We start from the raw sequence: 111,431 nt of genomic DNA, 5'->3' as shown, positions 1-111,431 counted from the left end.
AGCATTGCAATGCTCAATGTCCCTCTGTGCTGACTGTGACAGGCAAGCTGGGTTCCTCTCAGCAAATAGGTATTCAGCTTTAGGCAAACCCCTTTGAAGGCTGTTCTTTGTCAGTTTTTTAAACATCTTGGCGATCTACTAAGCAGATCAACTCAACCAACAGGTTCTTATATTTTAATTTGAGTGCTGTGCACTCAGCCTGGGTGCTGGCAGTTTCAACTTGTGCATCTCTATCCATCTCTCTACCTCTGAGGCTGCTCATTGTGAACAGCTGCTGTTAGAGGAGAGAGAAAACACTTGGGATTGCACCAGAGCAGTGTCTCAGGGGACCACGCCATGCAGCCTGCAGGTAGTCTCCCAGAACAGCACATCTGCAGGCGGTCATGGTCAGCCCCGCCATGGTGGGGCTGTCTCATGGGTAGCCCAGACTGTTGAGCAGCTCATAGGGATGAGGCAAGTCTGAGGTCAACTTGGAAAGTCAATCTGCAGGCTGAGATCAGCATGGGGCCAGTGATGGTGACCAGGAACAGACCCAGCCCATGACAGGTCTGTAGTAATAAGGCAGAGCTGAGGTTAGGTCAGGCAGGCAGGCTCCAGGTCAGGGTCAGAGGCTCAGGGCTGGGCATGGCCATGGGTATGGGCACATTGATGAGTAGCACTGGAGACAAGCACACCTCAACACAGCTCAGATAGGGCCTGAGGGTCCAGGGCTGTTGCTGCAGGCCCCCTGCTGGCAATAATTGGCATTGACTCCATGATTGCAGAAGGCTGATCAATCGCTTTATTACACTATATTATCCTGTACTATACTCATTAAGAAACTCGTCCCCTTCCAGACAGTCCAATACAGCTTTGACCTAATTGGTCAATCAATCGAAACACCATTACCAGTGTCCAATTAAGAAATTACCCTTTGGTAAACAAATCTCCTTAAAGCATTCCACATGTGCACAACAATAGGTGCAGCAAGTGGATATAAGAATTGTTTCTCATGTTTTTCTCTGATCTTCTCACAGCCTTCCCCAGGAAAATGCCTGGGAAAGTTCTGCCTGCTGCTCTCTGTGGAAAGAGCTGCTGCCACACCGGGCTGATGTGAACTGGGGCTCCTGGGCAGGGCTGGGGCACAAGCCCTAAGTGAGGCTGGCCTAAGGGCTTGTTAGTGCTCTTGGGGCCCTGAGAACAACTTCACAGACACGTGAGATTAACAGCATGAGCATGGCCAGTTGAAATGAAGCCAAAGTTCTGCCTCCCCCAGGTCCCGATCTTCAGGGATGGTTGACAAAGTCAAATGCTCTTCCTTCACATGCAATTCCTAAACAAGCAAAATTGGAGGGGCATAGATGCTGTCACTGCTGCTCATATTGACATCTCACTAGGCCTTCTGGAAGGAGAAAGAGATTAATCTAGTTCTAGAACTAGAAGAGAAGCTGAGGACAGGCAGGTTGATACATAGAAGAAGCTCAAATCTCTCCACCACTGCTGTCAAGTCCTTGGGGAACAAATTTCCCCCTCATGTCAGAGACAGACTAAGATCATTGTGTGCCAAAAAAGCTGGGCTGTCTGGCTGTCACCCAGTCCTTGTCCATGTCTTTAGCAACCTCATGGAGGTCAGTGGGCTGCATTTGGGATCCATGCGAGGAAAGAGAATCTGTTCAAATCCACCTTCTGTAGTTACTGTCAGATTAATTTGATAGTTTATAATCTATTCAGGATTTTCTCTGTTGGCATATGGACATGGTCTATACCACCTTCACATTTTAAAGGGTATTTTATCTTTAATATTTCCATAACCTTTTTTTTTTGGTGCTTTGTAGCCATAGCTTTTTCTTTGTGGCAATACAAGTCTTCTGAGTAATTTTAGAATCTCCATGCTTCTTACAACCATGTTATCCTTTCCGTTTATTCATTTTTTAATAACATCTTGAGGTAGGAATTTCTTTGTTGATGTTGTTTTTTCAATGTCACCAGATAGAGTACATTATACTCACTGCTATGCATGACTGTTCTAACAGCCCCTCACAAAACTCAGCATTAAACCAAATGGCTTCTTTTATGCTCTCCAACCAGCTGTTCCAAAAATCAAACCTTTGTTATATCTAAATGTAGCAAGCACATGATATGCTGATGTAACATTTACTCACTCAGTGTAGGGGTAATTGGAGACTTTTCATAATGATGTTTTCTGCCTTGGTAGCAACTCTGACCTCCTAAATACATTACTGTCACCACCGCTGGTTTTTAAACTCTGTTCACTACAATAGTCCTAATTCTCTCCTTTGCCTATTTAGGTCTGAATTTTCCACATATAAGGGTTCAGTTACATCTTGGAAGATTAAAATGGTTTAGGTACATTGATTCTGAAGTTTCTTCAACATCCAGCATTACTCCTCCACATGCTCAATACTCAGTTCTTCCTGTACATCCACAGCCAGCCACTTCAGTGTGCCACCTGTTATCTGCCTTGTACCAGTGTCTGATAAGGCTGTCCTCGGTCAAAACTGGGTAGTGCAGTTGTTCTGCCTGCTTTTGTGGTTGCTCAGATTTGTTTCAGAGCACATCAGTGGCTGTTGTGAAATTTCTGTGCCTTTTTAGGTTGTACTTCATTTGTTCATCTTCCCATTAGTAATTTCCTACTTCTTCAGTTTTGTCAACTTCCAGCCTCATCTTTTAAGTGAGGGAGTGGCCGTGCACCCCTCACCCCACTCCCTGATCCTGACCAACGGTGCGGGCAGAGGTCAGCGAGCAGTGAACGGAGGTCAGCGGGCAGGGGGAAACGAGCGGTGGGCAGCGCGTAGCGCGGAGGGGCGGCGCAGACGGGAGGCAAAGCAGAGAGGAGACGGTGCAGGAACGAAGCCATGCAGGAATTGGCTAATGCAGGAAGAGAGAGCTGGTACGCAGTCCCACATGGTCTAGCGGTTAGGATTCCTGGTTTTCACCCAGGCGGCCCGGGTTCGACTCCCGGTGTGGGAAATGTGAGTTCTTTTATTTCTTTCGCGTGCTAAAGCAGCTTTTTGGTTGTTCTGCGCGATACCTCCTACTCCTCGCAGCGCAGTTAACACAAACTCCCGCACGCAACCCTGGACCCTGAGGCGAACGGAACTTCCTGGCGCGAGTACAGAGCCAGGTTTAGAGTAAGAAACACCGGCGATAAGTCGGCATTATGTCTCAGCACTACAGAGCCAGTCTCTCCTCGAATCAAGCCATCCCACAAACAAGAAAACCTTTTTTAGGAGGTATGTTACTGAGAGCTTCCCCTCAGCTCCAGAGGTGAATCCAGCCAAGTGCGTACTGACCACACCAACAGCCCTGCGGAGCTGAGCGTCGACAGCTGATGGGTCGGGGCATTGCTGTGATACGCCGGGTCTGGCAACAGGGCTGGACACGCAGCTTGTGTCTTTTTTTGCTACTGCAGATCCCTCATTAGCCATCTTCACACCCTCCGTGAGTCCTGTTAGCGTGGGAGTGCAGCCTTTCTCCCACACTGCCTGGGCACCAGCCATGGGCAAGGGGTGTGTTAGTGGAGTAGACAAAAAGCCCCATGTCTGTGTACCCCTTCCAGAGCCTGGCTCCACAGGCAAATGGTGATAGAGAAAAGCCGTAGGTAAATCCACCAACGTGAGCCTATGCGCATACTTCAGTCACAATCACAGCAAGGTGAGGGAACAAGGAACATGGAGATGGTTATACCAGACCTGGTGGCTGACTGGAAGCCGAGGGGTAAGAGACAAGCAGCAAGAGCAGTGCATGGGAACAAATGCAACAAACCTCACTTTGTCTGTAAGAAGACTAGTAATTTTGTTTACAACCAAACGGTACGGAAATTATTAGGTTGGAAAAAACCCTATTATAGTCATGCTTTGTTTTTAATTTAAAACAGATCAGTTTTCCTAAATGTTCCAAACTCTACTAGTTGACGACTTCATCTTAGAAAGACTTGGACACTCGGGGCAAGAGCCGCAGGATCATTTTCTGCAATTAACATTTCAGGAACTTAGTTAGAAATGAAATTAAATGAGACAGTAGCCTGGGATTTTCAGAAAAAAATTATAACTTCAGGAGGCAAAGTTTGTTTAGAATTTCTCTTTATGTTGTTTCAAATTTCTAAAACAACAACAAAACAACCCAAAATTCCCCAGCAACAATTTATTTCATGCTGATTGCAGCAGGAAACTTACTTAATGCTATCTGTCCTACCTTGAACAATTGCCCCAGGCTGTATTACTAAATTTAAATACAAATGAACCATTCTGTGAGCTCTGAGGGAAACAAAGCATTGTTAATGAGACAGCAACGAGCACTGTTAAAGAGGGGCTTTTTTCACAAAACACTACTTCCCTTCTGAGTTAAGCTTCAAGGCTCCAGCAATCTGCAGTGGCTTGGGCCAAAAGCTGCACTTGAAGAGCAGGTCATTGACAGATTGTTTTACTTGGAATTGAAGTGGCTAAAAAATCTGCAAGACACTGCTAGCCCATGAAGGGAGGTGTAGTTTCTGGCAGAAGAGTACGGCCGAAGGCGGGCATTATTAATCTGATCGAACCACATCAAGCCCTCAGCCAAATGGACGAAGATCAGACCACAGACCCTATTTAATCATCACGTCAGAACAATTTCTGGTGAAGGAACACAATAACTTCACCCTCCTGTCCACTCCATAACCTAATCCACTTTAGATTGCTGGAAACCAAGAGTCTATGAAAGGCCTCGGCATGGGGCTCAAGAATGTCCTTGAAGGATCTGGGACACGGCTCTTCCAGAGCCAGGGAAGGAACAGGTGCTCCGAAGGCACCGGAATCCCACATGCCCGCAGCCACCCGCGCCGGGAGACCACCGCGGCAGCCGCGCCACAACAGCCTCAGGTTCCTCCTCCCGCCCCTCGGCCCCTCCCGGCGGGCGGGCGAGCCCTCGCGAGAGCGCAAAGGCGCGTGACAAAGCCACATGGCTGCCCAAATCTCGCGAGCATTTGAGCCACTGCTTCCGGGCGCGATATCTCGCGAGAGGCAGCGAGCCCGGGCATGTAAGGGCTTGTTTGGCCGTGCGTCTCGCGAGAGGCCCCTGCGCGGTGCGCTGGGCGCCCCCGTGCCCTGCGCGGAGCCGCGAGCGGCCGGGCGCCATTTCGGGAGCAGCCGCGGAGCCATAGACGGGGCCAGACCGGCACCGGGATCGACTCAAGGCCACTCCGCCCCTCGCCGCCCGCTCCCCGGGGCTGCCTGAGCGCCGCCGTCCATTTAAGACTCAGACGCCTGGAGAAGGTGCTCAAGCCCTCGGGCCCGTTCCCCACCACCAGAGTAGTGACGCCGGAGCCGCTACTGCCGGATCTCGGGGCCCTAGCAAGGATCGCACTGCCCGCGGCGCAGGTAACTGCGGGGGGGCCCCGGGCCCCGCCGCTGGGCGAGCGGCGGCCTGGTCCACGGGGTGCTGCGGCCTGGGCGTCTGCGCCCCTCCCGCTGCTATGGCCGCCTCGGCCCTGCCCGCGGCGCCGCTTTGCACCTCACCAGGGCTAGTGCGCCCGGCGATCTCCGCCCCGTGGCCAGGCCCTGTGCGGTTTGGTTGTTCCCGTGGCCACGTCGCGGGAAGGCCCGGCTGCCCCGGCGTGGTGCTGCCCCGCCCCGGCTCCCCCCGCTCCAGCTCCCCCTCTCTTCTCGTGACGGCGCTGTGCGGAGGGACCGGGCGTGAGCAGCTGTGGGGCCGTTCGCGCAGGGAGACGGGGCGGAGGTGGGGGAGCACCGGACGCCGCGGGCGGACGGGGAGTGAAGGCCTTTGGAAGAAGCGAGGTGGGAAGGCGGCCACGGCGGGGTAGGCAGCGCTGGGCATCACTGTTTCTGGGAAAACCGAATTCGATCCTGTCAGGAGTATGTGGGAATTGAGGGAATTGGGAATTGCAGGCTGGGGACCTGCCCGCAGACGTATGGGTCCTGCTGAGAGGCTAGCTTCCCTTTTGAGGCGTCGTAGTCCTCCCTAAAGTTTCCTGATGTTCTTCCCGGACACTACATGAAAAACGGTCGAATTGTCATTCGTTGGATTTCTAAAACAAATAATTTTGAGAACGGGACCCTTTTAAATTCCTTTTATGTGGTATAGTTTAGCAGAAAGATAGTGATTTCTTTCCAAATAGTGACTAGGTCCGTTACAATAAATTTCATGTCCCTTTATGCTTTCTGTAGATCCACAGTTTCAGGTGTAGTTCATTTTTTTTTTAATTTTGATGTTTTGGCATGTGTTTTTGTTGGTGTTTTTCGTGTGCTTGTTTGGGTAGTTTTGGTTCTTTTTTCCCCTTTCCAAACAAGTTAGCCATAGTTAGCTTTTTTGAGAAAGCTGAAAGGCTTTTAGGGAAATTATTTGGAGCGTTGTTGTTTAATGAAAGATACTTGAGAATCTGTCAGGGTTTTCTAGTAATTTGAAATTATTAAGGGCTTTCGTTTGCGTTTTTTAAAAAAATACTTCCAACTTTTTATGAAGCATGATTATATGCATTACATGTATGCATCGAAGGGCTGATAGCAGGACTGGTACACGTAGAGAGAAGGAATTCTGATAACATGGTATTGTCCCAGTGGAAGTGTTTTGTAAAGAGTACAAAGGGTACAGATTACTGGGGTGAGGCCAAAGGTCCATGCAGTTCAGGAGATTCAATGATGGTGGCCAGCAGTAAATGCCAAAAAAAGAATGAACAGCGCAGTCACACATTGACAGTTCTCTCTGTGTGCACTTAGTTGTCAGTTGTAGTTCAGGGTCACGAGGTGTGCCCTTGTTTAATAAAAATCTTTTTCTTTAAACTTTCTTGGTTTGGTTTGTTTTTTTTTTTTTTTTAACTTTGCACGTGCTTCTTTTTCTTTGTTGGGATCCACAGTGCCCTTCAACAGTGAATTCAATGGTTAAATGCTTTGTGTATAAAGACCATTGTTTTGAATCCACTGGATGATAGTTCATTCACTTATTATTTGGGGGGAATGCAGTAATAGTCGTTCCCTCTGCACTTTTCCATGCTATTCAGGATTTGGTGGTCCCTATTATGGCCACCCCTCTTCAGGATGAAGAATTCCTCTCCAAGTATAGCTCAATATGTTGGCTAAATTATGCGTCTGGAAATGTAATTTTGGGTGGGAGTTGTCACCAGAGGGAATTGTATTGTAGAAATCTGGGTTTGTCTTTTTCATGCCTTTAATCATACTGATGTACTGTTTATACTACATACTGGTAGAACAGCTGTGAATTAAATCATGTGCATGTATGTAGATGGCTTGAAAAGCTGACTATAAATTCAGTAGTAAAAAGTAAAATTGAGCTATTACACTTAAAGGAAGGACAGTCATATCTGTAAGTGATAGCACTGTAGCCCAACAGGTAATAATTTGAAAATGAGGTTAGTCTGCCTCAATTAAGTACTGAATGTGAACTTCCAGTGTTGTGATCCTGCTTGAGGATGGTGTTTTATTCTAGAATGTATCCCTGGGCCAGGGTCAGATGTGCTGCAGCTCTGGCAAAGCATTCTCGATTACGACATTATAAGTGACCAGTGTAAAGGATCTTGATGTGTTGGAGCATTTTTGTTATTCTTGGGACAGCACAGTTCTACTGCCTGTAGACAAGGTGCAAGAACTAATCTGAATAATTAAAAATCCATTTTATGGTGCACACACAAATCTTCAGTGTTGGGCTGTCAGACTCGGATCTAGAGGACTGGCCATTCTGGAGCTTAAGAAAGGAAAAAAAAGAGAGAAACTTCCACTAAGAGATTTGAGGAATTTGAATATCTAAGTTTAATGCCAAGAGTCTTGAAAGGTGCTTAATAGCATACCTGCATAGAGAGAGGAAATCAAGCGTCAGAGTGATTCAGAGTATAGTGAACATAAAATTATGTTAAGGGGTTGAAATTAGAAATAAGAGGAGCAGCTAAACCCGAAATGTCGATGGTGTCAAGTGTTACCTGGTGTGATGGATGTTTTTGTTTTGAGATGTGAAATTCCAGACTGGATGGACTTTTTGTATGCTTTAGTAGCTCTTAGTGCTGGAATCATAACTGTTTTCCTGTGACCCCTGTAATGGAGGAAGCTGCATTTCTTAAAGCACCATGGTGTCCCCATGCTGAGATTGGTAAATGATGGTGGAAAAGGCTAGGAGCTGTGAACAGGTTTGCCTGATTGTTCATTGTCCTTTGCTGAAGCTCTAGCACTTCTCAAGATGGCCACCAGAGCTGTGTTTGTGTCATAAATATGCTGTGCTCTTTGTTTTGAAAGAAATTAATAGAGTGCCTCTGGATTTCCTCTGGCTAATAGTGTTCAGTCACATTTTGTTGTTTGCAGCTGTAATTATTTTGCATGCATTTGTTACTATCTCATTGGGCAAAACTTCATTACAGTTTTTGTTGGAAATACCTACTGAATTTGTAAATGTTTAGTGAATTCGAGCCAATGCAGTGATGACCTCTTAAACAAAAGCTTTTGGAATATAAAGCACAAGGGTGTTTTCCAACTCAGGTGAAATTTGCTTCTTCTTTCAGGTGTCCTGAAAAATGGCTGATGATATTGATATTGAAGCAATGCTTGAAGCTCCTTACAAGAAGGTGAGAAAAAATATGCCAGTGAGGTCCTGTTTACCTTAATTTAGCATTATTCATGAAACTACTGCTGAACTGTAAACTAACATCCCTGGAGCCCTCATGATTTATCTTATTGGACATACATTACATGTAACTTTCAAGTTAATATATACTGTTAATGTAATTATATTGTGCAGTAGTTTCACTTCAGCGTGATGAATAAATGCCCATCTATCTCTCTTTGTAGACTTGCCTAACGATATCTCACCTCTACTCCCATGAATTCACCTTTGATTCCAGTGTGAACTGTCAATCATAAGGTAGTAATTGAGTGACGTATCGCTGTACCGTGGTCCCCTAGGTTTAAAAAACAAACAGCCACCAAACACAAGCAAAACAAAACAAAAGAAATCCACCCAAAAACCAACTAAACAAAACCAAAACCAAACAAACCCCAGAAACTAAAATCCTAAAACCTTTCCTCTAAAATTGTGAAGCCTAGTTTGGTATAGCAACAAGGTGAATGCAGTGGTTTGGGAAAACAGCGGGGCTCCAAGAATAACCTTTTCACCAGTCCCATGGCAAGTAAATATTTGAACAATCTGCTCAGTGCGAGAAGAGTGGGACTTGCTTTTAATGCAGAAGATTAACTGCTGGCGGTTAATCTTTCCAACAGGGCAGATGAAAATCGATTGCTGAGTGAATGAATTTATAGAAATTCTTGGATCCCTGAATAGAATGTTCTTAGCAAGTAAAAGACAGTATCACAGTCTGTGGTATTATTCTAAAAGAAGCTCTTGTGTTCTTCTGTCCTAGTTGTTTAATTAGGAAATGTCAATTTTTCTGTAAAATTTTTTATCAATTAGCTTAGTGATGTCCTTCACTTAAACCAGCAGCAAATGAATACTGTCTTTTTTTGTTTTCCACCAGATGGTGGTGAAGTGTTAACAGACTGCATGCTTTAGCTACTGATTTTGGAAGAAATGTATATAAGTTTAAATCGCCTAGGAATTGTACTTTTGATGTAACCAATGTGATTAAACTGTAAAGCCAGTATATAAGTTATATAGCAGCTGTTTTCAGTCTGTTCTGCAGTGTTTATTACGACCATGTCATGAATTTTTGGATGAGCATTTGTAAGTTTTAAGTGGTATATTTAGTTAATGTAATATTTAGCAGTTAGGTTTACATCTTGAAGAGAAATTTGTGAACTGTTGTGTTAAAATTCTTGTGTCCTGGCTTAACATGGATATTTTCCATGTAAACAGGTATGGAAATAGGGGATGTTTAGGCTGCACTGGTGGATTATTGATGGCTTTCTTGGGAGTCGACGTTACTAAAGCAGTGTGAATCCCTGTTTGCTTCAGGGCGAGATGTGTGACAGAGGTGACATCAAGCTCTTACAACCCTTCAACGAAAATGAGTGAAGATCTCGGGAATGGCATCGGTCACAGGAAATCGATAGTGGCTGACTGCTAGTGTAGCCACGGGGCTTAGGCAGAGATAGCCTTGGTACTAATCAGAGGGGCTCGCAAACACCTCAGACTTCCTCTTAAATTTTATAGAAATAACATTTAGTCACTTGAGTGCTGAATTCTACAGGATAACTTGCTCTCTAAACCATGTATGGAAGTATCTACAATTTAATACACACTTTTAAATGATGTAAGTCTTGTATTTTGTAATTGTATGACTTAAATTTAAGCAGCAAAGTGGTTAAACATGCCTACCTAAATTTTCTAAAGCTTTCCACATTAAACTGTAAACAAGTAATTTAGTATTAAAATTTTTGTTTTTTATTTTCTTATTCCTATTCCCATTACCCTTTGACCACTTGAAATATTTCCACTTCGTCCTCACGATGTTCTTCTATCAACCCTGCTTAGGATGAGAACAAATTGAGCAGTGCCAATGGCCATGAAGAACGCAGCAAGAAGTAAGTATTTTCTCAGTTCTCTGCATTTGGGTAGAGGCTGCTGGTTTTTGTGGACTTGTGAATCCGTGTCAGTGGTGTTTAAGGAAATAATTTGGAAAAGCTTGGAATTTGCAGTTGCAGCAATTTGGAAATTTTATTTTGTTTACAAATGTAGTTAATACCCTTTGCAACTGATGTAATCAAAATTGCAGAAACATTCACCTAGCATCAGATAAAAATACAGACTTAGTATGTTCAGCATATTTAAATTACTTTTGTTAATTTACCTATGCAGTGGATTTTGCATTTTAAAAATTATTTGTTGTAGAATTGTGGTTTGGAGCAGTGGAAAGCTGTTAAAGACACCAGTGATTTCTTGAAAAGGTTTAGGGTGTTAAATCGTCTTGCTCTATTCTCTGTGTCCCTGCCCTTTCAAGATGTCTACATTTTTAGTACAAGTTTTTTAAAAAACAAGAGTACAAGCCCACCTTGCTCAGCAAGCGTAATTCCAGGGTGTGAACACCTGGATGTGATACCCAAAAGGTGTGTAGTCTGTAAAATAAATTCCTTACCTTATAAGCATCATTGGTGAAGAGGCTATTGATGTAAAGAGAATAATTGCAAAGTTGATAGTTGACAAAACAGTAAAAAGTTAGCTGTGTATTACAGAAATGCACTAAAGTCAGCATGTATGCTGCTGTTACCTTTTGAAATCATACAGATTACATGCTTTTACCTGTGTTCTAAATAATATGAGTGGGAGTAGCAAGTAGGAAGCAAAACTCTTAAGCAGCATGTAAAAGACAATTGGCAGGGAGTATTAAGAGGAAACAACCCCAGATTGCCTCTTTCTTTCCGTTTTTGTTGCATTTTGTTTTACTTTGCTATATAATTTGTTATTAAAATCATGAAGTATGTTTGAACACAAGATGAAGTACTGCAACTGCTGTGTACTAGGTCTAACATAGGAAATGGGTTTTTAGTCCTTTTACTCCTCTGAAAGCATTCTCTAGCAATTAAAAAATTTAAAAGAAAAATGTGCTGTTGCAGACTTCATGTGGCTCGTGAAAGGAGATTGCTGACATGCTTAGCCACTCATTTAGAATATAAAGTACAAATACCATCAGGTACAAACTTTTCCCATCAGTGTCTGTAACATCAGAGGGAATGCGGGGTAAATAACGCTGAACTGTGTGTGTATCTGAAGTTGCACTTTTCTTTGTCAGGAGAAAAAAGAGCAAGAGTCGAAGTCGAAGCCATGACAGAAAGAGGAGCAGAAGTAAGGAACGCAAACGGAGCCGAGATCGGGAACGGAAAAAGAGCAGAAGCCGGGAAAGGAAAAGGAGCAGAAGCAAAGAACGCAGACGCAGCCGGTCTAGGAGCAGAGATCGCAGATTCAGAGGCCGCTATAGAAGTCCCTAGTAGGTTATTTGTACAGAGTTGCATGTGTGCTGCTTCATTGTTACAATGTGGAAGGTTGAAATTTCACTCTCTGCTTTCTAAATTGGTCAGTAATTATAATTGAAAAGAAAGTGAGAGGTGAAGTTTGAAGAATGTCAGTAAATACAGAGTGAAAATGAGGATAGTAATATTCCTCTTCTAGTTTTCATTCTTAGCCAAGACAGAGATGGGAAAGCAAATGAAAGAATGTGTACAGCTGAGTGGAAAACTAAGTTTTTCACAAAATCAATATAACAACCAAATTCTCTCCATGTCCTAACTATTTAAAGTATATGAACTTGATGGCTTAACTGCCAAAAAATTAATAGTAGTCTGTTAATTTGGTTCCAGGCTCGTACCCTTTTTTTTTATATTACTGAAGATTTTTACTGTCTTGCTGTTCTTGAACATTAACTGCATAAATGGATATTCACACAAACATATTCCATGTTTATGCATCCAAACTGGGAGCATCTTGTCTTAGTAATGCCCATGTGTTGCAAATTTGCCCTGCTTTTTTCTCAGACTTGTTTAGAGGCTGACAATTCCTCTCAGATATTTAGCTTGATAGAACTTCAGCAGTAGATGGTTCCAGGCATTTGTAAATCAATTCTCAAAAGATGTTTTTTCATCAGTATTGTTTCTGATGGTTTGTACTGTGGCTCTCCCCTGTGCTTCCCATTGCCTCTTTCTGCAGAAACTCAGTGAGAACTGGGCTGTATGCTTGACTGTCATTGATTACCTGAGGCTGCTGTTTGTCTCTGTTGTTGTCCAGGTCTCATCTCAATTATTGTCAAATCTTGGAATGAAAGATCATGTTAAAAGAAGGCATTTGAAAAGGATGTATTTTTTTAATCATGACATATAATGCCATCCACGATAGAGAAATCTCTTCAAGATGTTTGAGCAGACAGTGTTTAATTTCTGATAAATTGTAGGCTTGTGCAGTTTTATGAACATGAATGTTTTTCTTCGGGCTTTTTGTACTCTTGGACTACAAACAAAAACTTCCTGAGGTCTCACTCTGTGCTAAGTCATCTGGACGTTGGCATTTTTGTCATGAAAACCTGCTGCAGTTCCTGGGTCCTCTAAGGTGCAATGGCATCCTGTGCATCATCAGTCCTGTGTATGTGGGGATCATAATGTATCAGCCCTGCTTTTCCTTTGTCTTGAGTATCAGAGCCTCTGTACACTGCTCTGGACTTCAGCTGTAAAGATTTCAGCAGTGCAGAGTAGTTTTCCTACAACTCTATTGCACGTGTAAGATGACAGTGGCTGGTTGGGTTATGCCAGTGCCACTGTTGTGGCTCAAGGTACAGAGGACCTTGATCAAAAACTTCAGCCTTCTGTATATGGAGCCTGCTGGCATCCTTCCCTCCAGTGCAGTGTTGTGTGGAGAGGATGTCCTTTGTTTCATCTTGTAGAGCTTGGGAGCTCTTGGGAATTGCTGCAGTCTTCCAGCTGTGTTGTAGGGTTTTATTCTTTGTTTTTCTTGTTGTCACTGGGTGAGAAGGTTTTTTACCTGGAGAAATTTGGGAGTTCCAGTGTTCTGGTCTTCCAAAATAATTTCTGCAAGTAGAGGTCGAAAGTATTGATGTTTCTACAATAACCCATGCCTGTTTTAATGCTCTGAGATATGCCAGAAAGGTAAGTAGTTGCAAAGGGTCTTTTTTTGCTATCCTGACACTCTCTCGTAGCTGTTCTGGGCAATTGCTCTGGTGTTGAGATACAGGGAACTAGAAGCAGGGATAATGTAGTATGCTCTGAAGGTACATAGTTGTACTATTCATTTGATAGCTTGTTCACTGCTTCAGTTGCCAAATCATTGCTTTCACTTAACCAAGTAGAATTCTAGTGTGTTTAGATGGTTTTGTGGAAAACTGGTGGAGGGCAAGCACATGTGTCCCAGAAGGTTTGGTGTTGACTGATAGCAGTCAGCAAGCAGTTGCTGTCATTCAGTTGTAGAGGATGAACAGTCCTGTTAAAATGATAAACATGCTAATGTGATTCCAGAGTTCTAGTTTTGGCTCTAAATGTGTGAAAGAGAAGGGATTGTGAAGAGTTCCTGTTCAGGGCTCTTAAAATGCAGGGACTCACCTTTAAATCTGTGTAACAGATGCTGAATTTCAGAGAGATGAAAACTTTGGTGATTAAGCCTCCTGCATCACCAGCCACCTTTGGATCTACCAATACTGAGCTTTGATTTGAAGAAGTTGTCTCTGTATCAGTGGCATAAGTTCAGTGTTTCAAAAGTGACCGCCAGAGTACTCTTTCTGGCTGGAGTATTTGTTTCTGGAATCTCTCCTTATGGGGCTGTTCTGGTAGTTTTGGGTTGGAGTTATTGCTGACAGGGTTGTGGCTAACTGCAGTATCTAGACCAAATTGCTTAATGGCTTCTAATTTATCTTATTTTTTACTCTTCCTTGTGATCTTCCTCATGAGCTTTATAAAGGCTCATTTTCAAGCTGATTTTGTAAACCAAGATGGTTTTACTGCTGGGAACAGTTAGGAGGCATCTCAGAAGTAGTGAGGAAAAAAGTTTAGTATAGACAATTCTGAAGGAGAAGGAGAGGAGAGTGCTACAGGGAACCTGAAAACTTTGAGTTTCTCACTTTAGGCTTGAAATGTGGTTAAATGCTTTAATTTTAAATTAGGTTAAAATTAAGTGACTGTCTTGCATTGCTTAGTGTTCACAGGGTTTTTTTTCTCATGTTATTTTCACGTATGTTGTCCCTTAAGTGTTACATAGCTGTATCTTAAGGTCTCTTAGGAGAAAGAACTTGACTGAGTATTCTTGCTTAGACATCTGCTGCTGCTAACATAAAGTAGCAGTCACTTAGACCAAACTGTTTCTATTTTGAAATTACACATTTAGACAAAGCTGTTAGGAAAACAGGTTTATTACAGTGATGACTGAAAGTTCCTTGTGATTCTCCTGGACTTTGTTAGCCAGAGTTTGCCTTGTCCGACATTTTTTTGTTGGAATCTTGAATATGAATGAGTAGGTAAAAGCTGATAATTTGCTGGCTGTCTTCTGACCTGGCCATTATTGGGCCCTGTGGCATCTCTTAGGTTTTGTGGAAGTGTGTGCTTTGGCTGCACATGGGACTTTGGCTTACAAAGAAGGTGACTCCTAGACATAAAGATTAATGGCTTGTGACATGGTGTTTCCGTACAGGTTAGCAGGAACTGGGCAACAATTGTAGAGACAGTAGAAGCAATGCAGAAACTTTACTTGAGATCTACAGCTTTACAAGCAAGTCTCCTTAGAAAAACACAGGGAGAATACTGTTGAAAAGGCTATACTGTTGATTTTGAGAAGGTAATTTGGGCTCTCACCTTGCCCTAGGCAAAAAAGGTGCTTGGTCTGTTCCAGTGGTCTGGGGTACTAGTACTACAGTACTAGTCAAGAAAGAAAATGGAGATTTTTGGAGTTGTGGTGGATTGTGGGTTTTTGCTGCCCCTTTTTCCTCCTCCCTCCATCCCCACCCCCACTTTGTGCATGCATTTGAAAACTGTTACTTTTCAATTGTTTGTGTTTTGGTTTTGTTATTCATTAGATTTAGATGAATACTTAAACTATTTCTTTCACCTTTTCCTTGAAAACTCATGGTCTTAACTATTTATTGTTGTTTAGTTGGGTCTGCATGTTAGTGTTCTGGAGTCACTGTAATTGGTTTGTCTGTCTGCATTTGAATTAAAATAGAGAGCACCATGTTTTACATTTGATGTGAAAATGCAGGCTAGTCCCATGTCTGATAAGAAGGTAGTGTCTGAAATTAGTACCAGTATTTCCAGATGCAGTTTTTGGCGGTTGTTCCATAGATACTGAAGAACCTGAATGGACACTCCCGGCAATAATTTGTCTGGACTTGAGCAAGAAAGGGAGTAATTTCTCCTAGGCAAAAAAAAAAAGTCTGGTTTTGATCAATTGTGATCTCACCTCAACATGTGTCTGTGTTTTATGTCTTATTTTCTCTCAGTAAGTAGTTATCTTCTCTTCATAAGTAGTTTCTAAATGGTCTTTTTTCTTTATTTTTTTTCCAGTGTTGTACAGGGCCATATTTCCCTTGCTTTAACCTGGCCAGCACGGTTTTGGATCTTGGCCCACTACTTCCACCTGTGTCATGACATGCTTAAAAAAATGGGCATCCTCCTCCTTGTGGTGGATGCTGAGTTTAACTATAAGCATTACTGCTCCACTGAGGAGCAAGAAGACGTTTTTCAGACAAATTGCGTGGCCAAATGGATTTAGTGAAAGACTACTTAATGTCTTCAGCCCGCCGTGTCTTTCAGGGTGTTTTACATCAATTTGTAGCAACAGCAGAAAGAATCAATTGTGTACAGATGGAAAGCCAAAGCCCAGTGCACAGTGTTCAGTCTGTGCAGAGTGCCTCTGCGCTTGGTGGAGATACAGGAAGAATGTTAACAGGTGTTGTTCTTTGCCTTTTGAACAACTCTCTACCAGGAGATGAAACTCAGGGAGAGCACAATAGGATGAATCTTACTGCTCATGTCACAGTCTCTTCCTGGGTGCCCCATTAACTAGCAAGAGGACTGTCCTTAATATGGAAGCAAAGGGCAGATTACAGTTTGTTCTAAGAGACTCTGTGATGCCTGGGGAATTAAATTAGATTCAGTCAAGAGATTGGATTCCTTTTGTGGTTACATGTCTGTATACAGCTGACTGCTGGGTTCACTGCTTCTGTGGTTTGATGGCCATTAGGAATTTTAAGGAAGCTTCATTTATATATTTGCAGCACTTCAGTGGTTAGAGCCAAGACACCATTAGTGAACGTGTCCCTTGCAGGTGTCTGCATGGAGCCACTTTGGTTTGCTCTTGCACCTTAAATTTCTTGGCACTTTTTGATTTTAAAATGTTACACTTGAGCAAGTAATCCTGCCAGTACCACTTGGCATACAGCTCTGAAGCTGAGTTCCAGGCCATGAATGTTACGCTTTGCAGTCATCAGTATGTAGAACTTGTATGTGGACAAAAAGACAGGTGAAAACGGTTATAACAGTAACTGTAGCTCAGAATAGTTTGCATATACAAATGTGCCCTGACTGACTGTCTCATGAAGAGTCCTGCATATTCTGGGATTTTGTGGTGTAGGTGAAAGTGGGAGGGGATCATATTCTGTGCCTTATGGTCTGAAGTGCTGCATGTATTGGTAACCAACTGATTATCTGATGCATGCTGTGAGTGCTGCTAATGGAAATGCTGACAAGTTCAGAGGCAAGGGTGGGTGAGCATTTGGAGTGTAATGTGAGTACAGACAGGAAATTTTGAATACAAATACTCAGGTGTTTTGTCTTTTCTTCTGCCATAGTTCTGGTCCAAAATTCAACAGTGCCATCAGAGGGAAGATTGGTCTGCCTCACAGCATCAAATTAAGGTTTTTGACTTTTCTTTGTTTTTCATTGCATCATTAATAGGTTTTGTTTAGAACCAGGAGTGGTATATTGGAAAGCTTTCTTCTAATCTTGTTCATCTTTCTTTTTAGCAGACGTCGCTCTAGAAGCAAAAGTCCTTTCAGAAAAGACAAAAGCCCTGTTAGGTATGACTTTTTACCTATGTTTGGGTTTGTTTGTTTTTGTCTAGTTGGACTTGGAAAAGTGATGGTGAAATAATGTATGACTACTTGCTCTCCAGCTTACACTCATAAGTAATGCTGGAATTCATTCAGAAAGCTAGTGAAAAAAGAGCATTGGTAGTATGTTGCTTTCTCCCCATGTCATAAAAAGGTTGTAAATAATGTCAGTTTGCAAAACAAGTCTCGATTAGTTTGTTTTTGTGTTTCTGTATTTTCAATCTTCTCCCCATTAATTATGATTTAAATTAGCTTTTCTGCTGAATCCTACTTAATAATCTAGAGTATGAAATGGGAAAGTACAAATGCTTCTTTTTGCTGTCCAGTATTTATTAGTGTTATTTGTTGAGAGGCTATATGCCTCTGCAGTCCAGGAGCTGCTTATCCATTCTTAGTCTTCTCATTTAAGGGAATAGGATTTAGATAGCTGCTAATGAGATTATTCTCTTACGTTAATGCAGTCAAATTTCACCAATTTCATTTTGTTTTTCAATGACTGGCAAACTCTTACTAAGATAATGATGTTTAAATTTTTATTGTGTTTTCTAAGTGTTTAATATCTATGTGGTTAATTTGAAAAAAATACATACTACGTGGATGGACGCTCAATCCAGGATACACCATGCTACTTCTTATGTACTTTGTAGTTGAGTACAAGTCAGATTTGTTTAGATTTGAAGCTTCAATATGTTAACAGTGGTGCATCTAATTTCAGCTAATAAATAAAATTATTGTAGTTCTTAATGTGTCAAGGATCAAAGTAATTCTACTATTCATTCCACTAATTCAATACTGTTCATACTTTATGGGTTAACAAGCTGAAACTATGGAATGAGGACTGCAAGTTCTATTTACATGGATGTCAGTCTTGTTTTATGCGGTGGCTGTAGTGACTCCAAAGTGACTGGGTAAATTCAAGATGTGAGTTGGTAAAGCCTAGCCCACACTACTTCTCTGAGAATTTGGATAGCTGGTCTGTGCTAGTTTGCCCTGTTTGCTTTTGTATTCTTGTCCTTCCATCTTTTTGATGAAAAGGACATATAAGCTCCTTAGTGGTATCTGGTACCAGTTCTGGACAGTAGCAAAATGGTACCTCAGTTTATGCTTTTGCAGATAAAATAGAATTTTCCAGTTATATTTGCTGCTCACAGGTGAAATAGGATATTCAGTTATGTTACAACTTACCATGTTAATTTTTGGTATTCCCTTCAGTTCTTTACTCTGCCTTTTTTTTAACACAGCAGGCATGTTTTTTTCCTAACAGACTGTGAAGTACTGATTGTTTAGTGTATCACGTGTGGTCCAAAGATGAATTATCTTAATTCAGTTGATTTTTTAGCTGAACTTTACTCTTTCCAGAGAACCTATTGATAATCTTACCCCTGAAGAGAGGGATGCTCGAACAGTGTTCTGCATGCAGTTGGCTGCAAGAATTCGACCAAGAGACCTGGAAGAATTTTTCTCTACAGTAGGGAAGGTAATTGATAGGGAAGTTAAAATAATTTTGAATTTTGCCACAAGCTGTCCTAGTACAACTTAGTACAGGTTCAGTATTTTTTCCGAATTGTGAGCATGTGGCTTTCTGGAGCTTCTTGTGCCTGTGCAAAGAGGGATTAATGATGAACAAATTATTAAAAGCTTTGAACACGAAAATGTAGCTTCTCAGCAGTTGCTTGTTCATGTGATGTGAGGCAAAACATGTTGATGCAATTCTGACTCAACTTCATTTTTCATATTTTCTTATTTTTTAAAAAAAATTTAATAATATTTTTTAAAATTACTTTTTAAATTTGAGGCAGGAGGTCTGTCAGTTATAGTGTCATTTGAAAATTCATGTAACTTCTAAGTTGGAAACACTTCATTTGTTCTATCAGCTGTAAGGTTCTGGCGTAAAGCATTAGAGTGCTGCAATTGCCTTCTGTCACATACAAAAAAAAACAGCTTTAGTGCTAGCTTGCCTCTGGGATACATTTGTTACAAAAGGTGTATGCTGCTGTAGAATTAAAGCTGTTGGCTTGGCAAATAATTCTCAGTATTAATATGTGTCTGAGAAATAGGCTGCATTAGGTTTTTTCATCTTTCTCTAAAAGTATTTCCATCTCTGTTGTTGCCTTTCAGGTTCGTGATGTGCGAATGATTTCAGATAGAAATTCCAGACGTTCAAAGGGGATCGCTTATGTTGAATTTGTTGATGTTAGTTCAGTGCCCCTGGCAATAGGACTGACTGGACAGAGAGTCCTGGGTGTACCTATCATAGTACAGGCTTCACAGGTAAGGAATTGTAAACCTCATTTTTGTTCATGCAGAGTTATGCTTCTTGTATTTTGATGAGAAACTTAATGTTTGAGAATTTGGCTACTGCTGACTGTTTGGAAAACCGTAACAAGGATGATTATTTAAGCTAGTGATAATGAATGTTTGTTGCCAGTAGATAACAGGCAAATTAAAGTGATAGAAAGTTGTGTAAAGGTATTAGGGAAATGCAGATCTTAAGCAAATAACAGTAAAGAAATTGTTAATAATGTTACAGAAGTGAAGGCTATATTGTGTATGCCTTCTAGATAATTTCCTAGGTAGAAGTCAGAATTTTGCACGAAGTTGTTCAATTTGAAGGCTTTTGGAGTCTCTTGTCTCTGTACTTGGTCATGGTCTTGGGTTTTGTAGCTCTTCAGTTCAGGTCTGATAGACTGCAGATCATGCAACAGCTTCTGTATGTTTGGTGAATCTTCTAGTTTAGGTCTGATAGGTATTTACTTCTTATGTTAGGGGTTTTTTATTGATTTCTTATCAAAGGTGATTTTTTATTTTCTCCTTAGGCAGAGAAAAACAGAGCAGCAGCAATGGCAAATAATCTGCAGAAGGGCAGTGCTGGTCCTATGAGGCTCTATGTGGGATCATTACACTTCAATATAACTGAAGATATGCTTCGAGGAATCTTCGAGCCATTTGGCAGGGTAAACTTTAATTTGGCATGTTGTGTTACAGTAGTTTATTTGAAAAACCTAGCTTAGTTGTAGAGCCCTAGTAGCTTCTGGAAATAATTCAGCTTCATACTCACAAAGCACTTGTCAGGCATACTGCTTTTCTTAGTTTGTAAAACAGAGTTTTTCAGCATGTGAAGTGCCATGATGAGTGCATTTCACTTACGATCTGATCATGTCTGCGTGCTTATGCTGCTAGAATTCTGCATCAAGCCTCTACCCATAGATGAGCTCAAAACCCTTATGTTTACCTGCTTCTCTTACTATCCAAGTACCTATTTAGCTATACTAATTTTGTATACTAATTTTGGAATGAGGAAGGAATGAGAAACTAATTTTAAAAAAGTAATAGTTTCACATTCATGTACGTGTATTTGACAGGGCTGTTTTCATGTTGTGTTCTGGTATCTTGGACTTTGTTCCAAAATGTCTGTTAATAAATAGCTTTATTCTTATCTTCAGATTGAAAGTATTCAGCTCATGATGGACAGTGAAACTGGACGCTCAAAAGGATATGGATTCATTACGGTATGACTAGAATTGCCAGGTTTCTAAGATGACTTCTGAGTGTAACCTTCCCATGTAGGAGTATATATCTCTATATGTGAACCTTCCTGTGTATATCTATGTGGTTATATAGTAGCAATCTAAAGATAATAAACTAAGCACAATCTAAATTTGTTACATATGCATGGGAGGTACTAAATTGCTACTTGATAACTATATATCTCATTTCAGAAGTGTCATATTGCAGGATGCAGCACTGGCTTTTTTTCTTTGTTTCTGATGGTTGTCTGGGTATTGAGAATGAGCAGTGAATATGAGATGGGAATAGTTTCCTCTGTAGTCAGTGCCTGCAAAAGCAAATGCTATCTTCTGCAGGCAAAGACACTAGTAAAGACTGGTGTTTTTATAGGTGAAAATAATTTAACTTGAGCTTTGTAGGGGAAATAATAGGGGCTGAAACTCTCAGTTAAAAACATCTTTCCACTTTACCCTCAGGTACACAGTTTTGTGAACTTGAGTTTCTTAACTGACCTGGCAATTTGTCATGAGGAAAAAAGTCTCGGCTGGGACCTCTGGCACATGGACACAAATGAAACCAAACTTACTATATAGTTCATACTTGACGTTTTTAACACTGATAAAATGCTTGTGTGTTTATTTTGATGTTTTGCAGCATAAAGCAGAATATCTGTTAGGAATAAACTGTAAATACCATGGCAGTTGTAAGGTTGCAGAGGAATTGAGTGTCACTCTTGAAAGACAGCCACAGTCATGACTTCTGTTGATTGCAGTATCTAGATGCTATAACTTCAACAATATATTTAAATATATAGTACCTAACCATGAGAAAGTAAATACCAAAATATGCGTGTGTTTGGTTTAAATGAAAAATTCTGAGCACATGTACATTAGCTTGTTGCTATTATCTTAAAGAGTTTCTCCTGTTTGCGTAATTGTGGATATTACATATAGTAGAAGCGTTGCTGAATCCTGTAGGCAAGCATTACTGAATTTGTGTTTTTCCAAACCACAGTTCTCAGACTCTGAGTGTGCCAAAAAGGCCCTGGAACAACTCAATGGATTTGAGCTGGCTGGGAGACCAATGAAAGTTGGACATGTAACTGAGCGTACTGATGCTTCCAGTGCTAGCTCATTTTTGGACAGCGATGAGTTGGAACGAACTGGAATTGATTTGGGCACAACTGGTCGGCTTCAGTTGATGGCAAGACTTGCAGAAGGTGTGTGCAATGTTGGATAACAAGTGTGTGAAGAAGTTTGCAGAATTTGAATTAAAACACTCCACAGAACTGTTTGGATAAATGAATGAAATGTTTAAATGCATGGTATTTTTAATCTTTTGACAAGAGGAATATTTATGATGCTTCTGTTACTGCATCTCTAAATGAATGAAAGGGCTTGCTTCAAGGTCTCTCTGTGTTCTGTTCCAGGTACTGGTTTGCAGATTCCTCCAGCTGCACAGCAGGCTCTGCAGATGAGCGGATCTTTGGCCTTTGGAGCTGTGACAGGTAAGAAATGATGACCTATATATATTTTTTTAACTTACTTTATAGATTTGAGACAGGAGGTACTTAACTATGTTTTTTTGTCTTTTAAAATGAAAATGCATTTTGGTCTTTTAAAATGAGGTATTGCAGCATGTTTTACAAACTGTAAAACACTGCTAAATCATAAGCAAGTAACTAATGACGGTATATCACAATTTGGATGGGTGTGATTCACTTCGCATATTTTTCCAAATTTGCTGGTTTTCACCCCAAACCTTCCTCTCTTCACTATTCTCTGTGCTAGTGGGGATTTGTATGTTCTACTGCAGTATACATGTTGACTGTTGAAAATGGCAGGCTCAGAATTGGAAGGGGATTGACCCCTGTAGAAAAATCAGAGCTGTACAAAGGGCAGGAAGGTTATTAGGACTTTATGGGGGACACATCATAAAGATGGCAGCAGCGTTTTTACAGCGTATTATGTCCTCTTGAGGAAAGACATTTTATGTCAGGGAATGTGTCTTTTGCTTGGGTTTGGCTATAGTTGTATGTGTGTTCTGCAGGTGGGTGTGCTGGAATGTGATTGAGGCTGAGGGATGTGATTGCTGCTGCTTAGTTCATAGCTGGTCTGAAAAACAAACTATTCATGGGGTCTTCAGAACTAGAGCAGGGAGTAACCTCCCTGAATTTTTTTTTTTTTTTTGCTACTTTTGATTAATACTATGAACAAGGGATATGAAACTGTCATAACAGTAGAAAGGACCTGAATGTCACAAATAACCAGATGCTGGAATGTGTGGGACGTGTCAGGAAAGCAGCAAAGAAAAGGTAGCGTTCTTGTTTGCCTTCCAGCAGAGCTTGTGATGGAAATGATTCAGGCTTAATAAGATAGGTCTGAATCATGTTACTGAGGGTCAGGTGCAGTCTGAAGAAGAGCATACATATGAAGATGTAGACAGTTGCTAAAAGAATATAATAGAGTTGTTTTAGAGACGTGCCCTTGGAAGGAAAAGGAACTGGCCAGTGACAGAAAAATGTCAGTTGCCTGTTTGAGAAGGATGAAAAACATACAGTAGTGAGGAAAAAGTGTGTCTAGTCCAGAAAGAGAAGGAAAGCTAACCACCACTGAAGTTAGATCATAATTTACACAGGGTATAAAGTGGTGTGGCAGTCTCATGTAGAAACATGTCAGCAATTAGAAATGAGAATAGTGTTTTAAAAAAACACCAGTCCTTTTCCTCCCCCGCATTTGAAACAAACAAGGTCAAAAGAAATCCAAGCTCACTAAATCAAGAACATGGCCAAAAATGTCTGACACAGCTGAATAGTTCAGTAGTATGCAATCAGAATGAGAAAACAACATGATTCTCTGCGGAGAAATAAATGAGGCTGAATACAGGTGTTAGAAGAAGATGCATGTTAGCAACTGTGGAAATAAAGGTGGTAGGGGTAGCATTGTTCTTTCCACTTGCATTGTACAAAAGGAATAACGCAGACATGTGCAACTTAAGTAACTTGGGAAAAAGATAAAGCTTTTTGCTGCCGTAGAGTCATGAGCTATCCCCAAAGTGAGATTTGGTTATGGATTAAAGATCTCTTTACTCTTGTTAGAGAAAATTACTACCAGGAATTATGTCATTGTGGGAGACTTTAACTTCCCCGATACAGATTGGAGAAGAATTGCTAGTAATAATGGTGGGGCCCAGATAATCCTGGATGTGATATCCGACAAATTTCTTCATCAAACACTCACTGACTCATGAAGAGGGGATGCTATTTTAAACTCAATTTGGTAAGTAATGAAGATGTTACGGATGAGAATAGAAATGACCATTGACTTGAGGGATCATGAGTTGCTCACATTTAAATGGAAGGATGCACAAACAGGTCTAACTGATGGTTGAAGAAACAAGGCAATTAAGTCATCTGGTCTGAGCAACTTGGGTGTTTGAACAGGCAGGATGTTTTACATTGCTATTGCTGTGTTGGATCTGTATTCTACAGAAAGAAGAAAAAGTTTTGTTAGTGTGGGCTCCACACTGAACCTGGGTGATCAGCTACCTCAAAAGAAATAAGGAATGACCACACAGCCTATGAACAATAGGAAAAATGACTGATAATAAAACAAGATTTTTAGTTTGGGAAACAGATAAAAAGATAATTGTCTGCCAACAGTCAGATTGAGTTAGACATTGTTAAAGTCATGAAAGCAATAGATGAAGGTTTACCAACTCGAAGAAAAAAGGAAGTGGGACTCAGGTGAATGAAAAACTACTCCCAAGATGTTTCTATGTATTTAGTTGCCTCAACTTGTAGTGGGGATACTGGTCATAAAGTTTAGAATTTGAGGAAGGTAAGCTAGGAATATGTAGTTCAAAAATAAAAAAGGAAAATTATTCCCAAGGTAGAAAGAAAGCTAAAAGTAAGAGGCTAATGTAAACAGTTCAGAGGAGTAAAAGTCCCATGAAATGAGGGATGGAATACATGTATGAAACATGAGGTCTCATCTCTCATCTCTGGTATTGTTGATAAACATTTTAAGTCCATGATATGGTATATAGCTGAAACATGTGACTAAATTATACTTAAAGTCCACTTGAAGGAAGAAGAATGTGGTCTGGCCAGATTCTGGTCCCGTTACTGAGTAGACTTTGCTCCTTCAGAGGTCATACTAAAGAAGGGTAAACTGGAGAATATTATGAAAGTATAGCATACTGTCAGAAACTGTATTTAAAGACCAATAGTCATTGATTAAATTGCCTTTCCTTGGCAGAGGAGGAGCAGCTTCTTGCTGATCTTTAGACTCCTGTCATTTGGAAGTTATTAAACTGGAGAAGTGAGTAATACAGGAAGTACAAGGTGTGTCAGGAAGCTGGCTCAGAGAAGGATTTTTTTACAGGTGAAAGCTGGGAAAGTTGGAGGCTGTTGTTAAAGCCAAAGTTCAGGTGTTGGGCTGGTCTTGAATAATATTTACATGAATGAAAATGGTCAGCAGTAGAAATGAGGTGAATAAATGCATAGGTGCTGTCAACAAGAAATTCTTGGGGTGTTGTATATTGTTCACCTCTTCAGGGTTAAATAAAATTCCACTCGCATAGTCTGGGAGCTTAGCAATGGAAGAATGGCCAGGGAGGAGAAAAATACCTAAATGCTTCAGTTTATAAGTGCCAGCACATGACCTGGCAGTATGATACATCGTTAAAATATTAGCTGTGTTCCTAGAGGCAAGTAGGCCTGAGCATCTGAGGTGTAATATATACATCCGCAAACACTTCTGATAATCCATGTTCAAGAGGGAGTCAATAAAACTAAAGTAGGGAAGGTAAAGAATTAGTTCTAAGGGACACCTGAGAATTTGGCCATCCAGCAGGAAAAAGAATTTGAAGCTGAACAGTTGTCACTGTCTACTCCCTGTTCTCTTTCTCAACATAGGAAATTAAAAATAATCAGCCTATAGAACATTCTTCTAATGTTTTGTGAGACAAAGCATTCCTTACTTGTGGAAGGAGCTATCTGTTTATGGAAAAAATTGATATGGTGTGCTGCAAAAGAGGAAGAGATAGCTATTATCATCCTGGACCTCTATTTGGTCTCTGTTCTAAGAAATTACTCAAGATGCTAGGCAATGTTTGGCAGACTTTGGCCTATTTAAAGCCATCTGGATTTCAAAATAAACTTTTTATTTTGAGACACAAAATACTTTGATAGATTTGTCTGTATTTGTGCTTTCTGTGTACACTAAACATGTTCTCCCATTGTGCTAAACTTGCTGCTCTTACAGGTGTTACATAAGAATATACTGAAAAAGTAACTTTGATCTGAATTGGTCAGATGTATTAATTTTAGTTTCTGCATACTATTTAAAACTATGTGTAGGGAAACATGAATTGACTGTATAGAGTGACAGTTAATTTCTTAATTCTGAGTGATTTTGGAAGTGAGAGGACAGGACTGTTCTTCAGTCATGAGCAACAAAAGAATCCAGTTCGTTGATAAAAGATCTGGTGAGCAGCAGGTTATGTTTCAAACGTGGTTAATAATTAACTTGTGAAACTGTTGCACAAGATAGTGGTGGCTGACTTTGCTATGTTTAGAACAGATCTTACTTGGCCCTGGACAGAATTTGCATTGATGATATGTGCAGGTTTACCATATTAGGTGCAGGGATTCTGGAGCATTTGGCTGTAGAGCCCCGGGCTGACCCACATAGACGAGTTCTGCTGGACATGATGGATTGGAATTGCAGCAGGAAAAGTGTCTGTCCTCCTCTAAATTGAGAGTTCGGATATTTGCTATTTTCTTTAAAAGGCCTTTGTTTTCACAAGAGTCTGAATATTAATTAACTAGGTAATTAGTTACAGATTTGGCCAAGACCATGCCGTTTCTTCAGAGAATACAGGCTAAGACAGCCTTTGCTGTTGTGATATTTCGCATTCTATGGAGGTGAGGACTCTGTGGGTTCAGATCTGGTTGGAAAACATGCCAAATATCACCAGCTCTTTTTACAACTCAACCTCCAGAGCTTACTCCTTCCAGCCCTTGCTTTTCAGTATGGTTCCTGGTACGTGTTCCTTGCAAAACGCTTGGAAAGGCACATGGGGAAAATCTAGAGAAAAACATTTATTTCTGTTGGCTCTTCAGTGTTGTGGAGGAGGTTTTTTTAGAAAGAGGAAAAGTATGTTGATACCTGGTCCCGTCAGGTATTTCCAGGTAAGCTTGGAAGCTTACTTGGTGCTCATCGCTTTGCTACTCCCTAAATGAGTGAATTAAGGCGATTGTTGGCTCACACCTAGTGTCTCTTAAATGGAACCATGATTGAAGGGGCTTATACTGACAGTTCTTGAATTCTAAAGTTTTCTGTTAGTTCAAAGATGTCATGTTACTTGGAAATGGCAAGAAAGTCTGCATTTGTTTGTTCCCATCACTTTGGACTGGGACAAGTGTATGTTGTTAAACAAGTAAATCATATTTTCTAGGCAAATCACATGTTCTGAACGCTGGAAAATGTTTTGAATTTGAAAAATATTAAAGTTACTAGTATCATTATGCCATCTATATGAAAGCAAAGCAGACAAAATATTGCCTTATTCTACTTGAAATGAAATTTGATAACTGCTTTAAGAATGTCAGGTTTGGATAGCTGTGTGCTTAACTGCTTTCGGGTAGTAAAGATGTCGGTGTTGACACACACCTCTAATGCATGTCAGAATTGCTGTAATTATTTTCTCATGGAGTAAAACATGTCTTTTAAAGACCTCAATCACAGCAAAAGCAAATTGGGAGTGATACATTGAATTAAAGGTACACGGTCATGTCTGTCCTTTTAAGGTATTGTTGCTCTTTAAAATGCTTTGTTGTCACAGAATCTGTCAAGTACAGAACATTCTAGTACAGAAGCTGAAATTAGTGAAACTACTCACAACTAGAGAGGAACAGTGATACTGAAATAAGCTCTTAACCACAGTAAAACAAGCTGAACAACCTGGCTGGCAGGTGATGATACAGTGATGCTAGCAAGCATTCTAATTAACTTCTCTGTATTTTTCTTTAGATTTACAAACAAGACTGTCCCAGCAGAATGAAGGTAAACTAGCATTTATTATGACTTGTAATTAGTAGATTTTATTTCAGGTGTCTGTAGGGAAAATTCTTCTGGTATAGGGTTTGCCCACATCTGAGAAATTGTGTTCTCTTAGTTGTCTGTGGGAAAGTGGGGAATCATCCTGTGATTTTTTTTGACTGAAAATTCTTGGTAGCATTTTCTCTGGTGTTGGTAGCATTCCCCAGCCATGTACTAGTCCAAGAAAATGCGTGGACTGGTATTTGTGGTTGGGTAGAAGTGTTCTCCCTGCCTTAGAGGAGGGGTTATTTGAGAATCAGAAGTTTGGGTTTACTGTCTCTGAGTTTGTCATTATCTGACTGCACAACCCTTAATCTCTATAGTATATGGGGAAGGCAGCTGTTATTGCAGCTCCATTGACAGAAGCCTGAAGCCTATGGAAGGGCAGCCTGTGGGACAGTGTTTAATGCAATGTACTGGCATGATAAGCAGCAATAAATGACAAGTAGTAATTTCACTGTTCTAGGGAAAGATCAATTTCAGGTGTCAAATGTTTCCTTCAATCTGTGTTTTCAAGGGATGAAAGTGCAGGTACACTTCTGAAGCATAATTCACCATGCTTAAAACAGGTTTTAAGAATTCCCCAAGGTTGTCTGTCTTCTGCTGTCCAGTCAGCTGGGGTGGTGCTGTCCTGAGCTGCTGCTGGGCTTCTGTGAGGAGCAAAACATTAAAGGTGCTGACATACAACTCAGGCAGACATTTTAAATGCAAATGAAGATGCATGCCTTTTAATGTTCAAATGGAAAATCTGCCAAAATCTGTGTACACGATTATATTTTCACTTTTCAGGTTCAACTGTGATTCATAGTGTGCTGGCTTTTGTATTGATCATTTTAAATATATCTATCATCAGTAGTGTCTGGTTTTGAGTTTTGCTTTCCTGCCTTCAATTTCTGTTTAGTCAGAGCTGCTTCTATTATGCTGAATAAATTAGAGCCATGCATAGTGGGTTCTTTGATATGCTAATTTTTTTTTTCCATTACAACAGTTCTGGCTGCAGCTGCTTCTGTACAACCACTTGCAACACAGTGCTTCCAGCTTTCCAACATGTTTAATCCTCAAACGTAAGTAATTTATCGTTGTCTGTTTGTCAATGACTTGATGAATGGTGCAGGCATGTGTTTAATGGGTTTTGGGAGTGGATTTTCTGTGAATGATATCTATCCTGTTTTTCCTTCCCCTGTACAGTGAAGAAGAAGCTGGCTGGGACACAGAAATTAAAGATGATGTGATTGAGGAATGTAACAAACATGGAGGAGTTATCCACATCTATGTTGACAAAAACTCAGCTCAGGTATGCCTGCTTCCAGGGGTGACACACTGAGCTGATGTTAGGAGCTCTGTTGCTTTCTTTTGTCTATGGGGAGCATTACAAATATGGGGCTTTTCCTAAACTGTACCTAAATTTCTTAGTTTGTGCAGAATGTAGATGGTTCTCTCCTATTGTGAATCATTGTGTGTAACTTGGATGAGAGCTTTCTAGTGCTGCTCTTGAAGGTTTACCCAGCTGAAGTTGCTGTAGAAGAGCAGTGACTAGTTCAGGCATTTGGCATTTCCCTTAAGCTGTGCCCTTCCCCCAAGTCAGGGACTTCAGTTGCTTCTTTCTAGAGCACAGGCTTCAGTAAAAAAGAGCTCTTGCTCCAGCAGAATTACAGCATAAGGTAAATGTGTGCCTCATCCCATGCTTAGAAACAGTTGTGGTCAGTCATGACATTAAAGTCTTGCAATGGGCAGTCTGAGGGCCTGGAGTTAGAACAGGGAAGAGAAAGACCACTGCTGCTGACTGAATTCCAGATTAATACCTGCATCTTAAACTGGTGAATATATTTTTTTTCTGACTTCACCTTGTTTACATAAACCCCAACTGGTTACCTCTTCTCTGTATTTTAGCTCTTAGACTGTATAAACTCTGGAAGGTCTGTAAATAGATTAACTCTCTTGAACCCTTTTTTAAAAGAATTCACAGCCCAAACAGAAGTTCAGTTTTCAGATGGTTTCACAGTTGGGTTAATTTCTATCTCTCTGACCCTAAAAGTGTCATCTTGTGTTCCATGCTAAGGTATAAGGCTGAAACCCATGTTCCTGCTGGTGTGCTTTGGTGGGATTGTTCTGCCCCGATGATCCACTTAGCACTCAACCATTGCTGTCTTATGCAGCTGCCCCAATATCACCTAAAACCCTTTCTTGTGGGTTACACAGAGGTTAGATAGGAGCTGCAGTCTAGCACATAAAACAATGTGCTGCCTTACCTAGCATCTTGTAATCTTCAAGATCACACCTGTGGTCTTGGTCTACTGGACTGATGAGAGGCAGAAACCTTCCCCATAATGTGTTTGTTATTTAGAGAAAATGAAGTGTTCTTTGACAGAAAAAAAAATCCAAAATAACCAACAACCCATAACACTTCCCACCTCCAAAAAACCCTCTCAACAACTAAACACACACAAAAAAAAAAAAAAAAAATCGCTGCACAACCCCCCAAAAAACCACCACCCCCAAAACTACACCAGCCCTCAGGAACCACATAGGTTCTAGGCCCATGGAGCTGCAAAATTGTTTCACATTAGCAGGTGGATTTAAAAAAAGAAACTGCAACATACTAAGTAATGAGTTAATGTTTTATAAAAAATGAAATCTGTTTTGTCATAGTAGCACAGCAATGACACAGCTATAAAATACCCTCTGATAGAGTTTCCATTGTACGATTCTGTTTTCCAGGCTTAGATTCTAGGCACCTTCAGGGCTCTGTCCCAGACTTCTGTGCTGAGGGCTGTCAGGGGTTGGCTTATGAGCATGTGATTTGTTGTGGATTAAACAGTTGCAGTGCCAGCTGAGTGTATGGCTCATGTACCACATCTGTCTGTTCTGCTGGGTGTTAAGGAAAACCACAGCTTTGTGTTCCTGCACCTCATCTGGGCATTTAAGCAGTTTAGGTGCCTTTGCAGGGGGAGGCTGAGAGCAGAGCTCTGTATGTTAATTGATTCCTTAGTGCCTTAAACACCAGCCTCTAAGCTCAGGTTTGCCCCATGAGAAAGGAATGAGTTAGATTGCAGTGGGAAGAGTTAATACCGGCTGACTAAAGCTGCTAAGGAAAGGCTGGAATCTAATTTTTAATGTAGTATTTTCCTGAAAAATCTGTTTCAGCTAGAGTCGATCTTCCTTGGGTATTACTGATGGTCTGTTTTTAAGCCGGCAGCCAGAAAAATGCCACACGTTACTGTGGGCATCTCTATGTCTTGGAGTTGTTGGGTGTGACTGTTGTGGCTCTCTGGGTTAGGGAGGCACAGTGCTTGATCTGAAGATGGCAAACTCCAGGTGTCTCTGGTGAAGTTCAAAGATCAGTCTGTCATGTGCCTTGGGAACAATCTCAGGCTCTTCCTGCCCTGCGGGGATGGGATTTTCCCTTTGCCTCAGTTCTTGTTCAAGTAAAGACAGACATGCTGATGTTTATAGAGGAGAATTTTTTAAGGAATCTGTCTGCCTTGAAGTGTTGCTTCTGTCTTGGGGAACGGGGAGTGCTTGGTTCTTGTGGAATACAGGCTGTGAGCTTGCATGTTGAGTGAAGCATATGTAGTTGAGGTTTGTGGCTTATAGACCTTGGCAGCTGGGCTGCCTTGGGGGTGATCAGACTCCTTGTGCTGTTTTCTTTTACATGGTGTTAATGATTAGGAGCCTTTAGATCCTTTCTCTAAAAGGCTCTCAGGCACAGATCAGCCATTCATGGCTCAGTGATTGCAGGTCAAATGCATGTTTGGGCTATCTTGCAAAATCCTATTTAGAAAAATTGAAGGTTGCAGTAACTGCCACAGTGGAGTAGTGCCTGCCAGTACCACCGTCCCCTTCTCTGGTGCTCATTCTGTGTTATGGATTAATCCCAGTGGGTGCCTGGTGGAGCGGGTGTGGCTTTGTCCCAGCCAGGTCCAGGGGTGGCTGAGGAACAGCACTGGGGAAGTGTCTCTGACTTCTCATGTGCTGCGCTATTCTGTCTTGCAGGGCAATGTGTATGTGAAATGTCCCTCCATCGCTGCTGCCATCGCGGCTGTCAATGCTTTGCATGGGAGGTGGTTTGCAGGTGAGTGTTCCAAGTACACGCCTACATTTAGTCATCCATTACAGAAATGACAAACACTGATGTTTACTTTTTTTCCTCTTGTGATTAGGTAAAATGATTACGGCAGCGTATGTACCTCTTCCAACATACCACAGCCTTTTCCCAGACTCTATGACTGCAACCCAACTACTGGTTCCTGTTCGACGATGAAGATTAATTTAGTCAGTTTTGTACATAGGTATTTTTTGGAGGAAGATTGAGTTATCTTTTATTTAGATAAAACTAAAGGAAAGGATTTAATGTCATTTTGTGTACACTTCCTGCTATCTTTAAAAATAAAATGAAGTAAGCAGAAATGCAGTGTGTTCATTCTCCCTAACTAGCATTTCCACTGTATACAAAGCTGTTGACTTCTTGTTCTGCCTTGTAATTCTTGTACATTGACAAAGGTGATCTGTAGGAACTGAGAAGTAGCTCATAGATAACAAGTACTCTGTAAAAGGCAGATGGGACATAATGACATTTTTAATGTTTCATGAGCCTTTCTTTTAATGCAGCAAAGACATTTTACATTTCACTAAATGTGGGTGATCTGCTCAAGGGTAGTATCAGAGAGAGACTGGATGAAGGGACATATTTAGTGTTTTTGTATAAATGGAAAATCCAAAAAGCTACTGAATGCTGACTGCAGACAGCTACTCAGCTTGCTTTGTGCCGAATAATTGGTAAGAATAGGAGGATTGAAGGGTTTTATTTCTTGATGGTAACTTTTGATTATTGTATCTGTAAAAGTTTCTTTGTAAATACTGTGAGGTGTGTCTAAGTTTCCAAACAAAACATCTCTGCATTTCCAGATGAGTTTCCACACGTGCAGTGGGGCAGAGCTGGAGGAATTCAGCCAAGTCTGAAAATGGGTAGGAAATACAGAAAAGTGTTTTGTTCTGGTTGCATATAATCTTTGCTCTTTTTAAGCTCTGTGAGCTCTGAAATATATTTTTGGGTTACTTCAGTGTGTTTGACAAGACAGCTTGATATTTCTATCAAAGACTTTCATATTGCAACAATCTTTGTAAGAACCACTCAAATAAAATTCTCTTAAAAAGGCCTTCATGAAGTTTTATTTCTCTGCTCTCCCAGTGTGATTTAGGCAGTGTGTGCTTAGGCCTGGAGGTGAGTGGTAGATGCTGTGCAGTACCCAGTGCCTGGGATACGACTACACAGTATGCAGGTACGCCATGGGCTGTCGTGCTCGGAGTACGTGCAGAAGCTGTTCCCAGCCCTCTGTGCAGTGTGGCCATGGTTGCTGAGGATCTGGGCACAACTCCTATCCTCCTCAGGCATGCTTAAAGTTCAGGCCAGAGACAAAGCCCTCTTGCCCACCTCCACTCCCATCCCTCACAAACGGTTGAGAGTCCTGGGGTTGGAGGAGTCAGTTACATTTGCTTTCAGTCTGGTTTCTAGAGGGAACCTGCCCCTGTGCTTTGCTTTTTCTCTCCCTGTCCCATCTCCCTGGCCTTTTTAACCACTAAGAGAAGACCAAGGTGGAGAGAGTAGGGAGAACAGAACATTCCTTGGCAGTGGGTGAAGGTGGGGCAGGCAGCAGTGCTGCGGGTGTTCTGTAGTATTGTGGGGAGAGGATCTGCTCTGCAGCCTCTAGGGCTGTAGCTGTCCTTGAGCTGCAGTGGGGCAAGGACCTGTCCTTAATCAAAGAACTTGGAGCGAGCAAAAGGTAAAAGTGGAGAGGGGCTGGGAATACAGCAGGATCCTGGGAATAGTAACACAGCTGAAGAAGTAAAGCTGGCTCTCTAGGTGGGCTTTATCTGACAACAGGCTTTGAGTCATGAATTTGTGTTTCTGCCTAAAAAACTGGGGAAAAGGCACTTGTACCAGGTCCAGGCTGTACAGGTGCCAGTTGAGGTAGTGCTATAGCTCACGTCTTCCTTACACAGAACTAAAGGAGGAGCAGAAAGAGGCCTTATTTCAAAAGGCAAGTAGTGGAAGACAACAACACCCAACACCTTTCCTATGTCAGCTGTAGGCAGTGGTTTTGGGGCTGGGGAGGATGAGGAGGTATTCCCATGCTTTCCTAGGGAAGTCCTGACCACCTTGTAGGCCTGCTAGACCAGAATGAAAGAAAAGGCTTTGTTTCTGGAAGCACAGCTCTTACAGGAGCTGCCTGGATCCTCGGGTCCCTTACAGTGTTGAGGGCATTTGCCCCATGACACTTTGAATTCAGAAATGTGACCAGCTTCAACCCACCTTTTTTTGCAAGTGGACAGAAATTTGATAATTAATCTGAAGTACCCACCATCTAACTTTCCTAGACTGAGGACCACAAGAAGGGACAAAGTAGCTCCACATCCACATCAGCAATGTGAGCTGCCCAAGTGCCAAAGGGAGAAACTTGTGTGGTGTACTTCTATCTGTAAAACAGGAACTTCAATGTAGTAAAAATGATTATTAATTCTCATTGTTTTGGGAGAAAGAGATGGGAAGAAAGTAGAAATTTTGTAAAAGGTGTGCTTACAATCAGCAGAGCACAGAGGGTAAGACTGTGCTGTTTCATTGAGAGCTCTCACTTCCAGGTATCTAAAGATTTTATTATTGTACAGCGGAGGAATGGCTGGGTGGGGGCACTCTGGGGTAAATCCCAAACTCCAGATTAGCAGCGTATTCCCATACCAATGGCCATGAACGTCCCAAACGTCCCACCGCTTTGCATCATCGTTTTGCCAACTCCACCCATCAGCTCTCGTCCTCTCATGCCAATCCTGAGATAAAGAAAATCATAGGGATTATATAAAAGCTGAAACCTGACAGATCACATGTGCAGCAGAAAACATCTGAGACAATCAGCTCATGGTTGCAAATTGAACACTTCTTCAGTCTAAATCTCTGCCATTGTACAGCTGCCTCCCCACAGACTGGGTGCAGTGCCCTGTGCTACTGCAGGGGCTCTTGGGTGGTCCTCACCTCACATGGCCCATGTGTATTTTTCCTGCAGTGGAACCTTCCTGCCACACCCTTAGCAGGCACAGCTTTGCATCCTGGTGTCCCAAATACCCTTAATACGGGAAAAAAAATGCTGGCCAAGTATTTCACTTGCCAGAGTACAAAGAGTTGTCTGAGCTGTCGTACTGCCATCCTCTCGAGCTGCAGTGGCAGTCTTTTAATATCACCAACTTAAAATTAAATTTTTATTTACTACTGACTCTGTGTTTTTAATATGGGACACCTGAAAGGCCTAGAAACTTCAAAAGGTGTTTCTGTTCTCCATTTTTCACTTATCTGATGTCAGACTAAAACAAAAATAATCGTTCTGTCTCAAGAAGCTCTTGTAATATTTGGCTTTTAAACAGTGCAGTGACTTAAGAGTCTAAGGAATTTCATGCACTTCATTCTTAAAACATAAGATTTTCTCTCAAAAATAGAACAGCAGAAGTACTGTAGCTGTGTCATTCAAGTACAACAGAACCACTCTCACTGATCCTTCTAAATGCCCTTAATATGTATCTTCTGCCAGCATAATGCTGCTTACCCTCTGGGAACTGAGAGAGATTAGAAAACTTCAAACTCCCATTGGATTAAGATTTGTACCTCTTCCTCCTTCACCTCACTACCAAATCATCTCCCATGTTTAATCACAGGTAAAAACCATCAAATAGAGTTCTGCAAAGTATGAAAGAGCTGACTTCAGTGATTCTTTGTCATAGATAAATGTGCAAAGCCAGTCAATAGTACCAGAGCAAACACAGAGCAACAAACACAGCTTGTTTTCATGTCAGCGTGCTGAGTTCCAGGGGAAGGTGGAATATTGTCACTCTCCATTGCACAGTGGGACTGTGCCAATGCGAGCCATGGGCGTACCCACACCCCTGCCATTCAGACTCAGGGTCAGTTTGGTAACTGCCTCTGTGCAGGGCATGGGACACACAAAGGGACCACGATGCAGACACTGAGAGCTTACAGAGCACCTCAGGAAGCCTTAGGGCCAGGAGAGGGCTGCACATGTATCTGCATAGACAATTCATCTGGTTCCTCCTGAAGGTGATCCTCCACAGCCTCAGCTTCCCAATGAACCTTCCTTACAAGAGGCAAGAAAAGGTCCGTGAAACTGTGACCTCCTGGCATACAGGGCACCCAGAGGTGATGCCCTGCCAGCACCACACTCACATTTTTTAGGCCAGGGGTTTACAGCAGTAGCTGGGAGTCACAGACAGAGAGTCACTCATGGGACTGGCACAGGACCAGACCCAACCCCTTCCCAACCCCACAGCATGACCATTTCTCTCTGGCTATCTCCCTGTCACCACTTGTCTGTGGAAGCCATTTCCTTGGCATACCTGAGGCAGGAAAATGTGCCGAACAGCGCTCCTGCAGCCATGCCCACTGCAAAACCCATCATGAAACCCATCTTTATCCTGTCGAAACAGCTGGGCTGCGACTGCCCATATGGGCCCACGGTCACCGGCATCTAAAAAAGAAAGGACAATACCCACATCGATTTACTGCTTTGTCTAACAGACTTCTATAACCAAACTGGGCTGGCAGGCCAGGCTGTGCAGCTCAGAGCTTCTCGCGCGTGCAGCGCAGGAGGTTGTGCTGGCTCCCAGGCTTGTTTCCTTGCCTGTCAGATAGGAAGGACAAGGAGGGATCGACGGCTTCGTTTCCACTCAATAAGCTCCTGCGAGCGCCGCTGTGGCTACCGAGGCTGTTTCGGGGCCTCACCCTGTGTGTTCTCAGTCCCTAGCGAGCAGCACACGCGGCACCTGACCGAGCCTCCACTGCTGGCCCGACCGGCTGCCGCTTGGTCTCGGAGGCAGAGGAGCGGGCAGTGAACCCACCCTTAGGGAGATCGAGGCCAGGCCGAGGACTTAGTGCAGATACTCAGGCCGTGGAGGCCGTGGACTCCCCGGGAACGGCGGCCATCGCCGTTGCTAGGCGCAAGAACTCTCAGAGGCGAACCGGGGTCGTCAGCGCGCGCTTTACCTCACTAGCGCCCCGCCCCCGCCCCCGCCCCGTTCCCGTTCCCGTTCCCGTTCCCGGGTCCCCGCCCCGCCCGTACCTCGCTAGGCCGCACCGCGCCTCCGCCTGTCTGGGCCTCGCTTCCGGCGCGCGCCGTGACGTACAAGAAGAGGGGGGCACGCCCTGCTCTGTGCGTCGCGCGCTATGCTGCTGTGGCGGCGCTTGGCGGCCCTGAGGGGCGAACGAGCCCCGCGGCGGTTCCGAGCGGGGGGACCAGGACCGGGACCGGGACCAAGATCGGGATCGGGATCGGGTAAGGCCGCGGTCGGGCAGAGCCCCTGTCTTGGAAGGAACAGCTCCCCCGCTCCTGCCGGCCCCTGACAGCAGCAGCTTTCCCCCTCTTCTCCCCTCAGGGCGAGCCATCGATGGCGGCGGTGCTCCTCGGCCGCTTTACATGGATGTCCAGGCCACCACCCCGCTGGTAAGGGCCGTACCGAGCTCGGGAAGCGGAGCGGGGCCCCCACACTCCCGGTTCTCTTGCCCGAGCGGTCGCGTGTGTCTCGAGCGGCCGTGGGGGACAGAGGCGGCGTTCGGCGCCACCTGTAGCGACACAGGCTGTTCCTGTCACCACAGGGCAGTTCGGGCATTCCCCGGAAGGGCTGTGTCTACGCCGGGGCAGCCCCCTGGATGGGCAGCCCCAGTGCCGCAGGGCCGGAGCGTGGCCGAGCCGCGAAGGGGCTCGCACCGACCCCTGCGGGAGTGGAGACAGTTGAGAGAAGCAGGAAGTGAATTCAGCCAAAATACTGATCTGACATTTTTCTTAACATTTTAAGACTTTGGTTTTTTTCTGCTCAGAAGAAAGGCCAGGTTGGATGGGGCTTGGAGCAACCGGATCTAGTGGATGGTGTGTCCCTGCCCGTGGCAGGGGCGTGGAACAAAATAAGCTTTAAAGTCTTTTCCAACCCACACTAGTCTGTGATTCTGTTTTCTCAAATGATTTTGTTCTTCTTTGACCTTCGGTGCAGATCAGGGTTATGTGCACAGAGCATAACTTGTGTTACACGTAACATGTAATAGCCTCAAGTTTTTAAGGTCAGGCCTAGGCTAAAGCAAGACACTGCCACAGAAGTGCTGCTGATACTGTGGCAAGGGGCTATGTCCAGAGAGAACAGATATAGTTTCCCTTCTCCTTTTCTAAGGCTGGGTGGTTTGTGTTCCACAGGATCCCAGAGTCCTGGACAGCATGCTCCCATACCTGACAGCCTACTATGGCAACCCCCACTCCAGGACCCACGCCTATGGCTGGGAAAGTGAGGCTGCCATGGAGAAAGCGAGGCGGGTGAGTTGTTGATTGTTGGTTGCGTTGGTTTTCCTGCTGCTGAGGAAAATCAGGGTCAAAAGAACCTAACAAAAAAGGAAGAAAAAAATCCCGGTTCTCTGTAGGCTGGATTTAGCAGCTTCCTCTTTGCTTAACTGTACTTTAGTAGATTTATTGTAGGAAAAGATAGACTCATAGAATACCTCAAGTTGGAAGGGAACCACAAGCATCATGAAGTCCAACCCTGGCCCTGCACAGGACGCCCCAACAATCCCACCACCTGAGAGCATTCTCCAAACACTCCTTGAACTATGGCAGGCTTAAGGCTGTAACCACTTCCTTGGGGAGCTTGTTCCAGTGCCTGACCACCCTCTGGGTAAAAAACTTTTTTCCTACTATCCTACCTACACTTCCTCAACACAGCTCTATCTGTTTCCTCAAGCCTTGTCATTGGTCACCGAGAGCAGAGAGCTGCCTCTCTGATGCCCCTCATGAGGAAGCTGCAGCCCCCACTGAGGTCTGACTTCAGTTTCTTCTTCTTCAGACTGAAGGAACCAAGTGACCTCAGCTGTTTGTTTTACAGACTTTCCTCTAGGCCCTTAACCATTTCATGGCCCTCCTCTGGATGTTCTCTGATAACTTCATATCCTTATATAGATTTGCCCCAAACTGCCCCCAGGACTTGAGGTGCAGCCTCCCCAGTGCAGAGCAGAGCAGGACAGTCTCCCCCTTGCTCGACTGGCAATGCTGGGCCTGATGTCCCCTAGGACAGGCTGACCCTTGGGGCTGCCAGGGCACTGCTGGCTCCTGTTCCACTTGCCCTCAGCCCAAACCTCCAGGTCTCAGATTTCTGTGCTGCTGCTCTCCAGCCTCTTGTTCCCCAATCTGTCTGGACTCCCAGGGTTCTCCAGTCCGAGGTGCAGAAGCTGGCACTTGCTCCAACAGTGAGATTAGAGCAACTGAAGTGGCATAAACCAATACTTTAAGTGAAATTGTTATTGGTTTCCTGGAGTCACAAGCACGTTGCTGCAGTCATTGGACTAACTCCATATCTTATCATTCTTCTAATCTTAGGGAAGGATGTTTTTCATTTTTTTAAGTAATATGTAATGGGTTTTTGTCTACTTAAGCTTTTATCTGTGTTATAACAGGTTAGTGCTTAATACCACTTCTAATGACTGTGGATTCCTTGTGTATTTTATAATTCAGATATTTAGACTATTTTTAGCATAACTTTGTTAGGTAGCATCTGTAATCCTTTGAAGCTCAAGGGAGTATTCTTGAAAACGTTTCACATATATTTTGCTGTAGTGAATTTATTGTATGTTTTCTTAACAAGTCAAATTTGTATTTCTTTTTAAACAGCAAGTTGCAGATTTAATAGGAGCTGATTCACGGGAAATTATATTTACCAGTGGTGCAACAGAGTCCAATAATATGGCAATTAAGGTAAAAAGTTTATACTGATTCTTATTTATTATGTTAAAATTTTGTATTTAAGAACTGTGTGCGTCTCTCAACAATTTAAATGTTAATAATATGTTGGAGTATAACATATTTGCATTTCTGGATTTACTTTTTGTGATACTCTGTTACATATGTGGAGGAAATATATGGACGAATGTTTTGATGCCTGGGACATGATTTTGAGGGCAGTGTAAAATATTTGATGTTTATCTCACATGCACTAAATACATTCCTTCTGCTTATGTAATTAAAATCTTTATTGTGAAATATAGTGGACATGCAGATTAGAAACCTTTTTCTTATGAAGACTAGGTTTTGTATGTAGTATGTGGTTGTTCAGACTTCTCAGTGTTTATGACTCCATTGCAAAAGTTTTCAAAAAAATGCTTTGGTTAATGGCTTCTACAGCTTAACAGCAATAAAGATTTTCACAAAGTTTTTGAAAGATGCTTTGAAAAGCAGGTGCTGATGGAGATACGTAGTGTGGATTATCTGTCAGTACCTTTTAGATTCATGACTTGGGTCAAAGAGGAAAGATCCAAATGAACTATATCTAAGTAGTAATTTCTTATTTCCAATCATACTGTGTAATGCCTGCTTACTTCAGTGGCCAATTTCTTTTTCATGGACTGTGCCTGACAGGGTGTTGCAAGGTTCTATAAATCCAGAAAAAAGCATATCATTACTACGCAAACAGAGCACAAGTGTGTGTTGGATTCTTGTCGTTCCCTGGAAACAGAAGGTTTTCACATCACATATCTACCTGTTAAAAAAAATGGGCTCATAGACCTGAAGGTAAGTTGTTACTGACAGAAAGAAACTAAAAAAGGAAGAAGCTTTTGCTTCAAATTCATGCTCAAAACCTTGTCTCCTCTAAAAGGATAATAAATATCATAAAGTAGTATGAGAATCACAGTTAAATCTGTCAGATCTGGAGAAGGATTTTCTGTTCTGTCTAACATCCTACACTTTTTCACAACCAGAACATCCACCTCCTGTCCCACCGTTCAGCTGCTGCTGTGCAGGTGGAGCTGTTGAGTACCCTATAAGGAGCCCAGTACTTGAGGCACTGTTTCACTGATTACAGTACTTCCTATGGCTGTCCATGAGCCAGCCCTTCTGTATGTACTGGCTGCAGCCCTAAAATTTAGAAGTTGTATGTTTTTAGTTCATCGTTGACGTCCTGTAGCACAGGGCAGCAACAGTTCTATTCCCAGTCCCTCACCTGCCATGGAGAGCAGTGGTTTGTGATGTGACCAAGGGATCAGCCTGTAGGTACAGTAACGAGTGATGTTTTCTGAGCATGTTGCTGCAGATGTGATGTGACTTTGTATAAAGAGCAGTTCCTTTACAGCCAGCCTCGCATTGGCTGGAAGAGGCTTAAGCTGTACTGTGGGGGGTTAATTCATTAAAGAAAATAGTTCAGAGACATATATGGGATATAGCAAAGCCTGTTGAGATTTTATTTAATCAAGTGTGGTGCCAGGTGCATTGAAGGGTTAGGACATGCAGAAACACAACTGATTCGCTCCTCTTCCTACAGGCATTTAATGTTCACATGGGTTAGTGTTCTCCCCAGGGCTGTTTGTCAGAACCCTAAGTGTTTGTTGCAAATGAGGGACTGATGGTTGAGTTGCTGGTAAATTGAAGATGTGCACAGGAATCCTGCTTCTCTGTTAGTCACAAGTTTTGTCCTTCTGAATCTTTCAACAGGAGCTGGAGGCTGCATTCCAGCCCGATACAAGTTTGGTCTCTGTAATGACTGTAAATAATGAAATAGGAGTAAAGCAGCCAATACATGACATTGGTAAGTACACTGTGGCTTCTAGATGCCAGCTAAGGTTGCTTCTGCTTCATTTTAGATTATGTTTTCATCTCCAAATGTAACTGATGCAAAAGATTAGGTGTAATATAGCTAAGGAAAAAATAATAACATAAATATTTTCAAATAAAAAATGTACTATAAATAAATAATACTGCTGTCCCAAATAAAAATTGATTTCAAAAGAGAAATGGGAATGAAATTCACTACCTTTATGGTGAGCATTGCTCTGGATGGATCAGCTGCAATTCATTGGACTGTACGATGGATTAAAAAATTGTACAGAATAACTGGCCAAAATTGAGCTTATGTACTATAATGATTTATTGAGCACTTGTAGTGTTTAGGAGGAGAAATGTGCAGGATTTGGAGTGGGAGAGGACAGCGAGCACCACACTTGGACAATCCTTCCCCCAGTATTGTCGTATAGAGTCATAAACAATTGCTTTGTAGGCCAAAAGCCCACTGAAGAGCTATGCTTCTGGAACAGGAGGCAGGGAGAGGGTGAGCCAGGCTCTGAGCTGGCAGGTGGAGTGACAGGGACCTCAGAGCAGATGAAGGGAGACCCTGGAGAACCACGGTTGTTGGAGCAAGCAGGGTGAGCAGGTGCCTCCCTGATGATCCTCCAGATCCCTAGATCCCAGGTGATTTGTTGATAGTTTACTGTGACAGTAGCAAAACATATACAGATACCCTTTCTGACCTGGTCTCACCCGAGCTGGCAACCAAGCACCTTGCAGCCACTCAGTCACTCCCCTACCAGAAAGATCAGGGAGACAATTGGAATGGTAAAAGCTAGAAAATGCATGGGTTGAGTTAAAGACAGTTTAATATGGAAAGCAAAAACCATGCACACAAGCGAAGAAAAACAAAGAATTCCATACTGCTTTCCATGGACAGGCAGGTCTTCATCCACCTCCAGGAGAGCAGGGCCCCATCCCATGCAGTGGTGATTTGGGAAGACAAACACCGTCACTCCAAATGTCTTCCGCTTCCACCTTCTTCCTCCCAGTTTTCTATACTAAGAGTGTATGGCATATGTCACACGGTCTGAAATATCCCTTTGGTAAGTTTGGGTCACCTGTCCTGGGTGTGTCTCCTCCCAGCCTCTCACATACCCACAGCCCCCTTGCCAGTAAGGCCATATGAGGGGCAGAACAGGCCTTGGCTCTGTGCAAGCCCTGGTCAGCAATATCAGAAACATCTATTATTACCCCTGTATTCAGCACAAATCCAAAACACAGACCAATACTAGCCATTGTGGAGAAAGTTAGCTCTACCCCAGCCAAAACCAGCACACCTTCATATTCAAGATAGCCTTTGATAAGATGTTTGAGTTTTTGGACAATATTTGGACTGCTCTGGAGTACATATTCCATAGGATATTGTTTTCTTAGGCTGTGGAAGGCATCTCATGCATCTGGTTTTCTTCCTTAGCTGCTGCATTTATTTCTTTCTCCATTAAGCTCAAAGCAGCATTTTTGCCAAAGTTTTTCAAGGTTGATTCTGTTTCTTTGTTGACAAGCATTTGACCATCAGTGAGTTGCTTATAGCCTCAAGGATTCTTTTTTTCCTCCTGTGCTTATATTGTCAAGGTCCTTACTATGGTCCCATGTTTAAATGCCAGAGACAGCTGGTGCCAGCTGTAGTCCCCCTGGTATGTTCTCCTAACACCTTGAACAGGTCCAACAGGCCAGGCCTGAGGCCTTGCAGAGGGAACCTGAGGCCCTGTTACTGTGTGGCCTGTGGCCTGGTATTGCCTGTGGCCTGACCTTGCTGGACCACAGGGGGTTACTTGTCCTGTGAAGTACCATGTTGAACCTCTTGTGCAGAGGAGAGGTCTCGGATGCAGCTGTGCAGATCCTGTGGAAGATGTATTGTGATTTTTTTGATGACACAAATAAATAATAGTTACATTTACTGCCCATGAACAATACATTATTTCTTCATATATTTTAGCCTGGTGACCAGCTCAGCTGACTTCATGTGGTAGTAATAAGTGTGTGTTGTGAGAATGTTTTTGAAGCTGAGTGTTGGAAAACCTGGAAAATAGAGGGAATGACATAAAAATACATGGCAAATAGAAACTTGAAAGGAAGGCTGGCTTGTACTGGACGTTGAAAAGAAAAAGAACCAAGAAAAACCAATATTTTCCAACTGTGGAGTCATTTCTGTGTGGAGACTTTGATATTTCATGTAACCATTTCTTCTTAAACTTGTTAGGTGTGGATTTGGAATCTCAATTTTTAACAGTAGAAGACTTTTTAACTTCTCCGCTGGAGAAATTCACTGTAGTCTTACCTGTCTAAACCTGTGCCAAGGCATCAAACTACAGTAGCCCCTGCACACCTTTAGCCACTTCAGTATAAAAGAAACATCACAGCCCTCATTTCTGCCTTTGTCACCTCAGATAGCTCAATAACTTGCTGTTGGTTTAGATTCAGTCATGCTTTAGATCCAGTGCTGGAATCTTTGGGATCATAGCAATTAGTTAAGGTAATCTGGTTTTGGTTTGGTGTTTTTATTACAGGTGAGATCTGCCGTGCACATAAGGTTTTCTTCCACACGGATGCTGCACAAGCGATTGGTAAAATTCCTATGGACGTCAACAACATGAAAATTGACTTAATGAGCATCAGTGGCCATAAAATTTATGGGCCCAAAGGTACTCACTGAAGTGCTTTATAGGGAATTGTTGTTTCCATACCTACCTTAAGGTAACAACACAAGGTATGAAGTCAAATCCATTTGTCACAGTGTCAGTTACTTAAGCTGTAGAAAGCTGTTCTGAATGGTGTTGGACAGACTTCAGAGTAGCTCAGGTACTGCTGCCAGCATAGAGCTGCAGTAAGCAGATCTTCAATGCTAGATGGGTTGAGGTGGCTTCACTGAAAAAAGAAAGTGTGTTGTACGATGGTGGCAGCATAGCAGCAGTGGGTTTTTCAGGAGTCATCTGCTTGGTGTGAAGCAGAACTAATACTGAAATTATTGAAATGAAATCACTTGGTTATAGAGCAAAGTTTAGACCAGAGTGTGATTTGAAACAAGGAGACCAAAAGGTACCTGATTGGTGATTTTTGATTGTTATCTACTTCCAGTGGCTCCATTCCAACTCCATTTGTGCATTTTCTTTGCAGAATGGGGTTTAATATCCAGCTATACATTTTCTGGTTGACTGACAAATACTAAAAATTCAGCTATTATTATTGTCAAGGTCTATTTGGTTTGTGACAGTGGGTGTTACAGAGCCAGAAATCAGGTTTGCTGTATGCTATACATACAGCATTTTAATTTATAACATTATATTATATATAACATTATATATATAATATTATAACTTTTGTTATCCTATTCAGAAACAAAAGACAAAATTCTTATTTTTCAACAAGGGTTTTTTGGTTTTTTTTTTCTGAGTTCTGCTGAGAGCTGAAGACATTATCTCTGGACAAGGACTAAGTTTTCAACTAGTAATTTTGGACAGGTGATAGACATAAATTTTCACCATTTGTTATGCCGGGAAGTTGCAGCTGTCCTTCCTGTGGTGACAGTCACTTATTAAGTGTACCAGGGCACTCAAAGACATGAAAATTTGGTTTCAAGGTGAGGAGAGTAGAGCACTAAAGTGACTGACTAGCAAAACTGGCTTATCTAATCCACTCGCTGAAAATTGTTGCCACTAATGAGTCTTCCTAATGAGAAGAAAGGGAGAGCACTCCTGGGACTGGTGCTAGTCTAGTAATCGAGGGAAAGAATTTGGAAGTCAGTAAAGAGAACACTAGTGAATGCCCATAAAAACTTTAGTGCAAGGGGCTGAACTTCAGCTGTGTACAGGAATTGTGGGAAGGAAGAGAAGCACTGAGTCCTTGGGTGACTGAAGCAGAGTGGAAGAAGCTGAGCTCCCATGGCTGAAGCTCTGCAAGCCTCAACATGGTTATTGGGGACAAACACCATTTCCTAGAGAATAACACTGAACTCGTTCGCTTTATTTTTCCCCAGTTAAGTGTCCACATGTGTTTTTGCTGTGGAAATAAGGAATGTTACCAAAGCTTGGAGTCCCTGTTCATAATTTCAGAACTCTGGGCCTATGGTAAAACAGCTTTCCTTGCTTCCAAGGGGTTGGTGCTCTCTATGTTCGCCGTCGACCACGTGTCAGGCTAGAGCCCCTGCAGAGTGGGGGAGGCCAGGAGAGAGGACTGCGGTCTGGGACTGTGCCCACACCTCTAGCAGTGGGACTGGGGGCAGCATGTGAAGTGGCACAGCAGGAGATGGAGGTATGTGCAGCAAGATACTTTTCCTGGGTTCCAGAAAATAGTGTAAAAGCACCATTTAAGTTTTGGATTCCTTAGGTCTTTTTGCAGCCATGTAACTGAGTTAAATTTGATTCTCATGTTTTAGCATTAAGTGAATGTTTTGAGAATTTAAGGGATGTTTTTGGGTGATTGTAAGTTCTTTCTAAAGTTTCTTTTTTCTTGAAGAGTCATAGTTTTCTACAACAAGGCTACAATTGACAGTTTTAGTGAAATATGGTTTTTATGTGCTTGTATTTACTTCTCCATTATGCACATGTGTATTAGCAACATCTTTGAAATGACTGCCATGTTTATATAATGTATATTGAAAAAATAAAACTTCCCAGTCTGTTATTATGTGTATTGCACCTATTAAGTATAATTTCAAGTTTACTGCATCTTTGCAACTAAGAATTTATTTTCTTTTTTTTTCTAGCTTGGACAGTAAAGTTTACTTGCTAGGTCTGGTGTCTGAGCCTCTGTATGCTGCTACATTGGTTTGTGGGCACCAATGTCTTCCTTACAGCTGGAATGTAAAAATACTTACAGTGACAATGGGATGCATAGGCCAGATACCTGCACCCAAGGATCAGGCTTCTTTCCAGGAGATAGGCAGAATTCCACCATCTGAGCTGTGTGATTATGGAAGTTGAGGCTAGGGATCCTGCAGAGTCTGAATTCTGCACAAACCTCCAATCTGGATTCTCCTCCTTGCCTGGCAGAGTTACGGCATTTTAAAACCAACTGGTGTTGGAGCTAGCCTGGTTTTCTTTTAACTTTTTCAAGTGTAAACAAGCATGAATTGCATGTGTGCATGTGGCCAGTCCTGTGTGCCAAAGCTGATCCTACACCTTACTGCTTTCTTGGTATAAGTGACCTCATTTTTCAGTCTCGAGGAAGACACTGCACATGGGCAGTTCTCACCATGCAGGTTACTTACTGTAAAAGCTGAATTCATAGTCATTTGCAAGTCCATGTCTTTCTGTGGTACAGTTAGAGAGCTCCTGGGAAATAAGAGGCACTTGTCATAATAGGAGCCCTTTCTTGTGTGCAAAATGCATCATCTTCTGCACTGCCTAACTTGTCTTTAAACCCAAAGAACTCAATGCTGTTATGAAAGTCGGTTTGGCAGCTTGTGTAGGTAGATCTTTCTGAATGGTTTGAAACATTTGTGAAAACTGAGCTAGCTACAAGCCAAGAGGTTATTCTCTTTTAAAACAGTGTCTAGAGCAGGCAAAGTTTAACAGTTTAAGTTTCAGCTATGTTCATTCCCTTGTCTGGCCAAACCCAGTTACTTAATTCTGCTTGCAACTGGTGACATGAAGCAGTTTGAGTGAGGTCTGAGTGTACACTGTTTATTATTTGTGTCTTTTCTGGTTTCTCTGTTAGTATGACCATAAGCGAATCTCACAATTGGCAGAACGATTGGTTACAAAAATAATGAGTGAAGTTCCTGATGTGGTGATGAATGGAGATCAAAAGCATCGCTATCCAGGTAACTCAAGCAAAATTCTGAGCCCGTTAGTACTGTCTGGCTCCTTGATGTTAATGGCTATGGCTGAATAATGCACTTGAGCACATGATGCAAATCCTGCCTTGCAGGGGACAATTTGCCTGAGATTTCAGTTGATGGATTCCTTTTTCTATTTTATTTATGTGTATGTAGGATGCATCAATTTATCTTTTGCATATGTGGAAGGGGAGAGTCTTCTGATGGCTCTGAAAGATGTGGCTCTGTCTTCAGGAAGGTATGTGGAATGTATGGGAAGGATAGCAGTGTATATTTTGGAGAGAAAATAGCATCTGCTAATGAAGGTAAAAGCTAAGTAGTAGTTTCCTCTGTGCCCTGTATTCACATACTCAGTTAATGAGCAGCCTGGCATTGATTACATTCTACAGTGGTGTTTAGGGACACATTTCAACTGAAGGTCAAATTTATTTATCCTGGAAGAAAAAAACAAACAACAACAAAACTAAACAAAAACCAAGCAAAAAAATATCCTAACAGAAAGACCCCCACAAAACCACAAAATTAACCTAGAATTTCCTACTGACTAGTCTTGCAAACTGGTTATTTGAGTAGCCTTAACTTCTACTGGTGACACTTTTATTCTAAAGGCCACCAAGATTTGAACAGCTTCTGTCCTTCGGCAGATTTTTACTGCAATTAGCGAAGCTGGGTACATATCTGAATTAAATCAGCTCATAGTTCCTGTGTTAAATGCAAAAGTGAGAAAGAAAATTGCATGTGCTTTTATGGAGCTCTCCTGACTACAGGAGTGATGAGGAATATTTCAGTTACCCAGACAAACCTGATGTTCAGGATGAAATGATGGAGTGTAAAGATGCCCCTCCTCTCCTTCTCTCACCTTTGAGAACAAAGCGGTCAACATATCCTAATTAGAAACTAGTTGGCACTATGAGGAGGAAGAGCAAGTCTCCACATGACTGTCCCTGAAGCCAAACACTTCTGTAATGTGAAGATCTCTTTTGAGTCTCTACTTAGTGCACTGGGGAGCTTTTTACAGCTCTCCAATTGGCACTGCATGTTGCTACCTGTAAAAACTGAGTCACGGCCAACTGAGTCATGTAACCAGTTCTGTATACTGCTGCAAAGTGGAAGCTCTCTCTATTGACAACTGCAATCATCTTGCTCTGGATCCCTCTGTGCACTGTTTTTCATTTATTTGTTCTGCTGCCAAACAGCAGCTTGTGAAGTCTTTTTTTTTTTTTTCCTTTTATGTTCCTGGCGTGTTACCTTCTCTGGATAGTTTCTGTCTTTTTTTCACAGCCTCTACTTCAGCTACTTCTTAATCTGCATTCCTGCTGCCTCTATGTGGCATTGTGTTTATTCTTGTGTATTACCTGTATTCTCTCTCCTTTCCTTATACTCCTAATTTATTACTCTAATTTCTCAATAATGCCTGCTTCTTGTATTCTTTTTTTCTTCAGTAGCAGAAATATCACTTTACTTGCTTGTATTCACTTGTGGTTTCTAGGAGGCTGGGGAAGTTGATAGACAGTGTTGTAAAGAGGTAAGTGACCTGTTCTTTGTTAGAGGAGATTAAGCAAAAGTCTGACATTTCCCTGCCTACCCTTTCCCAGTGCTTGCACATCAGCTTCTCTGGAGCCTTCCTATGTTTTGCGGGCAATCGGAACAGATGAAGACTTGGCTCACTCATCTATAAGGTGTGTGGTGTGGTCTGCCCTTATGCTTCCAAATATTTTTCTTTCCTGATAAAAATAAATAGTAGATATGTTCCACCCTCTTCATGTACTTGTTATTCAGTTCCTTAATGATTTTCTTTTGGTTTAGGTTTGGCATCGGTCGTTTCACTACAGAAGAAGAAGTGGATTATACAGTGCAGAAGTGCATACAGCATGTGAAGAGGCTGAGGGAAATGAGGTGAGATATTGTCTCATTGAACACAAAGACTTTGTAGGTGTGATAATCATGGGAAGAATTGGATTTAGTTACTTGCAAGTAATTGTTTGCTTCAGGAATTTGCTGGTATTTCTCTATATCAGCAACATTGTCCCCCGGGTGGGTAGGAGCTTGATTTTAACATTAGTCACAAATTTCTAAGGAAACAAACCTGACACCAAACCTTTTCTATTCAGAGAAAGAATATGAGTAGGGCAGGCACATAGGGCAGTACCTAGGAGATTTTAAGCCAGAGATGGTATTACTGAGTTAATGTATTGATAAATTGTTTTATTCTGATGAAACTGAAAGACTGGTGACTAATCTGGACAGTAAAAATGCTAGGGCTCAGTCTCAGAGACACCAGTGCTTTATGCTGAAAGTAGGAGCAGGAAATGAGGTGGAGCATCTGCCCTCTCATCTCTTGTATTTTTGGTTGAGAACACAGTTGAGGGCTGATCACCTGAAGCTCACTGACCTCCAGAAGGGCAAGACAGGCAGATAGATATCTCCTAATTCCTTGTGTCATTGAAAAAATCTGTTTAATTATTGTTGATGATGTCCTGTGCATTTTAACTAGCCCTCAGTTTTCTCCTTTTCTTTACAGCCCTCTCTGGGAAATGGTGCAGGATGGAATTGACCTCAAAAGCATTAAATGGACTCAGCACTGAGAAAACATTGCTATCCATGGACTAGATATGGATTAAAATGCATTTTTCTGCACAGTCTTGAGCAAATTATGCAGAACTTCTGTTTTCTGACACTTGCAGTTTGACTGGAAAACTACCTTTTCAGACCACAAAATCTAAGAAGCCAAAAATAAAACTAGTTTTTAACATGGAGAAAGGCAGGCTGATCCAACACACACTGTGCTTCTGTTGACACACAGAAATTTATGCTAAAATATAATTTATTCAGAAATGAATTTTCTAATGAGAAAATTAAATCAGTGTGTTACTCCTAGGCCAGTGAATTCTGGCAAGAGGTTGCTTCTCGGTGTAATTCATCCCAAGTCACTGTTGTGTTTGCACCACAGACCTGTTGCAAATTTGTTCTGTTTGAGGTAGGTATCCTGCAACATCAGCTGGGTTTTGCCTCTCAAATGCCTTGTACTGCAAGACATTCTCAGTTAGGAGGACACTTAGATCTCTAGAGGAAAGTGATGCCTCAGTGTGGCTATGTGCCTTCACAGATAAGTTTTATGTATAGTTAAGAACAATTTTTTTCTGAAATTTAGTATTTTTCACCTATTTTCCTTGGTTTCTTTGTGTGTGCATCTTTTTTGTGTGTGTGTGCATTAATTCAAAAGGTTTTTCTATGTTCCAAAGTTTATTATACAATCATGATGCACTTTGCTGTCCCCTCCATTGGTTTTTTTCCATGCAATGTTTTCTTAGTGAAGTTAGAAAACTTAACGATTGGGGTAGGGGATAGGCAGAATACGTCAGCTTTGGTGGCAGTACCAGTTTGGTGGGAGCATGAGTGGTAGAGGTGGTGGAGAGAACAGATACAGTGCCAGCCTACAGATACTGTCTTAAGGCAGTCTGGGGTTTTGGGGTTTTTTTCCCTCCACTTGTCATGAGATCTTTGCTCTTACTTGGTTTGCCTATGGGCCCTTCGTTTCTGTCACTGCAAGGAGTCTGCGCAGCTCAGCCAGTATATTTTGACTGGACATAAGAAAGATAAGAACACCTGGCACTGAAGTTTTCTTTGTCTCACAGACTGTACTGTCTGACTAGAGATTCGCATGGGAATCCATTCCCTGCACATGCTGGGGGAAGTATCTGTTAAAAAGGGTTTGATGAGATTAATTTGTATCAGTGTTTCTCCTTTCTTCCCTTTGGTGATCTTTCCGGTAAGAAACCAAACCCTGTATGGCAAAGTGCTTTTTTTTCAATGCATAAACAAAGAGCTCTCAAATTAGTTGTGTTGATTGATGGATGCTGTGTGAGCTGCTGAATTTGGTATACCCCATAGACAACATGTTCACCTTCAGTATGGGATGGAATCTACCTCGAGGATCAACTGTGTTGTGTAAAACCTGAAGCTGAATCTCACAAGATGGACTGTGTTAACAGAAGCTTGTGCATTTTTTGTAACTAAGGACAGATTTAGCTGTTTGTAATGCAAAGCTAATCCTTGGTTGTTCTATTCGAAATTATGAGCTTTAGCAGTTTTAATATTGTAGTGCTGGCACCTTATATTTCATCACAATATTTTTTAAAATACCATATGCATAAATACATTTTAGTGGTGTTGTATGTACTCTTTTTCATCCTTGGGCCCCACATATTTTCTGGATTAAGCATGTGATAACATGCTTTCCTAGCATGTTTTAGAAATATATGTTTATGAATTGTTCTTTGTGTTTTGAGAGTGATAAAAAATTACACATAAGAATTAAACTTGGCTACTGTCAGTCTTTTTGAATCTGCCTTTTTGGGTGAACCATGCAGGACAATCAGTAAGTTGCTGTATTGCAGGTTTCATTAGGCAACAGAAAAGGGTAAGCTTTTCTGTGAACATTGTAAGAAGTTTGCCATCATTGAGTTGACATTTGACTTTTGAAGAGTCATTCTCCTCAAACTCAGTGCCTCTTCTGAGCTAATTTTTTTAAAACTCAAATAACTTAATGTGGTTATTTTGACAAAAGGGAACCTCAAATCTTGAAGATTCTGACCACTTCTTATTTGATAAGATTTAAAATAAAAATTCTACGTGTAAATGTTAGGGAAACTCATTCAAACTAGTAACAAATGTTTATTTGAAATGTTTATGGGACAAGATGAGGAAAAATGTATAGTGGAGATACTTCCCTTATGACAGAAAGAAGTAATGCCAAGGATGAACATCTAGCTGTACCTCACTGAATGCAGATAAAGCCTTTGGAGAATGGGAACTCCAGTCTATCCCACTCTTACCAGTTGGATGCCAATAAATGGTGGTGTATCCCTGCCCCCCAGGCTGCACCATGATCTGAAAAATGCTTACTAGGCCTTGGCCTTGAACAATCCTCGGGTTCAGTTCCTCTGGAGCTTATCAGAAAAACTGCTTCAGGAACTGGTCCTGTATAATGAGTTCCTGGGATTTTTTGGTGTGGTTTTTTTTTGTTTGTTTGGTTGGTTGGTTTTTGGTGGTTTTTTTTGGTTTTTTTGTTGTTGTTGTTTGTTTGTTTGTTTGTTTGTTTTGGGTTTTTGGCGTTTTGTTTTTTGATTTTTTTGTTTTTTGTTTTTTGGGGTTTGTTTGTTTGTTTGTTTTGGGGGTTTTGTTGTTTTTTGGTTTTTGTTTTGTTTTTTGGTTGGTTTGTTTTTTAATGGCATAATATTCTCCCACTTTCAAAGAAAGTTTCTGACCTGAAAGTGGGGCCAGGATGAAACATTGTTGTGACTAAAGCGCATCTCTTGTGGCCCTGTAAACAATGGCCCTGAGTGAGACCCTTGGGGCTCTCCTGGGTTGCAGCAACCTCCCTGTGCTGGGGCCTCTCGGAGCTGGGAACTCTCCCATTTTCTGCACTCAGAAAATCCCCAAAGGATGGGTCCTGGGCCAATCCCCCTTCTCCTCAAGGCTCTGCCCTTCACACAGTGAAAAAAACAAAGGTATCTAAAGCGAGAACCATTTCAGTTAGAACCATTCATGTGCCTGCAGGGCTGTGATCTTATTAGCAACAAGGAAATGTGTTAGGATGACTCTTGCGACTGGAGGGTTGGAATGGAAGGATATAGGCAGGGGAGAATAGAGGCAGTGTTGCTCTTTATGCCAATGACCAGCAGAAGTGCATTGTAGTAAACTCCATAGATTTAGGAAAAGCACCATGGAGGATATGAACAATAGGAATGCTGAAACAGCAAAAGAAAATTCCTGTTTTCCTGTCCTCCACCCCTTAACCTATCTCTGTAACCCTATAAGGCAATGTCATGTTAACCCCTCACCCATTGGTCAAGCTTGGATCCTTTCCAACCCTATAAAAGAAGCATACTGTACCCCATTAGGGGAGAAAGAAGAAGAGCAGAGACCCTTCACGGACCTCCCCAAATAAAGCCATCCTCGTGGAACAGCCTGCGCCTTCTCCTTCTCCTCTCTCTCCGTCTGCTGCAGCCTCCAGCCCAGGGCACCACTACCTAGCAAGCAAAGCTGAAATCCTAAGAACTTGCAATCACTATAGAGCTGATAATCACCATGCTTGCTAGATGGTAGCCCCGCGGCCTTGGCATGAGCGAGCTACCTCGGGTACCCGGTCCCTACCCAGGGACTGAGCTCCTGAGCCCTATTGCTCTGCTTTATAATAACGCCAAACAAGAGGCTTTATTAGTGCATGGTGCTCCACCTGGAGATGAATGAGGAACTGACTGAGAGTTTAGGAGTCAGGATTAAATGGAGGGCAGGGACAGGTGACATCACAGAGGGGGTCTGCTGCAGGCCACCTGAGCAGGAAGATGAGTCAATGAGGGTCATCACAACAAACAGGAATGGCCTCATATTTACAAGCTCTAGTTTTCATGGGGGAGTTTAACCACCCTGATGTCTGCTGGGGGGAGAACCCAGCAGGGCACAGGCAATCCAGGAGGTTTTTGGCATACACTGATGTCAACTTCCTTCTCCAAGTGGTAGAAGAGACAATGAGGAGAGGTGCAATGTCACCATATTCTCACCAACAAGGACAGGCCAGAGGGGAATGTGAAGCTCAAGGGCAGCCTGGGCTGCACTGACCATGAAATGGAAATGCTGGGTATTGAGATCCCTGGGATAATGAAAAGGGTGAGAAGCAAGCCCACTGTGCTCAACTTCAGGAGAGTAGACTTTGGACTCACATGAGATCTACTTGATAGAGTCCTATGGGATAATGCACTAGAGGGAAGAGGAGCCCAAGAAAGCTGTAGCAATGGGGAACAAAGTGACACAGACCCCCTCGTGCATCTGAAGGAGATCCCTTTATTACAGAAACTGCCCCTTTTGTATACCTTCAATCTCCACCTCCACAAGTGAAACCAAACCAAAGCCTAACAAAACCTAACAGAAAGAGGGCACCCATTGGCTGGCTCAGCTGCAGTGCTGCTGTCCACCCGTCCTGTCACCCAATCAGCTTCCTGCTCATACACGGTCCATGCGTTCCTCCAGCCAATCACAACCTCACTCCCAGCTGTCACTCAGCTGACTCTCTCCTCACTCATAAGGGCCTCTCACCCCTCAGCCCATTTGCTGCAGCTGGGCCTTTCCCACAGGGCCTTCTTGTGAGCATAAGCCTTAAACACTTTAACAGTTATAACCCAGTATCCTACATCAAACTGGTTGATATTAAAGGATGCGCTCTTTGAACTCAGCAGCAATGCATCCCAACAAAGACAAAGTCAGGCAGCAATGCCAGGAGGCCTGTATGGAACTGAGAGAGGAAATGACTAAACACAATTCATCAGTCTGAGAAGTTGTGGTAGTCTGGTGAAGTTTTCACTGACTGGAAAATATCCCCCATTTTTAAAAAGGGAAATACGGAAGCTTTGGGGAGCTACACCTGCCTGACTCTCCTCTGACTCTCTCTCTACTGTGACATCAGTCATGGGCCAACTGTTTCCAGTCAAATTGTATCTGCTAACATATGTGCTCTGTGCTTTGAAATGGTACAGTTTCCCAGTGCTGAGTGCCAAAAAACTGGCCTGAGACCTCTACTATTGGCAGCTTTGATGAAATTTCAGGCTGGTGAATAAGGTCCTGCACTAGAAGGAAGAAAATGCCAGTTTTTAAAATGGACAATGTGAGTGGCTGGGAAAAATCATCCCTCTGACAGCTGATCCAAATCAGAGTCATAAAAAAGGCAGGTACAAGATGCTCTTATAAGAAGCAAAGCTCATACTAATGAACAATCAGAGTGGGCTTGTGCTAAGTAGGCATAGTAAAACCAACAAAGTGTTTGATTCTAAGAGTACCTAGACAGGATCATCAAGCCAGATCATATCTGACAGGTTTTAATTAGAGATTGAGATGAGGAATGAAGAAAGTGTTTCTGAGAGACTCTGTGAGGATTATTTCTCTTGAACAGTTTTCTAAGTGATTTGGAAACAAGATTTGTGGTTGACATGTAGTTATTGGAAAGGAAAACACAAAGTAGTATGACTCATTTAGCAAACTGAGTTAATTCATCCAAACCATAGATGAAGGAATAGGTTTAGAGGCTGTATTTATGGAATGGTGCCTTTAGGGTCTGGAGAAGCAAAGAACCCTGGATTTGGGGGGTAATACTTCCAGACTAATGGTGCAGCAAAACTAATATTGCAAGGAGGAAAATATATTTATTTAATATGTGCAATTGCCACAGTGGATGCTGGTTTCCTCAAGCTTTACTTTAAAATGTCTTGTGTAAATTTTCTTCCCCTGGTTGCATACCTAACACCTTTCTTCAGTTTTGATTTAGGTAAAGGAGACATAAATTAGTGTGCTCCCAGTGGTTTCCTAGTGTCTAATAAAGGAAAAACCCATTATTTTCTAATGCTTTTTTTCCTCTGCCTTTCCCCACATGCATGTTACAGGGAAAACACTGGACATGGTTACATGATCCCTTGTCCTATAACCTTCTGTCTATAAATGTTTTGCTTTCCACAGATACTTTCCTCTTGTTGTTGGTAACTATCTGCATCATGCTGCTGACTTGTCTTTGGTACTCTTGGTCCCTTGGCATGCTCCTAATGGTCCACACAGTAAACCTCAAAAGTATCTTCACCATACTTTTTTTGAACAACAGAAATTAACGTGGTGACTCATCACATTGCACAAAAGCTGAAAAGTCTTATTTTTCCTCTGACCTGGGGTATTCCAGCACTGTCCTTTTGTTATCCCACACTGTCTCCCCACTGCAGGGTGGCTGGTGCAGCTTGGGAAGTGCTATGGTGTCACAGAGTGAAGCCCTGAGCTGCAGATGGTCCTGCTACCCCTCGCATGCTCTAGGCAACCAGCTCTCCAGGGAGGCTGGCAAGCCTGGCTATTGATGCCTCTGGTGACTTCAATCACCTGCTTTTCTGGGCTGTGTCAGGGTGCATGGTGACACTATCTATTGTCACTAGTGCTATAGAAAGGTGAACTACTGGATACTGCCCACACTTGCCTAGACGAGAAGGAGATATTAGCTTGGCAGAACTGGTATTTTCAGGCCATCTATTATCATAAATATCAAATAGAATACAAAATCTAAAACTGGGGTTAATAGGGAGAAGATAAGCACATGTGTGCTGTTGCCTGGGAAGGGATGAGAGTAGTAAAGTAGAATTTGAGACTAAAAAGAAGGGATATACAGGAAAACAAATGGAGTGGGGATGATTGTGCTGCTGAGCAACCCCACGCTGGATCCCTCCACCTCAGGAGAGCACAAACGTGACAATCTGTTGGTTTTTACCCCTTAAGAGAAACCAGGGCCAAAGTTAACTGAGTTGTTGAACTCCAACATTCACTGCAAAAGCCTTTGCAAAGGCAGGCAATTATTTATTTTTATCCGTTTCTTGCAGAGGACTAAACGGGTATTTTTTCCATTGGAAATGGCTGGTGCTGCTATGCCTGTGTCCGTTGAAGCGCAGTGACGAGAACCCAGAAGAGTCCGGAGGTCCTGAGCTCAGGGCGCTGCCTGGTTATCAGTGTTGCATTCAGTCAAGCAGAGGAGACAATCACAGCACGGGGCATCGGCTCCCAGGAATCTTTCATTTTTATTCTGCAACTTGGTCGTACATCCAGAGGTTAGAAACAGCTGCTCTCAGGGTTGTTTCCTTCGTTATTAGTTCAATGCTCTCCCGGAGCCCCCGTTCCCTCAGCAACAATCCTCAGCGGCGCCGCACGCGCAGTGCAGGCACCACCCCGGCCCCGCCCAGTCCAGCGCACGCGCCGTCCGCCCGCGCGCGACCCCGCCTTCGCCGTGCCGCCCGCCCGTCCCCCGCGCCGCCCGGCCCCCGCCCCCCAGCGGCGCCGCATCGCGGCGGCCATTTTGTGCGGCTGCGGTCGGTGCGCGGGGCTCGGCGCGCCGCGGGCCCGGTGGGGGTGGCTCCGTTCTAACCCTTTTTCCCGTACAGATCCCTCGGTAAGAGCGCGGCGGCGCCCGGGCAGGCCGGGCCGCCTGCCCGATCCGGCGCTGCGAGCCCGCGGCGCGGCGGGGAGACTCTGGGAGGGAGGCCGGGCGGGCGCGTCCCCGCGCACAAAGGGCCGGGCCGGGCCGGGCAGCGCGGCGCCTCCCGCCTGCGGCCCCGGGGCGCCGAGCGGGGCCGCTCCCGCCTCGCCGCAGCCCGGCGCGCTGAGGCCCGCGGTTCGGGCCGGCCCCGGCCGCTCCCCCGTCCCTGACTCCCTGTCGCCGCCCGCGCACGCCGGCCCGCGGAGCTGCGCGGGCAGGTGAGTCTGTGCGGGCCGAACGCAGGCGCCGCGGGCCCATCCGGCGGGGGCGGCCGAGTGACCTTGCGGCGGCGCCGGGGCCCGAGCCGGGGCACGGGCCGCATGGCGGGGGCTGTGCCGGAGCCCGAGGCGGGGATTTGACGGGTCCGGAGCGGCGCCCGGCGGGCCGGGTGCGGCAGGGTGTTCTGCGGTCCCGTTGTCGGCGCGGGGCCCCGGCGTGTCTGAATCTCGGGGGTGCTGAGGCGGGGCAGCTGCGCCTTGCCCCGCCCCGCCCCGGGGGACGAAGCGAGGCAAGTACTCCGCACCTTGCGGAGAGGGAGGTCCCCGGTGTCTGCGGCGCTACCAACTCTCGTCGGTTGTACCCTATAAACACCAGCGGAGTTGCTGTTCAATGAAGTCGCTTCTGCTAGAAAAAATCAGCTCCGCTAAAAAAACCCAAAACGACCGAACAGCAACAACCAACCAAACAAAATACCATCCCACTCCCCCAAGATCGATAAATGAAAAAATAAAAAAAACCTTAAAGCCACCTTTCCAAGAAAAAATAAACAAACAAAACCCAAAGCGAATTAGCGTTCAAATGAGCCCCGGGAATACACACTGTGAGTTTTCTTTCGATAAAACCTTCTGGCTCTGGTTTTACTCACTCCTAAATTTACTTGTTATTCTTAGTGGCTTATTTCCCTACCTTGATCTACTGGTGTTAGGCAGGCAAATCGGCTGGTTGTTTCCTTGGTGGATTCCTCTGGTTAAATAATTTGTTGTGTGTCCAGTGGATGCTGGATCTTTCTGTACAGCGGACAGGGTGTTGTGGAGGTTTCTCCAGAGAATTCTCAGAGATGGGGTGCCAGCTCTATGTGGGAACACTTGTGCTCTAGCTGGTGCTTGTCTAGTTAATGTGCTCTTGTGTATTCTGTTGATTGGAAAGGTTATTTTTGCCTACAGAAGGCATGGATGGTTTTCTTTAAAGTTGAGAGATGTGACACTTGAAATGAAAAGTAGATGGTATTTGGTGAAGAAATTAAACATAGCAAAGTGGAGTTTTGCTCCTATTCTGAATGCTGCCTGGTTTTGTTTGTGTTGTCTTAGTCCACTGCAGATCTTCAGCTTGTTTTCAGTGTTGTGAAGGGGAACATGGTTGTTATACTGGAAATCCATCTAATGATTTAGGCTTTTCTTCTTAATGGGGAAGTTCCTTGTGCATGAAAGATTTATCTGCTGCTTGAAGCAGGTGTGGTTTTGCATGAAATGGTTTTTCAGGTGGTTGCATTTCTTTCTTTCTTTGTAAACTGCTGGTTGACACTGCTATACATGAAACTATGTAGTTGAGTCCTTCTAATGCAGGGGATTGCATGTTTCTCTTAAAGGTCTAATAAACAAAAGTCTTATTTTTCTAAATGTGTTTGCCATTTTAATGTAAGTGTAGTGTTATCTTTCTCACTTGTAAGTCTGCCATTAATGTCCTGGAAGATATGTGAATAGTTACGTTTGTTTTAATTCTCTCTGTTAGGGAGTTTGTGAAGGGTTTGTTAGTACTTCTTGCTCTAAGTTCACTTCGATAATGATGCTTGTAACGGAAACCAGCTTGTTGGGGTTGTGTGAGAAGGAGGCAGTTATCTGTTCTTAGTGAGATTCATTCCTCAATGACTTTCCAAAGAATCACAGTTTTAGTGTGAGGTGGTCTGCCAAGTAATGAAAGAGCAAAAGTTTTCCATCCTATCTTTCAATACAAAATACTTGTGTTGCCACTTAAAATGCTTGGCTTTTTTTCTTGAGTTGTAAACCTGGGAAGATAATTTTTATAAAGGAATGAAAAAAATGGGCATTTGATGAGGATTTGAGTAATGAAATGGCAGATTACAAATAAAAGTAGAGTATCTTATGGGAGTTCTTGCTGTGTGCTCTGTGGAGTTGACCGCATAGACATGGCTGTGAAATGTCACCTAGTTTTACCCAGATAGTGTGACTCTTGAAGAATTCTTCAGGTGCAGTTCTGGGGTGGTTTTCTTAGGCATGGCTTACTCTACCTTACTTTGTTCAAGTAAGTAGATGCACCATTGGAGGAAAGAATACCATTATTAATGGAGCAGGGTTTGGTAAAATTCAGGGCTTTCAAGTATTTAACTCTTGTTCTTTGCCTTTGAAAGAGATTTTTTTCACCTGTTGGTGATAGGAAAATTTGAAAGACTCTTAAAATGCTTTCTGGCTCTTTCTATAGTCTTTGTGGAAGGCATTTATGTCTTGAAACCATACAAAAGCTCTACAATGCAATTGCCAGTAAGTCATATAGAGATAATTTATAGAAAATGCACCCTTATGATTTTTTTATGTTGCAGTGCCTTGTGGTGGTTGCAGGTTTGAAATTCTGTGTATACAGTTCTTTGTGGACTGTTACTGCTGTTGTGTTGCCTGCATTGATTTTTGCCTCCATTTATTCTTTATTGCAGTCTAAAAGTTGGTTTTAATTGGTTGCCCACAGGATTGGCTTGGCTTCTGCTACTTGTTAAGAAAAAAACATCTGTCTTTGCAGGTAAGAGCTTTTGAATTGAAGACTTCTTTTAATGCATATTGAGTATATCCTAAGAAACACATGAAGCTTTTGGAATCAGTAAATTTGTGTCAAAAGACTTGAGTCAAATAATCTATAGCTTGTCTACTCACCACCGGTGATGGTTGTTTTGGCAATGTTTTTCTTGTAAACAGAATTTTCTGCCAAACTAATGTTTTGTTGTTTCATCAGCATGTGGTAGACTGGAACACTCTCCGTTTATTTTGCACTGTTGGCAAATGCAGTTACTTTGCTGCAAGCCACAGATCTGTGTGTTTGTAATTGTTGGAGTGTAGAAGTGCACATCAATTGGTTCTAATTAGGTTTTGCAGTACTTAAAGGGGTCAGATAGTTTTGAATTGGCTCCAGGATGACTATAACAGGTTGATTTTAGCCTTAAGTAAAAGACAAAACTGTAGTTTGCAGTTTTAACTTTTGTGAGACAGTTCATACTTAAAATTCCTCCTACAGTACAGTGTTCCTGCAGTTCTTAGTCTTCAGTCAAGAATTGCCAAATATGTTTGTGTGTGTGTGTGTGTGTGTGTGTGTGTGTGTGTGTGTGTGATGTGGGTATTGTACTTTAAATACTTCCCAGGGACTAGGAGGAATCTTCTGAACTTTTCTATTGCAAAATCCATACATCTTAAAAGGCTAGTCTGGTGTGTTTACAAATTTATATGTATGACCCAAATTATTATTATTTTACTAATGAGCACATTGATGAGATAAATAGCATTGTTATCTTTTACACTTTTTTTCCAGTGTAACATCAACATTTTTAAAGATATTACTGTTAAGACATGTTAAAATTCATCAAATGAGTTGAATCAGGTTGGTTGTCAGCAGCCTGTAAATCTCCAGCTTTGATCACAGCTTGCTAATGGGGATGGATTGTCCATAGTACACTCGTAGGATGTTGTCTTTCCACAAATACATGAAACGCAAAAAATGGCAATAAAACCCACTTTTGCCTTGAAGTACCTTTTTGTACTCGGAAAAAAGCAGCCTGAGAACTGACAGCCCAACAAAAAGCCTTCAGTGCTTGCTGAAATGATGTGTGGCCTTTTTTGTGTCTGAAGTTAATGTTGCCTCTGCATGAGCTGGTCTCTGCAAGTCAACAGTGAAATATTTGAGCAGGCTTTGCATTTTCATTACTTGGAAAATTTGAGCAAGTGGGTTCTTGTCTCCTAACTGCATTTTGGTAAAAATGTGGTTTGTGAGTGTTTAGAAATTTAAAATTTGGCCCTTTTTGTCCTTGAGATTTTTCTGTAAATAACAGAACTGACACTACTACTTTGTCTAAGTATCAAAATTCTGAAAAAATGAAGCAGCTGTGTTACATGTTCCTTTATCAAAAATAGTTGATTAGTCAAGTCCTTAGTAATCTTTTTATTCAGACCATGGTATTGTCAGCTCTTGCTTCACATTAAGCAAGCATTTGCTTAATACTCTGCATGGAATTAACTACACTGAAGTCATTGCAGAGAGGTTTTTTAGTAATTATATGCCTAAGCAGCTCTTTAGATTTTTTTGTCAATAGTGATTTAGTGGATTTGGATAGAGTACTTAGTAATAAGACTTCAAGTACTCTCTTAGCATTTATTATGAAGTTTTGAATTTAATGCAAAACTGAAAGATTTGCATTTTCCCAGAATTTATGTAAGTGTTCAAGTGCTTGAACTCTTCTGTGACTTCATCTGTTGATTTGTCCTCTGGCCTGAAATAATTTATAAGTGCAGTTATCTAGCAGGTGTCAGTTCTGCTAAAGAAAGTAAGGTGTTCCAAAGCAGCAGACCTTAGTACAAGGTCTTCCCACACCTTCCCAAGTTGCCTGTGTTCAACCAATGGCTATATCAGATTGTCATCCCTTTTGGATTGAGGAAATAGCTAACAGTAGTCTCTCACTTAACACAAGACGCTTCAAATGTCTTTAACTTCTGATACATAAAAATTTCTGAAACTAATTTCTATCTATAATAGGTAGTAGAAGAAATCTAAATCTCCTGGCAAGATTTGCTTTTAGTAGTACTCCAGTTTTGAATGCATAGGTGCCAAGCCAGGGATATTTTTATACTCCTTGCTTGCCTCAGGATCATCTAATTCAGAAGCAATCCTGTAGCACAACGTAAACCTTAGGTTTACAATACTCTTTAATATAGCTTCTTAAAGGTGGCAGAATTTTAATTTTAACTTTATTTTGGAGATTGTCATCAATGCTAGGCAAGTTTAAAATAAAACAACAGAATCATTATAAAGCACTACTTTTTAAAACAGTTCAAAAAGTCTTAGATATGTTTTTAGATGTTTTAGATAGCATAGGTAGTCCTTACTTTGACTTCTGTTTTTTTTTTTTTCCTCATGGGCAAGTTATTTTGTTGTTGGAAAATGACTGGGCAGTGAATTTTATTTTCAGATTAAATGTAATTCCACTGTAAGAGCTAAAGGCAAGGATGTTGCTTCTGTTGCCTCACCATGGAGATGAGAAAGTTGCTTTCAAAAAAATTATCCCCAGTTTAGTACAGTATAAGTCTTAGTATAGTATAAGCCTTTCTCTTGCTGTCTTTCCTTGGTGGAATAGGGGTTTTCTTAGTGGTGTTTTTTCTTTATTTTTTTAATCTTTTATTATGAACTGCAAGGATGGTGCAGTAAGGAATCCAGTATTCATGCACAGTGACTAAAGCCGCAGAACTGACTTTGTGCAAATGGACTTGTTTGCTGCTTCCTTGAGGGAGAAAGGCCCTCCACACTTTTCTGGTGTCTGTTGATAGTTGTGGGGCAATGCCCTATAATACCCCAGGATGTTGCTTGAGTTCATTAGTGTTTTTAAGGACTTACCTCTGGTGTGTTGGTCAACAAACCAAAATACTTAAGGACACATTTTAGTAATCTGAGGTTCCATTATGCAAACAAAAGAATTGTTGCTTCTTCACCCTGTAAAAGAATTGTTACTCTTGTTTTCATTAAGTACTGGATTCAGCCTTACCTGATTAAATTGTGGCTTTACCTAGTCATTCAAGACTTGTCTTCTCTAATGTGTTTGGATGACCTGGACAGACAAATGGAGCCAGCTTAGAGATTTGACTGTATGCTGGGATATAGCTGAGTTGCTGGGAGATGGTTATTGATTGTGGTTGGTCAGAGCTTTGGTAGTAGCTGGGAGTCTTTGATGCATAGCTTTGTGGTGTTGCACTGGGGCATCTGGTTGGACTTGGTCTTTAAGGTCTTTTCCAGCCTAAACAGTTCTGTGATTCTGTGATCTGGTTCATCCTTGATTTCAAATGATGAGTTAACACTACTGGTATGTGACTTAGGGGAGCTTTGGAGATCTTCCATACAGATACTGAACTGGCTTGTACTTAGGAAGTCCAGAAGTTTCAGAGATTAAGTGGCTCAAGTGAAGCATGGTGCTATTGCTGATGGTTTAGGATGAGAGACTGGCTTCTGGGATGTTGAATTGTGCTAATATTATTTGATTTCATGCTTTCAGCCTTTGCTGAAGGTTTGCCTAAGTGACAACTATCTAGTTTCCTCTTTATATTCAATTTCTGATATGAGCTTGGACTTCTGAGGTCACAAGGTAACTGTTCAGATCTAGCTGTTCAGAATTACCTTAAGCATCTACTAATGCCAGCTGTGGAGATAAAATTCATTTACTTACATCTGAGATGTAAGCGGTCATGGTAGACAGAATATCTGCAACTTTTAAAAAATACCTTGTTTTTGAAAATTGTGAAGGTCATATATCTATCTAGATATGCATAGATGTTAATTTAATTTAGGTGAGGTCTCTATTGTCACAAAATGTCTGGGGCTGGTTTATAATAGCAAGCTTCAGGTCACCTGGACCTCTTGCCTTTGCTAGGAGAAAAAACATCAGGTCAGTATAATATAGATGCTCCCTGTCAGGATGTCTTGTGAGTCTCACAGTTGCTAGTTGTCCATAATGGGTTTTTGTTCTTTACCAACCCACTGTTATGTTTCTAATTGTCTTCACCTGGCAGGAGGTAAAATCCTTCCCCAAATTAAAGGGAACTGTTTGTTTCCCATAGCTGTGCAGAATTTTTCAGCCACATTGTCAGGTACAGTGGATAACATATCAGGGTAATGGTAAATTAATTTTGTTTTGTCTGGCTAAAATACTCCTTTTGCTTACATTCCATTAATGAACTACTGATGTAATAGTTACGATTTTTGATGTTCCTTTGTTTTTTTTTAACTGACACTTGTGGGTCTTAGTATAACAGCTATTTTGGAATTTCTAGTGCAAAATGTATACTGATTGTGTTGATAAATGTTTAATACTTCAGTCTGTATGAAGTAAACAAACATGAATAAGGAACTTGGAGTATAAACACGCTTAATCTTTGCAAGATGTTATTAGGTGTATATAAACAAATATAGTAGATGGTGTCTGTAGGTAATTGCATGGTGCCACGAACAGTAGTCTGACATAGCCGTTGCCTTTTCTCATCTGCAGGTGTGTGTTGTTTCAGCGCAGCATGGCTGTGGTCATCCGCTTGCAAGGTCTCCCGATTGTGGCGGGGACCATGGACATTCGCCACTTCTTCTCTGGATTGACCATTCCTGATGGGGGCGTGCATATTGTAGGGGGTGAACTGGGTGAGGCTTTCATCGTTTTTGCCACTGATGAAGATGCAAGGCTTGGTATGATGCGCACAGGTGGTACAATTAAAGGGTCAAAAGTAACGTTGTTGCTGAGCAGTAAAACTGAAATGCAGAACATGATAGAGCTCAGTCGTAGGCGTTTTGAAACTGCCAATCTAGATATTCCACCAGCAAATGCTAGCAGGTCAGGACCACCACCTAGTTCTGGAATGAGTGGAAGGGTTAACTTACCTACGACTGTACCTAACTTTAATAATCCTTCTCCTAGTGTAGTAACTGCTTCTACTACCGTGCATGAAAGCAATAAAAACATATCCACATTTTCTACTGCCAGTATTGGCACTGCACCTCCAAATCTTGGGAGTACCTTTGGTAGTCCAACATTTAGCTCAACCATACCTAGCACAGCATCCCCAATGAACACAGTACCTCCTCCACCAATCCCTCCTATCCCAGCTATGCCATCTTTGCCACCAATGCCTTCTATTCCCCCTATACCTGTTCCACCTCCTGTACCCACACTGCCTCCTGTTCCTCCAGTTCCTCCAATACCCCCTGTGCCCCCTGTACCTCCAATGACGCCTCTGCCTCCCATATCAGGAATGCCTCCTATGAATCCTCCACCTGTAGCACCCTTACCCACTGGAGTGAATGGTTCTGGAGCAGCAGTGAATATGAACAGCGGCTTGAATCCATTGTTTATTGGTCCCATGAATCCTGTAAATCCTATCCAGATGAATTCTCAAGGTAGTGTCAAGCCAATTCCAATCAATCCAGATGATTTGTATGTCAGCGTTCATGGAATGCCCTTTACTGCAACAGAATCTGATGTGAAAGACTTTTTCCTTGGGCTTCGTGTGGATGCAGTCCATATGCTGAAGGATCATGTAGGTCGAAATAATGGAAATGGACTAGTTAAGTTTTTTTCTCCTCAAGATACATTTGAAGCACTGAAGCGAAACAGAATGCTGATGATTCAGCGCTATGTTGAAGTTAGTCCTGCAACAGAGAGACAGTGGGTAGCTGCTGGAGGCCACATAACTTTCAAGCAAACCATGGGTCCCTCTGGGCAGGCACATCCTCCTCCCCAGGCTCATCCTAGGTCCAAATCTCCCAGTGGACAGAAAAGGTCGCGGTCAAGATCTCCCCATGAGCACGGTTTCTGTGTTTATTTGAAAGGTCTTCCCTTTGAATCAGAGAACAAACATGTGATAGATTTTTTTAAAAAGCTGGATATAGTTGAGGACAGCATTTATATAGCTTATGGACCCAATGGGAAGGCAATTGGGGAGGGGTTTGTTGAATTTAGGAATGAAGCTGATTATAAAGCAGCTTTGTGTCATCATAAGCAGTACATAGGGAATCGCTTCATTCAGGTACATCCAATTACTAAAAAGGCAATGTTAGAAAAGATAGATATGATTCGTAAAAGATTGCAGAACTTCAGCTATGACCAGAGAGAAATTCTGATGAATGCGGAGGGAGAATCAGGCTTGCCAAAACTGTGTGCGCATATATCTAATATTCCATACAATATAACAAAAATTGAAATACTTCAGTTTCTAGAGGGACTGGCAGTGGAAGAAAACTCTGTACAAATTCTTCTTGATAATAATGGGCAAGGTTTAGGACAAGCACTGGTTCAGTTTAAAGCTGAAGATGATGCTCGTAAGGCAGAACGCTTGCACCGTAAAAAGCTGAATGGAAGAGATGTTAATTTGCGTTTGATAACTGTAGAAGAAATGAGAGATATTGAGAGAAACCCAGCATCTCAAGGAAAAAAGATCCTGAAAATACCGATCCAGGGAAATGCAGCTGTGCCAGGAGCACAGGGCCCTGGTGGGGATGAGCATGCCTTCTTGGGGGGAAATGCTAAAGAAGCAAATAATGGTCCTCCGTTTAATTTCCCTGGTAATTTCAGTGGGTCTGGCACATTTGGTCCCCCTTTACCACCACCTGGAATAGGTGGCTTTCCTGATTCTAGACCAGGGATACCAACAGTTGCAGCTAGTGGTTTACCTGGTGCAAGTATTGAGGTACCAGGTTTTGCAGGTGGTCCTGCTAATTTGAGTGGACCAGCAGGTTTTGCAGGGGGTCCTCAGACATTTGGTAATGGTCCTGGCAATTTAAGTGGGCCCCCTGCCTTTGGTGCTGGTCCTCCAGCAATTGCTAGCGGTCTTGGACATTTGAGTGGACCTCCAGGGTTTGGACCTGGACCAGGAAACATACATATTGGTGGACCCCCAGGTTTTGGAACAGGGTCTGGGAAGCCAGGGCCAACTGTCATTAAAGTGCAGAATATGCCCTTTACCGTTTCGGTGGATGAAATTTTGGATTTCTTTTATGGTTACCAAGTGATCCCTGGTTCAGTGTGCTTAAAATACAATGAAAAAGGCATGCCCACTGGAGAAGCAATGGTTGCATTTGAGTCTCGTGATGAAGCTATGGCAGCTGTTGTTGATTTAAATGACAGGCCTATAGGTTCCAGAAAAGTAAAACTTGTATTAGGCTAGCTGTTCATTAAGTAGTTGTAGAATAGATATTCATAGTGCTGTGACAAATGCATCTGGATTGGTTTTTATAGTATTTCCAGGATAGAACCTGTGGATTGTTTAAATTGTAAAACAGATGGGTTTTGATAAGACAGAGCACTGGGTTAGCCATTACATGAGAAACACTGCAAGGAGAGAGGTGTGGTGGATTTTCCTCGTACAAATATGTGGAGAAGCTGGACAGATTCTTATTCGTCATAAAAGTTTGGTAAACTCTTCCGGACACAGTGCTTATTGAGAAACTGAGATTGGTTTTACATAGTTTTGGATAAGGGAAATAGATGAAGTCAGTGAAGCTCTTCAGTGGTGTTCTTGTAAGCCATTGTAAATTAGATAGCTATTTTTAGATTTGGTTATAAGCTGGCTGAATTCGCTTTGTTCACAGGTCAAAGCTTTGTTTCAAGTCCTGATTTTATTCTGCGACTGAATGAATTCTCAGTGTACACAGATCAATTGTTTTGTGTATGTATCTTTATTTTTTCCAGAATTCTCACTGTATGAACAGTTGAATTATGCCCTTTGCTGATGTGTCTACCAAACTAATTCCTATGAGTATGAGCAGAATCGTTCTGTAAAATTCAAGCTGTTCTGTGTGGTATAACCTTTAGTTATTTATATATTGCAATTATAACTGTGCAGAATAAGACTTTTGCCACAAGTATAGCTAACCTCAGCATAAATCATATGAGTTTTATAGTACATTTAAAATGTTTTCAGTTGAAAATAATCATTATTGTTTAAGTAGCTTGATTTGTTAGGATTACACAAATCAGTTGAGAAAGGATCTTTGACACTAGTTGGATATTGGTGTTTCTCACATGTCTCTTGAACTCCTCACATAGAGTCTCTGCTAAGAGAACCAAAGTGGTGATTATTAGTAGAAGATTGGAGTCCATATAAAGTTTTAAATTAGGTTATAATGGAAGAAACTTGTATCTTCAGCAACTCTGTTGTGAATTACTGCTGTGGGTGAATTCAGAGATAAAATTTATTTTTCTCCAAAAATTGAAAGTACTGAGTTTACTATATATTTTTGCAATAAAGTTGTGCTGTTGTATTCAAAGTCTGTAAAGAGTTGCCATTTTCTTTTTTGTGCAGTGAAACCTTCCATAGAAAAACAGAGAAATGGAAAGGAAGTAGTTACGCAAGTGAAAAGTAGAATTTTTTTGGTTCATCCTTGCTTGGCTTATGATAAATTTTAAGACTTGGGCATTGCCTGAAAAAAAATCCTGCTATTCCCTGCAAATCATTGTACTTAAACATAGCAAACTTCAAACTGTTCTTGGTTTTTTTTGACAAAGAAAAACACTGCTTTTTGGTGTTGCATTCCATGGAACACTGAAGTTCATGGGCAGGCAAAATTGAGAGGTGCAAGTGGCAACAGTTTTATTCATGTGGTGTGTAGGAGAGATTTGCAAACCTGTGCAGCGCTGCGTCCTGAGAGGATTTCACAGTACAGGAATCCGTGGAAGGATTGTATAAAGGTGTACTTCAATAAAGAGGCCGGTTGCATTACACAGATGCTTCTGTAATTCATTAGCATAATTTTGTTTTGACAGATTACTAGGTGGTCCCAACTTTGGAAAAGTCATGTGATTTGTATATACTGTTTAAAATTAAGCCTCCTGTTAATAAAACTGTCTGTCTCTGAAGCTTCATGTTATGCATTTCAACAGTCTTTGGGAGTAACGTTTCAACAGCAGATCTTTGTTTCTTTCTTTTTTTTTCCCGACAGTCTGAAAGTACTCTTCCTGATGTCAGAAAGATGTGTGTGATTAGGAGTCAAGTCAGTTTATTTTAAAATTTTGCTCTTTGTTTTTTAAGCAACTTTTATTAAAGTTTCATACTATATTGGAGTTTTTTGGGTGCTTGTTTCTTCGTGTTTCTCATTAGAATAAAATTACTGAAAAGGAAAACTTGGCTTCATTGTTCACAGAATTGATTTAAGATATTAGTGTGTGTTGACTCACCAAAACTGGTGATAACTGCTTTTTCAAGTTCAAATGCATCACAACAATGCTTGCCTTGTTGTGAAATGTAATTAAACTACAGGTGTCTGGAATTAGAGACACAATTCTGTGTTACTGTCTTTTGATTTCACATTGTGATCCTCTTGGTAATGGATCCAAGGCTTCTAGTGTTTGTGTTAGACACAGCATATGCTGTGAAACATGCTTGTGTGCCTGTTCCTTTGGACTTGATAAAAGTGCAGGTTTGTTTTGGAAAGCTTTTTTCTGATTCTTGATTTTTCAGTATGGTCTAAAGATGTTTCAATGCTTATCTGAAAAAAAGCACAAACCAGAAAGCCACGGGGGCTGGGAATGTTGACTTGTATGGAATGTTTAAATGGAGGATTTGGGGTGGGGCAGGGGCTCTTTGTTTTGCCAAGCAGTTGATTCTCCTTATCTTTTAGCATAAATCAGTTAGTAAATATCCCCTCTTCCTTAAGAGTAGGCTCTTGGAAAAAAATAGGAAGTCATAGCATGCTTAGGTTTTCTGTATGTATCAGAAACAGTACGTCAACTCAAATAGTTAGAGTTGATCCTTTAAAACATAGAGAAAAGTTCATTATCAAGGATCAATGCAAACTCTTTACTGTAACAATGTGGTTTCATGTTAGAAGTAGCCTTAAACTGCATGTTATGCTAAATTATGAGCAATACCCGTAGACTACCTGTCTAGAGTTCATAAAATTGCTTACTTAGCACTTGTCTGTATTCATGAACAGCCTTAAAATAGGGGGTAGGACCTCTGAGGTCCCATCTCCAGTGTGGAAGGTGTGAAACTACCGCTGGATATAACGCCCCAAGCTGATTGCTAGTGAGAGGTAGCAATAGACAGAATCAGCTGATGGATGCTGCTCAAATCCCCAGTTGTTTTGACCTTGATGCCTTGAGTGTCAGGAAGTTAACATCCTTGATGTCCCGATTTCTCCAAATAATGGCAAGAAGGTACTTGTGTTTATGTTACTGGCTGAGTTGATATTTTTAGCAGTTACTTATGTGTGTCTAAGTACTACTGCTGAAAAAAAAGTTGTGAATGTAACATTTTACCATGATTTGTTTAATGTATGGGGTTTTCCCTACCCTAAATAGTAATGTAATTAGTCAATGATAAAATTGTGACTTACATGAAAGAACTCAATAGTTGGGTGACAGTATGACTTAGTATTACCAAATTTCAAGCAGTTATCCATTAATGTCATAGTCAGATTTTGTTGGCATTCTGTAATATCAGCATTAAAACCAGTTCTTTACCAATGAATTGTTGCTATGGTCTGAATGTAGATTTATGAGATGTTTGAGGCTTTTTGGGTTTAAAGAAACCTGAAGGATGATTTAAGTAGCATTCCTTTCATAGCATGTAGTATTTTCCTTAAATGTCTGTGCTCTGAATTCGTGTTGAGTGGAGAGAAAGAACAATGCAAAAATGAAGACTGTAGTTGTGTAGCAGATGACATTGAAGGTCTGCTTTTAAAAATATATGTGCTGCTCAGTTCCACATTGCTCATGCTGTCCCTAAAGTCATTGGCTATACTCGGTGAAATCAACAGCTTGTTTTGCTGAGAGTATTTTGGAACGCTGAAGACTGTAGACTCTATAAAAAGTGTATGTTTCTAGTTTCTAGGCACACCAGTGGTGCATTAAATGTAAATAATGATTATGGTTTCTTTATTTTGTTTCTCCTAAGTCTTCTGCTGTGGTGGTTCCTAAGTTGCTGCTTGTAGCAAGTGCCGTTGACCCTCAGCGGGGTGTTCAGAGGCACTGAACTGTGTTGGCCTTCTGATCTGCAAACCTGAAACTACTATGTATTATGGACCATTTAAAACCTCTGGTTGGCCAATAGATCACTGTTTGAGAGCAGTTGGTTTAGGTTCGTTATTCAGATACATGGATTAGACCCTGAAACAAAGGATTGCAATTCCTGTTCAGTATGGACTCTAGTGGAAGAAAACAACTAGTTGCTATATTTGCTAATTGGTTAGAAAGAAACAGTTTTGAAACTGGACATATTAGGAAACATTTAGTTGGAGTTCAGGGAAATAGACAAATTAGTTTTATGTCGGTTTGCTGCTTTAGATGTGCATGTCTTTGAAAAGAAAATGAGATGCTAAATTCTGTTGCTGTAAGGTTTTTCATAAACTCTGCTTTGGCCTGGAGGCAGAGTTGCCAAATACATTTGGTTGTCTTTGCTCTTTTCCAGGTTTGCTGATGCTGCTTGCTGCTCTGTGGCTGTATTTTTTTTCATGGCTTTGGGAATACTGAGCTAGAGTTTGTGTACAGAAGGAGAGGAAGGGAGGCTGTTTAACGCTTCTGCAGGAAGAGTAACTTCAAAGTGTTCTCTTCCTATCTGTTTTTTTGCAGTGAGAATGTGATTGCAGTTCAAAGATTTGTTTTTTCCACAGTCTGGATTTTCCATGGAATGAAAACCTGTTGGTTGGTAGTACGCACATTGATTTGTGGCTGTGTACTGAAATCCACCTCTCTTTCCCTATGTCATGATCAGGTAGGTCTAACTGTGGCTAGTTTTCTATACAGATGACATTAGTAATTTTCTTGGAGCTTTGTTACTAAGTGGAATGTTTGGGTGTTGTTTGTGCAAGGAGTGTTTCCCACCTCCCTGACCTGGATGCTTTTCACTCCTGGCTATAAACACCAAAAGAAAAAAAAACAAAAAAACCCAGCCCTAAAAGCAGCCCAGTTCTTTTTTGGTAGCTCCAGCCTGAACATGGGTGTCAGATGGTTTGGCTGTGATTCCTTTCCCTTGCTGGTATTCACTTCTGTGCGGATTCCTTTGTTATCATTCTGGGTTTGTTTGTGTATTCACAGCATGGCAGCTTCGGAGAGAATTAGCCAGATGAGTTCTACCTGAGTTCCTTTACTGCTTCTGCAGAGGCAAAGCTTACTCCCTTGTGGCTATCTTTCTTGTGTGTTCTCGTGTCTACGGCCTGAAATTCAAATGGTCTTACCTAGTTGCTTCCCAAATACCTTAGGTAAGCTTTCAGAAACAGGGAATGTGTTTTCTTTCACCATGAGTTCCACAAAATCAGTTTGTAACTCTGCATTTGCTATTCTCACATCAGTTTCACCATTTTCCTCAACTTTTGAGTTCTTTTGCTATGAATCAGCAATGAATTAGACCTGGCTGATCATAGTCAGGAAAAACTTTGGGGCCTGGAGTGGGGATTGCCCTTATGTTGCAGAGCACACAGGAGTGCTAATTTAATTTCCCTGTAAAGTTTAAAACCAAAAAGTAAGGACTTTTAAGGCTTTTACAGGGAAAATAGGAATTAATCCTGCCTAAAACCATCTCTGGCATAGTGTGGCCTTTTGGGCTGGTCACTACTTCAGGAAGGCTGGTGACACTTACAGCTCTTTGTGTTGTAGTTACAGTGTGGTTAAACAAGGAATCGATTGGATTGTATGAGTCTGATTTCTGACTGTCTAAAGGAAGGTGGAACTTCCAGCTAGCAATTTCAGAGTTTGGAACAAATAGTTTAATGTTGACTGTTTTCCATTGAATGTGAATATGTGGATGTAGCACTGCTCTATGTGACAGTAGAAAGCTTAGAAATGCTTTCTAGTCACTTAAGCAAATTTGGGGAGGAAAACAGTGATATAGTCAGAACCTAGACTACTTTAAGAATTCCTTTTAGATAATTTTGGTTGAGTGCCTTTTATGATGAAATTCACAGGATCTCTCTCATTAAAATTTGAAGCCTCTGTGTAGCACCCATTTGTTTAGTGACCTTGCTGTGGCTGCATTTGCCAGAATGTGCTTCTCAATGAGCTTTTTATGAAAATTCTTTGTTTTCAGCAGTATAGTCAAAGCACTGCTACTTGTTTTGACGGGAGGATGGATATGGGTTGTGGAAAGTCCTTGCTTGTTTGATCAGGAAGCTGAGCTCTGAAGTGAAAATGATGGTTGCCAATACTTTTTCATTATTGGGCAAATGTTTCTAATACAAGGGCAGAATTTATAAACCATGTGTGTTTGAGCAACACTAGTGCAGCCAGCTATAAAAGTGAAGAGGCTCATTAAAAGTAACATTAGACACTGGCAGTTCACTGACTGAATGTATGGGAAATCCTGTTCTTTAAGGAGGGGGGGCAAAGTTATTAAATACCACAAATTCATCTGTCTAGAGTTCCCCCACTAGATTCCATTGTTGCAGAGCCAGTTTTCTGTGTTGCAGGTCCAGTCTTACATGAATACATGAGAGTGTTTTTAATAGCACTTAGAGATCTCTTCAAATACTGACTTGAGTGCTCTTGGGAGGTATGTGTCCAGAGTGGTGGTGGTATAGCTAATTTGTCTCTCAGTAACCAGTATGCAAGTGGCAGAATGTTTTCATCCTCACTTTAAGGGGACTTCAACTTTATCCTCAGAGATGAGGCAGTAGGGGGGAAATTGAAAGGTACCATCATGCTTTAGCTATAGTGAAAACAACAAGTGTTGCACTGATCTAATGAAGAATGGACATGGGTTCAGAAACTTCAGCACTGAGTTTGTGTGAAAAGGAGCACAATAAATCAGTGACTAAATACTTACATTCTTAAACTGATCTGAAATGTAAATTCAGCTGTTATGATAGAATGGATGAGATAGGTAATTGATCTAAATGAGTTGCTGTTAAACAGTTAAACTTGAGCTCTGCAGAGTCTTACGTTTTCTTAGATTGTAAATCAGAGTATTTTTGATGGTAAGTCTTTTTAAAGTTTTTTTTTAAGACAACTGGTAGTTGTTATCACTTAAGTCAGCATGTATATTTATTCTGGATGCATCTCTTCAAAAAGCCTTCCAGGTATATGTGGAAAATTACATGCACAACACCATGACGTACTGCACAAATGCCCTGAATTTTTTGAAGGCCTTTTTTTGTCATCCAAACACTTAGCCCGAACTTTGGGTAACTGACACTGTAGTTTTGTTAAGCCAATAACCCAAATGGCGCTTCTTCCTTGCAGCGCAAGCACTGCATTGTGCTACTTCTTTGAATGAGTAGGCAGTATTTGGCTACTTTCATGTCTCCAGGAACAGAAGACTTTGTAGTCTTTTCGTTCTGCCTGATAGCTTGTGTTACTTTTTGTATCAAATCTTGTCATTAGCTAGGTCTGTAAAAACAGCTTCAAACAGAAGCGACAGTAAATTTTCTGAAACCTAAAATGCTTAGTTTTAAACTAAATAATAAGTGAATGTACTATGAATCCTAATGAATCTGCAGGTAATGTATCTATATGAAATACCAGCTATTTCAGTGCAGTGACTGGAATGAATATATAACCACAGGATCACTTAATTTTGTTATTGTGAAAGGTGAGAGGAATCCCTGTAACTGTGTTCTGTGCCAGCCGTGGTGTGGTGATGTAGAAAAACGTTCTTCTCTGTCTTGTTTAGATTTGAAGAAGTAATTTAGGTAGGAAGAACCTGCTTTTTGAATTTCTTTGGGCAGCTCACAGATACTGTTCTAATATTTTTGTGCTTTTCAAATCCCCCTGCTACTGCATTAGGTTCACATAAAAGCTCTGAATCTGTGATGGACAAATGACTCTGGTGCTGAATTCAGTCTGATGTTTGTCCTGACTGCTGCCTGGTTGAGACAAGTAGTGCTCTGCAGTTTGTAACCTAAGTTTGCAGGTTCCACCTAATGGTGATAACTCCAAGTCTCTCTGCTTAGAGGGAATATAATTTCATTATTTTGTAGCTGTTAAATTTACTCTAGATTTTTCATCAGAGAGGTTGCTTGGAGAATTTGGTCTGCTTCAGTTCAGTCATGTTTCTTACAAGTTTATTGAAACTTTTCATTTCTTTTTGAGGAAAGAAAGAAGGTCCCTGGTGGGAGTTGTAGGGGTTTTCAGGTGCTTGGCTTGCAGAGATGTGCTTTCTCAAGGGTGTGGAACACCTTTGTAGCAAATTCAAACCTAATGACGACAGATTTCTTCAGGGTATAGATTAGAAACTATTACAGTGTGTATACTGTGGATTGCAGACATGGAAGAGCATCGAGGAAATAGGTGTCTGCCTGCCTTTGTGTAGTCTCTTCTCCCTTAATGCAGGAAGATTGTGTCATCATTGAACCCACAGTTGTAATGGGTTTGTGCTTTTGTGAAGGCACACTGGCAAGAGAAGTCGGATCTGGAACAGAAAGGGAACATGAGGTCTGTTTTGTGTTTGTGGCCTTTAAATTGTTCTATTGCTAGTCTAAATGGGCAAGAGAAAAAACAACTTTTAAAATCTCTTGCCGTATCCTTCCCTTTATCCTACTTCCTTAATGTCAGGCTTTTGTGGTGGTGGTATTTTATTTTTTTGTTTGTTTGTTTTGAAATATCATTATTTTGTAACAGATTAGAATGGAGAAGTTAAGATGTTCATGTTGTAGGTGGTAATCATTAGTGATAGAAAATAGAATGAGTGTGAATCTCTCTTAAAAGGGAGCATATACTCAAAAGCAGAAAGAACTGAAAGAGTATTGGCAATTAGGCAGAACTTGCAATGAATAAGTCAAAGAAATCAATTTCCTGGGAGTACTGCAGAATTAATACTAAGGTTTGGGATTTTTTCTGAATCATATTTCATGAGCTAGATTCAGTATTAAAGTCTATAAAGAAGAAAGCCTGACTTATATAATCTGAAGGGGTAATGTTTTTAAAGTGTGAGAAAATGAAAGGTTCTGCTTTATGTCCTCCTTACTAATTTTTTAGGCAAGAGTTGTCACTGTGCCATAATAACTTCAGGTTGACTGGGAATAGCATAAAGAATTCCTCTGTAGTATTTAAGTCTTTTCTGGCGATTATTCAACAAGTGCAGTGAAAAGAAGCAGGTATGACAAGCTTGTCATTTATTAAATGGCTGTTGATACAATGTAGCCACCAAAGTTCTTATGTGAATTTGATACAATAGCAAAGATCAGTAAAATATATTGCTGGCATATTTGTATTTAAAGTCTTACTTTGAACTCATGCTGTTCACACAGTATGGACTAGTCTAGATAGATGGATTACTGAATTTCTGCCTTGAAGTCACCATGCCTAGTTTTGGAGGTATGGGTAAAATTATATCAATGTAATATAACTACAGGACAATGGTACTATAGTTCAGATTTCCAGAGTTTGGGAAGGGTAGAGGTTGTGAAGGGGAAAGCAGAATGAATGCTGAGGAATCACTTTAAAAATCATGGGTGCATGTAAGTAAGAATTGGTGTGTGGAGGTACTTGCTAGTGAAGCTGCAGTGTAGTTGAAGAACCAAAGAAGAGGAATATGGTGAAGTCTTTGATCTCAGCATAAGGAGTTTGGATGGAAAAATGGAAGACTGAGTGATAGACAAGTGGATTTACCTGGGGAATGGGACAGAATGTTTAGGCCTGAAGTAGAAATGGCTGGAGTTTAAGGGAAAGAACAAGACCTTACTGGAGAAAGGCAAAGATGATTGGCAATGTAAAATATGTGTTTGGGGTTGTTACAAAGGTCTGTGCGGTTGAGATGTTAAGTCTGTTTTTCAATTAAGTTGTTCTTCAGGTTTCAGTAATAAATACTTGAGAATCATGGTGAGGAGAAGGAAAAAGCAGGTGACTAAATATGAAAGGAATGGGAAAAATATCTTACTTGGTGGGAGGAATCAGTGAACACTTTTAGGATTGCAGTTACTATTGTAACGTAAGTCCAGTGACTGACTCCAAAGCTCTAGCCTGTGTTAAGTTACTTTTTCAAGGAAATGGGTTTTGCTATTCTGCTATTAAATCCTATGAAGAACTTTGAAATGTTTTCTTTGTATGAAGAATTTGGCTTAGTAATACGTTTTGCTTAAGTCCAGGTGTTAATTTGAAACCTTTTGTAATTTAATATGTTCCAAATGAATATTTTAAATAGTTTCAGTTTTGACCTATCAGTTGCTTATTTCCCAGAAAAGTGGAGAATATATCTATAGTGAAGGCATGCATGATCATTTCTTTGAGTTTATTGGTTGTGATTAAGGGGCATATTGGTGGTGTACAAGTTAACAGTGAGTGTTGTACAGGTGGAAAGGTGAATTTGTAGAAGGTACTTTTTTCCCCAGAGCTGGGACTTGTCTCTTGGGTAGGGGGGAAGCTGCAGTAAAGATGAACTGATTGAAGTTCCTGTTTTCATTTTTTCCTGGAAATTACCAAAATTACCATGCCAATTGTGATTGTTTGGCTTGGTTTCAGCTTTTTTTTTTTTCCCCCGGTGTTCTAAGCTTGTTATTTTTGTTATAAATGGGAGCTTTACCTCCTCAGTCAGTTTCTGGGAGCTTCTTGGAGGTTAGGTTGTCAGAGCTTGTACCCGTTGGCTGACTTTGGACACACCGCCCCCCCAACCCCCCATTTTCAGGGTAATACTGGAGCTTCAGTGTTCATGTGGAGACAGCTCAGTGGATAGAGCCAGGTTGTACCTTCCTGCATGTTTAGCGGGCCCATAGGTCTGCAGTGGTCAATAAAGTGTTTGATGAGGCCTGCAGTCCAGTTCTGAGCTCAGAGGCTGTGCTGGGGGTCAGCACAGCCTCCACCTGACCCTGCAGGAGTTGTGTCTGTCCTCCCTGGGAGCTCTCATCCTGGGAATTAAGACTGGCTGATGAACCATGGGCACTCTTTACCAGGACTGAATCAAGTTGACAGCGGTTTGTTTAGAAAGTTGTTCTTCATGGTAGTCACCATTCTTTTATTACAAGAGATGCCTTTTGTTTCAGGTTACGTGTCAAATTTGTAACAGCAGTTAATTAACCCCTTGTATGTATGGTGACAGCTTGGAACACAGTGTGGAGAATTTGATTAATTCCCTGCCTGTAGCAATGGTGATCTTAACGCATTTGCATCCCTGTTGCAAACCGCCACAAATAATGAAATTATAGAAAAAATTGCAGCCATTTATATTTTCTGCAGAACATCTCCAGCTGTGGAATGAGGTTCTGTGGCCCATGAAAGAGCTGAAGTGCTGGAAAAGGCCTGTATTGACTAATAATTTGTGGACTGTGATCCTTCTCATTAGATTCCCTTACTCTCAGTTTAAAATAAAGATGCATTTTAGTGCATCTTTACAAAACTAGCTATATGATTTCTTTTAGAGCCTTTTGGTGTTCAGGAAAGAAGGATCAAATGATAACTTTTATTCTGATAGCATTTAGCAAGTGATCCTGACCTCAGCACTAGGATCAGTGTTGTAATATCAAAACCCAAAATGTAACAAGCTGCCCTCTCAAAATTGAACTAATAATAAGAGAAAGCATTGCTTCTGCTGGTCTGCATATTTTGGGATCACAGCAGAAAAAGAGAGAAGGAGTTTTGAAAAAAGTTGGCTGATAACCGAAGATGTGGGATTAAACTAAGCAATAGACAAGGGGGAGAGGGTTTTTGATAAGTGCGAGATTAATTAATGGAGATGCTGTGTTACATGTGTTGGGTTAATTTCTTGAGATGTTGGATAGCAAAAGGCTAAGATGATGAAAATTGCAGTAGGGACGTCTTGCAGGCATGATTGCTGACAGTTGTGCTGGGTTTGTAAGCAGAATGTAAGGCAGGAGTTACAGCCAATCCAGTACAGAGTAAATTTTTTGGAAATCAGTTGTTCTGGACCATATGCATTAAAACTAGAAGTTTGAGTTAAACAAGGTCCTAAATTAATGTGTAAAATTTGGTGTACACTGCAATAGAGCTGGTTGGGTATTTTGTACAGTATTTAATGTGAATTTATTAGTGTGTTTAAATACAAAAATCCTGTGGATTTTCATGGGCTGAATCCTTGCTTATATTTCATTTTATGCAGAGCAGCGAAACCAGGCTGACCCACGAGACTTGTATTCAGTGATAGTACTACCATTTTCTCTCAAGAAGATAGCACCTCCTGCCACTGCTAAAAATACTGCTGATGGTATTTGATGCCATGAAGTTATTAGATTTTTTCCTTCTTCTCTGGGTGACTGTGGCTACTGTGACTTGCCATGCTGGGGTGATCACAGTGCCCCTCTTGCTCAGTGCTCGCTATCTTCACCTCATCCTCCCAGCCTGAAGAGTAGCCTCTGGCCTTAAGGCTTACTGAGAGATGGAAGTATATAAAACAATGTAATTCGATAATTCTCACCTTAGAGTGTCCAGCACTTGATCTTTAGTTGGCTAAATGGTGGCACTCGTATAGGAGGGGTAAGTAAAGAGTTTATTTATGCTTCAGGCACCCATATGTGGCATTTTGGGGGAATGCAAGACCCTCCAAAGTTCTGAACTGGGACAGTTAAAGCCTTCAATCACACTTGGTTTGGAGTTTTCTTCAACCATAAGTGTACAGTTCTTTCTTCTCTTACAATTGACTTGCTTTAAGCTTTGGTTAAGCTCAATCACTAGAGGAATAATAAATTTAATCTTATAGACTTGTAAATGTGTTGATTTTCTTTACGTTGGAATTGTTCTTTTTTTGTTTGGAAGGAGGTTGCTTTTTCTGCCGAAATGTGAAAAAATTGGAAGTTCTGAAATACCTATATGAAACTCCAGAAAGTAGCAGGTAGTTGCTTATTCTTCTGAGTGTGTAGCATAGATGTCCTATGTAATTTTCCTAGAAAGCAACTTTTTATTTTTCATCTTGGTTTGATTAGGACCGTATTCATTACTGCTGTACTTCATTTCAGTGTAGAAAAATTCTATTGAAAAGTTGAGATTTATCTTTTCGTATGTATTGTACAGCTATTGGAGTTTATGATCATCTTTACAGGTAAAAGCTGGATAGCATAGTAAAAATGATTTTGACTTTTTAAACTGGACCTCAGTTTGGTTGTCTGAGCACTTCTTAAAGTGTGCCTAGTGTGGAGCCATTCTGTGTTTTGCTTAAACAAGTGGGAATGGCACCCAGTTGGGCAGTGAAAGACTTCGCTGAAATATGTGCTTGGGATCTTGCAGATTTCTATGGATAGTATTTTGCTGTAGTGTTGGTAGGGATAACATGGGTGATGTATTTTTTTTCTTCAAAATGTGGTGTTATATCATGTGCAATTCTAAATAAGAGCAAAAAATAGAGGTTGCTGATGGATCTGAAGCTGTATGTTGGGAACTCTTCTCTTGAAGGAGTGTACAGAATTTGGCTCAAGATGAAACTTCACAGGTGATACCTCTCACCAGTAAGATCCCCAGGTTGTGGGAGCAGTTGATCAGTGGCTATTGTCCGTATAATCGTCGATCATGAGGGTGTAGCACAACCTCAGCTGTATTTTACAAGCTCTTTCAAGCAACAGCACTTAAATGGTGGCTTGCTTATGGTGCCTTTTCGTTAGAAACTACTATGATGGGATGTACCCAGTAGGTCAGTTTTCTGTATTTTAAAGAGAGTTTGAATTTATTACTGCTTTTGGAGTTAATTTTCACCTGGTAATCTGAATTTCTGTGGCTATATTAGTTTTGATACTTCCAGACCATGCTGTACTTTAATGAACTAATGGCAGTTGGAGGTTGTTAAACTGTTATTGTTGCAAGCTGATCAGGATCAAGGTATAATAAATTCTTTGTAAATTAAATGTGATAACTTTGTGGAAAGTAGTTTGCTCTAGCTGCTAGTTTTCCTTTGGAAATATCTGCTGTCTTCTGTAAACCAGAAGATTCAAGTAGTAGACATCAATATTAATTATCAAGGGTGGTTGTGAGGGGAAAAATAGGAAAACAGTGCATTTTAGAATTTCTGAAACTGTTGGAAAAATTTGTGTTGCAACAAATATAAATAATATTCTCTCATTATAAATACTGTTGTAAGTCTAAAAACTAAGTTTATTTTTTGTGTATGAATGAATACAATAAGTATGCTCTATGAAAATTCAGTGAAACAACGTGAAATGTGGTTTTGAAATGTTGATTCCAGTCTGCAAGCTGAATACAGTTGGTGTTCTTGAATGCATGCTGAGCAAAAAAAGGACGGCTGTTAATAAAAATAATAAAACCTCAAGTCCTTTCAGTGTAATTGCAGCAAACGGTTATGTTTAGCCTGAGATCAGAGCCTTTGTACACTGTTTGAGCTTAGTAACCACTAGAAGATTGTTCTCTGCTCATGTGTCTATTCACAGCACTGGTAAGTGGTGAAGTGTTACTGCTCCGACAGTGTCAGCACTTAGTGGTGCTGCAGTGCCTGTCCCTGGCAGTGAGCTGGCATGTGCCAGCGTGGCATCTTGGAGTAATGACGTGCCAAGATGATGTTGCAGCATTGTGTGGAAGTGGAGAAAGCATCATAGGCTCCAGTTTAAGGAGGAACAGGGTGGGGGGTTGTGTTAGGTGTGCCGTATTTGAAAACTTTTGGAATTGTCACTTCTCTTATAGGAAGATAACTGGGACTCTAGGGAAAGAAGTGGAGATGAAAGTCAGCTGATAAATTTCACATAAACTATTCACTTTTTTATAGAAAGAGAGATGCAATCACTATAGTTTACTATGAGAAATGAAAGTCAAGTCTAGAAATCTTACTTTATGGAGGAAAAGAAAAAAATTAAGTCAATATTATCATAATGAAATCCTGTTAAAAAAATCAAGTTGGAGGTAGGTTTTCTAATTGGTGAGGAACTTCACTATTTTTTCTTCCCATTCAGTTTTTTTGGTTTTTGGTTTTGTTTTGGTTTTATATATGTGTGTCTGGGATGAAAATATGTTAAGCTTTTAATCTTTCTAAGCTTTTCAAATGCAGGCAGATTTCCAAGATTTGTGCTGCTCAGTTAACTGCATGAGCAGGGTAACTGAGCAAAGTTGCTTACCTGCAGACTAAGCAGGTCTTCAGGCTTGGCTGAAATAGATGCTGTGTTTTAGCAGACCAACTACTCGTTGCTCTTGCTGCTGGGATGTCTATAACCAGGATTTTCTTCTGCTGCTATTCAAGGGATGGACTGATACTGTAGAACACCATACAGTGTGTTTGGGTAGCCACAAGGTGAAAAGAAGGTTGTGTGGGCTCTTTGAGGACATCCATAGGCAGTAATCTATAAATAATTGCTGGCTGAGGTTCAAACTGGTGTCTTCATGTTAATTTTTTAAAAACATCTGAATCTGTTAAGGAGCTCTCCCTCTTTTCATAAGGATTCAGTCTGTAGTTGTTAAACCTGTTTTCTTGTTATCTCCCGAGTTGGTGAGGAAGGGTATACGGCCAGTTAGGACAGTTCCTGCTCAGCTACTCCAAACAGCTGGCCTGCTTTGTTGTGTCTTGGTGGTTATGTGCATCAGTGAGTGTCCTGTGATCTCCTGATGGAGCAAGAGGATATAGTGGGAAAGGATCCCTTGTAGTTTGTGTATGTCCCCAGTGCTTCAGCAGAACATCTGGGCTGTATTTCAAGGGAAATCCTATGCCATTACTAAATTTAAAACAATCAGATGAGATAGCCTTCTGGGTATTAGGGTACTGGAAGTCAAATCTTTAAAACAGTGGAGTATTTTCATAATTTCATTGCTGCTGATCTGGAGAAGAGATTCAGGTAGCAGATAAGAGGTGATTTGGTTTGAGGACTTGTGTCCCTTCACCTCCTGGCTTCATTGTGTTTAACAGTTGCTATCTCAAACTCTTCCTTTTTGGTGTCTTTGTAACATGGAATAAATATATGTGGGCTTGTTCTGTATGCAGCTTAAGATCTGCAGTAGCAGTTTCCTCCCAGAAAGGAGCCACTGCTGACTGGCGATGCTAAAGATTATGGGGAGCTGTTTCTTTGAAGTCAACTTCTTAACTCCTGATGCTTTGAGCTCTAGTGGGGAGGAAAGGTACCTCTTGGCTAGTACAGAACTCTCTGCCTCTCAGAGGCAAAATGTTGGCAAAGGAGCCCAGACTGGATGTCCTAATCTTGTTGTCAAATAGTGGGTGTCAAACAAAGTCTTGTTGTTGTCTGTTTGCACCTGTGTGGGTCTGGGAGATGAAAGCTGGTCTGGTAGGACAATATGTGTCAGTAAAGAAAAAACTTGATACCTGTGACTTGCAATTTTACAAGAAATGTATTTATTAAAGTCAGTGATTTCTTTGTGAATCTTGGGGTTGAAGGCAACTGAGAAAATGGATGGCTTCTGCCACTAGTTTTAACAGCTGACCACCAGACCACTTCAAACAATTTTTAAAAAATATTCTGGTGTTAAACCAAGTGATGATGATGACCTTAGTTTAATGCTGCACTATGATTGTCTTTGCCTAAAGCTTTGCTGAATTTTACTGAGTGCTGGTTTTGTCCTGTCAATATCACGGAGCACCATGCACTGGCGTGTTAAGTGACTTCGTTAACATTTGTCCAGGGTAGATTGCTGACTGGGATGTCCAAGGGATTAAATGTTATACAATAAAAGCTCATCTCTTTGAGTTAAATATATTCACCCTGCAAGTATGAGGAAGCCATGGGGTACTTGGGTACTAAAAAGCCAAAGCAAGTATTTCCTTATTTTCCAGACTTAGAAGAAGAAGCTTCTCTATGAAATAATCCCATTTAAAGCTCTAGTCCTCAAACTGTCCAGTCTCTGACAGTCTCTGAAATGTTTTGGTGCTTGAAGGCTTATTTTCTAATTCAGTTTTGAGAATTATAGCTGTTCCTCAAACAGAAACGTCTGCAGTTTAATGTCTAATAAAATTTAGTTATCCCCTGTTTGCGGGATGATGTTGCGGTGTTTTGGAAGCCAACACGGCAAAGCACGGGGGCTCTGTGGCTCCCGTGGGTGAGCAGGGGGGGCTTTGGCAGTGCTTTCACCGCGTGGGGCGACTCTTCGGCGCGGGGCGGTGGCTGCGGCGCTGGCGGGACGGAGGTCCCGGTCCCTGTGCAGGGCTGTGAGCGGCGGTCCCGGGGAGGGGACAACAGGCCCGGCCCTTTGTAGAAACCTGAGGCAGCAGCACGCACCGAGGCAAAGAGAAGGGCTCCTGCGGGGAGAGCGGGAGCAGCGGGGAGAGGCCGGTAGAAATAGGTGAACTCAAGAGCCGAGGGGCGAGGCGGGCCGCAGTTGGTGCCCGGCTGCGCGGAGGTACCGCGCTCCTCCGCACCCGCCTGGCCCGGGGCGGGAGGGGCTGCGGAGCGCCGGTAGCCGCGGCCCCGCCCCGCCCGCGCGTGCCTCGATCCGCCGCATCGGGGCCACGCGGGGGCCGGGCCGGGCCGTCTGACCCTGTGCTCTGCCCGCAGATGGCCGCGTGCGTGTCCCGGGTGGAGCTGGCCGTGGCCTGGCGGAGCCTCCTCGACGGGACCTGAGCTCCAGGTCGGACTCCCTCTGCGTCCTGCCGCAGGACGCGGGCGATGGCCGGTGGGCTGAGGTAAGAGCGGCCCGCGCGCTGCCGGTCGCTGTACAAACGCTGACTCTCCCCTTTTCCATCCCGTAGGTTTTCCTGGCAGGTGTGTGAAATACTTAATTCAGATTTACGATTGGTGAGCAGTCACACTGCCCACGCTCAAACCTTCAGTGTTTTCTTTAATTGCTGACTTGTTTGCTCAGAGTTGCATCAGGAGGCTCATTTGCCTGTAACGATGTGACTTGCCGTAGAGCACAAGCTCCAGAATACATCGTTTCAGCAGTTTTTTCCCCCTAGTTTCCAGAATTTTCCCATACAATAGCGTTTTTCAATACCATTTCCTTTCTCGGTGAGCCATCGGTCAGCCCAGTTTGTCACTGAGCATGAGGCATGGTGCAGGGTGTGTAGCCTTGCTGGTGCCTGTGTCCGCCTGGTGCAGGTAAAAAGCTGTGTGGGAGAATATGGGCTTGTTACTCATTGTCAACAGCTTTGCCCCTGTGTTGTTTTGCAGCTAGATCACACGGAAGAGGTCAAGAACTGCCAAGACCCTGAATTCTGCAAGAAACTGGTTGTGGACTACTACTTTGACAAAGTACAGAAGCTAAAATTCAGCGTGTATGATATTGATACAAGTCCTTTGATTTAAATGATGATGACTACCTGGGAGGGATTGAGTGTGCACTGGATCAGGTATGTGTAGACGTGTTAAATGATGTACAAAATAGCAGCGAGAGTTGGCTTTATTATGAAAAATGAAGTGAAAATGTGCTTTGTCAAAGGCTAAAGCATACTCAAATTTGAAAACACTGTTAAACATGTTCGTTTGTGTTACCATTGAATGTGGTTAGAAAAATCATTATGTCGATCACAAAGCAAAGGTTAGAAATACATGTATTTTGCAATTAATTGCTTATCTTATGAGGCACTTCAAGAGTATTCTTTCCTTTTTGTCTAACATGATATTTTTATTATCTGTCTTCTAACCTTAGGTTGTGTCCAGCTCAGTGTTCACCCAACTGCTGGAATTGAAGCAGGAAAAGCCAGCAGGAAAGGGCACTACTACGGTAGATAAGGTTTTTGTTTGAAAAAACTCTCTCAATATGTTGTCTGGGATAAAGTGGCTTTTCTGGTTTCTTGTCAGTATATCTTCAAGTGCTACATATATACAGGAGAGAGATATTGAAAAGAAATTACAGTTTCTTTTATGGACAAAATATAAGCAAAACTCTGTGATTTCTTGTTTACATTTTTTCCCCCCCTAAATTTCCATGGCAGGGATTTCAGCAGAGAAGATTAAGGATACCGGGGTTGTGTACCTGGAAATTGAAGCCCAAAACTTGGACAAAAAGGTATTGATTTTTTAAAAAAATATCTTGCATACTTCTCTAGTAATTTCATTTTGTGCCTTTTGGTCCGGAATCTCTGTGTTTTCAGACATTAAGCTAAGCCAGTAATCCATTTGTGAGCAAAGGCTTGCTGTGTTTTGTGTTATTTACAGTGGAGTAAGTTGGAGATACAATTGCATGTTGAAGTCCACAATGTCAAGCTAGAAACTCAACTGCCAGGTTTAGGTTTTAAGGTATTATTTTGGTTTTGGAATATTCTGTATATGAATACCAATCACTTATATAATTGTCTCAAGCGAACTGATATTTCAGTAATTTTGTTAAAGAAGAAAAGGTGGAAATTTAGGTGTTCTGCTCAATTTTATTTTAAGACCAATACAGGGATTTAGTCACCTAACTCTCAGCAAAATGATGTGATTTGTAGGGACAAAAGTGGTTTGAGGAGGAGATCTTGGAATTGAAGCTTATAAATACTGATGACTTACAGAGTGCAGCAGTTTTTAAAAGGAAAATAAAAAAGGAAAGAAAATTAATGCACAGTTTGTTTTGACTTCATTCTTTTTTGAAGTATTGTCTACTATTTAGTTAATTATTTACTCATTTTGGTAAAATATAGAGGAGGCTGATTACTTCTGGGTTTTTGTGTGCAGGATTTCTTAGGTAGATCAGATCAATTTCTGGAGTTTAACAAGCAGAGCAATGCTGGAGCATGGCAGCTTGTGTATAGAGCAGAGGTAGAATTTCCACACAGTGTTTTCCTTGAGTTGATCAGACAGCTTATTCTTACTCAAAGTGAGAGAGAGTCCCACTCCTGGTCATGCTTTGCACCAGTTTTGCAGAGAAAGTATCCTATAAAAAGGTATTCTGCTCACTATGGCTGCAGCAAATTGTTTATTTGCTGCCTGGTGACTGGATGGAGCTACTTGAGTAAGGAGTCTGACCACAGACAGCAAGTGAGAAGAGGGTCTCTCTTCCTTCTCATTGGTGTTGAGCTTGGCTGTAAAATGTAACTTCACTGAGAGCATCAAGCTTTTATTTCTTGCAGAGCTGTTGCTTGACCATTGATACGTGCCAGGATTGAACTGGTTGAAGCTATTCTTAACTTGCCATGAAGAGCCCTCATGTCATCATTCCTTGTGAGTTGCATGCTGTATTCCTCATGTGACATTATGCTGTCATATTTTTAAGGTCATCAAGAACAACTTAAATCCATGCTGCAGGAAGTTCAGTTGTTCCCTTTCTGTGGTGGAGATTTTAATAAACCTATCAAGGTACAGCCTTTAGAAATTCTCTTTGTTGTTCCAAGTCATCAATTTTCTGTTGATGCTAACCTGATGTTATCAGGATGTCTAGTCATATTTAAGTTGTTAGATTGCCTTTCTAGAATTGTAGTGCAGCAGATAAGGGATTATATGTCTGTTTTTAAAAATGATGAGTTGTCAAATCGAGAAGTCGGCAAATGCAGAAGTGGCACGATTTCCAATGATTAGTCATAAGAAAAATTGTAACTGGTTTTTTCACTATTCTGGCCAGGGTTTCAAGTTGAGCTTTGGTGATGGTGTCTTGTTTGGTTGGGTGGTTGGTTGTTTTGGGTTTTTTTCATTGTGGCTTGCTAGCACTGTTTCTAAGTTAACTGAGAAACTTGCAGATATTGGACAAACTTAAGCACCTTGGGATACTAACACAGAGAGGTCTTTGAGGTATCTGTCAGATTTATCCACTCAAGAGACTGGAAGGTTTTCCCAACTCTTTTTCTATCTTTTTCAAGTAGAAGTTTAGTTTTGTGTCAGAATTGCATTCCCCTGTGGTCTTGTATATGATAATTAATCTCTGTGTCCCTGGCTTGTGGAGGTATAGCAGAACAACTACATATTTTAATATGTTTCTACAAAAGAAAAATCTGATAGCAACTTAATATGTTAATTTTTCTTCTAAGCAATGCATTGATAATTTAAAGGCATTTAAATACATAGATTGTTCTGTGTGAGTGTAATTTCTCTCTACTTTTCTAACACCTAAATGCTTTACATTTGCAGAGTTTTACTTCTTCATCCTCTCTCTGAAGAAATCTCATGCTGAAAGCTTGATATGGAAGATTTAGCAAAATGCATGTATGCTAACGTTGTTCTTTGTGCAGTATGGTAGTTCCTAATAATTACTGAGATTATTAACCTGGAAATAGGTGTTCAGGTGTTGTCTTGGTGTAAAAGACAGGTGTCTGCCAAAGAAGGCAGGAATCTTCCTTGGAAAGGAGAATATGACCCTCTTCCCTCTGAATTATTATAACTTTGAAATGACAGGGCTTTCAGGCAAACATACCAGAAAAGGAATAGCAGTTCCTTACTAGCGTGTGTGTGTGTGTATAACAAGGCAAGCCAACACCAAGCCCGGCAGCACCGACGAGCAGACGCAGAGCCCCAGGGCCGGCCTGGTCCCGGCTGCAGGCACCTTCCCCTGCGGTGCAGTTCTGGGCACAGCCAGCAGGGGCGCTGCTGGCTCCTGGCCGGGCAGGGCGGGGCGATGATTCCCCCGGGGCTGCAGGGGGCGCTGTGGCGCGAGCTCGGCCGCCTCTCTGCGCACGGCAATGGCGGGTGAGGGTGGAAGGGATGGAGAAGGGACTTTGTTGGCAAACTCATGGGAAGCAGCCAGGCAGGAACCTCAGAACAGCAGGCTGGAACAGCAGAGGTGAGCAGACCCTGGGTGGCAAACAAAGTGTAGCAAAAAACCCGAAGCTGTGGCAGGAGCAATGGGGGTCCAGCAGTGGCAGCCAGGCCCCCACAAGCAGCAGGGAGGTGCTCCCTCCAAAGGGGGAGAGGGGTCCTGGGTTTCCCCTGAGGCACCCAAGCACTTGATGAGGGTCTCTTCCAGTGAGGTTGGTTGTTGAAAAGGTCCCAGTTCAACAGCTGCTCTTACGAGCAGAGTCTCACCCAGGATAAGGGGAAGCAGTGATGGACAAAACTCCACAGTGGTGAAGCCTTTGGGCAGCAGCAGTCCAGGATCAAAACCACAACCATGACCTCTGATCCCAAGAGCGAGGCTGCAAGAGTGGGCTGAGCCCAGGCCCTGGCCCCCAGCTAAGTTTTGGTATCTCTGCACTTCACAAGATAAAATCTCCCCCAGCTACCAAGCTCACTCCCCAGCTAAGAGACTGCACCCAGCTACTCACCCCTTGTCTCCTCCTCCCCATCTTGGCCACATCTTTTGTCTCTCTTAGGCAACAAATGGGAGGAAAATTCCCTGAGAGAAAGAAAAAAAAAAGAAAAATCCAAACCTTGAACAGGTGTGCTGGGCTTGTTGATAGGTGGCAGTGTTCTAAGTGGTGTTTGTGAGTTGTTATTGGTGGGGAATCAACAGTCTTAGGTCAGAAAGAAGTCATCTTTGTTTGAAAGGGTGCAGCAAGCATATAGAGGAGGTGACTAAGAGGTGCATATTGTCATTGGTTAGATCTGACATGACATGGTCTACACATACTGTTTTGTGGGGCTATATTTGCTATAGCCCAAAAATATTGTGTTGTTATTTTGTTTTGTTTGTTTTTTAGAAGCTTTCTATGCTTTGGAGTCCACTTCAGAATTATCTACTTCTTCAAAAGGATAGCTTTTTTCTGTTAGTTCATTTAAGCCAAAATTCTTGATGTATGGGCAGATAATCTCTGAAATTTCCCAATGCAGCTGTGAAAAAGGATTAAGCTGTTCATTTCCTTAACATGCTGGGGAAGTTAGTCAGGGGAGTCTAGACTGATAGTCAGGAGTTCCACTAACAACACTGAAGTATATAATATTGCACTACTGTTTTATTTTTCATTTGGAATTTGTTCCTCAAAACCTTGTTTGAGGCTTCCAGAAATTTACCTAGTGGTGAAACTTTGGGTAGCATACATCATTTTGGTGTATCCCCTAAACAACAACTTTGCCAGCTCTGCATGAGGATTAAATGCTGAATATGTGTGTGAACATAAATCTTTTGATCAAATGTTATCTACTGTGGCAATTCTTATGGCAATTCTTCATTGTGATTCAGAGTGTTGTTCTCCTTGTTCTGTGTTAAGAACAGCTCATATTTGTGACACAGCCTAATCTTTGTTACAGTTTTATGAAAAGTAAGTGAAAGCAGCACCTCAGCCCCATAGTTACTTAAATAGAAATAACAAATGTAGCAAATAGAAGTAGCAAAATAGAAATTTGTATTTGTTGGTATTCACAGGTTTATTGGCATATATACAAAGGCAAAATAATTTTCTGTGGATTTTGAAAGTTACTCCTGTAGATGAAAGGGGCCTTTTCCTTGCTGACTGTATTCCATGGCTTGTAATGAGTCTTGGAGAGTTTATTTGCGAAGAAATAATAAATAAGTCAATACAGTGTCCTGCAGTATTGAAGGGTTTTGTTTGCAGCAACACCACTCTTTGGGCTGCCTGCAGTGAATCTTGGCCAGTCTTAGAAAAAAACCCTTGTAAAAAGAGCTTTGTTTTAAGCCATACCATGTTGTGAACTAATAACTGAACTGGTCCTTGGCATGGCTGTGAGGGGAGTAGGAGCACGAAGGAGGGGAGAGGAGGTGTGTGGAGATGGCAGTGGCTGGATTCCCTGAAGCTCTCCAGGTGTCCTGGCATAAAGGAGACCATTCACTGGGAGTCTGCACCCTGGCTTCTGCACAAGAGAAGGCCTCCCTGGCATGATCTAGTCACTTTTGGGTGATGTGCAAACATCAGAAATGTTGGGAGAAGCCAAGTAAAGTTCAGGGAGGAGGGGTGGGAATTGCTTCATGGTGGAGTGTTTAGATGAGAAAAGCAGAAGTTAGGTGGGAAGGATGGGGGAGGAGAAGGGGAAACAGTCTCTGTGGTATCTTTTGCCATTAAGACACTGGAAGATGCCATGGTGCTTCCCATTTAGGTGACTATATTAAGCCATAATTCACCTGGCTGTTTGCATGGGTTTTCCATTGATACCAGTGGAAGACACCCTGTAGATCTGAATAGTCCTGTAAAGAACCCTGTGTCAAATTCAGATATGTAGCCATTGAATTTGACATCCTTATCAGGGTGTGAAATTACCCATGGGTTCATCTTGTCCCATTGTCCTTAGGAGAAAGCTGTCACTGTGGTTTATACTGGAGTAACATCAACTTGATTTCTGAAGGCAGATCTCTGAAAGAGAGTTCCTGAATCTGTGTGGCATGTGAGCTTCAGAGGAGGAAGAGGCAGCTGCTTACAACTGTCCCTTAGTTGACTGCTTCTGGAATTACTTGTGTTCTTCAGTTGAACATGTTAGAAATGCTCCTCACTGCTGATTTTGTGGAGAGCTATGACACCATGTTCCTGTAAACCAGTTATTAATGTATTTTTATTTGTATATGCATTGCTGTTCTCTATTATCTAGTTCTGAAGCCTTCATTCTGACATAAAAATTACTGTTTATTAATAAAGTATTTATAATTTGGTTGGTATATAAGATGCAGAAAGAGACAGACTTACTGTTCCATGGAAATTAGAATTTCCTTGTAAATTGATACTATTGTTGGACAGAAAAAAGGAGCATAGTTTGGATAATAAAGTTTTAATTGCTTGTTCCCATTACCCCAGTTGCATATCTTGCCCTGAATGACCTCACATTTACACATTTGTACTGTGAAATGTTGGGGGGTTTTAATGTTTCTTTAAAATATTTATTCCTTTATTTAATCTCTTCCATTTAAACCAGGGGAAGATTTTTTTTTTTTTTTAAGTTTTCACCATGCATACTTAAATGGGTGAGGAAGTGAACATGTTCCTCTCTTGAGATTCACTCTGGCTGTATGGCTTTGCTCCTGGGTTTCAGTTAGTGGTGTGGCCAGCATCCCCAGTCCTGATGGCATGGGGGAGTTCACCAGCATTGATGCAGAGCAATCAGACAGGAGATGAGGCAGTGAGCCATGGCCAGTCTCCCTAATGCAGGACACTTGCCCATTGCCTGCTTCTTCCTCCTTTCAGGTGCAGTATGCAGATCATGACAGTGATGGCTCACATGACTTGTTAGGCACTTAGGAAACGACTCTGGGGCACATGCAGACAGCAGGTGCTCCCTCTCTGGTGAACCTCCTCAGCCCCTGCTAACTTAGTCCAGATTTCAGTCTTTAAACCCTTTCTAATATTGACCTTGGACATGCAATTTTAATTGTTGCGTCCAAACATGTATTTTTGTATTATTAAGCTAACATTTAAAAATAATAAAAACTGGTGTGGAAATTATATTTCTTTGTTTTCTTTGGGTTCTGTTACCATTCCTATTCTAAAAATATCTTTGAGCCTGTTATCTGCTGACCCTGTTGTCCACTGAGCTACTTTTCCCAGCAGTTCAGCTTGCTTTGGCCTCTGCTGAGTCAGGTGAAAACAGAAGTGCTTTTTGGTGCTGTAACAGATGAGTCCAGAAGCACAGCTTGTCTCATATAATGTCTGTGCTGGAGCTGGTCCCCCTCCTGAGCACTCTGGTCACCTTGCTTGCTAACAGTAGTCCTTCCAAGGGGCACTTGTGGTCATCCAATACTAGAGTAAGTTGAGTCACATGCTGGTGGTGCTGGTTTTGGTTTGTTTGCAGTGAAAACCTGACCTTTCATTCTCCTGGAGATTGAGATTCACCTGAATTGAGGCAGCTGTATTTGCACACAGGACATAGCCCAGGACTACTCCAGTTGCCAGCCAGCTTGATTGGGCATAATACAAAAGTGGGCGGAAGGTTCTTGCCTTTTTTCTAGCCCTTGTGAATTCAGAACCAATGTGAATGAATCCAAGCAGGGAAGCACTGCCACTGGGAACCTGTGGCCCAAGCTTTTTTAGCCTCCCCACCCTGAGAGTTTTGCTTCCTCTGCCTAGTGCTGGTGGCAAAAGCAACTCTGTTTAGCTCATCAGATAGTGGCCAAAGTAGTTGCAGACCTTTCAAAATTCAATTTCTTAGTTCTACTGGGTATTTTGGTAACTCTGAAACTGGGGGATGTGTGGCACTGTCTGTTTCAGTAATTTGCTCTCCTGTAAAGGCACATATTTTGGAACTTGCTTCTGTGCTTGCTTTCTGTAAGTGGAATATGAATGCATTCATCCTGAGGAAAAAAACCAAAAGAAAAACAACTACAAAAACTCTGGCATTATTAGGATAAAATCCTGCAAGGTAGGAAGATTTTTGTTGTGTTTTTTTTTTCTTTTTTATTTTCTGATCATAGTGAAATGAGTAGGTGTTACAATGTCTGTTCCTCTAGATTGAGACAGAATATTCACTTCTGGACTATGTGATGGGAGGCTGCCAGATTAACTTTATGGTGAGTTGTTCCCCACTGCTTTCATTGGTAGATGACTGCAGTCTCGTACTGCGGCCACTGGAGCTGACGGGTGCCGGCCAGCCGCTCCTGGAGTGACTGGTGGAGACCACAAATCCCACCACTCCCAGGTCCTCTGCGAGAACCCCTGAGTATTGGCTCTGTCTGCGGTGTGGTGACGCAGGCAAGAGCAGGACTGCGAAGCACTGAGGTGAAGGAAGGAAGGAGTGGACACACGTATGGATGCCAAGGCGCTTTATTGACCCAGGCGGGGCCAGTAACGGTGTCAGAGAAAAGCCGTTGGGGAGGCACTTACAAAGAGGAAGGGTGTGACATGAGGGGGACACAAGGGACCAATGAACAAAGCCCAGGGGAAGAGCGAGGGGCACAACTGAACCAATAGGAATGGCACAGGGGAGGGAGAAGGCTCAGGGGACAAATCATATGTTAATTAAGGGAAGATTGACATAGAAATTTCTCGAAAGGGGGTTGGTTACAATGGTAAGACAGGTAACTGGCGGGAGGAACAAACCATTATGAGGGAGAACATGGGGGGAACCGAGGGTCAAACCAAATCTTAACTTATAAAAAATAACCAACTTTACAATAAAACCTATATAAAACACACAATGTGACAGATGACAGGACAAAGGCAGTGAGGTTGTGTTCAGTACTTTTATTGGCAGCATGAGTGACTGCAAATGCAGTATGAATTTGCAGTGATGAAGTCTGCAAAACACTAAAGGATACTGTATTTTTGCTTTTTGTGATCAAGTAGCACTTAAATGGAGCTAGGGCTTCTTAAACTTCTTTTGAGAAATTGGTTTGGTCTGTCAGTGGAAAGGATTGCTATGGGTTGGAAATACCTGTACCCAACTGGGAAAAGGGGTGCAGGCTTGTGTACAACCCTGTGTAGGGTTGCTGTGTGCCTGGGAGAAAAGGAACTGTGTGGCCTTGAGCTAACCCCCTGTTTCTGGATATAGTTTGTTCTTCTTATTTGTTTGTGCTGACATATCAGTGACTTGCTGCCATCATGTTGCCTGATCAGGTGGGTGTAGACTTCACTGCCTCCAGTGGAGATCCCAAGTCACCAGATTCTTTTCACTACATCAGCCCAGATGGAATAAATGAGTACCTAATTGCCATCTAGAGTGTGGGAAGTGTAGTCCAGAATTATGATGCATATGTAATGGTCTTGACTGATCTAGTCATCATGTCAAAAATGTGACTAGAACAGCTTGTTCTAGCCCTGCACTGTTTTAATGATTGAGGGGCTCCCTTTCTTTGGGAGATCCCTTTAGGAGCTGCTACTGTTTCCTCTTGCTTGTGTCAGTGCTAGGGAGGGCAATGGCAGCCCTTCATAATTTGCCATATTTTCTTGGCTTGTCCCTTCTGAGTCCCTTGATGCTTCAGGTGGGCACTGATCTCTTGTTGCAGATGATGCATTACAAACATGAATGTCCTATTTGGTTGAATGGGAATAGACATTGGGAGCAATGGGAGCAGTCATATTTGTCTGCTTTGTCCTGTAGCCAGGCTGGGAGTGGTCTGGCTTTTCTCTTACTACTTTGAAATCTCCTGAGAATCCTGTGGGGTGCTGCACTGAGAGAAATTATCTAACTCTCAAGCCCAAGTCTGAAACCATTGGATACCTGGTGCTAGGCCATGGGCAGCTAGATGATGTACCAATTCCTTGTGGCAGGAATTCTGCCTTGGTCTCCAGCTATTTTTGGTGAATAAAACCGAAGAGTTATAACAGAATTGCTCTTTCTCATTTTTATTGTTTTCCTTTCTTTCCAGTGACAAGCTGTTTCCTGCATTTGGGTTTGGAGCTCAGGTTCCTCCTAGCTGGCAGGTAGGGCCTTCACAATGCTGGGCCTTGCTCTGTCCGTGTCTGCATTCCCTAACTGTTTGTAATGTCCCATTTCCCAAGGTATCTCATGAGTTTGAACTTCAACCCCAGCAACCCTTATTGCCAAGATGAGAACACTTCTTTATTAATAATGCCACTGAGTGGGGGAGATATTTGAAGTGCTGTGTTTATTTGACAACTCGTAGAAATCAAATGCAGCACCAAGACATGGGGCAAATATAGCTGTACTCTCACCTTGATGCTGACAAAAGCAGATGTCTGTTGATGCAGGCAAGCTCCATAACCTTCAGTGAAGGGGTCTAGATTTAATTGATTGTCAATCTGTACTGAAATTTTTGTTGCTTCAAATTGGTTACTTCTGCTGGGTTACAGGTGCCAGTGGATTCAGCTCAGCCCTTTGCCTGTGCTTGTTAAGATTCCAGAGCCACCATCTGCTGAGGCTTTTAGAAACCAGGATTTCCCCACCAGCAATGTGGATATGTTTGACCGCTCTCTTTTCAAGTTTGTCTTAAAAGCTTGCTTTTCTTCATAGCCATCTTCTTCAGAGGAGATTTCAGGTTATATTTGGTTTGTATGGCAATGTTTTGGTAGTGGGGGCTACAGGGGTGGTTTTTCTGACAAGCTGCCAGAGTCTTCCCCGGTATCTAAAGGAGCTGATGCCAGCCAGCTCCAAGACAGGCTCATCACTGGCAAAGACCAAGCAGATCAGTGATGGTGGGATAACAGATTTAAGAGGTGGAAAAAAATCCCTGTGTGACAGCACTCAGAGGGAAGGAGTGAGAATATATTAGAGGATCAATACTAGAGACACCAAGGCTGGTAAATAAGAAGGAGGAGAAAGTGTTCCAAGCACTCAAGCAGAGATTCCCTTGCAGGCTGTGGTAAAGACCATGGTGAGACAGCTGTGCCTCTGTAGCCCATGGAGTCCATGGGGGAGAAACCACCAGCCCATGGATGCCATTCCCTGGAGCAGCCTGTTCCTGAATGAATGCGCAGGGACCGACACAGGGAGTTCATTAAGATCTGCAGCTTGTGGGAAGGACTCATATGGGAGAAGTTTATTGAGGATTGTTTCCTGTGGAAGCGACCCTTTGCTGGAGCAGGGGAGGAGTGAGGAGAGACTTTCCTCTAAGTGAGGAAGGAGCAGCAGAGATGACATGTGAACTGACCACAGCCCCCATTTGCTGTACCCCACTGAGGGGGGAGGAGAGAGAGAATTCGGGAGTGAATTTGAGCCTCAGAAGAGGGGAGGTGAGGGGACGATGTTTTCAAGATTTAGTTTTTACTTTTCTTTATCCTATTCGGATCTGATTAGCAACAAATTCAACTGATTTCCCCATGTCAAATCTGGTTTGCCTTGATGGTGGGTGCTGAGCAATCTCCCTGTCCTTACCTTGACCCATGAGCCTTATTGTTTTTTCTCTCCCTTGTCCAGCTGAAGAGTGGGGTGATAAATGGCTTTGATGGGCATCTCATATCCAGCCAGGGTCACCCCAGCACACTGCTAAATTTAAGGGCAGTTCCCAATGCTAGATCATGACCTTTAAGGGCTGAGATCTCTCAGCATGCTGTCACACAGAATTGTTCTTGAACAAGCATTTTTCACTTAGTTTTTTTCCTCTGGTCTTAGGCCAACAAAAGTTGAATTAGAAATTCAGTGCTAAAATCCAAGCAATTCTTCTCAGTTCAGCCTTGTCTGCCTCACTGGGATCTGTGTCTGTGGTCTTTTAGGGTCTTTGTGCAGCAGTTTTGAGTAGTACCATGCTAAAACCTGATGATGGACAATGTAAACAGTGACAAATGAAGCTGCATTGATACAAGCCAGGAATAGGCCAATTTAGATGGATCCATAGAAGAGTACGAACCATCTAAAATAGGACTTAATTGTTTGGTTAACCTGCAAAAAGCTTTTTGCATTAGAAAACCCCTTAGAGATTGCCATTTCTGTTACAGAAATGGTTGAATCTTCAATCAGGGATTGTTTTCTCACTTCTGCACAAAGAAAATCAAAAGATAGTGTTCCCAAGAGCTTCTGACCTTGTCTAATTAGGACATAACCAATTAAACAAGGTAAATTGACAAGGTAGAAAGGAAGAGTAAACATAGTCTTCAGTATATCTTTGCTAGGTTATTTTTCCTGCAATTTCATAGAATCAGAGAATGGTTTTAATTGGAAAGGACATTAAAGATCATCTAGTTTCAGACCCCTGCAATGGGCAGGGAGACCTTTTGCTAGACCAGGGTTGCTCAGAGTTCTATCCAACCTGGCCTTGAACACTTCCAAGCAAGGGGCAGCCACAACTACTCTGGGCAACTTGTTTCAGTGTCTCACCACCCTCACAGCAAAGAAGTATCTAATCTAAACCTACTCTCAGTATGAATCCATTCCTCTTTGTCCTGTCACTACATGCTCTTGTAAAAAGTCCCTGTCCATCTTTCTTGTAAGCCCTCCTTAGGAACTGGAAGGCTGCAATTATGTCACCTCCTAAGCCTCCTGTTTTCCAGGCTGAACAAACCCAATTCTCTCAGCCTTTCCTCCTAAGAGAGGTGCTCCATCCCCCTGATTAACCTGGTGGCCTCCTCTGGACTGGCTCCACCAGGTTCGTGTCTGTCTGGCACTGAGGACTCCAGAGCTGGATGCAGCACTGCAGGTGGGGCCTCACCTGAGGGGACTAGAGGGGCAGAATCCCCTCCCTTGACCTGCTGCCCACACTTCTTTTGATGCAGCCCAGGACATGGTTGGTTTCTGGGTGCCAGCACACACGGTCGGGCGTGTGCAGCCTCTCATCCACCAGCACCCCCAAACCCTTCTCGTCAGGGCTGCTCTCGATCTGTTCCTGCCCCGGTCTGGACCAATACTGGGACTGATACCCAGCTCAGATGCAGCACCAGCATCTGGCCTTGTTAAACCTCAGAGATTCCCGTGGGCCACTTCTCAGGCTTGTCCAGATCCCTCTGGATGGCCCTGTCCTTCAGGTGTGTCATCTGCAAACCTGCTGAGGGTACACTTGTTCCCTTCATGTACTAATGAAGATATTAACCAACACTGGTCCCAGTATGGACCCCTGAGGGACCCCACTTGTCACTAATGTCCATTGGGACTCTGAGCCATTGACCACTACTCTCTGGATGTGACTGTCCAACCACTTTCTTATCTATCTAACAGTCCACTCATCGACTTCAACTCTCTCCAATTTAGAGAGAAGGATGTTGTGGGGATCTGTGTCAAAGGCTTTACAGAAGTCCTTATAAATGACATCTCTGTCCCCTCCCTTGTCTACTGAGCTATGCCATTGTGCAAGGCCACTGGGTTGGTCAGGGAGGACTTGCCCTTGGTGAAGCCATCTATGGGTCCCACAGACTTAAGTACATTCAGATACCTCAGCTGATCACACACCTGATCTTTACTTACAGTGGGAGGGACTTAGCTCCTCCAGTCCTCATCCTGCTGTCCATCCACTCAAGAGGTGTGGAAAGAGAGTTTGCCATTGAAGACTGAGGCAAAAAAGCTATTGAGTACCTCAGCCTCCTCATCTGTTGTTACGAGTTTTCCAGCATTGTTGATCAGGGGCTAACACCTTTGACTTTTCTTTTCTGGTTAATGGGCCTATAGAAGCCCTTCCTTTTACTCTTCGCCTACATTGTCAGGTTCAGTTCCAGCTCCACCTTGGCCACCCCTACACAACTGAACTTTATACTCTTCCTGGGTGACCTGTCTTAGCTTCAACTGTCTATGCATTTGTTTCTTTCCCTTTAGTTTGACCAGCAGTTCCCTACTCAGCTATAGTGGTGTCTTGCCTTCCTTGCCTGATTTCTTGCTCCTGGGATTGCTAGCTTTTGTGTTCTAGGGAAAGCTTCCTTAAAAATCTGCCAAGCTCTGTTCTTCTCCCTTGTTCCCGAGGGCAGTATCCTAGAGGATCCCACTGATTGTCTCTCTGAAGAGCGCGAAGTCTGCTTTCCTAACCTTCAGGGGCCTAATTTTACCTGACCCATATTCCTCAGGACTGCCAATTTCATCAATGCACGATCACTGCAGTGCAGGTTGCCTCTGATCTTGATGTTCCCAATTTGCTGCCTTGCGTTGGTGACCAGCAGATCCAGTAATGCACCTTCTCTGGCACGGCTGTTGATTATGGGGGTCAAGAAGTTATCTTCTTCCATGTATTCCTGGAGTCTCCTGGATTGCCTACAGCTCACTGTGCTACTATCCCTGCAGACATCAGGACAGTTCAAGTCCCCCAGCAGGACAAGAGCCTCCCATAGCTGGAGCAGAAAGGTTTCATCAACAGGCTCCCCTTGATCCAGCAGTCTGTAGTGGACCCCAACCATGAAGTTCCCTTTGTTGCCTTGGTCACTAATTTTTACCCACAGGCTTTCTATCTGATTTTTACCCACATAGCTGCTCTTCACACTCAGTCCACCTCTTGGTATAGAGGGCAGCCCTTCCACCTCTTCTTACTCTCCTGTTCCTTCCTGACAGCCTGTAGGCATCAATAGCTGTACTCTAGTGACAGGGTTCCCATGGATGTCCCACCAAGTTTCAATAAGGGCACAAAGTTGTAGCTTTCTAGGAGCACCAATGGCTTCCAAGTCCTCCTGTCTGTTGCTTGTGCTCTTTGTGTTGATGTAAAGCACTCAGCTGGGCTGTTGGCTGTATCGCCTTCCTAGTGGAATATTCATCATTCCTTTGAGATAATTTTCTGCTGTTTCCCTTTTGGCTTTTATTACCATAGGAAACCCTGGCTTGTCTCTGTAAGTGTGCAGGTGTGTTCCAGTGATACTCACACACTTCAAAGTCAGCAGGGTATAGATGAACTTTAGCTGGGCTTTTGATTTCACCCCTGATGCTGGCATGTCAGCCCTAGGCTCATGTCTGCCAAGTCTGGTCTTATTGCCTTCCCCCTTCAAACCTAGTTTGAAGCCTTCTCAATCAACCCTGCCAGTTCAAAAGCTAAAATCCTGAACTTTCTGATGTTAAAGGCACAAAAACTGATGTGAAGAATTGTAGAATGGGGAAGAAATGTGCAAATCCTATGTCTGCAGCTGTCTACTGCTTTCATCTCTATGCTTCCTGTATTTCCAGTTACGCTGCTGCTTTATTTTCCTTTCAGGAGTTCACAGCTGTGTTGTCTTCTGGCTATGCTGTTTAGTAATGCTTATAAAATAATGACTGGAGGAATTGTGGGCTCTTGTGGCAACTTTCCTTCCTTGTGTTGTAGGGATCCAAGGAATAGCGGATGCTTACCACCAAATTCTGCCGCACATCCGACTCTACAGGCCAACCAACTTCTCCTCTATTATAAACCATGTGGCAAGGTTTGCAGCACACTTGCTGCAACAAGGAACTGCTGCACTAAGTGCAAGGTCTTTATTGTGGATATGCTTTGGGTTGATGTTTTCCATGTTGATGGTTGAATAGAATGGAATAGTGAATTGATGTTAGTTTCCTTCCTTTGAATTCCAAGTTTGGTCTTCTGTTGTCAGCCTACAGAGAGCATGTCGATGCTCTCTCTTGGTACATACTGATATGAACCTATACTGGGTAGACACATTAGTTGCATTGCTCAAGTGATATTTATTTCTCTCCCAGTTTGCTGGCACTGTACTTACTGTTGCATTGTACAGGGGTGCTGTGTTGGCTGTTCAGCCAGTTGGACTGAGGCAGCAGTTGCCTTGCTCTAATCTCTCTTACCAAGCTCTGTCACCTGTAGGGCATGCACATAGAATAGAGTTTTGTGCTGAACAATTTTGCTCTCAAGAATGTTGAGAAAAAACCTCTTAGAAGCTACCAGAGGGCTTGACTATCTGTCCCACCATAGTGGCATGGAGTCTGAGAACTGTTCAATCTGTGTGCTGATTGCAGAGCATCTGTGCTTCTCTATGGTCATGGGCTCATTTGTGTGCTGCTGTGGCCATGTTTGCTGTTAAAATTTTACTTCATTTCTTTAAAACTTAATTTGTTTTGCTTAAGAATGAAGGACTTGGATGTACTGATAGATTTTAGCTGATATCATTCTGACAGACCACTCAGAAAGAATTTTGACATTTACTGTGCTACTTGTTTTATCACCAAGCTCTATCAGTATTTTGGTGCTCCTTAATGTTTGTATGTATATCAAATATATTTCCCATGCTGTGAGGCACTTGGGCTAAGGAGATCAATTTCTTGCATTTCTAGGGTATTTTTTAACTTTCCCAGCACTTTGGGGAAATCTTCCTAATTCTTGTAATGTGTTAAATACCTCTACTTTTTCTTTCAGATTTAAACCTAACTATTTAAGTAAAGAATCAGCAATTTGGTACAGCAATTTATGTTAACTGTGCTTTGGAATTGGAAATTCAGTTTTCTCTTATTTTCATTGTGTTTGCCTCCTTTTAAGTCTGTAAATAGCTGCTATAAAACAGCAGTTGCTCATTTCAGAACCAGGTACTAAACTTCAGCTTCTGGAAAATTATAGAAATTTTAAACACTTTACCACACTAAGGCATTGGTTTGGGGTTCTCCTTTCTTTCTGGAAAAACCCTTGTTCCCTTCACGTTACCTCTAGAACCTCTCATGTTATTTATCACTGCTGTGTTTTGGATGTCTAATACTTCTAATGCTTCTAATTAGACACACCTGAATTAAATTATCAATAAAAAAAGAACCAAGGCTTTTTGAGTTATACTTCAGGGATATTAAATATCTCTAACCTTTCTGAATGCCAGTCAGTAAAACAGCACCTATCAGTGAATTTTGTATGCAGCTGTGTTTATTTAGTAGTACTTTTTGTCTCTAGTACTTTTTGCCTATTGATGTAACTGTTCTTTATAAATTGAACTTAATCCTTTCTCTTTTTTCTAGTACAGAGAATATTGGAAGTGCACAGTGAAAATCATTAGGCATAGGAAAAATGTGAATGAACATAAGTTTCTTTAATGTTCTGGGTTTGTCTCATGCACAGCAACATTTGATTTCTTTCTTAGCATAAGGGAGTGCTCTATCTACCTTCAGTTATGTGAGCTCTGGTGTTGAAATATCTAACTGTATGCTTTCTCATGTTTTTCAGCAATACTTTACCTTGCTGATCATCACAGATGGAGATCTAGACCAAACTAGGCAAGCCATTGTTAATGCCTCTAATCTGCCCATGTCCATTATCATTGTTGGTGTTGGTGAAGACAATTTTAAAGCAATGGAGTTCCTTGATGGAGACAGTGGTGTTCTGAAATCTGTGACAGGAGAGCCAGCTGCACGAGACATTGTCCAGTTTGTGCCTTTCCAACAGTTCAAAAATATATGTTTTTTTTAATTCAGAAGAGTCCCATTGCCAGGATGTATGCATCCTAAAAATGACCACGGTCTTGACAAGGCAGTGCAAGCTGCATGCTCAGAGGGCATGCCTGTGCTGCTTGTTCCCAGTGAGAGTTGAGATGTTGGCTTCTGTGTTCAAAGCTATGTCTTGCTGTCTTGCTGTTCTTCGGAGCCTTCATTGTATAATTGATTTCGCATACTATCTCTTGGCTATTGCAGGATTAAAGGGGATGTTCTCTGTCCTGGGATATGAACATTTAGCAAAGAACTGAGATCATACTGTCAGTCTCTGATGTTGAGGCCCATGAGTGATTGAAGCTGAGGTCATTTTTCCTGCTGTCGAAAGCAGTCCAGTCACTCACCAGCTCCCTGACTTCCTCTGTTGGCATTGGTGTTTGTGCATTTTGCATAGTCAATTGGCTTGAGTAATTCAAATGAAAACCCAAAATGAGAGACCTTGCTAGTGGCTAGGGCAGTTTTCACTCAGACTGGGGCCACATAAGGGCTATGTGAGTCTGAGGTTGAGGTGAGAACAAGTGGTTTTCATCAGCAGCGCTCACTGAGACTGACTGGAAGTGCTCCTAAAGCTGTAGCAACCAATTCTTAAAACAGAACGAGCAGGGCAGGTGTTCTGAATTCTCTAAGAGAGTGTTTCACTAGGCTACCAAATCTGTTCTTTGTGGTATTTTTGATTTATTCTCCCCATTCTCTTTTCAGGCTTCCCAGGAAGCACTTTCCCAGATAGTTCTGGCTGAAGTGCCCAAGCAGCTAGTGTCATAATATGAATGGCCAGGGTGGCCCTCCCTGAAACTGCCAGAAATCAAGGTGTTGTAGATTCAGCTAGCCCTGGCTACCTGTAGCACTGGGGTGAAGGAGAGCTGCATGCAGCCACACTCTCTCTTGCACACTGTGGATGCTCAGTGCCTTGAGATTGCACCAGTCATACCACTTCTTTCACCTGTTTGCGCTGAGTCTTTGATCTTTCAAAGATTTCTATTGAAAGAAATGTAAATACAGAAAAACCTCCAAGTGCTGGAAGTTTTTGTCACAGAAAGATTGACCTTGTTTGTTTTCTACGTTGCAACAGCAACACTTTGTGACACATCACACTGCACATAGTTGCTTGACACAGCCCATCTGCTGCTCACTATCAGGGTAGGCCTCTGAACTGAGCTGCTCTAGTGCTGAGCTTGGTGATACAAGTGCTGCACCTGTGTTTGCTGTAATGACACTTACCATGTGCTCCTTGGTAGGTGTCTTTTATCAAGCTACCTTTCAAATGGATGTGACAAAAGACTGTTAGTTGGATGCCTGAGGTAGTTCCTATTGTCTTCATAAAGTGCCAGTATATTTATTTTATGTTTCAGTGACCATACCTTTCTGACCATACCTTTCTTTTTAATCACACTTTCCTATTAGCAAAATTTCTTTCTGTGATGAACTCCTGCTTGAAGCCATTGTTATAGTTCAAGAACACTGCACTTTGCTTATTTATGGGGGTTAAATGAGAATTAATCATTAAATAATGGAATTGAGGTGAGATTAATGAGTCACATTAATGTGACTTTAAAAATCCTGCAGTTGGAAACACTGAAATGAAGATGCTTTGAGTGAATTCTTTATATCACACAAGTTACAAAGTGAAGAAGTAACTTATCTGTGGAACTCCAAGGAGGTGCCATCTTGATAGTGTGAAGTGTGCATTACATGATCTGGGAACTGTAGAACAGGCATATGATAGCAAAGCACAAATGTTTTGAGGAAGTTGGTTTATTTCAAAGCAGAGACAAAGAAACTTGGGGTTGCCGTTGCACTACAAGTATCAACACTTTCAGTTACATAAATAAATATTCTACTTTGACTTAGATAACATGTCTGGACTCTTATTTCCTTCCTGGACTTCTCCCTTTGTTTTCCAGCAATATGGATAGTGGTGTTTCAGTATCTAGTGAGTCTAGGTTCAGTGAGATCCAAAAAAAAACCAGAGCCAGTTGTCCATCATTGTTAATTTTGTTCCCCTTTAATTATTGACTGCTGAATCCCACAGCCCTTTCCTGCAGCAAGATAAGATGTTCCTTTACTGTGAAGTTGCAAAAGAATTTGTGTGTTCTACCTGATAAACCAGAAGTTGGTGAGAATACATTGGCAGACTGCATCTGTGATCCAGGCCCTGAAACTTAAGTTACAAGCTTGAGTGAAGACAGAACTTGGGGTTGAATTCACAGAATTCACAGAATGACTAGGTTGGAAGAGACCTTCAAGATCATCGAGTCCAACCCATGCCCTAACACCTCAACTAAACCCTGGCACTGAGTGCCACATCCAGGCTTTTTTTAAACACATCCAGGGATGGTGACTCCACCACCTCCCCGGGCAGGCCATTCCAGTACTTTATCACTTTTTCTGTAAAAAACTTTTTCCTAATATCCAACCTGTATTTTCCCTGGTGCAGCTTAAGACTGTGTCCTCTGGTTCTGTCAGTTGTTGCCTGGAGAAAGAGACTGACCCCCCCTGGCTACAATCACATTTCAGGAAGTTGTAGAGAGTGATAAGGTCACCCCCAAGTCTCGTTTACTCCAGGCTAAACAACCCCAGCTCCCTCAGTCATTCCTCACAGGGTTTGTATTCCAAGCCCCTCAGCAGCCTCGTTGCCCTCCTCTGGGCATGCTCAAGTGTCTCAAAGTCCTTCCCAAAATGAGGGGCCAGAACTGGGCACAGCACTCAAGGTGGGGCCTCACCAGTGCCCAGTGCAGGGGCAGAATGACCTCCCTGCTCCTGCTGGTCACACCGCTCCTGATCCAGGCCAGGAACCATTGGCCTTCTTGGCCACCAGGGCACACTGCTGGCTCATGCTCAGCCAGCTGTCGACTAGTACCCCCAGGTCCCTTTCTGCCTGGGCACTGTCTAGCTACACTGTCCCCAGCCTATAACATTGCAGGGGGTTATTATGGCCAAAATGCAGGACTCGGCACTTGGATTTATTAACTTCATCCTATTGGACTCTGCCCATACATCCAGCCGTTCCAGGTCTCCCTGCAGAGTCCTCCTACCCTCCAACAGATGGACACACCCTCCCAGCTTAGAGTTGTCTGCAAATTTACTAATGAGAGACTGAATACCCTCCTCCATGTCATCAGTAAAAATATTGAACAGGACTGGCCCCAGCACAGAGCCCTGAGGGACACCACTGGTGCCTGGCTGCCAGCTGGATGCAGCACTATTCACCACCACTCTCTGGGCCCGGCCATCCAGCCAGTTCTGAGCCCAGCACAGAGTGCTCCTGTCCCAGCTGTGGGCTGCAGCTTCTCCAGGAGTGTACTGTGGGAGACAGTGTCAAAGGCCTTGCTGAAGTCCAGATACACGTCAACATCCACAGCCTTTCCTGCATCTACCAGGAGGGTCACCTGGTTATAAAAGGAGACCAGGTTGGTCAAACATGACCTACCCCTCCTAAACCCATGCTGTCTGGGTCTGATACCCTGGTAGTCCTGTAAGTGCTGCATGATGACACTCAGTATAAACTGTTCAATTACCTTACCAGGGTACTGAGGTCAGGCTGACTGGTCTATAATTGCTTGGATCCTCCTTCTGACCATTGTTATGAATGGGCATCACATTGGCCAGCCTCCAGTCATCTGGAACCTCACCCGTGAACCAGGACTGCTGGTAAATGATGGAGAGCGGGTTCACAAGCTCATGTGCCAGCTCCCTCATCACCCTGGGGTGGATCCCATTTGGTCCCATGGATTTATGAATATCCAAGCAGCTCAGCAGTTCTCTGACTGCCTCCTCTTAGATAATGGGGGGACCATTCTGCCCCCTGATATCATCAACCAATCCAAGAGGACAGTTGTCCTGAAGGCAAATCATCTTCTCACTAAAAACTGAAGCAAAGAAGGTGTTAAGCACTTCTGCCTTCTCTTAGTCTGCAGTTATTAAGTTCCCTTTCGGATCTAATAAAGAATAAAGCCTGGTCTTACCCTTTCTTTTACAATGGATATATTTGTAAAAACATATTTTATTATCCTTTACAGAAGTTGCCATTTTAAATTTAACTGACCTTTGGCCTCCCTAATTTTTTTCCTACATGCTCTAGCAACCCCCTTAAATACTTCCTGAGACACCTGACCCTCCTTCCAAAGATGATACATCTTCTTTTTATTCCAAAACTCCTCCAAAACCTCCTTGCCCATCCCAGCTGGACATTTGCCTCATCAACTCATCTTTTGGCACACAGGGACAGTCGGTTCCTGTGCCCTCAAGATCTCTGTTTCAAAGCACACCCACCTTTCATGAAGTCCTTTGTTTTTAAGAGTGCTTCCCAAGGAACTCTCTGAATAAGTCTCCTAAGCAGGCCAAAGTCTGCCCTCTGGAAGTCCAATGTAAAAGTCTTATTGGTGTTTCTCCTCATTTCACCAAATATCAAGAATTCTATAATTTCATGATCACTGTGCCCCAAGCGGCCTCCAACCACATCTCCCACCAGCCCACCTCTATTTGCAAACAGCACATCTAACACAGTCCCTCTCCGGTGGGCTCACCCACCGGCTGCAACAAAAATTTGTCCTCCACACACTCTAAAAATTTCCTGGACTGCCTTTTTTTCAGCTGTATTAAGTTCCCAGCAGATCTCTGGCAAGTTGAAGTCTCCTACAAGAACAAGGGCTGATGAACCTGAAAATCTAGCTGTTTATAGAATAAGTTGTCCACCTCTTCTTCCTGGTTGGGTGGATGATAACAGACTCTAAGTAGGATGTCAGCCTTGTTGGCCTTCCCCCTAATTCTCACCCGTAGGCATTCAACTTCATCGTCATTAGTTTCAATACCTATGGCAACAAAAGCCTCCCTAATATAAAGGGCCACCCCTCCACCTCTTCTCCCTTTCCTATCTCTCCTGAAGAGCTTGTAGCCATCCAGTGCAGCACTTCAGCCATGTGAGTCATCCCACCACATTTCTGTAATGGCAATTACATCATAGCTCTGCTGTTGGACGATGGCCTCCAGCTCTTCCTGTTTGTTACCCATGCTGTGTGCACTGGTATACATGCACCTTAGCTCGGCTGCTGATTTCACCCCAGCTCAGGCTTACCACCCTTGGGTCTGCTTTCAGACAGCACAGAGGCATCTCCTTCCCCCTTCAGACCTAGTTTAAAGCCCTCTCAACAAGTTCTGCCAGTTCATGAGCTAAAAACGTTCTTCCCTTAACACAGAGAGATGGAGCCTGTCTGGTTCCAGCAGGCCAGGCGTCGTAAAAGTTGCCCCATGATCAAAGAATCCTAAATTCTGCAAATGACACCAACCCTTGAGCCACTTACTGATAATGTGAGCTCTCCTACTCCTTTCACCATTTTTCTCACCCACCAAAAGGACTGAGGAAAAGACTTCCTGCACCCCTGTTCTATCAACCACTTGTCCCAGTGCCCAAAAGTCTCTTTTAATTGTCCTGTCGTGCTTCTTTTCAATCTCATCACTGCCAGCCTGGAGTCTCAGCAGTGGGTAATAATCAGAGGGCTGAATCAGCCCAGGCAGTTTCTCAGTGATATCCTGTACCCAGGCCCCAGGGAGGCAGCAGACCTCTCTGTGGTGTGGGTCCAGTCAACACATGGGGCCCTCTGTTCCCCTCAGAAAGGAGTCACCCACTACAATTACCCTTCTTTTCTTTTTCATATTAGACGTGGTGATCCGTCTTACAGATGAATCATAATTGGGAGGCTCACTGGGCAGATAAGTTTCTTCTAAATCATCTGTCTAACTCTCCAGATCCAGGGGCTCATACCTATTCTGAAGTGGCACCTGGCTAGGGGATGGGGGTCAGGAGGAATTTTTATTATTACCTCCCCAAGCAGGGACCCATTTCCACTCTCCTTCATCTACCAGGTGTCCTTCTATTGTCTGACAGTGGGAGGCATGGGTGTCCTCTGACTCTTGGTAGGCCTCTCTCAAGGATGGAAGGGCAGAACTCCCCCAGTCTATTTCCCTTTCACTTTCCCTGATACTCCTTAGTCTTTCAACCTCCTCTCTAAACTCAGTGAAAGGAGATCATTCACCTATTCACACTGCAGGCAGATTTCTTCCGCAACGCCCCCTGAAACCACTGATAAGCTCAAACACTCCGCACAGGAATGGGTCTGGACAGGTGCATCCTTTTTGGAGGGTTCCATCTGGTTACATACACTCTTACAACCACTCTTACAGTTTTCAATTGCGTAAAAGCCATTACTAACAGAATTCTAAAACTTACCAACCAACAGAAACACTGCAAACAATACACAGTACCCTTACTAGCAGGAAAAACCTGCAACCCTGCCTGCTTGCCCTCCCTGTGCAAACTGCCTCACAAACTGATGTGCCATGCCCTCAGAAACGTGTCACGCCCCTGTTTGCCCGCTCCTGCGGGCACTCAGCGTTACTGCGCTCTAGCTGCTAGTGTATGATGGAGGAAGCTGCACTCCATCTACCATTACGTAGCTTGTGCTTGAAGGGCTGTGGGGTTAGAACCACTGCTGAGTCAAGATGAATCTATTCTAGTTTTTTATTCAAACCTATTTGGACTATGTTATGTCCTCTCACGTTACATAAACAGCAGCTAGCTTCCTCTAGAGAAAGTTGGACTGTCTTTCTTGACACCTAACCTGCAGCACCCCATTTTTTTGCACTTCTTGCACTAAGTTTTGCACTTCAAGACTTAGTCTTGAAGGAAACCAAGCAACCTCTCGAGTGGATGTCTAAACAAAAATGTGTTACAGGTGTGGAAGAGAGGGAGGAAAACTGCCAAGTCATCTCTGAGAAACTTCTCCTTTGGTTGAGAACATCCTTCACTTGCGTTTTCAGCTGCTTACAGCCTGTAGACAGAGCTCTCTTTCTCTGTTATACATACAAGAAACCTAAGGCTGCCTTTTTTTTGTCTGTGTGTATTTTGAAGCCCATTTTACTGCTCCTTGTAAAACCTCTGCCAGTTCCCATGCAAAAGGGAGTGAGTCCTCTGTGTCTGCCCTGTAAGGAGTGAAGTCACTGTTCTGCAGCAAGCTGAGGTATCTCCAGGTATAGGACTCATTTATGGTAGAAGAGACCTTTCCTGTTTTGGGGAGGAAGAGGCCAAGAAGTTGTAGAGGCAGGTCTGAGTGGGGTCTGGGGAAGTTCTTTCCACTGTGGGAACAGACCAGAATTTGAAGGAGATGCTCCTTACCCACAGGTAAGTGGCTGAAATGTGAGCAAGAAAATGGACACAAGTCCTGTAGTTGTAACTTAGGAGGAAGAGCTGCATGGGTGTGGGCCCATGTGAAAAGGCATGGGAAGCTAAATTTAGAAGCTACTGACCTAAGATGGCAGAATTTTGCCTGTTTTCTGTCTTTTACTCTCCTTGGGGCTCCAGGTTTTAGAGGAAGTGCAGACAGCCGCTGTGCGCTTTGGTGGAAGGATGGTAGGTTTGTTTCCTGCCACATGCTGCCCTGGGTGTAGCTGGAATGCAGATTGATGGCACCGCACAGCTGTCAAGTTAGAGGAGAGGTCAGGTTATTTTCCTCAGGACAATGTGTTGTGCATGCTCTTTGTGTCCCCCAATCACTGGCTTGATTTATCTTCCTGGTGAGCACAGGGAACACCCCAGAAGTCTTTTTACCCTTGCCAAGATTAAACAAGCACCTCTATACTTGTGATCCCCAAAGGTATTTCACCCTCAGGGCTTTGAAAAAATCAAAAGCTGTTGCATGTGGGAGCTCAGTGGGGAGGGTTCCTTTTGCTTCCTGGACATGTGGCAATAAATATTGGTGACATTTCATGCCAGGCTATGCCACACTACCCAGCAGGCAGTGGGAGATAATGCCCTTTTTTCCTGTATAACTGGTTGGGTTAATGGCCCTCCTTGAGGTCTAAAATACGCAGGGGACAGTTTTGCTAAAAATGAGGCACTGTCTTCAGGTAGGTGTAGTCATGAGCTGCTCCAGGTGCTTGAGAAAGCCACAGAAACTCCATAGTGTTATAAATGATCAATCGAAAGCCAAATTATCAAAAATGTGAAAAGATTTTATTTTTCTTTTTCTGTGACCAAAATACGGTCCTCAAAACCACCACAGCCAAAGAGACTGCATCGAGCCCGGGATTGGCACTGGGTGAACCTGGATCTGACCTCTATCGCATCAGATCTACCCCTGTTCACAAGTGCTGCTTTTTGCAGGGCTGTTTTATACAATTTTTTATGCCCAAGACAGAGGAGTCCCAGTTTCTTTTGTAACTCTGTATATTCAGGACAGTTTCTTTCACTGTGCAGAGCTGGACAATCGCTGTTTCCTGGTTGATAGCCGGTGTTAATCGCGTCCAGAGAAGTCGCGTATTCAGATGTACCTTTCTGGCGACTCCTGCTATCTTGATTGATGGTATCAACAGGGCGATGATTGTCCTTGGGCATCTTCTGATTACTTGGGATAGCGGTGATCATTGTGCTGGCCACGTCTATTCATAAGTTAACTGAGTATTGTTCTCCTGCCACCTTCAGGAATCTTGGAATTCAAGTAGACCGTCTATCTTTGGGCTGCTTGTGGTCAGAGACTTGTTTGGATTTCACAATCTTATAAAATACATCCTCTCTATAAGCATGAATTATTTCATAACATATATTACAATAAGGATGTGCTGTCTTCTGACCACCTTTGAGCAAGTACTGGATCCATTCAGCAGCAGCATAATTTGATGGTGTGGTTGTCTCATTAAACTTCCTAAGTTGCACTCCTCACTCCACTCTACCGATGACTGGATGTGGGGTCAGCACATTGAGCTTTCAGTCTGTTTTAAACTGATGAGCTCACTTGGGTTCACAAAAGTTTTGCCAAATGCTGTCAAGTCTGCCGTGTTTTGTTGTTGCATGGTCGTGCTGGTTTGAAAGTAAACCAGTATGTCAAATGAACCCCACTCAACA

At 42.4% G+C, this 111,431-nt stretch overlaps 4 protein-coding genes, 1 long non-coding RNA gene and 1 other non-coding gene across 22 annotated transcripts; 5 read left to right on the top strand and 1 right to left on the bottom strand.

Annotated features, from left to right (window-relative positions):
* The first annotated feature begins 2,898 nt into the window (after positions 1 to 2,898).
* On the top strand, positions 2,899 to 2,970 carry TRNAE-UUC (transfer RNA glutamic acid (anticodon UUC)). Its single transcript has one exon. It is a non-coding gene; the product is annotated as a tRNA-Glu (tRNA).
* A 2,122-nt stretch (positions 2,971 to 5,092) lies between these two features.
* RBM39 (RNA binding motif protein 39) lies at positions 5,093 to 33,254 on the top strand. 7 transcript variants are annotated; one of them, XM_036395485.2, is made up of 17 exons: positions 5,093 to 5,354; positions 8,498 to 8,560; positions 10,423 to 10,472; positions 11,678 to 11,872; positions 17,225 to 17,290; positions 17,402 to 17,452; positions 18,845 to 18,962; positions 19,604 to 19,756; positions 20,302 to 20,439; positions 20,929 to 20,994; positions 22,007 to 22,211; positions 22,422 to 22,499; positions 28,030 to 28,062; positions 29,087 to 29,162; positions 29,287 to 29,392; positions 32,092 to 32,170; positions 32,259 to 33,254. In XM_036395485.2, the coding sequence occupies exons 2-17, from the start codon at positions 8,510 to 8,512 to the stop codon at positions 32,357 to 32,359; spliced, it is 1,566 nt and encodes a 521-aa protein (XP_036251378.1). In that variant the 5' UTR covers positions 5,093 to 5,354; positions 8,498 to 8,509; the 3' UTR covers positions 32,360 to 33,254. The 7 variants fall into 7 exon arrangements, 5 of the variants coding, with proteins under 5 accessions (XP_036251378.1, XP_036251377.1, XP_036251374.1 ...); XM_036395484.2 differs by having other exon boundaries at positions 17,399 to 17,452; XM_036395481.2 differs by lacking the exons at positions 5,093 to 5,354; positions 8,498 to 8,560; positions 10,423 to 10,472 and adding an exon at positions 15,939 to 16,323 and having other exon boundaries at positions 11,765 to 11,872; positions 17,399 to 17,452.
* Positions 33,255 to 34,728: 1,474 nt separating this feature from the next.
* ROMO1 (reactive oxygen species modulator 1) lies at positions 34,729 to 37,297 on the bottom strand. 2 transcript variants are annotated; one of them, XM_036395490.2, is made up of 3 exons: positions 37,215 to 37,297; positions 36,493 to 36,623; positions 34,729 to 34,920 (listed from the first exon to the last, which is right to left on the bottom strand). In XM_036395490.2, the coding sequence occupies exons 2-3, from the start codon at positions 36,621 to 36,623 to the stop codon at positions 34,812 to 34,814; spliced, it is 240 nt and encodes a 79-aa protein (XP_036251383.1). In that variant the 5' UTR covers positions 37,215 to 37,297; the 3' UTR covers positions 34,729 to 34,811. The 2 variants fall into 2 exon arrangements, with proteins under 2 accessions (XP_036251383.1, XP_036251384.1); XM_036395491.2 differs by lacking the exon at positions 37,215 to 37,297 and adding an exon at positions 36,994 to 37,088.
* On the top strand, positions 37,281 to 51,839 carry NFS1 (NFS1 cysteine desulfurase). Its single transcript, XM_036395488.2, has 13 exons — positions 37,281 to 37,427; positions 37,528 to 37,595; positions 38,337 to 38,453; positions 39,798 to 39,881; positions 40,542 to 40,694; positions 41,613 to 41,706; positions 44,252 to 44,386; positions 45,835 to 45,992; positions 47,400 to 47,505; positions 47,677 to 47,758; positions 49,116 to 49,199; positions 49,327 to 49,416; positions 50,042 to 51,839. Exons 1-13 carry the CDS (start codon positions 37,319 to 37,321, stop codon positions 50,103 to 50,105), a joined length of 1,344 nt encoding a protein of 447 aa, XP_036251381.1. The 5' UTR covers positions 37,281 to 37,318; the 3' UTR covers positions 50,106 to 51,839.
* Positions 51,840 to 57,374: 5,535 nt separating this feature from the next.
* On the top strand, positions 57,375 to 85,787 carry RBM12 (RNA binding motif protein 12). Of its 5 annotated transcripts, XM_036395475.1 has the most exons (6): positions 57,375 to 57,484; positions 60,237 to 60,319; positions 64,815 to 64,957; positions 84,620 to 84,747; positions 85,235 to 85,413; positions 85,713 to 85,787. In XM_036395475.1, the coding sequence occupies exons 3-5, from the start codon at positions 64,837 to 64,839 to the stop codon at positions 85,367 to 85,369; spliced, it is 384 nt and encodes a 127-aa protein (XP_036251368.1). In that variant the 5' UTR covers positions 57,375 to 57,484; positions 60,237 to 60,319; positions 64,815 to 64,836; the 3' UTR covers positions 85,370 to 85,413; positions 85,713 to 85,787. The 5 variants fall into 5 exon arrangements, 3 of the variants coding, with proteins under 3 accessions (XP_036251368.1, XP_036251367.1, XP_036251366.1); XR_004981436.1 differs by lacking the exon at positions 64,815 to 64,957; XR_004981437.1 differs by lacking the exons at positions 60,237 to 60,319; positions 64,815 to 64,957.
* A 1,330-nt stretch (positions 85,788 to 87,117) lies between these two features.
* On the top strand, positions 87,118 to 104,390 carry LOC118694432 (uncharacterized). 6 transcript variants are annotated; one of them, XR_008508658.1, is made up of 4 exons: positions 87,118 to 87,205; positions 88,106 to 88,180; positions 91,154 to 95,208; positions 100,446 to 104,390. It is a non-coding gene; the product is annotated as an uncharacterized LOC118694432 (long non-coding RNA). The 6 variants fall into 6 exon arrangements; XR_008508657.1 differs by having other exon boundaries at positions 88,106 to 93,208; positions 93,297 to 95,208; XR_008508656.1 differs by having other exon boundaries at positions 88,106 to 93,356; positions 95,154 to 95,208.
* Positions 104,391 to 111,431: the final 7,041 nt, after the last annotated feature.

Source organism: Molothrus ater, chromosome 17 (assembly GCF_012460135.2).
Source record: "Molothrus ater isolate BHLD 08-10-18 breed brown headed cowbird chromosome 17, BPBGC_Mater_1.1, whole genome shotgun sequence".
NCBI classification, from domain to species: domain Eukaryota; kingdom Metazoa; phylum Chordata; class Aves; order Passeriformes; family Icteridae; genus Molothrus; species Molothrus ater.
Note: the sequence above shows the minus strand (reverse complement) of the source record. Positions and strands in the feature narration are given on the sequence as shown.

Excerpts from the sequence above, each read along its gene's own strand:
- RBM39 (XM_036395481.2), top strand. The coding sequence starts at position 16,019 with ATGACATGCTTAAAAAAATGGGCATCCTCCTCCTTGTGGTGGATGCTG. Across the intron at positions 28,063-29,086 it reads ACTGTCCCAGCAGAATGAAG|TTCTGGCTGCAGCTGCTTCT; the intron begins GTAAACTAGCAT and ends CCATTACAACAG. Across the intron at positions 29,393-32,091 it reads TTGACAAAAACTCAGCTCAG|GGCAATGTGTATGTGAAATG; the intron begins GTATGCCTGCTT and ends TCTGTCTTGCAG.
- ROMO1 (XM_036395490.2), bottom strand. The coding sequence starts at position 36,623 with ATGCCGGTGACCGTGGGCCCATATGGGCAGTCGCAGCCCAGCTGTTTC. Across the intron at positions 34,921-36,492 it reads GGCACATTTTCCTGCCTCAG|GATTGGCATGAGAGGACGAG; the intron begins GTATGCCAAGGA and ends TCTTTATCTCAG.
- NFS1 (XM_036395488.2), top strand. The coding sequence starts at position 37,319 with ATGCTGCTGTGGCGGCGCTTGGCGGCCCTGAGGGGCGAACGAGCCCCG. Across the intron at positions 39,882-40,541 it reads CCAATAATATGGCAATTAAG|GGTGTTGCAAGGTTCTATAA; the intron begins GTAAAAAGTTTA and ends TGTGCCTGACAG. Across the intron at positions 47,506-47,676 it reads TCAAAAGCATCGCTATCCAG|GATGCATCAATTTATCTTTT; the intron begins GTAACTCAAGCA and ends ATGTGTATGTAG.
- RBM12 (XM_036395474.1), top strand. The coding sequence starts at position 64,837 with ATGGCTGTGGTCATCCGCTTGCAAGGTCTCCCGATTGTGGCGGGGACC.